This window comes from Mercenaria mercenaria, chromosome 1 (assembly GCF_021730395.1).
Source record: "Mercenaria mercenaria strain notata chromosome 1, MADL_Memer_1, whole genome shotgun sequence".
Lineage (NCBI taxonomy): Eukaryota > Metazoa > Mollusca > Bivalvia > Venerida > Veneridae > Mercenaria > Mercenaria mercenaria.
The window spans coordinates 32,795,643-32,939,821 of record NC_069361.1 but is presented as its reverse complement, the minus strand read 5'-3'; the positions used below and the strand labels follow the sequence as shown (position 1 = coordinate 32,939,821).

General features: G+C 33.4%; 3 protein-coding genes across 3 annotated transcripts; 2 read left to right on the top strand and 1 right to left on the bottom strand.

Annotated features, from left to right (window-relative positions):
* Nucleotides 1–26,986: 26,986 nt before the first annotated feature.
* LOC123523618 (uncharacterized) lies at nucleotides 26,987–27,604 on the top strand. Its single transcript, XM_045301280.2, has one exon. The coding sequence runs from the start codon at nucleotides 26,987–26,989 to the stop codon at nucleotides 27,602–27,604; it is 618 nt and encodes a 205-aa protein (XP_045157215.2).
* A 34,524-nt stretch (nucleotides 27,605–62,128) lies between these two features.
* Nucleotides 62,129–100,356, bottom strand: LOC123541998 (uncharacterized). Its single transcript, XM_045327628.2, has 26 exons — nucleotides 100,240–100,356; nucleotides 99,465–99,611; nucleotides 98,256–98,572; nucleotides 97,308–97,463; nucleotides 96,441–96,579; nucleotides 94,376–94,540; nucleotides 92,897–93,030; nucleotides 89,666–89,836; nucleotides 88,045–88,088; nucleotides 87,729–87,763; nucleotides 87,153–87,250; nucleotides 85,212–85,379; nucleotides 84,431–84,477; nucleotides 82,021–82,134; nucleotides 79,791–79,907; nucleotides 79,050–79,163; nucleotides 78,337–78,381; nucleotides 74,938–75,060; nucleotides 74,658–74,771; nucleotides 71,946–72,104; nucleotides 66,496–66,609; nucleotides 65,169–65,303; nucleotides 64,829–64,989; nucleotides 63,821–64,019; nucleotides 62,674–62,697; nucleotides 62,129–62,286 (listed from the first exon to the last, which is right to left on the bottom strand). Exons 1-26 carry the CDS (start codon nucleotides 100,258–100,260, stop codon nucleotides 62,282–62,284), a joined length of 3,066 nt encoding a protein of 1,021 aa, XP_045183563.2. The 5' UTR covers nucleotides 100,261–100,356; the 3' UTR covers nucleotides 62,129–62,281.
* Nucleotides 100,357–107,692: 7,336 nt separating this feature from the next.
* Nucleotides 107,693–124,745, top strand: LOC123541990 (organic cation transporter protein-like). The gene is made up of 10 exons (XM_045327619.2): nucleotides 107,693–107,934; nucleotides 110,643–110,862; nucleotides 115,005–115,108; nucleotides 117,558–117,712; nucleotides 119,526–119,694; nucleotides 119,976–120,194; nucleotides 122,067–122,293; nucleotides 122,556–122,737; nucleotides 123,246–123,397; nucleotides 124,158–124,745. Exons 1-10 carry the CDS (start codon nucleotides 107,792–107,794, stop codon nucleotides 124,243–124,245), a joined length of 1,659 nt encoding a protein of 552 aa, XP_045183554.2. The 5' UTR covers nucleotides 107,693–107,791; the 3' UTR covers nucleotides 124,246–124,745.
* The last annotated feature ends 19,434 nt before the right edge of the window (nucleotides 124,746–144,179 follow it).

Below are 144,179 nucleotides of genomic sequence, written 5' to 3'. Positions count from 1 at the left end.
ACCCATTATGTTGGTTTTCTCATGGCACGGCTCAAATACCACTAATTCAACTATTTGACAGAATAAGAACGAGGAAGAGAAGACGAAACCACCTTATTGCATGATTTGACGAACCACGCGAGTTTACTTTTGTGAAACCAGAATCTGCTAAACACACTCGAGCTAGAACTTTGCTTCCCACTGGCAATAAAGTAAACTCGGAATTGCCCAAATATTTGCCAGAAATTCGGTTAAACAGGACTAAATTACCCGCGATTATACTGAACTCTTCGACATCTAACTGAACCTGTTCACAAATGCTCAACTTAGTGATTGAAACTGGGTTTCTAGGTAGGAAATAGTTTTCATAAAGATATCCGTAATTTGCTTTGAAATTCGTCGAGTAATTTTTTAGTAATGTTGGCAACAAAGTGGGATTTATGTGCAAAAACTTCCAAAAATTTTGTCTCAGCTTAAATTTTGTGCCATTTAGATTTAATACCCATGTCTTCTTAAGCGTGCGTTTGATATTTTGAAGAAGTCGTTTAGCATCGATAACAGGTGACGTGTTAATGAGATAGACGATCAGTTCGTTAGTTTCTGAAGACTTAAGATCTTTATAATAGATAATATTAACTTTCCAAGGCTTAGACCAAGGTGATGTTAGCTTTGAAATTATGTTCAATTTGCGGTTTCCGTATTTGGCAGAAATGTACTCATTCAATAGCAATGGTTGGTCAGATACCAGCTGCATATGCATAATAATATTCATGTTAATCCATGAATTTATTGGAAAAACGCAATCATCTTCAGTGTTACGCAGTTGTCCAGAAGAACAAAGTAGACGTCTGCATCTGTCCGTCACCTGAAATAACAAGTTTTATATATACTGGACAGTTAAGCAAGTATGGATAATGTTAAGTATCTTATTAATAATCAATTTTCAATTTCATCAAATTGTTGAAATACTGTTTACAGACATTACTCATGTTCGATATTAATCAAATTAATGGAAAAGATAATAGGTAATGGTAGATTTCTCGGAAGCACAGATCACCACAAACACAGCCACAGAGCCACGCATTTGCAAAGCAGGTCCACAACAGGAAGAAGCTGTAACGAAAACATATTATAGACGGGTTGCTTCAAAACCCTAACAAGTACATTTTAATTTAATGCAAAATATAGAAAAAGGTGAGGAATGGGTAGGGGGTAGAAAGGGGGTGGTTGAAGGGGGTGGGGGGAGGGGGGGCGGGGGGGGGGGGTGGAAGTGGAACAAGAATGAATATTCAAAAGGGAATACTCATTACATTGACAGCTTTGGTAGTAAATAACCAACAACAGAATTAGATCTGCCTTTTCATTTTGAATTACCTAATGTTTATCTGAAGTCTATTTAAGTGGCGGCAATATAAGTTTTAAAACCATTTATTGCAAGTTATTTCATTTCAAGTCGTTATTAGTTACTATAATAAAAAGATCAAAATTTAAAATAATATGACATCCTTCCGGAATATAATGTACATATTTTGATTTTAATACTTGAATACAATAAACGTATATCTTTATATTACACATATTATTATCAAGTTATGTAGCGATTTCATATTGGCCTTGTTATTTGTCCAAGGGCTGTCGTACTGTCCCAATGCCCGATGGCCAATACGATTGACCGCGGACAAATAACTAGGTCAATATGAAATCGCTTGACTAATTTTATTATTCAACTTTTGAACATTGGCGGTAACACCATAAGAATTTTTGACGTACCTTACGGCAGTTATACATGTTCAAGATAAAAAAAATTGTGTTTTAAGCATTATTATTTTAGCAAGTAAAACAGAATGGATTGTAAGTAATTATGTGTGAATAATTTTGAGAGATACAGGCTATGCCTTAACATAATCAGTATTAACTGAAACTTACCGTATTTACTTTCTCTAGTGAATATCTTATGCAAATAATCAGTTAGGTTAGACAGTACACCAGCTACACACCTGTCAAATTGATATATGGTGCATGTTAGTAATTGTTTATCATATTCAAACCCTCACGTTTTATACGTCAAATTGTCAGATAGTACATATATATGATGTTAGAGAATGCTATATATTTGGCTGTTTTAGAAGGGTCTTGGAGAGAAGGGTCTAGAGAGACCAGGTGCATGAGACCTAGGAATGGGTCTCGCGGATATTAAGTTAGGCTTTAGATATGACATTTGTTAAGGCTTAAGAAGTTACGAAACGAGTCTGAACGTTTTTGACTACAAAGGCCGATATAAAATATAAAAAAAGAGTAAAATATAGTTAGAAAAAAAAACGTAAAAAGTAAGAAACAATGCATTGAGGAAAATACTCAAAAGACTGAATTATGAAATGAAAATGTTAAATATTTATTTTTCGAAAATGTTACTTGTCATGTTATGTTTATTTTACTTGTTCCATATGATATTTGTTTCCCTTATGGCCACATTTAAACAGTTTTGAGCATTCCCGCATTGACAAATTGTTTAAATGAAGGAAGATGGATTGTCCTATGAAACTTGTGTTATAGCCATAGATATGCGCAAAAATGAGTTGTAAATAGTTTCTGTTGAGGTTATGGGTAATATTTCATCACGAATATATGTGAAAATACAAGGAACGGCTGAAAACTAGTTAGATATGCGAAATTCGTGTTTAAGATGTTTTATGCATGAAAATGCGTTGTTAGGTTAAAGTGTCATTGCTAAATAAATGTGTACATGGTTATCGTACTAAAATATGGTTACTTCGGGTCTCAGTAAATTAAAAGGTTGGTTTGGTCTGTTGTGCTGGAAATATTTTGAAGCCTGTTTTGTCGCTGGAACATGTGGATTCCAGTAAGGTTGAATTTATATATATTGTGAGATACTTAGAGTTACTTAATATTGTGTTTGTGAGACTGGAAGTTGTGATCCCAGTTGTTTTGTAAGATGTATACTATTATACAGACACAGATACTGTCTTCCGAAATATTTAATCGGAGTCTTACTATCATAGCGTGAAATCGATGCATATATTGCATTATGAGGTACATGTGTGTACCGGATATTTTAAGCGCAATAGCTTTTTGTTTTATGAGGCCTGATGTAGTATTTTTGTCAAAGAGTTGCAAAAACAGTCGAACGTGCTGTTACTTTTAGGTTACCTTTCATGGGTTTTAAGCAGGGTATTCTGTCGGAAAATTTATATTTTCTCGCGGACGACATAATATATCTGTCGAATCATCAAGAAAGGTTACATTGTGTAAAAGATCATGGAAGAAATCATTATCAGTTATTCTGTTATATATTGGTGTTGGTTTTATATGTATTTCTGTTTGTTTTTAGGTGTTACTAAATGCTTTACTTTGTAGAATTTTTATAGCTTTCTTATACATTTTTAAAAAAAACGTATATTTTATGTTGCGAACATGTTTTGCTTTTGTTAGGAACATATTTTGGCTGATATCTTTATTTTTCGAATAATGTAAAACGTAGGACATAGCTTGCTAAAAAGTACAAAGAAGTAAGGTTTTCGGTAACAACGGTTTATGTGAAGTACAGATCACTTAACAAAGGAGTCTACGAACTGACTGGGAAAATACCATTAAACTGTCAAATCAAACCGAAGAAAAAGTGTATTCCAAGTGAACATTATAAGTCTTGTCATATTGTGGACTGTCATTATATAATAGCCAAAGGGAGACTAATTACGTGTAACGGTTACATATTGGGAAGTACCTGTCAAAGCAAAATGATGACATTTGCATTGTGTATTATGGCAATTTGTAAACATGCAGTTTTGATTTTATCTGTCATTTATGACAAATGGGAAACAACATATTTATCTGCTTTACGACATTATTACATGAAGTGTATTTTTGGTGGTCATCTGAAATATTGGACATTGCGTTAATGAAACAATAATATTATAACTTGGAGAACTCTAGAACATTTCAGAAGTTAACAAATGAAGTTAGATTGATGAACATCATAAACTTGGAGAGTGCGGTACAACGTTACGGCCTATGACGGGTGATTTTTAGCTACTGAGACTGATGGTGATGCGTTACGCTGTAAAAGAATGTCGGAACCAAAGGACAAATGTGTAGAAAGATGGCGAAACCAAGCAACAATGGCGAAAGTGGACTGCAAGCTGTGAGCCTGTGAAGTTTGGCGAAGAAAATGGTCCAGTTGGGAAATTACAGAACACTAAAATAACTAATTATCTTCTCTCTCTTTCTACTTATCAATACATAATTCATACACTTTGGTCATTACATATCGATTTTACTATTTATTTAAGATCTGTAGTCAAATATCAAAATATTTCGAAAGTAAGATTAATATGCTGAATAAAATCTTTGTATAAATAAGTGAAATTTAAATATCATGATAAATATTTTTACACGCGACAATAATTACAGGCAACTTAGCAATGTTATTAAACGAAATTGTTATCTTTTTCCTAACTCTTATATAGCATATATTCTAAATGATGCTCACATGTGTTTTGCTTTATTTTACAGATATTGGTTTTGTGAAATATGAATGTAACACGGGTTAAAGAAAAAGTCTTGGAGGAAGAAAGGAGAAGTGCCACTACAAAGGCCGATATAAAATATAAAAAAAAAAGACTTTCTATGAATTGTGAAAATTGTTTAGTTTAAAATTCTATTCTCCTTTGTTCTTGTTTACATTAATTGTATAAATGACTTAAGATTTTTTCTTTAACACTGTTTTTTAATATCATTCCTTCAGATAGTATTCTAATGTTCTTGATCATATTAAATATCATTCTACATGTCATATTGTAAGGCGAGAGATAGTAGTTCAAGTCTAAAAAAATTTAAATTTGTAATTCAAATTTTTTTCTTTCGGTGGGTAACGAGTGTAAAATAATCAGTTAGGTTAGACAGTACACCAGCTACACACCTGTCAAATTGATATATGGTGCATGTTAGTAATTGTTTATTATATTCAAACCCTCACGTTTTATACGTCAAATTGTCAGATAGTACATATATATGATGTTAGAGAATGCAATATATTTGGCTGTTTTAGAAGGGTCTTGGAGAGAAGGGTCTAGAGAGACCAGGTGCATGAGACCTAGGAATGGGTCTCGCGGATATTAAGTTAGGCTTTAGATATGACATTTGTTAAGGCTTAAGAAGTTACGAAATGAATTATGAAAGTTATGTACGAAATATTCCATTGTGCAAATAAACATCAAAAACGTTCAGACTCGTTTCGTGTTGTGCTATGTGACACTTATTCTTAAAATTTGAGCTGTGATAGAAACTGCTTTAAATGAAATTTCTTTGTAGGCTGAAGGCAACGAGACACAAAATTGTACATATATGTGTTGATCAAGATAATACAACCAACAGTATATATAGTTATTACATGAACATGTTAGATAATATTTTTGTCAAGAAATGTGACAACTATTGTAATGTATAATTTTTATGTAAAACAAAACGGCGTCATTCAAAAATCTAACGAAAGTGACTTTTCCGTATTGGCTTCCGTATTTGAACCAATCTGAATGCTTGAATTCCGTATTGGCCCTGTTTTCTCGTATTGACCCTGCTTTTCCCATATTGGCTCAGTTACGCTCTGTATTAGCTATCCTTGTTTCATACGATATGCTACAGCGTGTAATATTGTAAAGTTGAACAATAATATAATAGGGTTATTATAACAGTAGCTCGATCTGGGATGCGGTATACGGCTCTAGTGGATTTTTGGCAGATCGGATCTCACGAGGCGCGCAAGCGCCGAGTGTGATACGACCTTGCAAAATCCACAAGAGCCAAATACAAAATCCCAGATATAGATACTGTTATAATAACCCTTTTATTATATACCTCTACCTTTTTCTTTGATGTTTTGTTATTGAACGAAATCTTATAATGAGTATCGATATCAAAATGAAACTAAAGTGAAGCTTTTCTGTGCGCTATTTATAGAAGTGTGTCAGGTCATGCATATTAATGAAAGTAGTCCGGCAGCATACAATACTGAAGGTACAATACGGAATTTAAAAGGTACAATACGGATTTTTTCTGCCTGCTCATATTTAATTGTGAAATACAAGTCGATTTTTTACAGAATTTATATCTATATATAGGTATGTAATAAAATTCATTACGTTTACGTTTATTATTGTTTAGCATATTAGCAGCTGCGTTAATGTATCAATATACCAGTATAATATCTCGAAATCAATTTCACATCACAGGCGTTTTCTAGGGACGATAAATAGACAAAGAAAAATAGTAAAAATTTAAAATGAATTATTTCTACAAATCTAAAAAGATACAGGATAAAATAGGGTTATTATAACAGTAGCTTGATCTGGGATGCAGTATTCGGCTCGAGTGGATTTTTTTTGTTGCCAGATCGGATCTCACGAGGCGTGCAAAATCCACGACAGCCGAATAAAAAGTCCCAGATCTGGCTACTGCTATAATGACCCTTTTATTATATACCTTTACCATTTTGATTCTTGTATTGTTCTTGAACGAAATCTTCAATGTTTATCGATATTAAATGGAACTTAGTGAAGTTTTTATGTGCGCTTTTTATAGTAATGTGTCGAATCATGCATATTAATGAAAATAGTCCGGCAGCATGCAATACGGAAGGTACAATACGGAATTTAAAAGGTACAATACGGAATTTTTGTCTCTCTCTTCATATTTAATTGTGAAATACAAGCCGAATTTTTACAGAATTTATATAGGTATATAATAAAAGTATTTATTTCATGCTAACTGGTGAAAAACTGTAAAATATCAGTGAGATATTTCTCTGTACCATTCACAGTGCCGAACTTCTTTTTTTTCAGATAAAATCATCTCCCCCCACCCCCCGGTTGCTTTTAGAATGATTATCCTAATACTCAAGCCATACATGAGTCATATACAGCTAGACAATCCTATACAGAACAAGCTAGCTATAATAAAGTTTTCAAAATAAATGAAAGTAATAATGCTCAGAAATGTTACCTTGGGCTTGGTTTATTGGCTTGCCATTCAGGTGGCTATAGATATGTGTGTGCTTCATCCACTGGTTCACTATAGTATGGTAGATTTTACTGGCGACAGCACATTTAGTTGGTTGTTGTCTTAGTTAATTTTCACAAGACATCAACTCAACCTTACGTAATATGCCAGCATTTATCTCGAAGTACTTTCCAACTAATCCCAGCCACTTGTGTTCCAACTTCATAAGTTCATTGAATTTTAATCCCTATTTATTTTATGCAGCTCCTAGATCAATATTTCCTAGCTATTCATACTGACTCCATGATAATATTTAATTCTACAGCTTGATTTACCAAGGACTTTTGGATATTCCTCTGTTCTTTACGTTTTTCGTGTTTTTTTTAATGTGACCTTCAGCATGGTTTTGTGTTAAACAAAGCAAGCTTCCGGTTATTCAACGAACTGACGGCATTGACCCGAAAAGTTCTAAATATTGACATTTGTCTGTTAGCCGCAGATTGCGTATTTTTTAAACAAAATATTTAAATGCAGTTTTTGTTTTTAAAACAAAATGGCGTCGTGTTGATTTCATGGACCTTATTACCAATATTCGATATTAATGTGCCTAAATGTTCATGGTAATTGAGCGGATGCATCATATGTAACATGGTAGCCGAAATAAATCCGAATTTTGTCATGAAATATTGGACTTATTTGAACATTTAAGCACATAATAAGCAGCAAATTCGTTGATCTTCACAAATTAGCATAAAATAAAAAGAAAATTTGTTTGTGTGCAGTGAGATATCGAAATATATCATCACCGATTAGGGAGACAATTCTAATATTTTCACTCAGGCTCCGCCTTCGTGAAAATATTCAATTGTCTCCCTTATCGGTGATGATATATTTCGATATATCTCACTGCAAACAAACAAATATCCTCTATTTATCATACTATAAAAATGATATATCGAATTTGTTTAAAACAGCCAAAAAGTCTGGTTTTTGATTACCTAAAGTCAATAAAATCTTACGCCCTTGGTTGAATGAGAAAAGTTGTAAATGTACGGCAGAAAATGTATGTCTATATTCTATTCTGCCTCAACTTTTGACACACCAAGAACGTATTATTCTATAGGTAATTATCGAATACGAATTAAAGATGTAAAAATATGTATTCCTTTATATTCATTTCAATTTTTAGTGTTTCAAACATTTCGGCATGATCTATAGAGGATATTTGTTTGTTTTATAGTAAGATCAGCCACTCGTGAAAATATAAATTATGGTGTTCACGAGTGAAATATATTTCGATCTTACACTGAAAAAAAAAACAAATTTTCTATTCATTTTATGTATTTTTAATGGTTTTAACCAAATTATATCCAGTTTGTCCGCGTAACGTCACGTGCATCGCATCGTGACGTCGGAATATCTTTTTAGGAAAATTGTAAATAGTTTTATTACATTTCCTGATTTCTTTTACATTTTATTATGATAGAATGCATACATTTATGATCCTGTTAGTATGTTTATACATCTAAATCTTTACTGAAGTACATTTTGTAAGGAATTTTCTGTTATTTATAATTCATATTCTTTCCCATTTAAGTGTAGTTCCGTACCAGTGAAAAACAAAAATGATAATTTCACTGCTTAAAACAGTGAACATACCAGTTTTATTTCACTGATAAATATCAGTATTTCACTGAAGAGCATTAAATAAAAATTGATCTCGTTTGTTAAGTATTAATCCTCGGCAAATGCCACATATTGGGACATGCTAAATATTTTAAAGATATGAGCTGTCTCCATGAAACTCAAGCCTCTGAGATGATTCACATCAGTTATGTTTTAATCATTTTTGTAGGCATAGTATATTTCGAAACATTACTGCAATATGTTATAAAGTCAAAGCAGCCGTGGAGAAATTCATCTGAATGAGCTATGAAATCTCCTTAGAGTTTATCTTTTTTAACGTGTCAACCTATCAAAATTAGTTAGTCGTTCTTATAAATTTCAAAGCATTCTTATTCCCCACCGATACTACTATTAATAGTCAGTGAAGTAATTTATCTGTTGGATTTTCAACCATATTTTGTCATCTTTTTACAAAAAAAACCCAGAAAAATCTGACATGTCCATCTGCGAAGGATAGATGAGTTTAATGTACATGTATATAGTACCATTTGTCATCAATATTTAATGTTCATATTAGTATTGTGCTAACCATCGGGATTTCAGGATTCTAAGAACACCAATTTGGCCATTATAGCAAAAACGAATCATGACTCATGTCAAAGAAATCAGAAAACTGTAAATTCACATTAATTTTGTCTTCTCTTAGATATAGTGTTTTTGAAATAATATTAATAATAAAAGCATAGTTTTAACAGAAAAAAAGTTTGGTTTAAGGTAGTTCTGCACGTTTGATAAACCGGAAGTGCTGGCGTAACTTCATTTATCCGGAAAACGTAGAATAAAGCCTGGATTCGGCGAACGGAAATAAAAATCATTTTATGAATCAATGGCAATATGTGAGTAAATTTATTACAATGACACTGTAACTATCTTTCTAAAGTTAAGATATGATATTAAAAAAGAATCTGACACGATAAATTATTCAAAATAATGTCTTTAAATTAGCGTGAAATGTGCGGTTCGCCTTAATCGTTGCAAAATATCTAAAAATAAACAGATGGACCTATATATTTCACCACATTATAGGCAATATGTTTATTTACAGTTGTGAGAATCTACATTGTAGAACACTTTCTATTCGCGAAAATGTTATGAAAGTTATGATTTTCCCTTAGATTCCCATTATGAAAAAATACACGAGATTCAAATTTTTCAAATTAGTCCAGCAAAAATCGAGCACAAGACCCTATCTTTTTTATTTGCTGAATTTTCTAAGTATATAATAAAAGCATAGTTTTACAGAAAAAAAGTTGGTTTAAGTAGTTCTGCACGTTTGAAAACGAAGTGCTGGCGTACTTCATTATCCGAAAACGTAGATAAAGCCTGGATTCGGCGAACGGAAATAAAAATCATTTATATGAATCAATGGCAATATGTGAGTAAATTTATTACATATGTAACTGTAACTATTCTTTCTTAAGTTAAGATATGATTTAAAAAGAATCTGACACGAATAATTATTCAAATAATGTCTTTAATTAGCGTGAAATTGCGTTCTCGACTTAATCGTTGAAATATCTAAAAGATAAACATTGGACCTATATATTTCACCACATTATTAGGCAATAATTTTATTTACAGTTGTGAGAGTCTATCATTGTAGAACCTTTTCTATTCGCGAAAATGTTATGAAAGTATGATTTTCCCTTAGATTCCCATTATGAAAAAATACACGAGATTCAAATTTTTCAAATTAGTCCAGCAAAAATCGAGCACAAGACCCTATCTTTTTCTAAGTATATTCTGAAGTTTTGAAAAATCAGAGTTTATTCAAATTCTACATTTTAGAAAAAATTCGATCCGAACGTGCAGAACCATCTTAAATGAAATAAAAATGGTATCTGTTTTATCATTCATAAATATTTGTTTACAATACTAACGATGAATACTATGCAAAGATGTTAGTTTCGTTACATATTTTTTGTTTAAACTTAATTTTTCTTCTTTTTAAAGATAGGACCGGTTTATCAAAAAGAAACTAGAATGTAAATGTGCAATTTTCATATGGTGTGTTAATTTCTTTTTGTTAATCTTATTTAGGCTTTACCTTCGTAGTGTTCTTTAACTTACGTTATGTTTCCCATTTTCTTTACACGCCATATTCTTGTTAAGATTATTTTCCTCCTTCAGCTTCTTTCCAAATGTCAAATCTTTTACAAAATCGTCTTCAAGGAGTGCAGTTAGCGCTAGTTTGTCAGTTCCAAGCAAATGGTTTCCTTCAGATTTACATTTCATGTCAGCGACATACTTGTTTCCATTGCAAATATGGCAAAACACATTTGCATACATATTAACACTTCGGAACGGAGATAAGAGTCCGCTTGTACAAGCATCAACAATAGCATCCTGGGGCAGCATTAGTCCTGCTGGAATCTTAAAATCGTCGTTTATGCATGTGTCTATCAAATCTTTAAAACAAAAATCTTGTCTTTGAACTGGCATATCTTGCGGAGGAAAAAATTCAGCATGGCAAAACTCGGGAATATGTTCAATTTCAAGACCTTGGACGAACGCTGTGGTGTCTATTACAACATTGGTTTTCTCATCATAATGTTTGCAAAATTGAACGACCTTCCACAAAACACCAGTTGTTACATTATTTTCTTCAGCACAAACGGGGTTCTTGTAGATCCTACCTGTTCTCTTTGATGTGATAGGCAGCATATTTCCCCAAGGAGCAACTCTTACTTTTCCACAAGTTTTTGCTTCTGATGAATCCGGATACAGCTTGACTGAAGAAATCATCAAGAAGGACTGCAATCGAATGTTGTCTTTAACACTGCTAGGTTGTTCAGATGATGGATACATGCATTCAACCTGTGGCCTTGTTCCATTTATCCAAAGTCTTTCATCATGTTTACCAAGCTGTTTGTTTCTTTCGTTCTCCCTCATAGACGTTTGTTCGGACTGTACATTATTCCTGAATGTGACATCGTTTGTCCTGTTAGAGTAATCATCTGGAAAGCAGCAATTCCCATTGTCCTTACAGCTTGATTCACATGAGCAATCTGAAACGAATCAAGAACGTTATGCATGCCTGTAGTAAATTTGTTTTCAATAAAATAGAACAAAATAGGAACACAACAAATATGTAAAGGGCTGCAGGTTTGGTTTGCCTGAGCTTGTTCACGGAAGGAAGTCAATATGCATTCAACAGTCCATGCCCTCTATCTCAGTTGAGCAGAATACAACATTTGCACATGATACAAGTACCAAACCATTGCTAAGAGATATACACAGAAGCTTTCAACGTCATCAATGGCATTCAATATCATCATACAAAATTAATTTCAAGTGAAAAGAAACATGTTATTAGTCTTTTTTAAACGTGCTGTTAAATTCATTATGTAAATGTTTTAGTGAATTACGCAATAAGATAACAGATGAATTTTCCATCATAAATTGGTTACTATTAATTGATACTAATGTTATGAGACATATTATTAACCCTTACCCTGCTAAATTTCTACTAATGAACTTGTCCATCTTTGAATTTAATTTGGACTGTACCGTTAACTGTTAAAAGGGGTGCTTACCAAAAAGATACTGACTGAATAGCGAACAGTGCAGATCTTGATCAGACTGCACGGATGTGCAGGCTGATCATGATCAACACTGGTCGCAACGCCGACAAGTATCTGTAGAAACGCAGATATGCCAACGTGTAGCAAGAAAAAGTGCTTCATAACCTGTTCCCTATGATATTTGCATCGCTGAACATGTTCATTGCATGTTAAAGTTTATTTTAATTAAAAACAACAACCAAATAAACCGTAGCCAACGAACAACTTTGGAGTTTAAACTAATTTATGACATGTATGACATCGTTGGATGGAAATAAAGCCATAACATAATTTTAAAAATTCACATAATTAATAGAACTTCCCCATGATATTTTGCTACATTAGTTGTCCTGTTATGGGGTATCTGACCAATCTGTGAAACTATTAAAATCTTACCTATCAAACAGAAAGCAACAAATTAAAATAGGTCAGATAGTTAGTACTTGGGCAGATTTACAAAAGGGAGTTCCTCAAGGTTCTATTTTAGGGCCCCTTTTGTTTAATGTATTCATAAACGACATTTTCTATTTTATTCAGAAAGGAACTTTATACAACTGTGCAGACGATAACACTCTGTCTTTCCACTCCCCTAAGTTTGACGAACTAGTAAAAGTTTTACAAGACGAAAGCAAAATTCTTATTGAATTGTTTCATTTTAACTGTATGCAGGCCAACCCTGATAAGTTTCAGGCCATAGCTGTCGGCAAGAAAACTACCAGCAAATCCCCAGTCTTTAATTTAGGTAACACTCACATTTCTTGTGATGAAGTTGTCAAGTTTTTTGGGGTGGACATTGACTGCAAGCTGAAATTTGATACTCATATTAGCAATATTTGTAAAAAGGCTGCTCAACAGGTAAATGTGCTAAAAAGAATTGGTTGTAACCTAAACAAATTAAATAGACTTACTATATTAGTAGTAAAGTAATTGTTTGTGCGAAAACAGTATAACCCCACTTGACCTATGACCCTTGGTCAGGACTGGTCAATGCCGGACAATTTAAAATCCACAGGTTTTAAACCCAGTAAAAACCTCTGATTTAACTAAAGATGATTTAAAATGAAGAAAACATCTGTCTTTATTTAAAAATAGTTTCCACTTACAAACTTTAAACACTACACCGAGAGACAAAATGTAGAATAAGTTTGGCCTAATATAACATACAGGAAGTAAAATATAATGTGGTTGAATTTAGACCACATTTATTTTCTGTTTAAATCACTCTTTTACTTCCTTGTTTTGTAATCCTTCTACATAGATAAAACAACTGTTAAAGACATTAGAAATGACACAAAATGTACACAATACCAATAAATACATTAATAATTATCCATGAAACAAGAAAATTTCAAACTAAAAATAACACAGACTGGGAAAACCAAATGCTAAATATAACAAATATAACAAGGTCAGGTTATTTACAAATCTATCCCCCTTTAATAATTGAAATTAAAAAAAACAAGTAATATCTCCCTTTGATAACTGAAATTCATACAAATTATTTTAATTAATATTGGAAGAATAAAATTACCTTAGGGGTTGTTATTATTTAAAAACAAAAAGTAATTGAATAAATTATAACACATGAAAAATAAAATTATGATAATTTCAAAACAATAACATTATTATAATAAAGAATATACACTAAATAAAACCGGTTTCAACTTTTATATCATTGAGTCGAGTTGTGTTACGCTTAGTTCCGGAAGTTGATCTGACGTTTCCTTGTCCGTTTAAAGGTAGCTTGCAGTATGGTTTAAGTACTGAGTCGCCTTGTCTGTTAACGGTTACAGCCTGCTATTATGACATTGACTGGTTGTGCACATAAAGAATTCTTCCGTCAATGTTGTAATAGCACTGAATTGCCTTACTTCGTTCTTGTCTCTAGTTTCGAAGGTTTCGGGAGGCAACGAACAATGGGGTTGAAGGTGATTCTGGCTGCAAAACCGGGCAGGTTTGATGATTTAGGAAAAACCAGCTGTATGGTGAGCCTACAGATGAGGTCTCTTAGAAAAGACTAATGGTTCACCCCGGCGTCGGGTGTGCACGTAATAAATTCTACCTGGCGTCGGGGTTAAAATAAATGTACGCAACACGGCTTTTGCACTTTTTTAACAACTATTAAACAAGTATTACAAGATTTAAGTACAAACAACTGAAATCACTCAACCGTTTGAGTATGCCATAGGTATATGCATGATTGAATATCATAATACTTTTATGTTATGAAAATCACTCAACCATTTGAGTATGTCATAGGCATATGCATGATTGAACATACGCTTTTGAGAGTAGTATGGAATATTCCCATTATATTAATTATTCCAGTTAAATAAAAACACAGTAATTAATAAAAACTAAAGATTAACTCAAAAGTTTGTTTCCATCATAAAATGCATATTCATCCGATATGTAGAATCTGATGTAACTATCCGTTAAAAGCGTAAAATTTATTTCTGTAGATGATGAACTGTCATAAGGATGAATGTCAAACATTGTCCCTTGTTTTAGATAAATTTTAATTTTTTTCTTATACATAGATATTGTTTTGTCCGATCCAATGTCAAAGTCCTCGGCTACTATATTTGTATTATTGGTAAATATACTAAGAAATGAATCAAAACCAGCATTCCACCACCTAAATATAAAATGCGATATTGGGCTTTTCCTCAGTTCATCTTTAAATCCGGCCCCCGATAATAAATGTAATGTTATTTCAAAAAAGGGTGCTAGACTATTGTTTTAAAAGACTAGATTATTCAATGTCTTGGAGAAAATATATTCATACTCTTTACCTTTTAAAAATGTTGAAATATAAAACTGACAAGTTATCGTAGCTCTAGGCAGGTTAAGACATAACACCAGGAAAACTACATCTTAATTTAGTAATCAACAGTCTGGCCGGTGCATATAAAAGATCTATGTACTAGACATTCAAGGAGGCGAGGCAAGGCGGCAGAGCCACCAACCGTGGTTCTGCCAACGTAAGTCAAAAATACTATTATGCCTCGTTAGGTTACCTTCCAAATATGTAGATTTCATGAAAGACAACTCAAACATAATTAGTTCTTAACATTTTTCAGTAGCTAAATATTATTTGAAAGATGGACACTGAGACAATAAAACTACTTGTATTAAAAGACTTTCTTTAACTACCTGAAATTAAATTAACATCAGAAATGAACTATTGTGTCTTCAATCTTATATATGTGTGTGAAAGTTCTACCACAGGTTTTATAAGTCTGGTAGCACTAGTGCCATGTGGCTTTTAGAGGCCATTACGCTACAAGATGGTTTTTGGTATCCGATGACCAGGATGTTCTCTGCGAGATTGTTGCGGCCACGTATTACACGAAGTACTCTGCCACTATACATCACGCCGAACTGAGAAGACGACACGAGCCACTAGATCTTCAAAAACGCAAGTAGAAATGTCTATTTTTCCTTTTAAAAGTTTTGGGCTTATTTTGGGAGAAAAAATAGTTGAATTCAATCTAGCACGAAATGCAATTTAAATTAAAACTGTTACTGAAAAGTTTGCCTTAATAAAATAATGTATCAAATCAGAGTTATGTATAAAAATATTTACAAATCTTGTAGGGTAGGCGAAAATTAAGTAAAGCAAAATAAAGCAAAACACTGAAATATATAGAATTTGAAAACTCTGTAAATTAGCTAAATCGGGCAGACGAAAGCTGTCAATATATCATGGTTATAAAACAATTGATATATTACTTCATAAATATATCGCCATAGGGTTTTCGGTTGTTTGATTTTTGACAAACCTAATATATGATTTTTTCTAATGGTATGCATTAACAAGCGGTGCCTATCAAGAAAGATATAAGATATACAGTAGAGTAAACTAAACTGTTTACAAATTAAGTAGAAAAATACAGAAAAAAAGAGAATAAAATGAAATTACAAATGTAAAGTACATGAAAAAAATTTTGCTGCTGGCAGTTTATCTGTTTGAGAATTTTTATTAAAATTACAAATTGCACTAGGTTGTGGTAAAATTAAAAGCAAGTTCAGTTGTCAAAGTAACGTGTGAGTAATGACATTTATGGTATAAAAATCTAGATCACACCTGTCAAATATTAGTTAACATGTAGGTAACTGGTCAAATTTGCTTCTGGCAGTTCGCATGTCTAACTATATTTAACATACCTGTATTCAATTTGAAATTCATAATTAGACTATACTTGTTTTAAAAGTATTTTTGGCATCATATTTTTTGGAGCATTATTTAGATAAAATGTTTGTATGGGGTTTACTGTTTCAAAAGAATGAAGGTTCGGATATTGTGATTATAGTAAATGTAACGTGGCAGAAACTAAGACCACGGCTGACACAGGAAAAGTGTTTGATGATGACCTGTGAGCAGTGACTCACAAAAAACACTAGATTAGTGTTATTTTAGGTATAAAGGCCTTGCTAACAGAAGCATGGGAAACCTATAGAATATACCTACGGAATAGTAGATAAGTATGTCTACGTAAAGAATATATATTTTTTATGAGCAGTAAACAATATACATGCATTTTGTCAACGTTTTGTTTTGAATTAATATGTTGATATATTTATCAAGTTGAGTCAATTGATAAGTTTTCATGTTAACCGAGCTTGTTGCACGTGACGAGTAGTGTGGAACATTATTAAAACTTAATAGATATGTAGAGAATATATCTTTGATGTGCATAAGTTATACATATGAAAAGTTAAAAATTATTTGTAAGAAAACGATAAGACCAAAATTTGCTTAAATGATACAGTTCATCAAAATAGAATTTAAAACGCATGGTAAAATAAATGTAAATGAAAATAGAAGATGATTAATATCAACATTTTTATTAAGGCCTTTCGCCAGCTGTCAGAAAGTTGGTAGGTCATGTCCGCTTGTATTGAAACCGTATAGATCTAAATATAAATTACAAAATATTAATATTAAGGAAGTAATAAATCGGGTGCAACTATTTTGTTCAAAATTTCAAAAAACACGTAAGGGGAAAGGAAAATGGGCGAAGACACTTGCTATGTGCATAAAAATGGTGTGCAAATTTGTGAAAAATCAGAAGTCATCATGGAAATATTAATGCAAAGTCATACTAGAAATTCTGTGAAAAAAGAAAATAATTCATATTCAGATTGGGGATTTCTTCGAGCTTATGACAAGGAGAATTCAAAAAGTCGTTTTCACCTGGACTAGCCTTCGAATTAAAAACTCCATGGAAATATATATCCATAGAAACAATGAATATTTACAACAACTATGGTGACAAGATAATATAATCTTTATAAGTTTATAACATGCGTCTTGATGGACATTTCAGCATGACCTAACAATTTTAATTTTAGACGGACGAAGAAACTATTTCAGGATGACAGCCGAACATATAAATGCCATTGGGAATGAACTGTCGAAATTCAATAACATTATGACATTTGCTGATCATTCTTTTAGTCAATTTCAGTATATAATAATTCACCGATGAGGTTACACAATACATGCCGATCGATGACACAAGCCTACAACATGACAATGTCTGCACGTGATACCACTGGGCAACGACGAAACACAGAATAAATAGTCGCGTGGAATTTTATGTACTTGTATTACCATTTCAAATATTTACCCATCGCGTTTTGAATTTTTTTTTGTTGTTAGCTCTGTGATCCATCATTTTTGTTTAAATTGTATATTTGTCAGCAAAAACGTCTGATATTACCAATAAGAAACAAGCATATGTGTTCAAACAACTATTTTTGCATTACAATTCATAACATTCAAAAGTTTCAGAGGATAGTAAAATACCTTTTTTTCCATTGTTTTTTTCCGTGAAGAAATGAAGGAATTTGTAATGTAATTTCAAAAAAGGGTGCTAGACTATTGTTTTAAAAGACTAGATTATTCAATGTCTTGGAGAAAATATATTCATACTCTTTACCTTTTAAAAATGTTGAAATATAAAACTGACAAGTTATCGTAGCTCTAGGCAGGTTAAGACATAACACCAGGAAAACTACATCTTAATTTAGTAATCAACAGTCTGGCCGGTGCATATAAAAGATCTATGTACTCGACATTCAAGGAGGCGAGGCAAGGCGGCAGAGCCACCAACCGTGGTTCTGCCAACGTAAGTCAAAAATACTATTATGCCTCGTTAGGTTACCTTCCAAATATGTAGATTTCATGAAAGACAACTCAAACATAATTAGTTCTTAACATTTTTCAGTAGCTAAATATTATTTGAAAGATAGACACTGAGACAATAAAACTACTTGTATTAAAAGACTTTCTTTAACTACCTGAAATTAAATAAACATCAGAAATGAACTATTGTGTCTTCAATCTTATATATGTGTGTGAAAGTTCTACCACAGGTTTTATAAGTCTGGTAGCAGTGGTGCCATGTGGCTTTAAGAGGCCATTACGCTACATAAAATCTTAATATCTATTATATAAATTCTGGCTTTTTCGACTATAAACACACCTTTTAAAAGTATATCTGGTACAGCTATTTTATGTTTTTGGTTTATGCGTATAAAATCTTTATAATCTACGATATTTCCAGATCCTAACTGAATGCATTTAAATAGTTCAGACCGGTCATATTTTCATATGTTGAATGTATCCAGGCACCAGACGGTCAAAATACTTTTTCATTTTTATGTATTCATGAGGACTGTATTTTAAACCTTGGATCTGTTCATAAAAACTGTTATATTCAAAAAGAAACACTTCATGTTTTACTTTTTCTATTTCTTTTCAATTCTTCTTACTTTTCATCTTTCTTTTTAAGTTTAAGAATTATTCAGCTAAATCATCAAGTCGTTTTGCTGTAGCAACTTCAAAAGCAGATAAACTATCAACAACACCCTTTGTTCTAGCGAATTGTGTTTCATGTTTTAGAAAAAGCATTTTTTACTTTTGTAATTTCTTGGGTATTAGCAGTAATTACTTGGGTATTAGCAGTAATTGATTCTCCTTGTTTAGTTGATATTTCAACTACAGAGTCCAGATCATTTATTATTTTTTTTTAATTTTATTATTAATTCGCTGATATCTTTTTCTAACATTTCTGTAAGTGTACTTAATTCCGCGTACTTTAAATTGTGGGGGTGTGTCAACAGTACTAATCAAGTTCCGAAGTTGTTTCTTAAATTTTCTAGCTGATCATTAATTGTGTTAATTGCTTAGCATTAGCAGTGATTGATTCTCCTTGTTTAACTGATTTTTCAACTACAAAGTCCAGTTCATTTTTATGTTTTTCAACTTTAACATTAAATTCATTAATATCTTCTTGTAATTTCTTTGTAATATTACTTAAGTCTGCATACTTTAAATTATGACGGTTGTCAACAGTACTAATCCAAAACTCGAATTTGTTTTTTAAAGTCATCTATTTTAGAATTGAGCTCTTTTTTAAGGTTATCTAATGCTGTGTCATGGTCATCACCTCTTTGTCAAGCTGCCTTTTCCAGTTCAGATTTATATTCTGCAAATTTATTTGAAAATGTATCGAGTAAATCTTGATTCCCTTTTGTCATTTCAGTATTTAGTTTATTTACTTCTGTTTTGATTTCTAACTGATACATATTTTGTAACTTTTTCTCAGCTTCAATAATCTTGTCTTTTAGTTCTTCATGTTTAATCATACTGTCCTTTAGTTCTTTTATTTGACCATGAACTATAGCAATGTTTTGCTTAAATACTTCTATTATTTGCTCATCTGTTGTGTGAGATTTCTCTCTAAGTTCTTTTAATGTTTTATCTAAAGTTTCCATTTCTTTTTCAATTTTTTCTTGGAGTGAAATTATTACTTCGTTATTCTTTTTAGAATCTTTTATTAATTCTTCAATATTCTTTACTTGTGCTTCTAGTGTCTGTTTTATACTTTTAATATCTTCAAGATTAAAGTCATCTATTACACTTTGAACTTTTTTATACATAAACCGTCTTGAAACTGCATCGTTGGGTTTATCTGGATCTCCTAGGTTGATTATTTCATTACCTCCCATATCTAATGCTCTGTTCATTGTGTTATCAAGTTCTTATTTTGTGAAGATACGATTTCCGTTTCCTTTTAAGTTTTTTGAATTGTTTTTAGTAGCATAATCACTTAAATCAATATCAAATTTAAGTTTACTTATACTGTCAGGTTCACTTATTTGTTCTATATTATTAAAAACTCCCATTATATATTACCATTAAAGTTTTTTCTAAAAAAACTTCCTTGGTTTGTCAATATTATAAGAAATCATATTTTTGATTTGTTGCATTAGCAAAAGAGTTAGGGTTAATATTTTGTTCATTACAAATCATATCATTTTCTCGTTTCCTGGACTTTCAAATATAATATAATGTGAACAGTTAATTCGTATTCTTTTGGTGTTTTATAGTAAGACTGACTTAAATAAATAACACAACAGTTTTTGTGACGTCCTTGAATAAAGTATTTTGTTATTTCATTTTGAACCTTTTTATCTTCACATACAAAATCATCAAATATTACTACTTTTTGTTTTTCTGATTCAAGATTCTCACAAGGTTCAATTTGGTTGGATCGCCGAATATTCAAGTATTTCATTTGGATACTATTAATTTTTTTTGCAATTTGGCTTAAGTGGTTAATTAAATCTTGATATTTAGATTGTTCTAAGTTTTTAGCATATAGGTATAATTTTTCATTAATATAAAGAGGTTTCGCAGTATATGCATTAGTGTATTTGTTTTTCCAGATCCAGAAGTCCACATATTAACATTCTAAAACATGAATCTGGCATATAAGGATAATGTTGTTTAAAGTTATTTGATTTATCACTTTTTGTATCATAATTTGGAATTTCCATTTATATATAATAATACATTATCTTACATTATATTACATTATTTTACATTATTTTACATTATCTTACGTTATTATATAAATGCAATCAAAACTTAATGAAATAAGAATAAGAAAAAACTTAGTCGGGCAAAAGATGAGAGCTCTTAGAGAAGAAATAATGAGAGAAAAAATTAAGAAAGCTACAAATCGGATATGTTCACTGAAATTTATAAGCCAATTACTGAAGAATAGAAAGTCAAAAAAGAAAAATTATCAAGTCAGTTAAAGCATTACCTGGAATAAAACAACAATTAGCGTTACTAGGTGATGAAATAAAAGATATACAAAAATCAAGGTTTACACAGCTATTCCAAGAACCGCTACCACCATTACCGGACTCCTCTGAACGTGTTACAAATCTTGAAAAAATATTGGCAGATTATGAAAATAAAATAAGAAAAGAACAAGCTTTAAAATCGACTTCATCGATAGATTGGGGAGATGAACCTGTTGGATGGGTTCCTCAAGATGAACTTAAGAGATTAGAAGATTATGGAAGAAAAAAGATGGGAATAACTGAAACAACTGATGATACAACTGAAGAATCAGAAGAAGAATTGGGAGCAAGACCAAAAGAATTTACAGTTAGTTTTAATAAAGATACTGATTTAGATCTTTTAGATGAAAAACAATATTATACGCCACAAGAAGTGTTTGATTTTTTCACACTGAATCTGAAAATCCTGATGAAAAAATGACTAGGGAAGAAGTATCATAGAAAAGGTATCAAAGAAAATAAAAAAATTGGGTAATGAATCTGGTGCAATAACTAGAAAGAAAAACAAAACAAATTTCGATCTGAAGCAAAAGGAAGCAATCATAGCTAAGTCGGAAAATTATAAAAAATATAGAGACGTAATCATTGATATTTTAAAACAAGGAAAAAAGTATATGGGAAAAGGAATAAGATATCATAACCCATATAAAGTTTAACCAAATGGACAATATGGTAATTTAATTATTAACTTAAATAAACTTTATGGTCAAAACAAATTAATTGCTAAGGATCAAAGAACCGGAAAAGAAGTAATTAATACTGAAGTAGATAATGATTTGATTGATTTGATAATAAAAGATATAACAATAATAAAAAACATTCAATTCATTCTAGAAAATATTCAAAGAATTAACAGAAAAGTCAGGATTACCTATCAATAAAAGATCTATGAAATTTAAAAAAGTAATTAGAGGACAAGATTATGACGTTTGTCCATGTAATCCAAAGAATTGGTTAATGAGTTGGAGTTAATTTTGTGGTTTCAATTAATGCTGGAAATAATAATGAAGAACTAAAAAATGAAGGTATTATGCATAATTGATAAACTATTAAAAATGAATTCACTATTACCAAAAAGAACATGAAATGTTATATAAAAAATATTTTTCTTGAATTTAAATTTTAATTATATATGAATGGAACAAAAAATAGTATTAAGTTCTGAACAGTTAAAGATAATAACAAAAATACTCCGAGTGATTTACAATCAGATTTAGTCGTTCTTTAATTTTAGATAAAATAAAACTTATGCTGTTGGTTTGGATAGTATTAACTCTATGACCTACTCTTGGCATAATATTAGTGATGAATATGATAAAAAGAATTCGTTATAATAATGGTAAGGATGGAAAGAAATCATCTTTACAAATGGTTCTTACAGTTACACAGATATTAATAATTATATTAGGGAAACATTAATAAGTAATGGTGATTATGATTTGATAAATCAGAAATTGCTCCAATAAGTTTGGAATTTGATTTAAGTAGTTTTAAGATTTTGATTTCAATTACAGATAATTTTATGTTGGGATTGGAAAATTCAAATTTTCATACATTGCTTGGATTTGAGAAAAAATTGTAAACAAAACTGAATGGGAACTACAACACCAAATATAACTAACTCTGTGGATACAATTTACATTCATTGTGATCTTATTGATAATTCACTTGTTAATGGTAATTTCAGTGATATATTTATGCTTTAAGTACTGCAGATTTAACAAGAGCATTATCCATTTACAAAAGAACCACAAAGAGTTGGATATCTGAAATTATAATATATATATAAATTCAATAAGAATATACACTACAGATGTATTTGGTACAATAATAATTTTAATGAGGTTGAAACAAGTTTTACACTAATTTTAAAAGAAATTAATTAATTATGAAATTTTAAATTTTAGTTTTATATAATGTACAAAAAAGTTTATGATAAAAATAAAGGAATATTTATTTATGTTGATGCTTACACAGGAAAAGAAATTATACGCGGAACAGGTATCTTTGACACTATAACGAAATTGCTTTCAAGTTCAGCCGCATCTTCAATTAGCACAGCTGGAAAAAAAGCTTTGGAAACAGCAGGAAAAGCCGCACTAGAAAGTGGAACAAAAAAGGTTGGAACAGAAGTTGGAAATTTAGCTGCTAATAAAATTGTTGAAAAATTTAAAAAGAAACCTGCTCCGGCAGTTGGTAATTTAATTGCTAAGGAATTACAAGAAAAGAATAACAGTAAAAGTAATAATAAAAATAATAATAAAAATAATAATGATAAAGAGGAGGATATTCATATGAGAATAAATAGAATATTGTCAGGATCTGGAACTTCAACTCAGCGTAAAACGTATTAACAGATTAATTTATAAAAAAATAAATAATATAAATATAGTATGTTTAGAGCAAAACATATTGTGAAAGATATGAATTAACTCTATTCAACTAGATACAGCCTTAATATCTGTCTTGGAAATAATGTTAAGCAACAAAAAAAACGGTATCATTTTACAATTAATGATAGAAGCTCATATTTTGATCGGTTTAATGCTTATTTTGAAGTAAGGTTTTAAAGTAAATAAGCTTGCTAATGGTAATAATTATGGTGGTGGAGACCAAATTGCTCTAATTAATAATGCAGCTTCATTAATTGATCAGTTAGTGGTTAAACAAAATGGAAAAATTGTGATTGTAATAATTTATACAAAGTAACAAATGTAAAGAGTTTGGTTGAATTGTCTGAAGATTATGCAAAAAACAACTGGAACAAACGAATATATTTATTTAGATATAAATGATAATGCTGAAAGCAGAAAAACCGAAGATGAATATAATTCGGGGTTTGCTAATAGAAAGGTATTAATCCAGGGTGGTAAAGAGGTAAATGCTAAAATTCCATTAAATAATTATTCATTTTTTCAGGGTTTAGAAACTAATATTATACCTCCAAGTCAAATTCAAATAACACTGCAGCTGACAGATGATGATGAATTAATTTTTAGAGCTAATGCTGCTGATGCTGGTAGAGTAATTGTAACAAAATTAATTCTATGGGTTCCACGTTTGGTTTTTAATGAATTTGGACTTAATCTAATTCATGAAAGATTTAAAAGCAAGATGGTCATACTACGGGAAATGGTGACGCAATCAACTGATACACAACAAACTAATAATAACCTTTAGAATAACGGCTGGTGTAACAAAACCACAACATGTATTTGTTTATTAACAGCGACCTGATAAAAGTAATTCACAAAAACATAATCCACATGTATTAGATACATTTAGAATTAATGAAAATTGCACTTTGAGCTCTTGTCGTCTTGAAGTTGGTAATGGTGTTTTTTTATCCAGAAACAGAATACACAAGTATATCAAGAATATACGATGATGTAATTAATTATTATTATAAACAAAATAATAAGACTACTGGAAGTCTTTTAAATAGATCAAACTTTTATAGTTTATTTGGATTTGTTCATTTTAACTTAGAATATAAAAAGGAAGTAACTACAGAAGATCCTAAGCATATTACATTAACAGCTAAATTAAATATTCCACCGGCAGCCAATATTCGTGTTTACGCAATTGTATTGTATGAAGAAACAGTTGAAATAAATACTATTGGAAATGAACTTGTTATTGTTTAGATAAAATAAATGTAAATTATATATAATGACATCAAATTATATTGATATAAAGTTACCTAACAGATGGACAAAAGAAAAAATTTAGCACAAGCTTATAATAATAAAATTCACATACTTTTAGATTAAAACATGAACAATAAAATGGAAACTTCCCTTTACTATTAACAAAAAACAAAATTAATCAAATAAAAAAAGCTGTTGCAAATAAGAAGGGATTAGAAATTAAAATTTCAAAAAAAACAAATGTCCAATCAAGTCAAAATGGTGGATTTTTAGGAGCTTTGGCTGGTTTGTTAGGAAAAACAATTCTTCCAATGGCAGCGAAATAGTTCAAAAATATTAGCCCTCTAGGCATCGGCGCTTTGTCTGGGCTGGCCAGTACTGGTGTTAGTAAAATACTTGGAAATGGTATGATTTCAGTAGCTAATGATAAGAGAAATATGATATCACCATATCTTACACCTAATCAAGAAAGCAAACTAGTAGGATCTGGAGTGATTAAATTAACACAAAAACAAAAACAAGACGGCGGTTTTTTAGGCATTTTGGCTGCTAGTCTAGGAATACCTTTGATTACATCTTTGTTAAGTGGTAAGGGACATGGCCAGGGTATACAGATTGATTCTCAACGAAGACCGTACAGACGAATTCCTATAGTTAAAAAAAAAAAATTATAAACAAACCTATTTCTAACTTTGAATTGAACAATGGGTAAAACATTAAAAATTAAAAACTTTAGGGGTGTATTTAGTAGAAATAATTTACTAAATTAAAAGTAAAGGACGAGTGTGGAATAATCAATTTAGATGACTCTGTTGGACCTGGAACACTTGGGTTTGTTACTTAAATAATGTATTTCGATCCATTTGGACTTCCTCCACCAAAGGAAGTAATTAATTATATACCAAATGTAAAATACAACAATGTTCAATATCAAGACAAAACAAGTACACTCTGTGGTTATTATTGTTTATTTTTCATAAAAATGTTACAAGATAAAATACCGTTGTATGATTTATTGTATAAAATACTAAAAATTAATAATCAAAGAGTAAATGAACAAACTATTATAAATTATTTTAATAAAAAAGGTTAAAAACTATTGTTTTAATTAAAACTTATTAAAATTTATTAAAACTTATTAAAACTTATTAAAACTGTGTTTTTATTTAACTGGAATAATTAATATAATGGGAATATTCAATAATATAAACGAAAAAGTAAATAAAATAGAAAAACAAATAGAAAAACAAATAGAAAGCCAATTAATAAGAAAACCTCCATTGTTTTTAACATGTTATACTCAAGATACTGATAGTGGATTATTTCAATTGAAAACTGTAAATGCTAGTCCTGGTTTAGTTCAAAATGGTAATAATGTAAGAATTAATTTTAATTGCATTTTAATTATTCTTGTTGATGCAATTAAATTAGATAAAGGAGAAGCTAAATTACAACTTAAAAAATAAATATATTTTATGGTTACATAAAAGCATTTATGTCATTGTGACATGCTGCTCTATTTACTTGTTGTGTTTATCATCAACCAATCAATAGCTAGCTAGCCATCACGTGACCCGCATAATCCAATCAATTCTAAGCATCGCCATTATTCTCGCAGATTTTTCAATAATTACACACGATAGTTCTGAAGATTTAATTTTAAGAAATTCATGGTTATTTGGAGGATTTAGTCTTAACAGTTTATATCATCGTACGTATAAAGTGACATAGTTTAACTTAGTATTATTATTTTCATCGGGGCGACCACAGAGTGCTTGAAATCGATCGTTTTTGTTTCGATTCTTTGTTCTCGGAAAGTTACTGGGACTCGGAGATTCTATTTTTAGTAAGCGGTTTCGCCGCTATTCATAACTGACCTTGACCACTACAGTACTGATCACGCACGCTATCAGAGGATAATAAACAAACATGGCGGATATACAGAAGATACACATTTTCGGACATTCTTTTGTGAAAAGGCTGAAGCAATTTATACAGGATTCTGATGACTTAAAATTTAATTTAGATTTGAACTCTAGGCACATGGTGCAATATACAGGATTCTCTGGAGCTACGATCATGACACTACGGCAGCACTTAGACCAGATCGAAGACTTTGCGCCAGACTTAGTCGTACTGGTTATCGGTACTAACGATTTGTGCGATGCCTCAATGAGCAGTGACGGAGTAGCAAATCAGTTAATGGACTTGGTGGACACATTACTTTTTGTGATTGGTGTACCTAAGGTGATTGTTACCCAAATCCTGCATCGCACAGAAGGGAACATCAGGTCAAAACACTGGGTCGATATCGACTGGTTCAATAACCGAGTAGACAAAACCAACATCATTCTATCGACACTAGACAACAAACCACACCATCGATCAAAACTTTGGCGGTTGAAAGGGTTTTGGACAGTCGATACGAAAGCTATGGTGTATGCCCAAGATGGCTGTCACCTCAGTCCTACTGGCAACATGAAATTGTACAGGAACCTAAGGGCAGCAGTGGTCGCCTCGATGAATTGTTCCGTACTACGTGTGTAAGATAAGATAAGTACTTTGGTTTGTTTATTTCACAGTACAAATTAGCCTGAAGGCTCAGCAAGGTTTAAAATTCCTAATTATCAATCAAGGATGCAAATTATTTACACTTATAAATAATTTGATTTTAATTGCAGAACCAGGTACATTATTTAGCTCATCAACAAAAGAGTTTTCATGTAACTGGTTACAAAAGTATAAGTAGAATTTGTATAAATGACATTACCTACAGGATTATACTATAATAGGTGAGGCAATGTCATTTAGTCATATTAACATAATTGCCATGGTGTTAAATACAAGTTCCTATTTACTCATAAATCTATTTATGTCGATCAGTTTGACACCCTTTATTGTCTAAAGTACTTCCCAATGCAAGCAACAAGGTAGAAAACGTTAATTTACATGTATTGTATTATTAATTGTGGCTGTTGTCGCGGTTTTACAGTCGAAAAGATTATAATGGTCGAAATAATACATTTATAAGATTGAAACGCTTTACTTCGTATTTTGACAGCTGAAGCGATATACAATGTACTGACGTTTTTCCAGTACAGACTTATGTTTCTGATTTAGAAACACATATTATGATGATGCTTGGATCATTATTTTCCAGCTGTTACAGTTACAATGTAACTATTGCAGGTTTAACCACTCGCACGTGTGTGAGGACAGCTGATGCGATAAACACTGTACTGACGTTTTTCCAGTACAGACTAGATAAATGTTTTACAGCCATAATGTTACTTATTTGAGACATTTGTCTTAAATCATTAATTTCCAGCCGTCATGGTCTTAATTTTAGAACTAAATTGGTCACACCTTTATGTAAGACAACTGATTGTATAAACAATGGACTGATGAATATTCCAGTTCTTATGAAATATTAGCACATTTGTTTTAACTTAATTACTTATTATATAAACATCTTTATTCACGTTAAGATTCAGTGAATGCCTTACTCTGTTTCGACAAAACTTTATCAACAACTTTATTGAATTCCAGATGAAAAGAATACGGTCTGCAAAAAAGACGCACTGCTGCAGTACGCAGCCTCCAGATGAGACTCAGGCAGACAACTCTGCACAGGACACAGTAGAATGTCAAGAATCATCTACAACAGTTACAAAAAGGGCTAAAACAAAAACTAAGAAACAAAGACCTTCACGCGCTCATCCTGTGCTAAACGCGCCAGCGCCAATACTAGACATGGAACAACCAGTCATACCAAGTACCTCAGTAAATGAAGCACAGAGTGGTGAAGAGATCTCATCACCAGATGACTCAGTCTTTTCTAACACAGACAGTGACACAACTCAGACTCCAAACAAGACTACCAAAAAGCGCAGACATTCAAAGCCTAAAAACGGAAAAACGACAAAAAGCTCCAAGCGAGCGAAGCGCACAAGGCCGTGTCAGGTGGAACAGTCCAGTTCCGAATCAGACTGCAGTGATAGTGATTCAGATGATTCAGAATACAATGACTTAAATGACATTAATCACATTGTTGAAGCTCATACAAAGGCTATACTCCCAGGTAACTGTAATGGCAAGGACTCACTAACACCCATAAATACACCCATCCTCTCGCAAATAAAATCATCGCTACAGAAAAAAATCTGGAAAAATAAATACATTGATTTCGGCCTTCTCTTACCAAATAGTTCCCTTGTCCAGGATTCCAAGTTCACTCTTCAGGTGGACAGACGTTCTAACTTACATGTTATTCCCCAATCCAGGTCACGTAAAATAACAAGTATTGAATCCTGGACAACCGCATTTCTACGTTTTGTAGCTGTCTATTCTCAAAAATATCCAGCAGAGACCCCGGCTCTTATGAAATATGGTGAAATTGTACGCGACATTGCCACTCGCAGCCCAGGTCTGAGCTTTCTCCAGTATGACATGCAATTTAGGCTACTGAGAGAACATGCAATTGTCCAATGGGACACACTGAACACCGAGTTTTGGTTATCTGCATGCACACTACCCGTAATGAACCGAAATCAGAACCAGCCCTTTCGTGCCCGTACTGGATATCGTACACAATTCCCCCAAAGACGAACCGGGAAATACTTGGTCAACACCTGCTGGAAGTATAACGACAACACAGTCTGTCGTACACCTCAGTGTCCCCACCCCCATGTCTGTGGCTACTGCCGAGGACCTCATAACGCTCAAGCCTGCAACTTCCCAAACAAAGAAGCTGCCAGAGGCATGGCCGCACCAAACCCCACTATTACCCGCCCAACAGCACAAGTCAACCGTGCAAGACAAAAACAAGGTCATCACCCCAATCAAAGTTGACACATTTCAACACTACCTACAAGGATATAAAAAGCACCTTACTTGCTTCAGGTTTTCTCGCAAGGCTTTACTTTAGGTTACACAGGTTCGCTGGCTAGCTGTTCAGCTTCCAACCTCAAATCCATTCATGAAAATCCAGAAATAGCTCGGCAAAAAATTACCGAGGAGGTCAAACTAGGTCGCATAAAGGGCCCCTTTAAGTATCCCCCGTTTCAATCATTACATTGCAGCCCCATTGGCCTAGTCCCTAAGAAAACACCAGGTCAATTCCGTCTCATACATCACCTAAGTCACCCTAAGGGCAATTCAATTAATGATTTTATTGACCCAACCTTTGCATCAGTCAAATACGCCTCATTTGATGACGCAGTTGCAAAACTCCTACACCTAGGTCGGAACAGTTTTTTCGCAAAGACAGACATCGAGAATGGGTTTCGCATTATACCAGTTCACAAACAAGACCATCCTCTCCTAGGTCTCACTTTGGACAAACAATTCTACTACGATACTTGTTTGCCAATGGGAGTCTCTTCAGCTTGCGCAATCTTTGAACATTTCAGTACTAGCCTTCAATGGACAGCTGAGAATAAATTAAGTATTGCCCACATGGTACACATTTTAGACGACTTTCTCATACTCGATACTACCCAGCAAACATGCCAGTCCCAACTAAGTAGGTTCATACATATGTGTGCAGACATTGGAGTTCCTATTAAGGACGAAAAAACAGAATCTGCCCGCCAGGTCATCACTTTCATGGGTCTCGAATTAGATTCTATTCTAATGGAAGCCCGGCTACCACAAGATAAACTCCACAAATTACGGAGCAAACTCAACAAAGCTTCCCATTCACGAAAAATCACATTAAAAAACCTTCAATCACTTCTCGGGTTGTTAAACTTTTGCTGCCAGGTAGTCGTCCCAGGCCGCCCCTTTTTACGTAGGTTAACGGATTTAACGAAGAAGGTCACTAAACCCCAGCACAGAATAACCCTGACTAGGGAAAGCCGACGGGATATCGCCGCTTGGCTACTTTTCACCAGTCATTTCAATGGGAGACAACTCCTTCTGGACAAACGATGGGTTAATAGCGATAAACTTCATTTACATACAGATGCCTCTGGCGCGTTAGGTTATGGCGCAGTATTCCAGTCACATTGGTTTTATGGCTCATGGCCGAATTGTTTTACAGGTCTACATATAACCATAAAAGAACTATTTCCAATAGTTGTTGCCCTAGAAATTTGGGGATGTTCCTTAAAAAACACATGCATTGTTATTCATTCAGATAATGAGGCTGTCGTACATATTATAAACAGACAAACTTCTAAAGAAAAACTGATCATGTGCCTAGTTCGACGCCTTGTTCTTTCTTGTATGACACACAATATATTGGTTAAGGCCGAACACATACCAGGAATATACAATGTCTTACCAGATTTGCTTTCGCGTTTACAGGTGGCAAAGTTTCAGGCACAGTCAGTAGGCATGGACCCAGAACCCACAGACATTCCAGAGACCAGCCTCACCATATGTTAAACAAGGCGGTTAAGGACATTTTATTCAAGTCACTTTCGCCTTCGACCCTTAGCGGTTACACCAATGCACTTAGACACTATTGCAATTTTCATGCCACATATTACCCAAGTTCACCTCTCTTGCCAGTAACAGTGGAAAAGCTGGCACAGTTCATTGCGGTCTGCCATTTAAAAGATTTACAGCCTTCGACAATCACCTCTTATGTATCCGCTATAGCGTACATTCATCGTATCAGACAGTGGCAGAGTCCATCTGATGCTTTTCTTATTAAGAAATTATTGCACAGTCTCAGGCGGTCTAGCTGTGCAGATCTTCGTAAACCCTTTACCATCGACCAATTAAAACAGCTAGTCACGGTTTGCGAAGAAGTAGTTAAAGATTATTACCAATGTTCGCTAATTAAAACCATGTTTCTTCTGGCATTTTTCGGTTTATTCAGAGCGGGCGAGTTGGCATGGTCTCAAACAGGTTACGCTAACGTGATAAAACGCGAAAATGTTGTGGTTCGGTCCCGCAACTCCGCAACAATACGGATGACTAGTTTTAAACACTCACAAGGTCGCTCCGCAAATATTACTCTGGGCCGTCAAATAAACAGATGCATTTGCCCCCTGCGTACTTTACGAGAATACCTCCAGATACGTGGCAAATGCCAGGGACCTCTATTCCGCTTTCCGTCGGGTCTGCCCGTAACAACATCATTTTTTAGGAAGATACTTAAAAAATGCCTTTAGAAATGCAATCTCAGTTCGAAACTGTACACAGCACACTCATTCAGAATTGGAGGTGCTACTTTTGCTTATTCATCTCAGTTCACTTCTGAACAGATACAGTCACTTGGGCGTTGGAAGTCGTCTGCATTCAAAAAATACATACGGCCCAAATCTTTAACATGTTCTAAGTGTCACGGCTAACAAGCTAAAAGTCGGAGGCTAAGTGCTGAGTTTTGAGTACGTGTGTTAAACCAATCAAGGCGAATCCCCTCTCTGTGGGCTAAAGTTATACCACTGTATTCCTTGACTATTAGAGGCAGCAAGGATATCCCTTTGTTTTTGGTACGCGCCTGACTGATCTGAGGCAGCAGGACATCATCCTTAGGGTATTTATAGTCATGTTATTTTGCCCTACACCACCATGTTGTTATTAGATAAAATTCTCTTACATTATGTATTTGTCATTAACCCATTGCCATCAGGCTTGACTGTCAGAGGCAGCAAGCCCATCATTTCTTCATAAGCTTCTAGACGGTCCGAGGAAGCTAGCAAACTTTACAAAGTAAATAGGATTCAAACATGTAACCTTGCCATTACATTAGGCTGATTAAACCTGACTGTTTGTATATATAGATCTGTCTTAAATTTTTATAGACAATGTACATAAGCTTTTGATATTTTTGAACAAACTTTACTGCTAGACTGTCTGAGGCGGCTAGCCAGTTTAAACATGTAACCTTGCCATTACATTAGGCTGATTAAACCTGACTGTTTGTATATATCTGTCTTAAATTTTTATAGACAATGTACATAAGCTTTTGATACTTTTGAACAAACTTTACTGCTAGACTGTCTGAGGCGGCTAGCCAAATCTGTAAGATAAAGGTCATAAGAACAAGTTCAGAAAGGCATGTAATCTTGCCATTGCATTATTCTGTTTAAACATGCCTTTGTTTTGTATATATCTGTCTCAAATCCTTTAAACAGTTTACATAAGCTGGGGAAATTTTAGAACTATCTTTTCGGCTAGACTGTCTGAGGCGGCTAGCTAAATCTACATGTAAAATTCTGATCACGCGTGTAATCTTGCCATTACATTATGCTGATTTTAACATGACGTGTTTATATATGTCAGTCGCAAAATGCTTATGAGCAGTGTATATAAGCTATAAAAATTCGGCTAGACTGTATGAGGCAGCTAGCCAAATCTATGAGGTAAATGTCGGTCAAATATGTTAACTTGCCATCCTTAATGCTTGAAACACATATTGTTATATTTTGGTTGCAAATTTGTTTAAACAGTTTACTTAAACTGTAACTTTAACCTTGTGTTATGAACTATGTATTGGTCTGTTGTTATTACTATTTTAATACCTAGATTTTGTTTTGTATATGTGTCATTCTGCTTTTAGTTCGCTATTCCCATAATGTACATACACTTCATGTTACAGCTAGTATTTCCTTAACCTAACCTCTTAATTCTCTTAAGATGTATTCCTAAACTAGATACCGTCCAGATACTATCAGGAATCAAATTCTACCCAATTCCGTCCATGGATACGGTTATCAAATTTTCACTTTTCTGGCAAACGGTCATCAGGGTGGCGGCGGTGTCCCTTGTGGCGGTTTCAGACCACCCTGATATGTTTTCTGTTCAAAGTTTCAATAATGTTAGTTCATATGTAAATATTGTACATATTTGGCATTTCAATAAAATGCCCATTTTCACTCTATCCGTACTTGTGTTTTCACTGATAACATACTAGTGTCCGTTTGCCCTCGTTTTGCCTCAATCCATGCACCAATACATAAATATATTTTATGGTTACATAAAAGCATTTATGTCATTGTGACATGCTGCTCTATTTACTTGTTGTGTTTATCATCAACCAATCAATAGCTAGCTAGCCATCACGTGACCCGCATAATCCAATCAATTCTAAGCATCGCCATTATTCTCGCAGATTTTTCAATAATTACACACGATAGTTCTGAAGATTTACCACCTCCTCCCATTCCTCCACCTCTTCCAGTAAAGATAATTGTATTAGTTAATTTCCCTTATGTTTATTCATTTTTTACACATGTGTAAAAGCTGTACATATTGAAATATTAAGATTTAAACGTGCTCATAATTCACATAATATTTTATGCGAATGGTTTCTTCCATGCTAATTTTTAACTACCATGCTTTGTATCATGTATTTTAATAGCTGGGCGGTTTCAGACCACACTGATATGTTTTCTGTTCAAAGTTTCAATAATGTTAGTTCATATGTAAATATTGTACATATTTGGCATTTCAATAAAATGCCCATTTTCACTCTATCCGTACTTGTGTTTTCACTGATAACATACTAGTGTCCGTTTGCCCTCGTTTTGCCTCAATCCATGCACCAATACATAAAGAAAATGTAATTCTTCAAAGTTACGGTGTAAAAAATAACAGAAAAAATGAATCTATTTCTATTAATTATGCTAATAAATTTAAAATAAATGATGTTATTTATATTAATTCTTTAAACGTTATGAATATTCAGTTAACAATTTATGGTTCTATAATTTAAGAATTAATTTAAGAATAAGCTAATGTATCAATACCATTATCAAGAATATATCTTTTATCGTCATAACATGATAAAGATGTTTTATTTATAACATAACTGGAAAGATTGTGATTATCAGAACGAATAACTTTAAAGGTGTGATTACTTTGGGTTGAATTAAACAAAGTATCTTTATAATTTTTATGAACTATTGTTTTCTTAACAACAAGTTTTTTAATTCCTTTACATTTTTTAACGTTAACTTCGTTTTCTAATAAATATGAATACATTTTACTTCTTAATCCGACAAATTCAACAATGGGAATGCCGGCAGCTTCATCTTTAAATTTTCCAATTACTTTTTTATTATTGTCGAAATAAAATTTTGAGTTGTTATCGTAATCACTATTATCAAATAAATCTTTGTCCTTATAAAAATCCTCATATGCATCTTTGGTTTTAATTTCATAACATAATGAATCAGTGTCAGTGAATAGTAATTTACAATTACCCTCGTACTTTTCCATAATATAATTATAATGAAAATCATACATTAAATATTTTGATAAATCTAGAATGCACATTCCAACATAACAAGGTCTGTTTAATAACAAACTTTCTTTTATTCTATGAATACCAAACAAATTCTTGTTAAACATCGTTGAACTAACAAATGAAGGTTTGGCTATGTATTTTAATAAATATTTTCATCATGAGTTAATTTAATATTAACCCTCTTGCGTAAATTCTCCATCGTCTTACCGAATACAGAGTTGTTCATTAACTTAAAAAAGTCCTTTTCAAATGAACTTTTTGCTTTAGATCTTTTTGAGTATTAAATCAATATATTTTTTTTAACCAAGGAGATGAATCAAAAGTTAATATTTTGTGTATTTTGTTATTTTTTGACCCTAATTGTGTATATTGTTCAAGATTTTTATAATGAACTACATAATTTTGTTTTTTCATTAAAGTTGGAACTAATTTTTTTACATTACTTTTCCTATTTCAATTTTGTTTTAATATTTTTACTATAATTGGAAAGCCATTCGTCTGGTATTTTAATTTTTTCAGGAGCTAAAGGATATCGTTGTGGTTTTATGTAATTCTTTTGGATATTCAAGATCACATTCAACTATAAAGTTAGTTTTACCTTTTGCAATTAATTTCTTGAATTGTTTTTCAGATATAAATTTAAAGTTTCCAGAGGGTAAAGGTTGACACATAGCCCAACCGTAAAGGTTATTTGCATCGAGGTACATAATGTATTTGCTGTCAAGTTTAGGATCATAATCTTTCATATATTTATTGTTTGCTTTACTGTATCTGTTTGAAATATAACTTATTCCTCCTCTCAGTCCTTTTTCATAAAAAGATAGATATCAATATCAGTTATTAAATCTAATTTAATCCAGTCATTTTAACATTGCATCCAAGCTAACCCAGGACTACTAAAATAATGACAAGGATTTTATTTGTAGTACACTAAACATAATTTTCTAAAATTTTCGAATACATCAGCTAAAAGTAATACGTCAGTTTTTAAATATAGATCGTGATATTCTCCCATTGTTTTAATTTTAAATTTATTCCAAAGAAGCTTTGCTTCTTCATATTCGTTGTCAGATATGTGTGTTTCATTTAAAATTGAATAAAAATCTTCTTTAGAAGGTAATTTTGTTTCTTTGAATTTTTCAAATGAATCCATGTAATCATATGGATAAATACCTTTTGTCTTTAATAATTCTAGTGTAACCGAAGGTTCCAGCTTCGCAATATTTTTATCAAATTCAGTTGATGTGTATTTAAATTCTGGAATATTTTTTACTAAGTTATCCAATGACTGAGACATAAATTGGAATGAATCAATAAAGACCAAGTCAGAAATCATATTTGCCATATATCTTTCCATATTGTTAGGAATAACATTAATTTCTTTTTTGAATTTTCCTATTTGTTGCATAATAAAATGACCGTCATAACCTCTTAAATTGTGAAAAATAACACGAATTTTGCGTGTTAGTCTAAAATTAATATTACATTCTGAGTGAGCACTTTCTCTGAATTTTCCTGTTATATGACAATGATCACGTACTGGCACTTCACCTTCTATATATTCTTTTTCACAGATATGACAAAACTTTTGTTTTTTAAATTCACTTTCATCTTTTTTAGACATTCTTAGTTCTTTGTTAAAATGTTCTTTAAATATTTCTTTACAATATTCCTCTTCCTCAAGCATTTTTTCAATAAACTTATAAACTGCATTAGGACCTCTATAAATCTGGGTTGGTTTAGTATAACTGTTATCATAACAACAAACAACTTTATAGCCGTAACCACAATCTATATGATTTTGATATGGTTCAGTAAATGAAGATTCAGTTGATGGTAAAGCAGTTAAAACTTTTTTAGTTATTGATTCAAAATCAGCATAAATTACAAAAGGTACTGCTAAACCTTTATGATAATTTTTAAATTGTACTTTACTTCCCTCTTTTGGCATTTTTACACCTTGGATACCATTAATAGCTAAACAGTTTGGTATGTGTTCATTTAATATTCTTTCTTGGGTAAAGTGTTGCAGGCAAGATCTACAAAAATGTTTCTTGTTTGTATTTTTTGTTTTGTTATTCATTAATCTATTAAAGTCTTTTATCCAAACATAATGTTGGACGGTGGCTGAAAGCTCCCGGAGACTGCTGTCTACCGGGGTCTCTGGTGATTTACAGTCGCCATTTATCTTATCTTTATTAATTAATAACATATCACAGTGTTCTTCGTATTGATATTTTGATATGTACAATGGATAAATTCCCGTAGGTTCTTCATAACCAAATATATTAAATGATATATCATTTAAAACTTCAATTTTAGGTATTTGATTTAATGTAACAGGAAACTTTATTCCAGTATAATCAAGATCGTTTATATGATTTTTATTTTTGAAACTCTATGAGGGTTTTCTTTAACAGGAAATTTATAAGCTAAATGACACCATCTAAAACATTCATTATCATCGTTCTTTATATTTATTAATCCTTTCATTGAATTTTGTAATGGTTTTGGTAATTCTAAATAACTTGAAGCAGCCAATGGACTATACGTATATCTTTTTATATAATGAGCATCAACTGACTCTATTCTCCAGCCACTTCCTTCTGAAATCCAATTACCAATTCTATTTATTATTTCATCAAAGGCTTGATGTAAAGTGTTTTTATTTCGTTTGTATTAATTATTTCTAAAGCCTTTGATTGAAAATAAGCTGATTTATATATTGTATCAGTTTTATCCATTTTTGCAAAAGTTATTTTTAAAACAACGTTTATTCTTATACCTTTTAAAGTTTTTAAGTTCAGATTTAAGTATTTCATAAGAGTCGTTTATAGTTAAATATAATTGATTCTTTGGATCTTGTCTATATGTAATTTTAATTTCAAATTTCTTATAATATCGTTTTGTAGATCTCTCAATTTCCATCTATATATTATATTTAGAAAAAAATCACTAAGGAAAAAGGATTAAAAAAATATAGAATAAAAAAAGTTTAAGATGAATTAAAATATTTAATTTATATCTTTTTCCGCTGTTTTTGTATTCCACTTTTAACTTGGTTTTTTCCTTTGCAGCACATTGTTATTAACCCTGAATTAATATTAAGATCTTTGGATGCTGCATAAGTGCTTTTATATGTTTTTTCTTCATTAGTGTCACAATCGGTTGCAATAACTTTTTTAGGATTGTTTCGAATATTATTGGTCTGGGACAATCACATAATCTTTCAGCATTTTCTTCTTCAGTTTAATAGACAACCACAGTCCTTCAAATAAATTATTTTTAAAAGATAAGGATCTTTTAACATTTTGTAATTTATCAATGACATGATTTTTATATTCATCGCTAACTATTTGATTAAGTTTTGATTTAATAACATTTCTTCTTTTAAGAACTTTTTTATATGAATTTTTGTCTGGATTCCTTATTTCTCCTAAAGTGCTAGATAATTTTGGCATAATCATTCTATCTATCTTTCTATTAACCATCTATATATAATATACTTATAGAAAAAAATCTTTAAAAAACGCACCTAATGAAATTATATTGATTTGAGAAATTTGTTTATATTATCTATATCTTTTGAATAAGATTTTAAAGTCATTTTTTCTAAATTGTTATCAACTGTTAAAATTTTAATACCTTCTTGAGACATTCTGTTTAACCATTCTTCGTGTAATTTGTGTAGTTTTTCTAAATAATCTAAACCAACTTTGTTTTCTTCCGTTCTGTTTCTTTTTTGAAGTCTTTTAAAACATATTTCTTGGTCGGTTTTAACATAAACAAATCCATCAATTGGGTTTTTTCCGTATGGTTTTATAATATGATCAGTTAAGAAAAGATTGTATACTGCCCACTCGGGGTCATTTATAACACCATTGTCGTGATGCTAATTGTAAAAACGTTACTGTTAGTTAAATTACAACGTTCAAGGACAGAAACACCATCAAACTGTTTAGCAGAAGATAACGTTTTTATATGACTGTTTAAAGTTGTTAGCTGAAAAGGAAATAAATATTTGGAAGGTTCTTGAGCAGCAAGTTCAAAAAGGTTATATGAATTATAACTTGCGAAGCTGGAACCTTGCACGTGGATCCATAACATTTTGCCATTCGTGAATTGGTTCTGGAATTATATTAAAATTAGGATTATATTCTTTAATAATATCTAAAAACGTACTTTTTCCTGATGCAATATTACCTTCAACTGATATAATTTTTCTCATTTATATAAAATACTTATAGAAAAAATCTTTAATAATCTTTAATAATCTTTAATAATCTTTATTAACCTTTAATACAACTCTTCTTCTTTTTTACTTTTATATCCGTTAAGTTTAAATTCCTTCATGTGCATTTCAAGAGGTGTTGAATAATTTTTTTCTTTCTGCATTTCTAATAGTATTGTAAAAATATCCTGAATAACTTTTTTCTCTTCTTCTTTATTTACTTTTCCAGGATCATTAGGGTCATGAACAGCTAAAGCTGCGATCCGTGCTTTTGTTATAAGTTGTTTTATTTTGTGATGATGTGTTTTTAAATTTCTTGTCGTCAAGTTTTAGTCTATTAGTAAATATGGTAATTATTGTTGGGACAGCGCCAGCAACTGCTACAAATATAGGAATAGCTGGAACAAGTGCGAATGCAGCTGTGCAACCAAAGATCCCTGCTGTAATATATAACCCAGTACTTACTCTCCCACAAAATTTATAACTTTTTCTGTAAGCAGCAGCTAGTTTAGTTAAGTGAATGATTAATTGATCTATTGTTTCTATTCCATTATTATTAGAAATTAGATTTTTATTACTCATTTATATAATTAATATCAATATTTTTCAATTTAAATTTTTTCCAATTCACTAAACGGAACCCAACTATTAAATTTTTCATTGTAACCTTTCCATTTTACTAAAGCTTGTTTTTTCTTATAGTCTCGTCTGATAACTCTTTCTATTCTAAAAAACTTCTTGTGTAGTAGGTAAAAGTTCTTGTTCATAAAATGAACCTTGAATTATTTCATCATTTAAATCTTTAATAGTGTATGTTCTGGGATTTGTATTATTAATTTTATAAATTATAAATATTTCCTCTGTCCAGTTTGGTGTATATCCTTTTTCTAAATGTCTTTTAAGTTTGCTTAAGCGAACTCGATCACCAATTTTAAATTTTGCTTTACTCTTTGGTATCTTTTAACGACCATATAAATTAAAGTAAACAGTACCTTTATTTAAGTTTTTACTAGCTTCGGTTGGTGTCATTTTTATACTAGAATGTTTTGTTTTGTTATATTTATCAACCATATCCTGCAAATTATCTAAATAAGTATAAGTATTATTTACTGTAAAATATTTTCCACATTATTCTTTTTAAACTTCTTTTTAAATCTTTCATAACTACAGCCTTTCCTTCATTAAATGTATGGTACATGTTGATTTAATTTTTATTCAAAAATGATTCAAACTTTTTATTATAAAATTCTTTTCCTTCATCTACCCATAAATTTTGTGGAATCCTTGCAGTCTTCGGGGACTTTCGTCCCTGAATTCTATCTTCTGAAACTATTTTATTAAATGCTTCAGTAACAGATTCTCCAGTTTTATTCTTTAATGGAATAACCCAAGCATATTTACTGAATATATCAATAACGGTTAACAAGAACTTTACTCCTTTATTGTATTTTGAAAAGCTTGCATGTCAACTAAATCAGCTGACCAAGAAATCATCAATATCATTTACTATCACTCTTCGTTTCCTAAATTTTCTTTTAATTGGTTTGTGTAATTCTTTTGCTAATTCATCGCTCCAGCGGTAGCTTGGTACAGTTATTCCGGGGGTATACTCTACTCCCTTTTCCCGTTTTTTGACTTTCGTTTTTGTCTGGACGTTAAGCCCATAGGGAACTGTTGTTCCTGTCCCAACCCAAGTTTGTATTTCGTTTTAATTGCGGGTTTTTACAACTAAATGTTTTGCATTCTTTCTCCAAATGTTTTTGATTTAGTTTTATTTAAGTTGGAAAGCATTTTTTTGTCGCATGCCCCTTTTTTTTACACCGCTGTCATAGCAAAAGTCATGGTCCATACATACTGCATCCAGTTCGTTGACAGGAGGTCCGTTATCTAAAGGATTTCCTGGTCCACAATAATTATATCCTGGGAGTGTTAAACCTTTCTTAGGTAATAAAGGTAACATTGCTTTATGAATATCTAAATTACCTGCTGTGATAGTACTTTTAACAAACTTTGATTTCATTTTTCCACAAGACGAACAGGTAGCCATTATCATTCTTTTCCCGTTTTTTGCCGTAACATAGTGAGGATTTATATTATCAGTAAATTTTCTTTCTTTCAAACAATATATTCTATTTTGTAAACTCATTATATTATATGTGTTTAAAACTTTTTAGTTGGTTTTTAATGGGTTTAAAACCTGTGGATTTTAAATTGTCCGGCATTGACCAGTCCTGACCAAGGGTCATAGGTCAAGTGGGGTTATACTGTTTTCGCACAAACAATTACTTTAAAACTTATATTTTATACGTTTGTATTGTCAAATTTTAATTTCTGTTCACTAGCTTGGTACTTTTGCTCAGAAACCAACACGAAGAAAATGGAAAAGATTCAAGAGAGAGCTCTTAGATTTGTGTATAATGATTATTCTTCCTCGTCTGAAATATTACTTGAAAAGGCAAATTTACCATCATTACATGTACACAGAATGAGAACCATGGCCTTAGAAACTTTTAAAATTGTTAACAACATTGCTCCACCTGTCTTGTCTGATCTTGTTATTAAAAATCTACAGGTATTAATTTTAGGTATTCGAATTTATTACAGGTGCCAGCTGAAAGGACAATCTCTTATGGTAAGAACTCCTTCTAGTATGCTGCACCGGTGCTGTGGAACTCACTACCAGAACACTTCAGGACCCTCTCCAGCTTCAATCAATTCATAAGCCTCATATCCACATGGAGTGGCAGGGACTGCAAGTGTATTGCTTGTAAACCAGGTTGGTGAGCTCCTACAGCATTGGTGGGGCCTACTTGGAGTTCAGCAGTGTATGTATTCTTAGCTTTTTTGTTTGCTGTTCTTTAACTTTGCTGTCTTGCATGTTGCTTTTCCCCGCCTATGTTAGTTAACAAGCATGTTGCTATAAAGCTTAGTAGAGTCAGAATTATATTCATACAGTTATGTTTTTTTTTTACTTTTCTTTGTATGTTACAATTTAACTATAGAGTACTGTAATTCTGCTTTGCCAACTACTCATTTTTTTTTTCCTAGTTATAATTGTGTTGTACATGTGCTTGTGTTTGTTTAGATGTTTTTCACTTGCAGTCAATGGCCTGTCTATCTGTATTTTTGCTTTTATCCCGCTTGCTTATGTATTTTGTTTGCTCTTGTACTTTTGTGTTGCAAGCTTTGTACTTTTTATTTTGTAAGTTATGATATCCGCCAATCGTTTACTGACTTTAATCATGGATCTTCATGCTAAACACAAAACCAGTTTTACTTACTGTAATATTTTCATACAAAAATCTTTTATTAAATCTATCTGTGATTTATTTTCTTCTTTTTAAGTGACATCCTAGATAGGCATATGTCATAGTTTTTAAATTGTTTAGATATTTTATTGATATATTGTGCTAAATGCTATTTAACTCTTTAACACTAAAATCCATATTATCATTGCAGCTTTTATACAGTTGTTTTAATATATACCATATGTTAATCTGTAGTCGGTTCAAAAGCTCACATGAGCTTATGTTGTACTTGTTCGATGTCTTGCCGACTTTAAATAAATCTTATCTTATCTTATCTTACGGTGAGCCGTAAACATACATGTATGTATTCGGTGACCATAAGATTAAATTACCAAACAATGAAATAAAACTAATCAAATATTCATAGGAGTTCTATAATTGTAAACCGCGTTATTTACGGCCTATATTTTAAAGTTTATCCGGTTAACATTATAATAATTTGCATAGTGTATTAAATGAAGGAAAGTATTTCCAAACCACGCTTTTCAAATCCTCAAAAAAGAAAGAAAAAACAAAAAATATGAACATGCACAAACTAGTAAACATAACATATATATAAATCAAAATTTCTAACGCCCCTTGATATTGTTTGCAGTATTTTTCATAATTTTTAAAGTACATTTATCAGTTTTCATCCATATTTAGAAAAATATATGTTGTAATATGATTAATTAAAATACTAAAATGTCAACCAATTATGATAACACATATTTTCTTTCCTGTTACAATCTCTACAAATTTTAAAAATGTCACAAATATATACATAGTAGATATTTAACAAAAACAATCAAATATCATTTATTGCTTTAACCATATTTTATTGCTTATATATACATGCAAGTAGATATATAGAATTACAACAATACAAAAGCAATGGGTTGGGCAACAAGTTCTAATAACATTACATTAAGCCCTTGTCATCACCATTTATTAGGATACAGAGGTGTAGATATAGACGTAAAATTATATATTTTTCAGTGAATTATAGTAATATTAGAGTGAAACTTATCTGGCATTGTCACAGTGAAAATTATCAAATAAATTTTCACTGACGAGTTATAATAAAATGGGTAAATTTAATCAAAAACTTGAAATAAAAAAATGTTTTTGTTTTACAATGTAACATCAAAATATCTTTTCCTCATGAACACAATATCATACATTTGGCGTTCATTTTGAAAGATATTTTAGTCTTACACTGAGACAAACAAATATCCTCTATTTAACTGCAAATAAACAGACTGTATTAGTATATTCTTTAAATACTTACGAAAGCAGCATGAGTCTTTGTTACGAATGACGTCAGAACCATTAGTATGACAGACATCAATTCCTGGACACAATATCCTTAACATTTCGGGAATGCGTTCTCTAATTGAAGTACTATTTTTAATCGCATGAACACAAGCAATCAGAGTCAGAATAGTTGATAAATTCATCACCGCCATACTTTCCTATAATATAAAAGAATATTTCGTTCACCTAAGTCATTTCTATTTCTAGAGTGACTGCAATATTTATAAAGTATAAAAGAGAACATATATATTATCTTTTGGCATATTTAGAATAAATACCCGGATTACGAGAGGGCGGGAATCATCCTGCGTATAAATGTCAGAACATAAGCGTATTATAAAATTGTCAATTTTACTCTATTTTTTATAATGAAACAATGGTAACACAAATGTTGAAACGTGAAGTAGTTGCTTTCAGACCAGCAAGGAGTTTGCTGATCTATTAAATCACAGGCAAATATCTGAAAACATGTATTTGCCAATACATTGTATGCACAAAGTTAATGTACACATGTGAAAAGTTTTCCATTCACGAAAATGTCATCAAAATGTCATCAAAGTTGTGATCATCCCATAGCCGTTTAACATGAAACTTGCGATAGGTTCAAATCTTTCAAATAAGAGTAGCAAATAATCCAGAGCTGGCTCTATTTTTATTTGCAGAATTCTCAAAGTATACTCAAGTTTAAATCAAATTCTGCATTGCATAAAGTTTTATCCGAACATGCAGAACTATATAAGGGAGGGAGATATCTCTTTCATAATTGTTCGTACTATATTTGATGAAAACCTTATATTATCGTAAAGCTTGTGTATTCTTAATCCTTTTAATTTACACTTTTACAATGTTTGCACTATTTTACTAAGCAAAATAAACAAAAAAGAAACCAATTGCTATAAAACGTCGAAGTTGCCGTAAACACTCCGTTTTTACAAGTTGGAAATAAATTGATAAAAGCTGCTAAAACTTAATAGCTGCATGACGTATAGTTATACAATATAATGTTACTTTACAGCATAATTAAATACTAGAAAATGTCTTTAATTAATAAAAATCATTTAGAATTGTGCTTATTACGCACGAAAATATATACGTAGAAAAGCGTTTTAATCGCCGAAACTCGATCATGATTCCATTAGTGACAGTCCTCGCACATTAGCTAAATACATTTCTAAATATAGACTCTGATTTCCGAACCATTCTCTGTACATAAACAATTCTTTCCAATTTCATTTCATTATTTTTATTTTAAACTGATTCATTTGTGAAAAAATTATACTCTTTTAAGGATAATTCGCAATCCTTGTAGCGCAGAAGTTCTGTGCGTTTTCCCCTATCAAGCATACCAAAAAATATTCATAGTCATTCAAATTTTCGTGACAGTTTGCATCTTTTGCACAATTAAAAACATCCTTTCAGAATAAAAAGTTTTTAAAGTTTCTATTCATATGATAATTAACTTAATCAGTTCCTTCAGTTAATGTAAAACATGGAGTAATTCTTTAACGAAATGATTTTACTTCGTTAATAAAAACATTGACTAGCAATTAAATACAAATTGTCATACATACGTTGTATGTGTGTGATGCTCTTTGATCCTCTGAATCATAGTAACGGAGCTGTCTATATTTATAAGATATGTTGCTATAAGGTGTGGCTTGAAACTGCGTATTGGAAAGGACACCACAGAGTGATTTTCTTGCAGCTGGCTTTAATATTGTTTACAACAGGCATGTCATGATTACAAGTGGAATACGAAATCTGCTAGGTTTTTGAGATGCCCACCCACTTAGCTTTATAGGGAGAGCGCAGATGTACGGATCGCGGGGTCGTGAGTTTAATCCCCGGGCAAAGCGTATGTTCTCCGTGATAATTTGATAAAGAAATTGTGTCTGAAACCATTCGTCCTCCACCTCTGATTCATGTAGGGAAGTTGGCTGTTACTTGCGGAGAACAGGGTTGTACTGGTACAGTCTCCAGGAACACAGGTAAGGTTAATTAACTGAAATACTGTTGAAAAACGGTATTAAACCTAAAACAAACTAACAACCATTTTTGTAATATTCGGTATACGAGTTTAAGGCATTCTAAAATTGCATTGGAATTCTAGAAAGGTATGCCATGTGTTCTTCAGATTCATTTCTTTATATCTTACGTTTACCAAGAAATATTTACGTCTATACAAATCTCTCTCTCTCTCTCTCTCTCTCTCTCTCTCTCTCTCTCTCTCTGCCTCCCTCCCTATATATATATTTGAAAGATAACCACATTAACCTTTGAAAAAGATTTTGAGTTATGACTCTTATCAAGGAACGGCCCGATTGGAAGTTTTGTGTTAGGTTTTATTCACACCAACAGGGTTATAGGTGAAATGGTGAATTTCCAGCTTTAAGAGGCAGAGGAAGACCCAAAATGCCCCTCCCGGCATTATTTCAGGCATGTGCTTGAAGCTTAGTAGAAAAATCAATCTTTCGTAAGCCAGCTGAATTGTTTCTTACATTAACAAAAATAGGGATTTCGAACCCACTGCGGTAAGGGACAAGTAATTCGAAATCGGTGATTTTATCCAGTCGGCCATGGAGGCTCTTTTCTTCAGCTTTGAACATAGCATGTTTTAATAATGTGTCAAATGGGGATAGGGATAATGTTATACATACCCAAAAATCCAAGTTTGACTTATAAGTTAAAACTATATATATACCAATATACAAAATTGAAAAAAAAAGAAACCAAAAACTCCCCAAAAAGCAACTGCTAATGCACATTTAAGAGAAACTGGGAAAAAACCGATCAAAAATTATTATTACACCTATTGCCACATGCACGCCGTTGGTCAACTGATTAGCTACTACCACTTGGGAGGCAGCAGTAAAGTAACAAATTTACAAATATAAAATTAAATGACATTATTTACACAAATAAAATGCTCTCCTACTTAAAATATTATGGCAGGTTTTGGCACAAATTCTTATCAATGAATGATTGGTAAAAATAAATTTCATCTTCCCTAAAACAGACATATTTAAAACGTTTTGTTCAACAGAGATAGCTTCATGAACAAGACTAGAAAGTAAATCATCATAAACATTACAATTTATTAAAACATGACGCTTTTGTGGTCATTGACAGGATGATTTTCATATCTACTTTTTTGACGAAGTTAATCATTGTCATCATTAGAGTTAGTAGCGGTCAAACATCGGTCAAAACAGATATTCTTCTCATTGTTATAGAAATGTCCATATTGCCAGGCTTTTCTAAGATATATATATATATCATCTTTTCCTAAATCTTTGTAACATGACCTCCGAGGTGCGTCACTAAACGTGAAGTATAAGGTATGAACTGTGAAGTATTTATTAAGCCTTAGCCTGCTGGCGGCAAGGGATTCTGTCTTTAAACCAAGATCAGCCTGCATATCATTGTCTGCACTGTTTTCGCCATTCAGTCAGTATCGTTTCGGAAAGCACCCCTTTTAAGAGTTAATTGTACTGACAGTGTCCAGATTGAAAGATGGACACGTTCATTTTAGAAATTTAGCAGGGTTAGGGTTAAGCACTATGTTTAAGTTTAGTCTGCAATAATTGGCCAGGGATGTTGGTCGAGTAACGTAAGATAATCTATTGAAGTTGGTGACTCAAATGCAAAGTTTGACATATTTCTGCATTTTATTTCAGTTGGTCTACACATTGAGGATGCCTAATCTTCTGTCTTTTTTAAACATATAGAAAGTGTATCCACCGTTTGTGAATGCAATGATTTCTTTTAAGCAAAAGTGAAAACTTCATGTGTATAGATTGATCTAAAATGTGCCGACTATCTTTTTGATAGATTTTTTTAAGCAGTCAGACAGACGCTACCACCTAAATGCATGTAGAGACAGGAAGAAATGCATACCTCGGGGGATGAGGTTATTGATATATGTAACCAGTTCCTAAATGTCGTGGGAAAATACTGTCTTAAGGCTTTTGCAAATGTTAATACCTTGAAAAATTTGTATTTTCTCTTTTTATAATACTATATCAAAACCTTTATATAACAGCAGCCGTTTTAATCATTTAACTCTTTTTTTCTGAAGGATTTTATAGTATGTACTCGTGACTTAAATTGAAATGTCTTACAATGCTTTTTTATGCCTTTAACATTTTCCAGGCTGCTACTATTTCCATTTACCTGCAGCCATCATAATCAGGGGATAATATTTGCCTTTTCTGCCCAATAATGCGAATGGAATCTATTTAGTTATAACATTTACTGTTCACGGTTTAAAGCTATGTTTGCTGTAAGGTTTCAGATAAAATCAAGGTGTTTATACTGAAATTGTGAACATTTGAACGTGTGAGATTGTAAGAAATATGGAAAACATATTTATCTCAGACGAAATACTTAATTTCGGTGTGTAATTATGACAGAGCATGTCGTTAACCAACTATTTAGACCTGTGATGTATTTTGTAAGCCCCGCACCTTTTCTATGTTTTTATTTGTAAACAAAATATTTGTCAGGTTTGGTGCAAGTAATTGTGATCCAAAGAGAAACAGTTTCTTTTTCGCGCCGGTTGTCGCAGACTTGTTTTTAAATGGCTTTGATAAGAACTATCCAGATATGAAATCTGATGAAATTACTGTCTCTAACTTTACGTTTTTTATGCGCATCTTTCTGCGCAGCCGACACTTTCTATGGAAAACTGAACTGAAGTCAACATTTGTTAAAACATGTTACAGACAGTCTTAAATATGAGAAATCTTGAATGAAATAACATTTTTGATAAGTTTTATCAGTAATCAAATGTTGGTACTGGTTTATGTTGTATTGACAAGTATCATGCCTGACAGGTATCTTGCTATTTTTGTGGTTGTGTTTTCAAATCGCATTTTGGTACAAAGACAGTGTTGTTCATATAATGTAAGATAATTGACTTAGTACTGATAAGATAATATCACTTTCAGATTATTTAGTATTCAATTATAGAAAGAATTAAGAATTTTAAAAACTTTTTTTTAACTTCTAGCAGACATATATGTAATCAATTTGGCCAGGTTCGCGCCATTTTCCGTCCGAACAGGTGTTGTATTCTAGCGGTCTTAACATAAAATTTAGCCTGGTGACCCATACATTTTTAGCCATTCTTATGCTCACAATACAATTATCTATACACAAGAAAAACAGGAAAAAATTCTATGAAAGAATTTTTTCAAAATTTAAAAAAATATTCTTCACTGTGGGTATTTTTCACTGAAAAAAGTTCACAAAAGTAAATATGAAACAATATTTTTTTTTTTCATTTGTACCCATTATTGTAAGGATAGAGTATTACAAATATGACTATGATATCAAATAAGTATATGGTAAAATCTGTAAAAAGTAAAAAACTTTATTGTGCTGTCTTGATGTATATTTTGGTTGGTATTTATAAAAAAGCAGAAAATTATGAAAATGTTGAACAATCGCTAGCAGTTTCAGCAACAGTGGGTGTGTTCAAAACAATTAAAAAAAAAAAAAAAAAACAAGCCTGGTGACCTATTGTTTTTATTTGTTCATTGTTTTCAGCACAAATGTTCCTATCATATATGTGAATTTAAAAAAAAATCTATGAAAGGAAAAAAACTATAGGAATTCTCTTTAAATGAGTCTTAAACACAGGAACAATTGCTTCTATATTAGAAATGTATCTCTCCATTAACCTAGGAAATTGACATACTTATTTTTTTTATCTCCTACAAGATTCTAGCATTTTTACTGGATAGAAATGTGGTCACGTGGTGACCCCGTTTATTTCTATGAATTGTCAGTAGAGTTTCATGTCGTTCTAGGCTAAATTTAAGTGGTCGATGAAACAAATCAACTATAGAAAAATTGCAATTTTATATAAAAAAATGTAGCAAGAATGGCGAACATCTGACGTTTTTAACTTTTGACCTTATGATGTGACCATTCTATGACCTTGTGAAAGCACAGCCCCCTGAAATTTTCCTTATGTTAATTATGAGAACACTGAACACTGATAGCCGCTCATTAACAAAGAATGCCATCAAAGGTATTTTTAGGCATCTTTCTCGGATACTAGTTAATTGACATGATATTATATCCAATAAACAAATTATTGCAAGTTAACAGATACAATGCATTGTCATTTACCTGCCTATTTTGGTCTTAGAAATTGACTCTGTTACAGCACAGTACCTTAATATACGGACAAGTTCTCATTATATAGAATAAGGGTCTTAATGTAGATGATAATAAGCGGTTAAAAGTTTAAATACCTAAAGTTCATTCGTATATTAGTTTTGTTTATTGAAAAGATATGGTAATAAAGTGTTTTATGTGGATGGATTTACAGTCAGTGTATGGTAATTGTCATCTCATCGAGTTCAAATAATGTCACCTCTTTGAGTTCAAATATATTGGTAGCATCTAAATCTGAAACGAGAACGAATTTTATATTTCAAGCAGAACAATGTATAGCAATTACATAAGGGTGAAAAATGAAATGAAAGAAACAGCATGAAAGTCTCAACAGAACATCCCATAAAGCAAATGAATAAACATTTTTGTTTTAATAACCTTAAGTCAATGTGAAAGATAGCAATCTGTAGATAATAGACTTATTTAGTTACTTGTTTGAAAATGTTGTGAAGGCAACAGAAAAAGAAAAAAAAATGTATTTTTACAATCAGACATGTGTATTAAAAGGAAAAACGGAATAAGTATCTACACGCTAAGATACACATCAAACTCCAACCCATTTCCCTAGCCCCATTCACACATATACACAAACACATGAATTTTAAACTTTATTCCACAAATAACATAAAATACGTTTTCCGTGCACAATAAGCGTGAAAACAATGGTCTATGTTTTGGAAAAGCGTGCGTATTATCATGATTTCTGGGCCAAAATGTAATTTTTAATTTCTGAAATGTTGGACAATGTGCAAAATGCACACATTATGTTCTCATTCGCCTTGGAATACATATTTTAGAATTTAAACAACCTTTTGCGAAAAATATGCTATAAAACCCATAGGGTAAGTTCACATCGAAGCTCTAGGGTAGAGTAGAAACCGGCTCTATACTCGGTAACCCACTTGAACGATATAAGTTAGTACACCAATCGTACCTTTCCTGTTGAAGAGCTGAACTCTGCAAACTCCACGGCGAGGTAGGGTTTACTGGTTCCTTGCTTTTCATCACAGCGCTCAATGTGCAGGGGAAAGAAGTTTTACATATTTCCAGGGCCAAATTTTTGATAGGCCGGTTACTTTATTGGTGGGAGTAAGTATCATTTACACAATAGCCTTCCCTTCCCTAGAGCTCCGATGTGAACTTACCCATTGAGGCTAAACGCTCGAGTATCTTCCGGTGGCCCATATTACCTTTTCAGCAAGGTTTGTTTACTAACGTTGGACTAAACTACATGTAGCTGAAACTGTCAAACTCAGGGATGAAATGCGTACAACATTCTACACGACTATTTTACAGAAACAGTTACTTTAAGCGCTGTGTTATTTACAATGGCAGATGAATTTCATTTTTGTCTGTGACCAAATAGCTCAGTTAATACCAGATGCAGGCATTACACATTCCATTTTGTTGGAGGGCTGCAAGGGAAGTATATAGAATGCTCAATTCTGATTTGGTCATAGGCACGATATGCTATGTCATGGTGACGGGTTAATTAATCCGGTAGAGCGAGATACTTTCCCTTCGTCACGACTAATTTAGTTGACGAAAAGATATAATAGACTCTTGGGAATAAGATACTTTCCCTGGGGCATGACTTAACTAAGTATTATAGAAACGCTTTACTAACTCATGGGAACACATGTGCCTTGAATGGTTTAAATCATGGAAAAACGATTTCCTTACTCGTGGGAACTATTATACTTCTGAAACATGTAGATAAAAGCACAGACTTAATCTTTGAGCTTTCGTAAGTTTTGTTCTACCTTAAAATTATTTTTTTAAGCAACATAAATATCTAAATATTTGAGTAAATGATCTAGCCCATTAAATTACTCTGCGAATATTTTAATATCAGTTGTAATGCATAAATGATACTCTTCCTAGCTTGCTACAGAAACTGCTATGTCATTGGTCAAACCTCGGCCAATGACAATTATGACTTATTCTGATATATGATATCTCAAATGATATGCTAACGGTATGTAAACAATTTTGACGAAGTTAATTATTGTCATCATTAGAAGTAGGAAGAGGTCAAATATAGGCCAAAACTGATATTTTTCTCATCATTATAGAAATGTTCGTATTTTATAATCAGGCTTATATGATCTTCATAACATGATATTAGAAACACCAGTGTAGATAGATACCTTTCTGAGGCTAAAACTTAACTTCTTGTCAAGACTTTCGACTCCATCTCGGAGTCTTCGTCAGGACTGTGATTTCACGTCACGATGATGGTCACGTGACTCTACCTCCCGATAGACTGGCGGGAGGTCGTAACCTTTTTCTCATTCAAATCGGATTTCAATTGCTTCCTTGATCTTTCGTCTCACGGTGTTATCTTCACGGCCGACCACTCGGATGTTATCCCATAATATTGAGTGCCCTGTATGTTTACAATGTTCACCCATTGATGTTAAACGGCTTCTTTTTGTACTCATGTGTTCCTTTACCCGTACGTCAAAGTTCCTGGCAGTCTCTCCAATTTACTCAGATTTTAGGTATTAGAGGTATGTCACTAAACGAAAGCTATGAAGTGTGAAGTATTTATTTAGTCTTGTTAAGTGCCCACCGGGTTTACGTATTGTAGGTGTTTTACTTACATTGGTCGTACTTTCGGAAATGACAACTGAATAATATTAACAGTATATGACGTCTTAAAATGGGACGCCGAAACTGTCGTTATTAATCATAGAAATCAGTTATTATATGTGTTTTAGTAAATGATGTTTTAAGTTCTTTGTTGTGCAAACATATTTGTGTTAAGTGTGTATGTCGCTATATGCTATTTTGTTATTGACATTTTTGCTGTTTAATGTAGACAAATCTTTATTTCATGCAGACATCTTATATTATTAGGTGCATGCATTGTTATATTATATGCATACTTTATTATATTATGTCTGCTATGTTTCATATAACGCCATATATTTATTGATTTTTTGCATCATTTATTTCATTTATGACGTTGATTAATTCTGCCAGTTCTGTATAAAAGTATGTTTTTCATGATTTAAATATCTTGTGCAAAGGTTTTGTTGCGGTAATTTTATTATGAAAAAGTGGACTTGGGATGTGGTGATGTAAGTTTGGAACCTGCAGTTTAAAGTTTGAGGATTGTGCCATGCAAAGCAATCCGGCATATGTAACTGCTTTATAACTGTCGCTAGAGTATCGACCTTACTCTTTGCCATAGGTTTGTATCTGAAAAGGTGTATTTTCTGTATTACTGCATAATAAAATAACAAATCATGATCGAACTCTTTTCCTTTAGACCGATCTTTCGGAAAGGTTTTGTAGTACGCACTTGTGACTTTAATTGAACTGTCTGACAGTGCTTTAAAAACAAAAAGATGCCCCTGACCTTTCCCGAACCACCTCTATTTCAATTCATCTGCAGCCATCGTTGAGCGTTTTCGTTAATCAGTGGATTATATTTGCCTTTTCTGAACAATAATGCGAACGGGATCGTTTTATTTTTAACATTTACTGTTCACGATTTAAAGCTGTGTTTGCTGTAAGGTTTCGGACAAAATCAAGGTGTTTATACTGAAATTGTGAACAGTTGAACGTGTCAGATTGTAAGAAATATAAAACACAATTTTATCTCAGAAGAAATGCTTAATTTCGGCGTGTAATTATGACAGCGCATGTCGTAAATAAACATGTAGTTTGTAAGACCCTCTTTTTTCTTTTTTTTTGGTAAACAACATATTTGTCAGGTTGATTGGTATTTCCTTGGAATCTGTTTGTGCGCCAGTTGTCGCAGACCCGTTTTTAAAGTGCTGTGATAAGAAACTATCTAGATGTGCAGGCTAATGTACTGTACTTTACTTTAGTGATCGAGAAAACAAATCAGATTAAGGGTTTGTAAGTCACCCTCCACGGAAGTATGTGTGGTCAGTATGATAAATATTGGGTCTTGGCTAACGTCTTGCCCCCCCCCACCCCCAATTTATCATACTGACCCCACGTTTTTGCGTCACTGACAAAGCTAATAATAAATAATATTACAACTTGACATTGTTAATTTCATTCAACTCGATTGAACAGATTAACATGCAGTATCCATTGTTATGAACTAAAGGGCAAGTTGACCAAATAATCTGAACACACAATGTTAATTACTCGCAGAACAGGACTGATACATCTGCCGATCAGGCTAATTTAGTTTGATAGGGATATTTGATAAAATCTGGAAGGTAGATCCCACGGAAGCACCGAGAACAAAGCAAACAGCGAAAATTGCAGACTCGGTTTTATTGAGTCTGTTCATGAGCAGTAATGGAATATGCAACACTGTTCACGCCCCCTAGCACCGGCTTAAGCAGTATTCAATCTTCAAATCTAAATGAGTTGAAATCAATGATCCCGAAGGACCAGAAAATATAACAGCATTGAGATGAAGTCGGGGCGACATTTTACGGCCGCCACACAGCACTTGACACCCGCTGTTGTGAAGTAAATAAAATGTGGAAAGTAGATCCCTCGGAAGCACCGAGAACAAAGCAAACAGCGAAAATTGCAGACTCGGTTTCTGCGGATGTCTCTAAATTGTTTTTTGTACTTTTAGCATGTGTAAATGTTGAGTTCTGCTCAACCCGGGGCTAGAGGGCGTGGACGGTAGCATGCATTTCCACTACCGTCCATGAACAGGCTCAATCAAACCGAGCCTGCAACATTTTCGTTTTTGTTGTGTTGAGCGACCTGTGGAGTTTCCACTTTTTCTATTTTATTGAGTCTGTTCATGAGCAGTAATGGAATATGCAACACTGCTCACGCCCCCTAGCACCGGCTTAAGCAGTATTCAATCTTCAAATCTAAATGAGTTGAAATCAATGATCCCGAATGACCAGAAAATATAACAACACTGAGATGAAGTCGGGGCGACATTTTACGGCCGCCACACAGCACTTGACACCCGCTGTTGTGAAGTAAATAAAATCTGGAAAGTAGATTCCCTCAAAAGCACCCGAGAACAAAGCAAACAGCGAAAATTGCAGACTCGGTTTTATTGAGTCTGTTCATCAGCAGTAATGGAATATGCAACACTGCTCACGCCCCCTAGCACCGGCTTAAGCAGTATTCAATCTTCAAATCTAAATGAGTTGAAATCAATGATCCCGAAGGACCAGAAAATATAACAACACTGAGCCATATTTGGTATTGCAATGTTTTCATTTACATTAACATTGTAATGGCTATCATATAAGGTTGATATAATGAATTCGAGTAAAAAAAGTTTAAACAAACTGTAAAGGGATTTCAATTTTTAAACTTGATAATTCCATAGAATCAAAACATTTTTTAAACCAGTCATAATTTTTGATAACTTAAACAATAGAATTTTGTTGGGTTTTACGTCTCAATGACTCAGTTAAATGTGATATAATTGGAAGACTGCGACCACTAGAGCATGGAAGGCACTGCAATGTTTAAGAGCACAACAATTATACTGACACACGCAATGTAGCATAGCCTGCCAAACTGTATAAAGCAGCAAACAGCATCAGAAAACCATTCGCAGACAATGTATTTACTTTGTTGTTGTGATAAACGTTATAAATTTCCGCTAACTGCCACAATGTTTTCCGCGAACTCCTGACTACGAAACATATGTTACACAGGTGAAAGACACCCGAAAGACTTAGTCTGAAGCAGAACAAACTATTCTAACATGCCAGACAGGATATCTTCCCGTGTTTTTAATGGTATTTGAAAAGCTCATCTTGCATCCAGAGGTGAAATATGACTCGTGCTGGGATATTTGAATGAATATGGAAATTCTTACAATACTGTATTAAAAAGTGCTTAAAAGAAAAGCATTTGATTTATTTTATTTCTTCAATCAGCCGAAAAAATACGTTATGCAGGAAAAACAACCCAGCACTTGTTGAAAGTGCGGATAAAATAGCTTGCTCTAGGAAAACTATTTTCCGATCTTGGCAGATCCTCGTTACTGCCTAAAGAGTAACCTATTTGCAACCGGGAATTCTACCCTTGCTATAATATTACAAAATAAATCATAGAGGTTTTCATAATGTTGGTTGAATACTTTTTTTTCGAGTTACCTATTCTTCATTCCTCTTTTCCGGTAGATTGAAAATAGATGAGCTGTTCTGTATTGTTTGTTTTTAAATTTTATTTCTATTTTTTTTGTTCTTTTTTAACGAAGCTAAAAGTTAGCAAGTCTCTTTAATCACTGACGTAAACTGGATGATTATATTAGCGAATAGAACTATATTCATACAGTATTAATATCTGTGACAATGGCTACACTTGTAAAACGAATTTGCTAGATTTGAAATGTCAATTTACGATAACAATTCAACTCTGATTTAACTATAAACTGAAACCAAAATGAAATATTGGTCATAAGTGAAAGAAAAACTTAATAGTTCCTTATCCAAACTACTGATCAGGCAGACAAAAAATATTCTACTTTTGTTTAAAACTCTTTGTATCTTTGTATTCGATATACAACATGCACACTTTTCTCATGGCTTACACTGACAATCATTTTATAAGTTGTGACGAGGCCCTGCTAGAAAGTTTAGTAGTGTATCAAAATAAAGTAGAATAATGCATAAATTCCCTTAAAGAGATTTTACGACATTAAGAAACGTTACCTCAGATATTACGTTTTGACTTTTTAGCTAAAGTTAGTTTTTGTTCTCAATGATGATACGTTGGATTACACAAAATGTGACACATTAAAATGTATATCCAACAATAAGTAATTACAAAGAAGTTAAATTATTGGCATCACATGTGTAACTACAAAGACATGTAGACTGTTGTTATATTCTTAATTTCAATTAATTATTTTAAAAGTGTTTCTCATGCTTTACTCATACTGAAGCATTTCTCTGACTGTTCAAGAGTACTTTGCTGCAAATAGTGTAACACATCATACGTAATTACAGCATTTTAATGTAGTTGATAGGTAATGACTCTCTGCAATATTCATTTAATCATGTATTTGTAATCGAGTCGACATTCTCTGGACGTAACTATTGCTTAACACGAGGATTGCTTTTCATGAAACACGAATAATTGCTGAAAAAGCATATGAGCCGCGCCATGAGAAAACCAACATAGTGGCTTTGCGACCAGCATGGATCCAGACCAACTACTTGAAAGGAAAAGACTTTTGCTACGGTCTCTGGCTTCTGGAAACATATCATTAACTAGAAAGAAAACACTGTTAAGACGCCATCACTCACTTATACCTGTATTGTTGAGAGCTCCCCATCTTTTTGACACTATTCTGGATGAAGTTAGGACGAACAGAGAAGCGTAAGAAGCCAAATATCAAACGAATACAAATGAAAACATGACCGACTTTTACCTTTATCTTAGCAGTAACGACTGCAGGGGCGTCTGAAGTGGGGCCGCAGGGGCCGCAACCGCGGCCCCAATAGTTTGCCCAAAAGCGATTATTTGTAAATTCCTATGTTGGAGTCGCAGGTCCGCGGACCCAATATTTTGTATAATTTATTAAATTTTGCTTCGCGTTAAACAAAACACGCTGTCCAGATTAGTGTGTTACCGTGTTGACGGTGACACGATCGGGAGTCATACACACGTGTCCGTGATTGGACTTAATTTCGCATGAACAAATCAGCATGTTTTTAATTGGCATGTCTTTAGTCACTGGAATGTTTAAGCTATACCCAGCCGCAAAGATCTAAGGTATTAACTTATAAAATTCAGAAAAATAATTATCATGTTTTTATTTAATGAAAGAGGTAAGTGTTAAGATTTATCACACCGCTAAGATGTAAGGAATTAATTACATAAATTGTTTTTACTCAAAAAATTATATTTCAAACAAAAATAAGAAATGAATGTAACATGAATGATTATTGTTCAATACATTAAATACAAAAAAAAACAACATACATGCATTCTTTGTATTGCGTTATACATTATTAATTCTGATAAGAGTTTATTAAACTTTATTTTGTTTATAGTCATGTAAATAGTAAGAAAATACTGGAGACTTGAGTTGCGATTCAGTACCCTTAAAATGCACCAGAACTCGCCATTTATGATCCTGTTTTAAAAAAATTTCAGGGGGAGGTCCCACTTACCCCCCTTACGGGATGCCCCCTCCCGTACCTAACCCCCCCCCCCCCCTCTCGCGGCCCCAATATCAAACACCTTCCGACGCCCCTGCCGGACTCGCAAATCATACGTAAGAACAACAATCCCTCAGATTTTTACATTCAATTTCCCAAGTCATACACGTTAGAAGATCGTTGGACCTGCGCTGTGACTGAAGTTTCTCTTACCTGAGATTTTACGCGGAGAAGTAAAAGACTGTATTTATGCTGCGATATTGTGCAAGAGTCTTACGTTAGAGACAATTTGTTGCCCGTTTCTAAGGAACATAGAAATAGAAACCAGATACAAGAAACTTAAATTTATAGAATATAGTCGTCCTGTGTATCTGCCTGTGACTATGAATTACTTTAACTCAGTGAGACTGTCTATTTAAAGCAAACGATCTTCACTGCGTACTGCATTTTTAAAAGGTATGAGTTCCATAGAGGTGTACGATCATAAACAAGAAAAATGGGTACCGGATAAACCGGACCATGAAAAGTGGTATCAACACTTCAAATACTTGAGGGACGGATACGTACACCCTGATCATATGGACCGTTACGTAGTGGGTAGCGGTGCTCATCTTAGGAAAATGGCCGAAATGAAACAGCAGCCAGCAGTACAACTGGTATCTCCAGTAGCACAAGCGACCGAAATCGCAAAGTCAGAAGTAAAACGTAAGAAGGAAGAAGAGGGTGAAACTCGTAAGAAGGGCAGTGGAAACACGAAAAAACGTAAGAATACGTCACCAATAACGTATACTAAACCAAAGAGACCAAACTTTGTCAATCCTGACTTTCAGCTCTAAAGAAACATGGAAGATTTTCATAAAGAAGAGTTGTCTTTGTTCATTTCACCCCAGCAACCACGTCAGTACAATCGAGAGAGTGGTTCACTTATCTTCCAGTAAATCAAGTCACCACCTTATCGGCACTCGAATTTAACATACCCGGTCAGTTTTCAGCGTATTTGGATCTGAAAAGAAGCGTGTTGAACCTTAAACTGCAAATTGTGAAAGGCGATGGCGCCCCTGTTAGTGCTGACGAAATAGTTGGTCCAATCAATCTACCATTTCACACCGTTTACAGTCAGGTTGATGTATCTTTTACAGCAGACCCCTTTGTCGCATACAGGAATCAATTATCCCTATAAAGCTTACATAGACACGATTTTACAGTCAAACCGAGAAATACAGGAAAATCTGTTAACAAGTCAACTTTATTATAAAGATACCGGAAACGTTGGTACCAATGATGGTAAATCAGGAAATAATAACGGGTTGTTTTACAGGTGTGCGCTATTTAAAGGTAGTAAAATTGTGGAAATGGAAGGACCATTACATATTGATTTGTTTCAACAACCCAGTTTACTCATCAATGGAGTCGCTGTAGGCATTAAACTACATCTTAACCGTGATGCCTTCACATTAATCACTGACGCCCCGTCTCCTGACTATCGCGTGAAAATAGTGGACGCTCATTTCAAACTCTGTATTCAGCAGCTGAAAAGTAATGTATTAGTAGCGCACGACAAACTCATTCAAGACATGTCAGCCATTTACCCTTACTTACGCACAGAGATCAAGACAACGTGCATTGCTTCGGGTCAGTTTAGTTACAGCGCAGACGATATATTTCAGGGACTAGTACCATGTAAACTGTTCCTAGTGCGGCATTTAATGGCGATTACGCACAAAACCCATTCAACTTCAAGCATTATAACAGTAGTTCCATCGGTCTTTACACTGATAGACAATCCGTGCCTTCGCAACCGATGCAACCAAATTATTCGGCGGATCAATACATGGAGTGTTACAGAACATTGACTCTGTTTAGGAACGACATTAACATTACAGACCGAGATTATAAGAAGGGATATTGTCTGTACGCTCTTGATGTAGATCCTTACTACTCGTTTAGCACTAAAAGGAAGGGACATTGTCGACTAGAAATCAAGTTTACTGAGGCATTACCAGAGAGTGTGACACTGATTATGTACGCCAACATCCCAGAAGTACTCCATATCAACAGTGCCAGGGGAATCTATTTCAAATGAATAATTTAGAACTTGAACGTTTACTCAAAGGATATCCAGTAACAGTAAGCGCTCTGATCAAATTAAAGTTCAAAAGGGACAGTTCGTTATTTCTAACCCGGATACGAGTGATGGAACTGGAAAGCATTGGGTGACCTTTTACTTTACGATACAAGGACCTTATGAAGTCTTTGATTCTCTAGGAAAATGCCTAACGACTACGATGCCGGCTTTGAAACCATATTAACAAGAGCATGTCCTTTTCGTGTTATAACATCTTCGGAATCCCTCGGGAATCGTTGGTACCCTCGCCCGTTACCAAACAGTCCCTCAGGATTCTGCAGATGTTATAACACGAAAAAACATGCGTTATCCCTACATTTTCATCAGCTTTTTAGTATGTTCAATTATGAAAGAACTGAGCTGATTTAGATAATAGATTAAGAAATTTATGTAAACATAGTTTTTGTAAAATAAATGTTGGATAGCTACCCCTATTACTTATACCTTAGTCAAGTATCCTAGGTTGCCCACGGCTGAACCTGGTCTTTAGATCATGGTTTGGTCCTGGTGTTACCATGCTTAAACATTTTTGTTGAATAGGACTCTTTGTAATAAGTCTGACCATGGTTGAACATCCATGGTCAGGGATCTTGCCAAATTTGAACCAGGTTCAGTTAAGTTTTAAACATTGTGTAATTATGGTTGATTTATGGTCTGACCAAGTTTGAACCAAGGTATGACTGAATTTGAACTATGCCCAATTACATTTACTGCCATAAATTATCATGATCAGAGTATGTAAATCACCATTGGTAATGTCATGTGTCCAATGTAAAGGAAATCACATATCAAAAGAGCACTGGACAACATATTGACAAATGAAATGCCCACCATGAGTTTTGATCGAAAAGTTGTTGATAGGATTTTTTCTTATGTTTTATTTACCTTTATAGAAAGTTCGGGGACACGCATCTCTTTTAATTGAACTATTATTGTATGATTTATATACACGTTGAAGTACTACGTCATTCTCAGATTGTCTCCTTGCGCGATTCTGGAACCGTTAGGGGCGTTTATTGATTGGAATAGGGAAATTCTAGAAGGAATCTTAGTATTTAATTGCGACCCATTCCTGTAATCTGTCAATCATTTGCTTAATTAAATCGTACGTTTATACCCTTTAGAAACATTCTTGTTGGTATCAACGGCCTTTAAGAATAATACCAGAGTTGGGTTTACTTTTGCAACTAAACTTGTAAAAGATAACGTTATCATGTGCACAGAACCATACCAGTTCAAATGCCATGTTTCACTTTTACTTTACTATTCAATGTCCATTGCAATCACGGAGTCATTTCATTTTTGTTTGACAGAATTCCAATTTAGGCTAAACTAGCGACATTAGAGGTGCTGTTTATTTTATAATCTCTATTGAAAAGATCGATTCTGCTATTGTTTTGGTTGCTTACGTACATTTTGCTTGAATTAACTGTATGTGTAAGTAACTGCTAAATCAACAGAACAAAAAAATCTACTTAACACTTTACACATGAAGTGTGTCAGAAGTGTTAAATATAAGTATAAACACAAGCGGTAAATTGTAAATGAACCCACTTCCCCCCACCAAAAAAAAGAAGAAGAAAAAACAAACAAAACAAACAACAATTACAAAAAACAACAACATAAAAACACCATAAATGCATTTTCCTGTATTTACTGATCATGATATAATCACAACCCTTCGAGTTCTGACTTGATTAAATCAGAAGTTATATGTCCACAAAAGGTTTTCACACAATCATCAGTCATGTTGAAGATAAAGTCACGAACCATATTCCTCTTTGTCCTCATCCTGAAGAATATTAACAATCTGAAGCAAAATGCTTATCCTAATCAAATCATTATCAAACTGCGTCTGCCGTTTATTTAGTTTATGCAAAGGTTTCATTGAGTAAAAAACTTTGACGCATTCAAACGTTTCAGTATGTGCATGCATGCCAATAATAATTATAGGGAAAGTGAATACCATCCTTTGATCACTTATTTTTGTTCATATAGCGTACTGCAACCAACAACTCTCGCGCAGTATTTACATTAGATTATCTTTTATGAGAATGTAGAAATATAAAAAACAAAGATGACACACTGAGTAGAGATCATTTGATTTAAATATACTGCAAGAAACAATGCTATAGCTTTAAATTTAAAATACATTTTCCTACAGTAAAATATAACTTACCGATAATTGGAACACCAGGATTATCTGCAAAGAACGAATGAACATGTTTTTATCTAAATGTCAATGACGAGGTATGAAAACGGAACAAACATATGCATGAATATATTTTGAATATATTTTTACTACAAAAAGCATCACCTCGAAATGTTCAACAAAGACACATCTCGATATTAATTTTACGGTCTGTTGTGCTTATTAAATTTGAACACAATGTGTATGAGTATCGAGATGTGTATGTGTTGAACATTTCAAGGTGATGCTTTTTGTAGTAAAATTATTCAGGCATATGTTTGTTGCGTTTTCATATCTCGCCAGTGTATATGTCCATTTATCATTAAACCTCATTAATATCTATTAGAAAGTAAGACTGTTACAAGCACTATGTGATGATTATTCATATCATAAGCAAAAATTCATATTTCAATAATGTGACTGCTTCAACCCAATGTTACTCAACAATGGCAAATGTTTTAATGATCAATATGATGAAAATCATACAAATGTGTTAATATCACTATTAACATATTATATATTATATAAGAAGAGAATGTGAGAAGAATGACCGTTCATGTCCAAACTTGCCATATTTTTGTTAGATATCTATATTACTACAATATACAGTAAGACTCTTTTTAGAAGGATAAAATGAATACCACATGTTGTAAAGTTGGGAAAGATATCACTGAGGATATATGTGATATCAATTTTATCATCAAAACATGCGTGCGATTTCAAATCCCTGAAAATGACCATCTGCAAAATAGTTTTTCCAAAAGAATGATGCATGCAATTTCATGGTAATAAGCTTAGAATTGATTTAAGGACTTTGCTGTCTCATTCCGTGGGCTTAGTGCAAAACTATTGTGACTGTATATAAATAAAGAAGAAGATACAATAGTTTTGCGCTGAGCCTTCGATTTATTTTTTGTTTGTCACTTTTGTTTAGTATAATATGTTGATATCGCATGCGCTTGAGAATGTTATTGTAAACACTTGAATCGACCTAGTATCGTTTCGGTTGAAATTATTCAGAAATAGCCGTCATCACGCTTGAATAAGTTCACATTGTATTAGGGTTATTTGATTTGGAAACATACACTCACTTGTCATTCTATCACCAAATAATAAAGTAGCATAAAAGTTTTACTTTCACAAGGTCCCTTGTTTAACATCAAATCATCTATGGCAATATCTCCATGAGGTGTAGTTCCAACATCAGCTTTGACTACAACTTTATAGTCATGGGGAATGGAATTGATGGGGATAGTCACGACCGCTTTGTTCCATTGATCACTCTGCGACCCTACTTTAATAAAGATCTGCGTCTCTTTCCGTATGCATGTATCCTGAAGTTAAATGTTTATATCTCAAATGAGAGTTTTAGATATCAGAAAAAGTATATCTTCCTTCATATATAATTTTCTCTCACTCGTCAGTTCAACAAATTAAGATTTAATTATGATTGATTCGTGTGATATAAGTAGCTATGAGTTTGTGTAAAAGTACCCCCGGCAAATAGTATATACTTTTTGAATGACTTACCGGTCAAAAGTCAGAAGTTGAAGTAATAGTTTTCACTATTGACCTGTAAGCCATTTTATATGTGTTTTATTACCTGTCCTTAGAAAAAAAACTATTTTATTGTTTGTTCTCTTTTTTTTAAATACAAATGTATGACCTTAAACATGCGAATCTGTTTTGAACTATAGATCAGTCAATAGTATGGACAAGTAAGTTATATAAGGAGTCATGTCATAACTTTAACTATTGATCGGCGAGCCATTTTGAATGTGTTTTATTTTATGCCATCAGAAATAAAATCAAATATAGACCGGTCCGTTGGCACAAACTGTTCATATAAGGAATTATGTAATGATAAGCTTTACCAATCTACCTTAATTAATTATGCTGTATAGCACTGGTGCTATTGACTCTGTTCACACATTATTATTATTCAGTGAGAACTTCTCACGTAAATATCAAAATAATAATGGCAAATGTTGAAGAAAAAATACTTGTTCAAAACACAAACACGAATATCTTCATAAGAGTTTAAAACCAGTTACTAGTTTCATTTCTAGCGATTCACGATACCATGTAATGGAACGTATAGTACGGCATAAATATTTTGAAATCAAAAAGATTTTGTTAATACCTGCAAAAGAACAGACAATCCTACTGTAGCATCACCAAAAATATAATACCAAAACTCGAAACATTTTGTTCGATTTGCTGGTTGGACTGGAGAAATGAGAGCTGCATACTCGCCTTGAGCTCTTGGTCGTGACGAGTCAATATGCAAATACTTTCCTCTGCCTGGCAAAAGAAATGCGAAACGATAATATGTGTTATTAAAACGATATATCCTACAAATAGTTAAAATATTTCAATTGCAAAACCGTTATCAAGTGTATCAGTTAATGTCATTTTAGGATCAACATATACTATTTTGCTGATGCCACGGACATTTATGAAGAAATTCAAAAAGACGTTACCTGTTCCAAGAGTGTGGTCGTTGTCAGGTCCCGTTCCCGTACGTCCATTTTGTAAAGACCAATCGCTGTAGTGTTCTTGTCTCCATCTACACAAAGTCCCATTATCGAAATTGCAATTTTCTTGTTGTTTATCAGCTTCAGATATATAAGAAAAATATGTTAAATCATTGCAGAACAGTTCGATGAGTAAGTATTGATACAAAGGTTGAGTGAATAATATAGAAACGTGTTAAAAATTTAGGCGGATGTACCTTGTATTTTTAATGTTTATTGATAAGTAAGTATGTCTAAAATAGTCATTGCCAAAAATATTTAGAAAATATCAGAATTTTCCGAGTATAGTCCATATTACCATAAACATCAGTGCAAGGTGGCCAACCAACATGAACTTTGGATAATCTTGCACACGTAGACTAAGTCCCGAATCAGGCAATATATTGCCCATATTTTTCTTATTACTTTAAGGATTTTGCAAGATAAAGAGCGTCGAAGACCACAAAATATGTACTTTTTCTACGTAAACGTCAACAGTCATTTCTCAGTACTTTTCTCAAATACTTTGCGAACTGTGAAAGTGTGAACGTTATCTAAAAGTATGTCCACGAAAAACAGTTTGACAGTGTTTGCACAATATTTTATGAAAATCCGTCAAGTAATAAGAAAAGGTACAGGCAAAATGTTACCTGAATGATACGGTCTCTCCGTGTGGGTTGCAAAATGTTTAAATCAAGATATGGTTAACGAATAAATATCTATATCATCTTTAAAATTTATTACGTGTTATACTTTGTAAAATATAAAAATATGTATCTATTATATAACTACATAAAGTCTGTCAAAAATGCAGCTTGTATTTCAAAAGTAGAAAAGATCTGTATTGTACGTTTCGTATTGCATGTTGTCGGCTTACTTCCATGTGACATACATGACCTAATACAGTGAAAAGCGTACAAAAAAAACAAAAAAACTTTACTCATTTCTATGTTTATTAACATTGAAATTTTTTTTAAAGATTTTATTCGATAACAAAACAACAAATAGGTGGAGATATATAATTAAAAGGTCATTACAAAAATAGCCAGATCTGGGGTTTTGCATTCGGCTTTCGTTGAATTTGCTAGGACGGGACGCTCTCGGCGCTAGCACACGCCTCGGGAGATCCGATCTAGCAAATTCCACATGAGCTGATAACAGCATACCAGATCGAGCTACTATTATAATAACCCTATTAAATCATGATTTCAGAACGCAACAAAATATATGTTTCTTAAAAAAATCCGAATTTGTGCGAAACTTTTTGCGGGACTAAATACAATGCAGTACTTACATACAACGTTAACGTGGAAATGTCTCCTGATCGGAGTACCATTTCTATCAGTAGAGGTGCAGATATACTGTCCGGAATCTTCCAACGTGGCATGGATGGCATGAGGAGAAGGAGCTGTAAATACCAGGCAAAATGTAAAATCGAATATAATTTGAATTTTATGTACTTGTGATTTTGTTCTACACTATACTTTGAAATAAAATTTTCGTTTAATTCAAATATCTTTCTATACTTGCAGTTTTATCCAACGTGTAAGCTAGTAAAAAAGCATGGACATGTGTAACGAAAACAGAAGAAATTTAATGAATATCTTCAATATCTATTTGACACCACTTACATATATATGGCATTCATTCAAATGTATATTTTTATTTCATATTTAAGTTAGGTGATATTTTATTTGAAGTGGAAACCTTTACTGCATATTCAACATTTATTCCCTTTATATTTACTTAAATGTTTCCAACAGAAATTTATGTTCATATATATTTTATTTAATACGGAAGAAAGCAAAATCTATTTCTCATTTTGATAGTTAAACATAATTATTTTCCGATATTGTCTCTACTACTCATTTGTCTCGAATCTTTTATTTTCTCTTAACAACGTGTAAACGGCTAAAATAAGACCAGTTTCCATGTTCTAACGCATGCAGAGGTTTCTTGCTAACAATATGACGAAACAAACGGTTTACACCTTAAAACGTTAAATCAAGTACAAAGATCCCTGTAGCTAAAACGTGTACGAGTAACAATATTAATGCAGGCATTAGTTTTAGAAATATTTCATTTATTGACACTACAATTAGAAGAGCGTTACCTTTTATACTTTTTAATGCATAGTAAGAATTATCAATTTCCCATGGCTTTGGGAATTAAATCTTTGAAAAAAAAAGCACGACTGAGTAATATACAAAATAAAATGCGCAATAATAAGCATGATAAGAAGAAAAGCATATTTTTATTACTTGCTAGATTACGAAATAGCCATCGAACGTCTGCTAAGGAATTATTTACTTCGTTTGAAGTATGAGAGATATGAAAATTACAGATAACAAAAGAAAATGAATTTATCTATAATATTTTGTTAAAAATGTTTTGTTCGGGTTCCTATGCTTCTTATTAGTCAATCTTGGATAGTAAGGTAGTTCTGCACGTTCGGATAATTTTTTTTGGGGGGTCTACAATGTTAGAAATTGATAAAACCTGTTTTTTAATACTTTAGAAAATACTTAGAAAATTAAGAAAAGAAAAACAGATTTTTTGCTAGGCTGATATGAAAAACTTTGACCAAATACATGCAAGTTTTCATAATGGACGTCTATGGGAGAATGATAATTTTGCTAACATTTTCGAGAACACATTTTTTTTTCTACAGTGTAGATTTTTGTAGACTTCTCACGATCGTAAATAAACATTTTGCCTATAAAATGGTGAAATAAAGTGTATAGGTTCAAGATATTTGCCAATGATTAAAGAAAAGACCTCCGTGGCCGCGTGGTTATGATCGCTGTCTTCAAATCACTTGCCCCTCATCGATGTGGTTTCGAGCCTCACTCGGGGCTTTGAACTCTTCATTTGAGGAAGCCATCCAGCTGGCATACTGAAGGTCAGTGGTTCTACCCAGGTGCCCGCACGTGATGAAATAATGCAAGGCGGGGCACCTGGGGTCTTCCTCCACCATCAAAGCTGGAAATTTGCCATTAGATCTATTATTGCGTCAGTGGTTAAGGTTACTGACTTCAAATCACTTGCCTCTCGCAAATGTGGGTTCGAGCCTCACTCGGGACTTTGAATTCTGCATTTGAGGAAACCATCCAGCTGGCTTACGGAAGTCGATGGTTCTACTCAAGTACCCGCACGTGATGAAATAATAAACGAAGAGATACCTGGGATCTTCTTCCACCATTAAGGCTTGAAAATTGCAATATGACCTATGATTTTGTAGGTGCGACGTTAGACCCAACAAAACTAAAAACATATGATTAATGATATACACCATTTTGGGCTGATTTTAAAACATTTTTGGAATTATTTAATGAGTCAGATGTTATATTATAACATTTTATCTAGAAAGAAAGTAACGTTCTCGTAGTAAGTAAATCTACTCTCGTGTTGCTTTCATTTCGTAAAAGGATTTTCACCGCCGTACGCCGAAGCCAAGTTTTATTCTACGTGTTCAGGATATATGACGTTATATTTACGCCATTATTTCCGTTTTTTCAAACGTGCAGATCTATCTTACATAGCATACTACATAGTCCACTATGATAATACATGCCGTTCGTCAACTCAGAAATAAGTGATTCATTCTGATTTGTGTTATTAGAATATACTGTTCGTTTTGGTTTTACATTTAAATTCGAGGATAAGAATTGGAACAAGAGTTTGAGTTAGAATGGTAGAGTAAGCGTGACTGCTATTTCTTGTTGTCTTAGGGGCTAGGAAAACACTCTAATTACTCGAATATATAAGACGTTCTTAACTGACCGCAAACAATCGTTGAAAAAGTACAAAATACCTTTACAGGTTTTCCAGACACGTAGTTTTTTTTTGTTACTAGGTATTAACAATAATTATCAACCAAACCAGATATATTTTATAGGTAGGATATTACGGTGTTCCGTTAGGGCCAGCGCCTGCGAAGGTACGACGGTACGATGGCGAAGCGCGAAAGTACGATGGCGTAGCTCGACAGTATGATGGTGACAACACGACAGTGCGATGGCGAAGAGCGAAGCGCGATAGTCTGATGGTGACAGTCTGTCGTACTGTCACGCTTCACCATCGTACTGTCGCGCTTCACCATCGTAGTGTCACAATCGTACTGTCGCGCTATACCATCGTAGTGTCACCATCGTACTGTCGCGCTTCGCCATCGCACTGTCGTGCTTCACCATCGTAGTGTCACCATCGTACTGTCGCGCTTCACGCTTCACCAACCTTCTCTGTTTACTTAAGGGCCGACTTTAATGTATAGAATTCTACGGTCAGACGGAGGGCCGTGCTTTGGATTTACTCACTAATAATTTTGTTTAACATAAATCTACATTTTTATCTAATACGTTTCTTAATTAAAGCCCAGGGTCAGTGGTAAAAAGACATGGTCGGTCGGGTAAGCGGAAACAAACAACTGAATTCTAGACCTAATCAACACTTTTGCATAAAATTTACCAAAATCTTTTATAAGCAAAATTTATACAACAGTGTATTTTTATTATTTTAAACTGACAATATATACTTTTCACGTTTCATGGCTTGAAATACTGATTGAACAACATTTTCCCACAATGTAAATGCATTATCATTTAATTTTCCACAGAGAGGTTAATTTTGAATACAATGTTATTTAGTTTATTATAAATAACACTCGGTTGGGTGATATTCGTTTTTATTATATCTCTCATAAATGTCCAATGCAAATTTCCCATTAGTTTAGCTTGAATAATATATCATATTCCCCAGTGACTTTATATATCATGCGCTTCATCGTTATTTTCAATTTCTGCGCATGTGATATGATCCATAATTTGATATCACATGCGCGACAGCGCTATTTCGTTTTTCTGCGCCTGTGATATTTTTTTTTTCGTATGTCCCGTTGAGAGACTGATACTTTCGCATTGATTAAAAGACTGAGACGATAAATTTTTAAATGAGGCGCTTAGGATTAAATTACCTTTTCCGGTGTTCATGCATTTGTGAACCCAGTCAAGTTTCATTTTTTAATGAATTGTTCTACGTGCCAAAAAATCCGAAAAGAACTTTTTATCAAATATTGAATCGAAACTATCACCCTCATATTGATCTTACTAAGAAAATGAGTGCTCACACTTATAATGTTTCGTTTAGAAATCAGAAAGTTATTGCCGTTTTTCGAATGTTGAAAGATGCGCATAAATCATAGAGGTCAGCGATATGTAAATCTATCAAAAACGTTTTATTACACAGCAAAGTCGCCACAATTTCCGAGGCTAACAAGTAAAGACTCCTTAATTCTGTCTTCATTATATGGTTAGTAATTGGTTTTTAATAAATCATTATGTTGATTTTCCAGTAAATGTTTTGACCTTTCTGTATTTTCGGTATAATAAAATAAATATTGCATTCCTGAGAGGGTATTATGAAAAATGATCGCCCATCGAAATATCAATATAGACCTCTGCTGGCGCCTTGGTCGATATTCATATATCTCTTGGTGAACATTTTCCATATCACCCTCTCAGGAATGCAATATTTATATGATATCATCATGCCAGATGATATTCATTTGAGTGACACTCTGCCGGGGAACTTTCATTTGAATAGCATCAGGTCTGGTGATTTTCATTTTAATAATACATTTACCCTTTTCCGCAAAGCGTTCCAATTATTTGATGATTGAACAGACTTGACAATACTATATAATATAGAATTTAATTTAAGTCGGCCCTTGAGTAAACAGAGAAAAAATAGAGAAACGCGACAGTACGATGACGATAAGTCCAGTACGATGGCGACACTACGATGGTGAAGCGCGACAGTGCGATGGCAAAGCGCGACAGTACGATGGTGACAATACGATAGTGAAACGCGACAGTGCGATGGCGAAGCACGACAATACGATGGCGAAGCGCGACAGTACGATGGTGACACTACGATGGTAAAGCGCGACAGTGCGATGACGAAGTGCGACACTACGATGATGAAGCGCGACAGTACGATGGCGAAGCGAGACAGTACGACGGACTGTCACCATCGTACTGTCGCACTCCGCCATCGTACTGTCGCGCTTCACCATCACACTGTCGTGTTGTCACCATCGTATTGTCGCGCTTCGACATCGTACCGTCGTACCGTCGCGCTTCGCGTTCACAGGGAGCAAGCGCAGGCCCTAATGGAACACCGTAGGATATAAATGATCACACAGGCCCTAATGGAACACCGTAGGATATAAATGATCACACAAATTCTATCATCAGAAAATGATTTTGCAATTTAAACAAAGTTAAATGGATGTATAATGAATGCGTACCTAATATGTACCTTTATCAAATATTATCAAAGACACTGCAACAGGAAAATTGTTTGCCCAATTTTGTGTAACAAACATCTTGTATTTCGTAAAGCACCAGTTGGCAATTTCACTTTCATTAAAAAGGGATAATCATGCAGTAAGGATTACTTTTTCAAAGTTGGTAATTGAATTGTTTGACTAATACATAAATAAAGGCTATTAAGTTTGTCCGAATATATGTTTCGTTGTTTCCTACTTGAACTTGAAATGTCGAGAGTAAAACATTCAGTAAAGTAAAATATAAAGTTGTAACATCTGTAACGTACTACAAAAATTGTAATAACATGATATGATCTTAGATAAGGTTTCAAGTTTTCATTGTTAATATCCATGTATGTTTATCTTCAAAACTCCCAATCATTTAAAACTATACATTTTTCGAAAATTGTACAAACTTGCAGTAAATACATCATATCCACCACATGCATTCAATTTTGTCCAGTGCTCCGTACTTGTGTGTGAAGTGCTCGTCGAACTGCTGCATTTCAAGGAAAAAAATCTACCGACATGAACCTGCACGTATGTCACTGCATGTCCGCCTTCACTCGATTGTCCTAATATGTTAACAGATTAAAGTATACATGTTAGTTGTAAAACATATTTCGTTTTTCGTTTCAGTTGTACTTGATTTTAATATACGCCTTGTGTCCTTTCGTACGGGCTTCTTTGTAGTGCAAACGAGTTTTCGCAACTCAGTTGTATACAATGCTACATCTCACAAGACTCTCAACTCTACGGAGTAAAGGGACACGTGATTCATTAGAGAGTTTGAGATTTCAAACTTCGCCTTCCCCTTCAACGTCTCTCATATATATTTTGGGCTCAACGTCACCGATATGCGTGTAGTTTATTTATATCACACGTTGCTACTAAAGTTTTCCATGTAATATCACGTAAGCCTAAGACTTCTCTTTATTACTATGCGAAATAAAAAGCTTAGTTTCAGGATTTCTGCTTTTCAAGTTATTTGATTATCCATATATATAATTAGACTAAATTTGATGCGAAACACTATCAATAGGTATAAGAATAATGAAGTTTTGTATGGCTAATGATTTTAACTAAATACATTGAATTGAAACTGGAAGTATGAAGTTATCAACTGATTTTGAGAAACTTTGAGATTTTGTTCAAACTTTAACTTCTACGGCATATTTGTGTCCCCAGGCGGTATCGATTATACCAGATGGGCCTTTTTGTCGTATGAAGTGAAGTTTTGAACGTCCGAATATGTGATATCACGAAAGTCGAAACTTCATTCTTTTTACAAGTACTCTGTCCACATACTCGGCATCAAAGACTGAAATCTTGATGGAGGCACATGGCATGACAGTCATTTTACTTGAAAAATAAATAATTACGCGCGATTATCATTTGGTGCAATATTTTATTTTCACATTCAAATAAAATCAATCTGTTTCTGTCGGACACTTAATACGACAATAGCGTTTTAATTATAAACATAAAATGGTATTTGTAAGACGGAAAATTCTTCTGAAGTATCAGACAATTTCAGATCTATCATGATGAGAGACGTTTCCTGTTAGCCGTATGGGATAACTCCATCCTTGAAATGCACGGAACCAGAGCCTGGCAGAAGAAAATTGTGGGTTAATTCCCCCTTTGATTCTTCCATTTTACAAAGAAAGTCGGTCTTGAAACTCGGCGTGACCCTACCCTACCCCTACCCCCACCCCCTCCGCCTGAAATGGGTGACCCCTCTTAATGTTGGTGTCCTTGTAACCAAAATTCCTGGATCCGCAGATGCTTTACTTATAAAATAGTATATTAAAATCATATTGTGCTGTCTGAGAGTTTGGCATTATACAGAGTCATACATAGTGTCATTATCACGTCGATATGATCATTATAGGTTATTAACTTTGTATGTGGATATATGCACGAGTTCTGCAGCGGTAATATTGCGCGACTTTAGGAGCGCAATATTGTCCGCGAAAGAACGATGATAACCTTTTTATTACATATCCACTATCAAATGATTAATTTATATCTAAATTATCGTTCTGTCACGAAAGACAGGAAAAAATACGGAAAAAATTCTCCGAAAACGCAATAAACAAAGCAAACTGACGCGCATTAATATTTTCCGCGAAAATGACGTCAACTTGTCGCAACGTGCGCTCGGACGCCACGGACGTCACGCGATTCTTTCCATTACAACGTTAAGAAAACACTCCACGTCCTATATTAGTCCAACTCATTTCAGTCTGATAAATTACTACGTGCCAGTATCTAATAGGTCAGATTAATCAAAGTGTAAAAGTAAGCAAAATATTGCATAAATTACAAATTAAACAAACACACAATAGCAACAAAAATCTAAAGAAACGAGATCCGCAATGGACGGACCGTCAGGGGAGGTAAATAGAGTCACGGATTGGGACTAGTCCGATATGAAAGCGTTCAACGTCATGATATGGAAAAATATTGCACGAAACCCAATGGAAAATAATTTTAAGTAACTATGTAATAATCATTTTTATTTCCTCTGATGTATGATTTACAATCGTGCATTGTATACTGACTATACCGACATAATTTTATATAAAACCTAAATGTTTGGAGCAACACTAACGAGTTTTTTTTTACATTGTTGACATTGTTTTATCGTTTTATTTATTTATTTATTTTTGTTTGTTTGTTTGTTTGTCTGGTTTTTTTTTTTTTTTTTTTTTTTTTTTTTTTTTTTTTTTTTGTAATCGCTCTAATATAATATCCATGCGATGATTATATTAATTGAAATGTTTTTAATTTTTTCATTTTTAAAACCACTTGTAAAATTCTTGCCATTTCGGACAACTGGTATCAAAATGCACGAAAAACACGATCATAATTACAGATAAATTGAATGGGCGGATTAAAAGAAGTAAGGTTCATTCTAATCTTTGAAATCTCAAGGAATTTTAATCGAACTTCATACGTTAACTTCGCAAGAGACGTTGAAGGGGAAGGCGAAGGTTGAAATCTCAAACTCTCTTTATCAAAATTTTGACGTTCTCGGCCTTGGACACTGTAGACTAATTTCGTTTGCATCTTGAATGAAAATGATATTAACTTATTTTATGTTTGTTGTCAAACCAGCATACCTGATTTCTCACAAAGATGCCCAGTGAACCCAGGAGGACATACGCAGATAAACTCTGTCGAACGGGAGAAACATGTACCTCTAATACATGGGGTCTGCATACATGGATCAGTAGCTGGAATATTGTATGACATTATGTTATCTGTTTGTTATTACCTGCCAAATGATAATTATAATGTCACTTGAACATATAATTATTATTTAAAACAAAACGTAATATATATTTTAAAATCATTAGAAAATCATTCCAGAAAACAAACATTTCGAAACTTAACACTTACTCATTTCTAATTCACAGCTTTTTCCAGTATATCCGATGGGACATACACAAGTATACTGCATTTTATGGTGAAAACAGTTTCCTTTTCCGCATGGATTAGGGTTACAAAGCTCCTGTTCTACAACTGAATTATAATATGCTATTAGAAAAACAGTAAAACCTTTTATTTGTGAAACATATGCGTTGAATACCTTATGTTATTTTGTTGATTTTTACATATTTAACAGGTATTTTAGTTTCTACTTTATGATTTGCATACACCTTCAACAAGTTTTAAATGGAATCTAGAAGGCAAAGTATATCTGACATTTCCAAAAGGCAAAACTGCTTAGTAAAACAAGTGAATGAAGTATTGCAATGCAATACAAAGTCCCCTACTGGAAGGCACCTAATTTTCTCTACTGCAGTATAACATAATAAACTGATATCTGTCGATGATGTATAAACAATATTGTTCTATATATACACTATAATATAACAAAGCACTTGGATTAAAATTTGCATATATAAAAACGTACAGCTATTTTCATTTGGATTATTTTGGCCTATTATACAAAAAGATATCATAAAAATTATTTATAGTAACAACAAGTGAAATTAACCCTAAAAGAATCTATAAAATATAATTCCACAAGAAACTCTTTACAAGGTAGAGATAGATCAAAATACACCTAAAATTTGGATGTACCATGCATGTTGTACCACGGAAAAGTGGTCTCGATATTTTCCTACGGCCAGTAATAAAAAAAGTTACAATATAATCTATTTATAGTAACAACAAAGAGACATAATTCTAAAAAAAATGTGCCTCATAGTGGTGAACATTTGTGCCAAGTATGACCTTGACCCTAGACCTAGGGACCTGGTTCTGGCGCGCGACAAATCGTCTCATGATGGTGAACATTTGTGCCAAGTTACATTAAAATCCCTCCATGCATAAAGAAGAAATGCTCCAGACAAAGTCATTCTTGAATTTGACCTTTGACCTCTAAGTATGACATTGACCTTAGACCTAGAGCCGGGCCTTTGCGCACAACATGTTGTCTCATCCAGGGAAATGTTTGTGCCAACTGATATTTAAATCCTGTTTTGCATGACAAAGTTATAAACCGGACAGGAAAAAAATCCTATTAACCTTTGATCTCAGTGTGACCTTGACCTTTAGGCCAGGGTTCTGGGTGTTGCGCATGACACGTCTTCTCATCATGGGGAACATTTATGCCAAATAATATTGTAATCCCTTGGTGGATGACAGAGTTCTGGACCGGACAGGAAAAACACCTATTGACCTTTGGCCTCCAGTTGTGCCCTTGACCTTTGAGCTAGGGGTTTTTGCGCATGCTTGTTGTCTCATCATAGGGAACATTTTTGTCAAGTAATATCAAAATCCCTTCACGGATGGCAGAGTTATGGACCGGACAATAAAAAAGCCCTATTGATATTTGACCCCCAATGGTGACCTTGATCTTTCGGCAAGGGCTCCGGGATTTGCACATGACATGTTGTCTCATCATGGGGAACATCTGTGCCAAGTAATATAGAAATCCCTTAATGAATGACAGAGTTATGGAACGGACAGGAAACAGACCCTTTTCATGCCATGTTACCATTTGACTGCTTAGTGCGACCTTGACCTTTGAGCTAGGGTTCTGAAAGTTGTGCATGACACATCGTCGTATTATGAGGTACAATTGTGCCAATTGATATTAAAATCCCTTCATGGAATGAAAGTTATTGACCGGACAGGAAAAAATCCCTGTTGACATTTGACCTCCAATTGTGACCTTGACCTTTGAGCTAGGGGTGCAGGTATTGCGCAAGACATGTCGTCTTATCATGGGGAACATTTGTGCCAAGTAATATTAAAATCCCTTGATAGATGAAAGAGTTATGGACCGGACACGAAACAGACCCTGTTCATGCCATGTTAACATTTGACTGCTAAGTGTGATCTTGACCTTTGAGCTAGGGGTCTGAAAGTTGTGCATGACACATCATCTTATTATAAGGTACAACTGTGCCAAGTGATATTAAAATCCCTTCATGGATGGGAGAGTTATGGACCGGACAGGAAAAAAGCCCAGTTGACCTTTGACCTCCAATTGTGACCTTGACCTTTAAGCTAGGGGTCTGGGTTTTGCGCACGAGACGTCGTCTCATCATGGGGAACATTTTTGCCAAGTATTATTAAAATCCTTCGTGGATAAAAGAGTTATGGGCCGGACGCAAAATTGCGGACAGACGGAATGACGGAATGACTGACGGAATGACGGAAAAGCGCATTCCTATAATCCCCGAAACTGGTTTTCAACCAGTAGGGGACTAATAAAAAGAATGCAGTAAATATATATACTACTTCACTAAAAACTTGTTTCAATGTTTACTCATTGTAAAATTTGGCCTGATTAAAACTGCAACTAGATTGAACCATATAAAACAACCTTTCAGGTTAGTTAATTTGGGTCATAATTATTTCAGCTTTAAAACGTCAAAGTTATTTAAATGTTTATGTGTGTGATAGTAAAGGAAACTGTCTAGTCCATAATGACTGAAAGGTTATTGGAAACTATTTTTCAATTTGTATTAGCCACTCCTCGTAAGTATGTGTCAGTTATAAGATTATTACTTAACAGAAGATAGTGATTTAAAATGGGTCTAGCTATGTGGCAGCATTTTATCAGCTTACATTTTATACGAAATATACATATGGTTGTATTTCAGTATTATACCAAACCGATTAACTGGAATGTAGGAGCTGAATTCCTGTCTTACATTTTACAAGACATCGAGCGATTATGATAACACTAGAATTGTTCAGTTTTTATTAAGTTAATGTTCCTCCACAATATGTGATACTTGAACATACTTTTCTAAATATCTGAATACACAGCGTTTCGAAAAATCTTCTAACTAAAATTTTGGGAAAATAATGTCTTTTTTCTAATAATTTAATTGGTGACTGGAGTTGTTTACCATGTTGAACGCAGTTGGTACATAAATAATGTTTAGCCCACTATAGATGCAACATAATGTATAATTCACTTTTCCTTCTAATTTAGGTCAGAACTGCGTCTCGTTTTGATCTTGGCTTTATTTCTATACTCTTCTATTACCTTTTAAAAATTTCAGCTGTAACATAAAATTCTATTAAAAGGAAATATCTAATTACGTGTCAAAAATATTTCAATTTTGCACTGGATGGAATTCAAAATTACAACCAAAAATATACTACAAACTTAATTGACCTAAGTTTTTTCTATGACCTTTAGAATGTGACAGTTTTATTTTTAACAAGGTAACGTTGGTTCTGGCTGTTGAACATTGACAATGACGTCTTTGATAGAACTCTTCTTTTTTTAAAAAAAGTCAAACTAATTTAATTAACAATTACAAACAATACCTTCGGAGCAGCTTTGGATTCCACTTGCTTGTGTCGGACATTTATCTACAAATATGAATAATTATATCTCTATATTTCAGAGAAATATGCTGACTGATTGGCATAATCTACATATATACTTACTCGTATATATGTGTATCTATATTTGAATATGATAATAAACAATCAAGTAACATTTGAAAGAAACGGTACTAATATTGCAGCTTTTTTGTTCTAGAAAATAAGATCGTAACTTATTTTCTTTGTTTTATGTTAAAAATTCTAAAAGTTTGAATATAATCTTCGACCGGCAGGTAACAACATGATTAAAGAGTCACGCCCCTAGACGAACATAATAACTTTTTAAAACAGAAAATAATCTATGTAGCTAAAATCCTAAATCATTAGTATTTTATTTGCTTAGTTAATGAGTAAAGTATAAGTAATACATTCTATCTACAATTACTTTAAAGGAAACTCTTTCTAAATGTCGAAGAGTCTGACACACATCAGAAAGCGTGTTCATCTAAATAAATGCGGAAACAAATTGTGATAATAACATTACATTCAAGTCATCATGGTGGCATTTGATATATATATCGAATGTAAACATTTTTAGCAAACATTATCAAGGCTAAGCATAACTTTGTTGCAAGTAAGGGGAACAAATGTTATCCCAAGAATCTTCCACATTCTCTCTTCTTTTATATTTAATATGGTGCTAGTAGGCTCACCGTGTTCACATCTTGTTCCGTTATAACGCTCATAACATCCGCACTCATAACCATTTATTTTGTCGGTACAAACTCCATGTCCATTGCAGCTATCGTTAAAACAGTCGTTGATATCTGAATATAAAATATCAAATGTAATTAATTAAATTAATTCTATTTAGTTTTATGCCGAATTTGTAGTAACTGTTGTGACTTACATTTTGAACATATAAAAATGGTTTCAGGCATCAGTCACCATGTTGTTAACAATATTCTCCGAATAACTTTATACTTTAACAAAAATGAGAAAACAGTTATTTATCTAAAGATCGCACCTACCAAAGACCATTAAATGCGAGCACCTCTGAATTGTCCAATTAACCGAAGCCAACATAACAAGCAGTGGTCAACATTGGAAGAAAATTAAAAAGATCCTTTTCCCAACAATTTATAATACAGACAAATATGACATACGTTTGCTTAAAACTCAGTCAAGCCAAGTCAAACTTTTTTTCCGTGAATGCATTCTTTGCTTAAAGACTTGGTCATGAATATCTGTTTTCAAACAAGAAATAAGCACCATACGTATTCATATCGTGCCTCACCGTGATGTAATGCATGATATGTTGTATATGGCCTCCTGTTTTATTCGCTTTCTTTTTTGTTCATGAACCACTAAACAACTTTTATTTGCTATTGCTTATACACGAAATATTTTAATAGTAGGAAAGCCGCGGTATAAATGTGAAATAGTAAACATACTTTCAGAACATGTTCGTCCGCTATATCCCGGCTTACAGTAACAGAGCAAAGAAGAATATCCGGTACATAGAAGTGTACCCGTCGAGTCGCATGGATCTGGGTCACATGGATCAAACTCTGAAAGTTTAATGAAATGAACCAGTCAGTTTACGTACCGTGATATCAGCAGACAGACAATTATTTAAAATATATAATTATGCTTTTTCTATCTGTTGTAATGTTATTTACATCTACATATATCAGATTAATGTGAATGCAAAAAAGAAGAAAAACAACAACAAAGTTTTTACTTGAGATTAATGTATTTTTAATATGAACATCGTAACTTTCTATAGTGTTTGAACTTAACATTCCAACAGAAATGATAAAGATACAATCTTGAGCATTATTACACAAAAATTGAATAATTGTTGCTAAGCGTATCCATGCTACACCACGAATAGAGCCACCAAGCTGTAAGGTTACCTTTTGTCAAACATTTATCAAAAAGTGAGCATTGCATTAAAGATTAATGAGCTTGTACGAGAAATTCAACATTCCTATTTCACAATTATTGAATATTGCCATAGCGACAACAGCACTGTATGATAACTACAACGGTAGCTGTACGTTTGGATCCGTCCAAAATGGCCTCTCCCGAGCAGAAAAGACACAAATACCGCGTAAGTTTTTCTGACATAATATTTTAACATAAAACATTATACCATTTTGTCTCATCATTCAAAGATCCTAACTATGGATTATAAATTGATCAAAGCATTCCTGTTTAAATCATAAAGTGATAATAACATGCAGAATATGACAAGGAAGTAACATAACTTTAAATCGATATTATAAAATTCTTGCAATTATTATCATTAGTAAACAATTTTAAGACGAAAGAAGAAGTATTTTTGTATATGTAGTCATTGGTCTTAAAACTAAAAGTTTACTATTTGTGTAACTAAAATACAACCTGAAGTCAACCACAGGTATCAAGTATGTAGCGGTTTAGATACAAGTAAGCGATAAACAGTAACAGTTTGGATTAAACATATGTTACGGTTTGGACAGCATCTAAATTCACATGATCGGTATCAAGGTTACCAAAAACCAGACACAACTACAGTCATCTCAATCACTAATTTCTTGTATATCAGAGCGGCCTGGTATGTGGATAGCATAAGAAGTAGTGAGTTGGATTTTTCGACGAATTGACACAAAAAGGTCATATATAATAATAAGCAACATCTTGGGAAAGAAGCAAAATATCAAAGCAAAAAGGAAACTCTGTCTGTAAACAATTCAAGAATTATCATTGTAACTAATTATTTTTGTTACTGACAAGTAAAAATGTGTTACGTACAATAAAGGATTTCGTTCCGAGAATATAAATAAGATAAAGCATTATATGTCCTAAAATATATCTATTAACGCATGGGGTGTAAGTTCGTTTGAGTGCCTAACTGTTTGAGATTTTCAAAATCATTCGTTTTCGAAACCACGGGTCCGGTGACAAGCCAGACTTCCGTTTCTAGGATGATTTGATCTAAAACAAATTCTTGTAAAGTTCATTTGCCTACTTAATACATCATATCTTTTAAGAACAGCGATCAGCAAATGAATAGAACCTAGACCCCTATTAAAAAGCCTAGTTTGACGTTTTCACCACCAATCTAAATAAAAACGGCCTATACAAACTCGTTTTCTACATTGAAGAATTCACACATTTTAATGAGCTAATATGCAATGCAGAGGTTTCGTACCTCTGAATTTGGCTTTGTCAAAAGGTTATACCATCTTTTCAACTTACCAAAGTTTTAGTAAGATTTCGTATGCATGTATGTATGTTTGTTTCACGGACCCCTTTAAAGAATGAAATCAAACTTCACAACGATCAACGCTTGTTCACTGTGATGATCACACATGCAGTGCATTAGTTCCATGAATCTTTTTGCGTTTTAAAAAAGGTTATGTCCCTATTGTGAATTTGCAATTCTCGGTTAAGGTTTTGTATGTTAGCAGGTATCTCATTTAGCATTATACGAGGGAAAAGTTAATGGCTTTATGTATATGTATTTATAGTTATTCTGTAATGAACAATTCTTAGTAGCTATACTTCCGTTTTTGCTACCATTACGTGTATTAGAGATTAAACTACCGGTGATAACTTTCATGTACACTATCTTATAACTTTTGAAACAAAGTTGATTTATCTCATATCTTTTGAAATAAGGTAATTCATACTTACTAATTTCACAAAATTTTCCAGAAAAGCCAGGTATGCATTTACAACTGTATCCGCCTGTAGTAATATTCATTTTACACTCGCCCGAATTATGACATGGTGCCGATAAACATGGATCTGTATAAAATATTGTTGATCGTTTTAATAAAAAAAATACACCAGGCTACACATGGCGTAGATTGGATAAGCGCAGATACCATAGTTGAAGTATTATAACTTATTTAATGATGACGATAAACAACATTTTGTGTCAACATCGGTCGGTTTGTCACCCGTGTGTTTTGTATAATACCGAACGAATAACAGGTGACCTTTCACTCATTATCAAAGACAGCACGAGCAAATACATTTGAGAAACAGCAAGTATGCAGTTTTTTTCATTATCATGTTTTAAGCAAAGAAGTATAAAATACACAGAATGGCAACTGGCTGTAATCTCGCGTGAGCTCGTGTCAGAGCGTGATTCGGCGTTATCTTACTAAAAACAAACATCGGCGAGCATGGAGTTACAATTTGTACCTTTAAAACTACATTTAAAATACATGTTAACTTCTAAAACAAAATTAGTTTAATTTGAAATGGTCTTAAGACACGAAGTACACGTTTTTTTGCCATCGAAAGAAGCGTGGTCATACGGTGATAATTATTTTACCGATGAATAATTGCTTTCGAATACAAAATGGCGCGTGGAGAAAGCGCCACTTCCGGTAAACGAGATCTCGTTTTTTTTGTCACGGGAGGTTGGCGAGATTTGCTCTATATGCCTATCAAGTTGCCAATCTATTTATTTTTATAGCTCTTTGTTTTAAGGAATGAGATTCAAAACGCTTAGTATCTTAAATGAAATGTTTACACCAGTCTCATACATTTCATGTGCTTATGTGGTTGTATTTTCACCGGCAGTAAACCAGTTAGAAATCTCATATTGAATATGTATATAAATGTCGTGCATAATAAGCTTATCAATGTTTGGCCGTGGTCTTTCTTGCTGCATATTGCTATGACCTGTATATGCAATGAAGGGATTCGCTCCGAAAAGAATTTATAGAGCACTTATAAGATCACTAACTTGCAAAATCCATTCAGGCTGGACATTGAAATTTAATAAACACCATTTATTTATAAGCGTAAAATCAAATACCTAGACAGATTTAGGCTTTATGCTTACTGCATAAGTTCATTCTACCGTATACTAATAATAACATTTGTCTGTGCTAGTAAAAAGACACTCGCTTTGTATGGAGGAGACCCGTTTTGCAAGACTTCGTTCTCGTTTTGTCTTTCAATATTTCTTCGTGAAAAAGCTTTTACAGACGGAAGATCAAAATACTCGAAATGAAATATATAAATATAGTGAATGAAATACGTAAATGTTTTTCAATTAATTATTCAAATTACATAACAAGGTTGTTATATGTTTTCACTCAGTTAAAATATTTCACTATCATGTTTGGCTCATAAGTGTTGGCTTTGCCACTGCTCGGTCGAAGGCGGTTTCTAACTGCCCGTATTATTCTCATTTGTTTGCTTTGTTTTTGTCTGTGGATGTGTTGATCTATGAGTGCCAGTCTTGTGCACATCAATATGAATTTACACGGGAATCTCATTTTCGTGTTTCTTTTTCATCGATACAATCACAGTAAAGGTGTTACAGCATGCGAAGGAAAAAGGCCGAATATTGTGTCCCATAGCTCTATCGGGTTTTTTAAGTCTGATACAATCACAGTAAAGGTGTTACAGCATGCGAAGGAAAAAGGCCGAATATTGTGTCCCATAGCTCTATCGGGTTTTTTAAGTCTGCACTCCGTGAGCCAAGATGCATACCCTTTACCTTCACAAATGACCAAAGCACAAATACATTACGTGATATCAAGTTCAGATCTGTTACATGTATAGCAGATGCATCACTTTTCGAAATGCTAGAAATGTGGACATGTTTGTTGGCTAGTTTTAAAGTTGGCACCCGTCTACGTATTTTGTTAACGTTCTTTGTATTCAGCACAATTCATGTTAAAGTTCCTTAAGGCTTTAATTTTTATGTTTAAATCAAATAAAAGAGCTGTCCAAACAGATGCTATACATAATTACATCATTAGAATAATACTACTTCCATTACTGAACATAAACCATACCATTAGAACCAAAACGGAGGTAATTAAATAACAATGAGTTCAATAAAACTTCTGATTGTATTAATCAATAATAAAACCTTTAATAGATATTAGAGAAACAAATGATCAAAAAGTTGATGTAACAAGAAATCAATATATTTTATGTTCATAACAAAAAATGGGGCAGCTACATTATAGACAAAGGCATCATGCGCCTTTAAAGTGTATCCAGACAGAGATCTAACATTTTAACTAAAAAAGGTGTACATTTGTTGTAAAGTAAAATCATAGTACATAATTACCAAGTGGCTCTATCTGAATCCTTATGCACATTTCCTGGCTGTTTACTCTGTGAAAATATATAATTGTACGTGCATTCATGTTGTCAGCATTGGCGAATATATTTCTAAAAATTCTATATTCATTATACATGTTGTATGGAAAGAAATTGCGTTTATTGTCGCATAAACAACACTGATGTTAAAATATCATAAACGGCCCTTTCCACGAGATTGCACGTGCAACCTGGCGTCATCCATAAAACACATAAAGAAAATGGCATCATTTGAACAATTATATCGAAATTTGACATAAAAATTAAAATTAGATGTGCGCAAGTCGTTTAGGCTGTTCTCTTTAGATGTTGAAATTTTCGATATCCTGACATTTATTTTGATATTTCTGATACTCATGGAAAGCAAACCACGTATTTTATGTAGCAAGCTACCAAAAAATGTAAATATAAGATAATGCTAACACGACTCATGGATTTGCAAGGAGTCCCAATGTGGTTTATATCCTTAAAAACGCACCAAAATAAAGGATTTAGTTCTTAAATAACGATAATTGTCGTAAATGATTTCTTATTAGTTTAATTATTCATTTCCAAATTTATCATTAAAGTGAAATAACATTTCCATTTACTTAATAACGTGTTTGATGAATTATAATCATAGCAAAGTGAGTTTTAAATTCCATTTCCATAAATAATAGTATTTCACAATTAGCTAAAGAATGATCTAGATTAATTCAATTACGTACACAACTGAATTAAGACAATTAATGTTGTTAAAACGGTCATACCCATTTTCATCTGACGCCATGAAACAGATTCTGTTTTTCCCATGGACGTGATGTTCAAAAGAAAGATCCATTTTGTACATCTGTTCGCCTTTATGTGTGACCAGCTCTATTGGACTAAATTCGTAGCTTTCAACATAGCTTTCTGTCACTTGTATCCTTGTAATATTGCTTGTAAAAAGAATAAAATTGATAGATCTGAAAAACCAGACTTAACTGTTTCTATTATAGAAAATGATTCTGAAATATCCTCCCAACAAGTGTCATCTTCGTATATATCCATATGATCCACACAATGTTCAAATTTCAAAAGTTTCTCTGATGTCTATTGTTTCTGCAATTTAATTATTGTATATATCTTTTATATTTATTTTTCGTTTTTTCTATAAAAAAGAATTTGGCCGATTGCTTGGATTGAAGGCAAGCCTCTTTGAAAAGGAAATGAACTATCGGCATAGAAATTTCAGAATACAATCATATTCTACAAATAACCATCGTTAAGGCCATTCCGTGGTTTAATATGATATACAATAGTTAAGTAATTTGTTGACTTCTGAGTATATAACATAATATCGTGTAAACTTGTTTTGTCTTTATTTGTTATTTGATAATACCCATAAAGGCCAAAGTTATATTTCCCCGTTTAATATTTGTAAGTATGAAACATTTCAAAAGTTTTGTTTTCACAGCAAGCTTTTATGCGAGAGCCATTCTATAAAAATAATAGCAATCGTGCTATTGTACATAGTCTGTGCACAGTATCACCCTTGAATTCCACACACTTCCGCAGTCGAGAAATACAGTAGGTGAACGCTACAGCGTTGTCTCCACTTGGTATGGTCTTAAGTAACTGAAAAATAGCTCTCCAAAGTGCTTTATTCGATAGATATCTGCGCCAAGTCGTAAAAGGAAAATGCCACAAGTATTTAGATCTGGTGAATAAGCAGAATGATTGATTTGTAAAATCTTTTCATCTCTCAGAAACTTTTGAACGATGGTATTTGTCGCATTAACTTGAGACCGCAAAGACCATTGGGCTATTTTTTCTTTGTATTTTCGTTTAACAGCTTTCAGTACTTTGCTCTATAAAATGTTCTAGTGACTGATTTTCTAGTGACTGACTTTCCTGACGGTGTAGGAATTGTTCGACAGTACCCATTGAGTTAAAGAATATGGAATACAAAACCTTTATGACACATTTAGTTCTTTTTGCAATTACAGGTCTATTTCAACCTTTTCACAGCCACTGCCTGTTGTCAACGCAACGCTGTGGCTCATAAAAGTATATCCAGGTCTGTTTGCTGCTGTGTCATTGTGCGGTCACCTAAATTTGAGAAACATTTCAGCGTTTCTGTAGCACATTTGACCCTACTGGCCTTTGTTCCTCGGTTAAGATGTGGGACATACATAGGGCTACAACTTTTCTTAAACCAAAGTGCTTGGTGAGAATCTCATAAGTTCTCCCCACTAACATGCCAAGAAAAGGTCTTGATCAGTTTGACGTCTTGAAGCAGCAATGTTCTTTGTAAACAGTTTTCTCTGATACTTCTGACTCTTCATATGAAGCATGCTCTTCATAGAGTATCTGCTTTGCATGTGTTTCTAATATACTTTAATGTACGCTCTAATTTCAGATTTCTGTTCGAATTTCATAGCTATATGCATTTTGCTTAGTGTATTATGTCTACACCTGATACAAAACTAAATATCTCCAAAACGGTACGATTGTTGTTTATATAAAACTTTGCATGATTATAAAGGAGTCATTCATATGTCATCCATGTTAAACTTCTACGAAAGCGCGAATTGTCATTACTGTTAGAATGGCTCTCGTATTATTAACTACTTCAGTAAAAATGAAATCAATGTGAGTATTTTAATCACCATAACTACGATTCCATTATTATTCGTATTCTTTAGATTTCAGTTTATTTGTTTACTTACCTAGACGAATTTACATACAGTGCTAAAACACATGTCGTTTGTACTTTGCATCTGACAAAATGATCTGGCGCAGGTATGTCCGCAAAATAAGGTTTACCCTGAAAATAAAATTTGACAAAATATAAAGTAAAACTGAACAACAGGCAATAGTCGACACAATTTTTGAAAGTTCATTGTCTGTTAAGCATAAATTTGTTTTCTGACAACACGATACCTATGTAATACATATGATCAGCAACAGGTTTGCATTGACAAGTACATATTTTACCATACCGGTAATTTATTTGAAATGCAAGTTTACAAAGTTATTGTTACCTCCCTTTGTCTAACAACCAAGATAGATTGAAAAGAGAGAAATTTCCAAACTGCACGCTGTTATAAAACTTGCCTTTTGTTTCAGGTACTTTAATATCCAAATATATCAAATGCAAATGTAAATCTAGAAATTATCAATAAAACCTTGCGATCAACTTTCAAAATTTCGGAAACCATGGGAACTATTGTGTATAATACATTTAAGTTATGGAGAAACCTGTGAACGCTTTAGATCATTAAAATTTTCATTTTTGTACATACCTTCAAAGCCTTTGCTGTGTAGTTGAACACTTCATCTGTAAATTTATACTTGAATCGTTATTTCGACATTTGTTTGACACATTCTACAAATATTACATAATAACTAAGTCTTCTAAAGTCTGGTTTTGATGTCAGTATTACTAGTGAAAATATAATATATTTGGATCATAATGTATTTATTAGGAGACAATGAAACTTATTGGTCAAACTAAAATTTAAACTAATGACTGTTATTTACCTAACATAACACACACATGAAATAAAACAATGATAACTTAAATGTAGATGCAATGTAAGAGAGAAAATTTAAAAGTACCGTGAACATGTAGTATAAAACATCTTTGCTCCGTAGATTCCACCCTGTTCCAACAAATAAGCATTCCATTTTTACGAAAACTTGGAAAGTTTGCATTAAGAAAATGATATTAAGAAATACATTTAGCGTAGTTAGATTTTGTTTTACTCGCTATAACTCTAACGCTAAGTGCATAAACATGTCTAAAATTGTTGCATGTAATCTAAAATTGGAGAAAATCATGATGGGAAATACATATTTTTAAAATATCCACTCCTTGGTCTTTAAACTTAAAGTTAAGAACACTCGGAAATATTCTCATGACAGGGTCTGAGTGGGAAGCTACATGTCCAATCTTTAGTGCTTGGTATGAAATGATAACCTATAAGAGTATTCAAGCAATAGTGTGTTGTAGAAGTATGCAATTTATGCAAACTTTGAAAAAGACTATACAAGTCTTTTAAACTCTTCATATATCACTATATAATAAGTTTAAAAATGAACTGCTTTCTAGTTTATCATCTTATAAAACTACCTGACACGTCTCTCATCTTAATAATTATAATAATAACTACTTTCTAGTTTGGATTACTTTTACGCTTAAAGAGAATTCCTATAGTTTTTTTCCTTTCATAGAAATTTTTTAAATTCACATATATGATAGGAAAATTTGTGCTGAAAACAATGAACAAATAAAAACAATAGGTCGCCAGGCTTGTTTTTGTGAAAAATTGTTCTCAACACACCCACTGTTGCTGAAACTGCTAGCGATTTTTCAACATTTTCATAATTTTCTGCTTTTTTGTAAATACCAACCAAAATATACATCAAGACAGCACAATGAGTTTTTTTCTTTTTACAGATTTTATTATATACTTATTTGATATCATAGTCATATTTGTAATACTCTATCCTTACAATAATGGGTACAAATGAAAAAAAAATATTGTTTCATATTTACTTTTGTGAACTTTTTTCAGTGAAAAATGCCCATAGTGAAGAATATTTTTTTAAATTTTGAAAAAACTCTTTCATAGAATTTTTTCCTGTTTTTCTTATGTATAGATAATTGTATTGTGAGCATAAAAATGGCTAAAAATGTATGGGTCACCAGGCTAATTTTTATGTTAAGACCGCTAGAATACAACACCTGTTCGGACGGAAAATGGCGCTAAACTGGCCAAACTGATTACATGTATGTCTGCTAGAAGTTAAAAAAAGTTTTGAAAATTCTTAATTCTTTCTATAATTGAATACTAAATAATCTGAAAGGTGATAATGTCTTATCAGTACTAAGTCAATTATATGAACAACACTGTCTTTGTACTAAAATGCGATGTGAAAACACAACCAAAAAAATAGCAAGATACCTGTCAGGCATGATACTTGTCAATACAACATAAACCAGTATCAACATTTGATTACTGATAAAACTTATCAAAAATGTTATTTCATTCAAGATTCCTCATATTTAAGACTGTCTGTAACATGTTTCAACAAATTTTGACTTCAGTTCGGTTTTCCATAGAAAGTGTCGGCTGCGCAGAAAGATGCGCATAAAAACTATCGGAATTCCCTTTAAAAGTACTCTTGAATGGATCTTGCATTTAGGAAGATTGAGTACTTTAGTGAGAATGCTTACCCTGTATTATCCGCAGCTCTCACGCATGCTATATGACTTGTGCTATCACCATTAGGTGGCTTCCAGGAAACTGTTGTATATTTTACTTGTGGACGCAGCGTGTCTTGTCGTAACGCTGACATTTTTAGGTTTTCACCATGTCTCCCGATGACCGTTAAACTATCAATTGTGCTAAAATAGGGAACAGTGAACACGACTATGAATGATGATTCACCGCGGACAACTTTAAACACAGACATAATAATGTATCTGAGATAATATAATATAAAGGCAAAGAACAACCTACTTTCTTGATATAGGTATGACAGAAGAAAACTAGAAAACTGTCAGCATTGAGTTAGCTTTCCCCCAACATATAGTTTAATCCTTTGCATTAATTGAGGCTCTGTCATAGTTTTAAATATCACTAAGGAAAGAAGACATTTATAAACAGAATAAAACCTTGAATAAAATATTAATTGAACTAAATGGAAAGACACTGACCTATTGTTAGGAAATACGCAATTACTTTTCTAAATCATGAACATATGCACTTTTAAGTACTGAGAAATGAAAAGAAGGTCATAATGCAATTGTATTGAAAATTCAAATATAGCTACAAAGATTGATAACAAAATATAAAAAATAAAACTGAATAGTTTTTTTAGTTCGTCGCAGATAGGGTACGTTCTACGGGTCTAGCGCTGAAATAATTGTGAAGATATTCCTTCTCTACAATTCATTCACGCCTTAATACAGTTACTTAAGACAGAGACGAATATCCAACAGGTAAACTCAACTTCCCAAAACCGCTACATTCCCAAAGCACACCCTGCAACACTCGGACATGCGCATGACCAGCGCACATAGACAAATACACGCACAGACAAAGAGAAAGCAAACACCCGAGGTAAATACAGCGGGACTCAGCATTGGACTGGTTAGTTTAACGGCAAAACTACCACTGGGACGCTTAAATCGGTTTATGGTTTATTAAGCCATTACTCCGGCAACTGTTACTTGAGTGATCATTTTATTTGGTTGGGGGAGGGGGGTCGATTTGCGCGGGAGGGAGTTGCGGGGTTCCAATTGCACTGTTAGTCAGAATTGATTCAGTGCTAGCCGAAATGTGATAAATTAAGATCAATATTGTCCTCTGCTTAGCAAATACGGTTTCATACAAATATTTTTAGAAATTTTCTAATTATTGCAGGGGAAATAGTTTGGTGCTTTTTAGCCGTGTCTGTTGCCCTAGCAAAAACCATATGAGCCGTGCCATGAGAAAACCAACATAGTGGGTATGCGACCAGCATGGATCCAGACCAGCCTGCGCATACGCGCAGTCTGGTCAGGCTCCATGCTGTTCGCTTTTAAAGCCTACTGGAATTGGAGAAACTATTAGCGAACAGCATGGATCCTGACCAGACTGCGCGGATGCACAGGCTGGTCTGGATCCTTGCTGGTCGCATACCCACTATGTTGCTTTTCTCATGGCACGGCTCATATTTGTTTCATCAACGGAATGAATGTACTTTGGCTTTTCGTTCTATGTCTTTCGGCAAACTATAACGTCTTTTCCTATTTTCATAATAAAATGTGAATAAATAGTCTCTACACAAAACATAGAAGAATAGTATGATATTATAGGAAACAACAGCACATGAAGATTTTTATTGAATCCTTCAAATATGATTACATTTGCAAAGCATGTTTTCAACGTGATTGTTATGTACCACTACTTAGACATTCATTTGAGTTATACGATTTATAAAACTATTTGAAATCTAAAAGGGACAAAAGTCCAACAGGAAAAACTACATTGAATTTCGAAGAACGCAGCCGCCCATATAATATTCCACAAAAAACTACTGGTATGTGTAACTACATACACGTACACAGTCACTGAGAACATTTACACATTAGTACCAAGGAATGCAATAGTATCATAGAAGAAACAAACATACATGAAGAAGGAATACAGTAAGGTATCGCTTTTGAACACTTGTGACTTTACAAGATAGTGTAAATAAAAAAAACCCCTCTCCGATGGTTCTACACATGTGACAGTAACCATACAATCTGACTAAAGTACTTGATGTTCTAAATGAAGATCTGAGAATGACCCATTCACATTCGTCTTCTGTATATTTTTGATTTCCAATTATTGCTATTTTTATTTTCGCAAATCTATTTTTATTTGAACCAATCAGACGATTTGTTCGAATGTCAAAGAGTAAGAAATGTGCAGTCAGTCCAAGGATCGAACCCGGGACCCCTCGCTTACAGAGCAAGTGCCCTACCGACTGTCTAACCGGCTATCTGAACTCTTACGACATACGATTTGTAGATATCAACAACCAAGGCTTTTTTAAGCTTGCAAAATGTTGTAAGTTAGCTTTTGATTGGCTAGCGGAAGGCTCGTCAGAACGAGGCTATCAATAGCTCGTGTTCAGATCCTAAGCGTAGCGTAATAGGATACGTACTTTAGTCATAACAATAGGAACGCATTGTAAAACACAAAATATGCTCATATAAAGATATATAAATCAAACTCACAGAACTGTAAACATATGTCCTCGATGACTTTGCTGGAGCCGAAGCACTAAAGAAAACATCACGAAGGGCAAGAAAAAAGCATGACAGGGGACAAACATCAATTCAGTGCATACAAAGAAGGACACCTAAGCTACCAGGGAGTCCCCCACCGCACATCGCACCATTAAGGAGAAAAGTGTAGTGAACCACAGTAAAAGGGTAATACACTTAACATACAGTGCGTCGCAGTATAAAATAGTCACAATCTTTCGCCATAAAATTTCTTCTTAAGAATATACTAGATTTACGTAATACGATGAACATGTTGTACCATAAAATTAATATTGATATCATGCTGAAACTTTTTAATAGTGTTAATTCAAGAAATGTGAATATTTTTGGACACTTCTGTAGCTACAGAAAGCGTCAATGTAAATAGATTATTATGAAACCGGTGCGTGTTTCTAAATACATTGAAGCCGAGGTACATATACATTTCCCGTAAACTATCATGTAAGCTGGAAACGTTTGTTCTAAATGCATTGAAAAAGCTCGAAACGGAATCAAATGTAAAACGTTAATTTGTGAACTTGATGTAACGTTTTTACGCATCATCCCAATATTATATTGAAATTTTAACAGTTTAACCAGTTCAGCACAGAGCTTTTTGCTAAAGGAAAATTGAAAATCATTAATATTCGAGTGGTATAGACTTACGTATTTTCCACAGCTTTGGCATATATTCCTATTCGCCATGTTGCCTCACGGTATAAGATGAAGTTATGATTCCCTTCTAATGTAGGTTTGACAAATTCTGGGGCAGCCAAATTTGCTAACACTTGTACGATAAACTAGAAATAAACCTTGTTCATTTCACAAAGTTTGCGGTTTGAAAATGTGTACATTTGTTTAAAATGAAGTCAAACACAAGTCTATATAAATATCTAAAATCTAGATCTAGACCTGAATGTAATAAAGTTGCCAAGATGAGTGACTCAACAGATTAAAATGAAAAATATATTCGTTATTCATTCATGGCGTAAAATTTGAGTGCAATAAAAACAGGAGATATCAAATGGTAAAATAAGCAAGTTTTGCACTAACTTAAGCCGGAATAAGGGCAACAAAAATTCCTTTTTGGGTAACTGTACCTTACAGGTACAATAGTACTAAGAGCTCATCATGCAGCACTTCAGGGCTAGTCGAAAAATGGCGGAAAGAAAAAATCCTCAAGTTTTTTCCAGTTAAAGTGCTATTTTCATATTTTATGTAAGCCAGTTCCTATTTATATTCATTGTGGACCTAAACTTGACATTTGGTAGCATTTTCAAAGAGATATTTTTTATTTATAGAACTATAAACAAACCTTATTGATATTTTTTATACCCAAATTTAGTTGTCAGTTTAAAAGATACTCCATAGCGTTGACTCTTTCTTGGATGATATATGACCACATTTTTTGGTTTATAGGTTATCTTGTATTTCTTTTTTTAAGAAGGGTCTGGCTGTATTACAGCTCTCAGAAGATTGTTAATTCAACATTACTGTACAGCCTTACAACAACATATATGAAAGTGTACAAAAATAAATGTTGTTACCATCTTAATTCCTAAATGGAATATTGTTCATAAACATGACAGCAATGAGCAGTGCGGATTACCCATTGCACAAAAGTGATATTGCCGATAAAACGTTTTCGATAAGCCACAACTAAATGACAAGATCTGCTCCAATTAACTAATGGCAAAACTGCATCTTCACCTTCTTTAAATACAGGTTACGGAATTTATACTGTTGTATATGGACAACTTTGAAATATCCAGTGTATATTCAAAGACATTATTACTCTTTCATTTTGCCTTTGGTAGTAAAATATATTTACATTGATAAACTATCAGAAGCTTAATAATATCATGATAGGGAAACGGTTTTGAAAGCCATGAAACCAGACCGTAACCCATTTCTTTAACCTCGCTATTGTTTTAAATGAAATAAGTATTGAATTGTTGGTAGACAAACAAAACGTCTGCAAAATGATTTATTTAATTTTAGCGAAAATGTGTTTTCCCAGCTAAGGAAGTGAGTTTTCTAAAGACATTTACGACTGGGGTCATTTTAAAATTGTCGTATATCGCATATACCAAACACTTTCAACAATTGAACACTACTGGATAATTAACACTTCTGGATAATTACCTGGGAAGGACTGCTGCTAAGAGAAAATATGTCGCCTGGCAAATAAGTGTCATCTCCGTATTTAATTTTCTCTCTGGTATAATCTCTGAGCGCGAGCGGAACTGCAATCCACGAGTCATCAGTATAATTACTAGATACTGATGCGTTGATGTATATCGTGCAATTCTGTAGTAAATTAATAATATTCTGTAGCCTTGACTTACCATTGTTGGTTTCTTGTGCATTTATCTATACTTGAAATATGTGAATATGAACTTATTTTGATACTTTACTTACTTATGCATCCAAAAAATACAAATGATTGAAAATCAACAATCTGTTTAATAACATGATCTCCATTAACAGTATGGCTAAATGTTGTCACCAGAATCAGTTAACTCCCAGTTCATAAGGTTAGGTGATATTGAAATGCTTAAGTATGCCCAAAAATTAAGCTGTCATTAAAGCTAATCATTGCACAGGCAGTAGAAATCACTGAGGCAGAACAACCCTCTCCGAACTTTGCATGAAGCAGCAACGATGGTTACATCCTTTGTAGTTATTTAGTTTTCAAAAGAAAATATTCCGAAATCCAAAGACATTACTGGGATGAAAAATTATGTCAAGCATGTTAAAACTCTTTTATTTGTCATAGCTACAATTAAGTCAAGAATTAAATTTAGATTGAAAAAATATACAAAACTAAAAGTTTTATGTTCATGTTTTCAGTAGTTTTTAATATGACGGTGGTTTATATTTACGTTCAGTGTTAAAATGTGGGATTTACATTTTATCATTTTCACTGTTGCAGAGTTACACCTATACGCAAAAGAATATGAATCATAAATAACTGTAAATCCCTTTCAAAATATACACTATCAAAGATATAGAGTATAAATGCCTACAAAAACACAAACATGCGTTCTACCGCATTCCAATGTAAACGAAATCTATAAATCTGAAAGAATTGTTTAACAATTTTATGACGTAATGATTTGGCGTAATACTGTGACAATGGCCAATGCGTGTGACATTGCGCAGGTATAACTGATATACCTTGATAACCGTTTAAACAACACAACATAAAGAGAATCTTTTGTTGTTGTTTTGCAAGATCGAAAATTGAAATTTACTCTTGTGGCTGTGCCACTCGTACAAATATTGCATTTACTGTTAACTTGGTGAAAGACATACCGATCTTACTCATAAACAAATAATCTCTATGTCATTAAGTGTGGAATGCCAGATGATTAACCTTTAAGGGACAACTTTTTTATCTTAAACTTTTATAATAAATTTTTAAATTGAAATGTGCGAAACTCCGATCCAGTATATTAAAGAAATCTAAAGTAAATTGCGCAATTCCCTTTGTGACAATTAACCCCTGTCACTTTTGAAAAGTAAGATCATTTTAGATCAGATTGGCGGATATGGAAAGCTGCAGTTGTCGTATGTCGGGAAATGTCATGTTATTATGTCAGAGTGTCAAGACAGTGTCATTAATGTATTATGTAAACACTATGTTATCATGTCAAAGTGTGGTGTTAACTTACAAAAAAGTGTCTTAATATGTTAACTGGTCATGTTATCTTCTCTATGTGTGATGTTAACTTTTCAAACAGTGTCTTATTATGTTAAGGCTTAGCATTACGTTTTGAGAAAGAGTTATTTAACATGAAAATTGAACAGCATGTAAAACATGTATATTACTTTACGAAACAAGTGTCAGTATATTGATATAAACATTGAATTCCGGAAAAGGGCTGCCTAAAGGAACCCCACTTCCGGACAGTCAAACGCCTTTAAAAACTCACAAATTTAAAAGAAATGTTACACATGTTCGTTTTGATGCATTTGCAATAGCGTGCGAGTGGTGAAATTTCACATAACAAGGTGGAACACAGTTTTCAGCAATTGTTTATCTTTATTTCTTTACAAATGGCATTCATTTTCGAAGGGAGCCAACGTTTTCTCGACGGATACTTAAAAAATTGTCTCCCATTAACATGCCATGGACTAGGGAAATAAATGTAGTCACCTCTACGTTGGAGCCTGAATGAAAAAAAAAACATTAAAAATGACTTACTTTGTGTATATGAACGTTCGGTGGAGGGTGTGTAGAAATAATACCTCCCTCGACATAATATTCGTTTTCGCATTGTACTAAATCTTCGTCAGGATCTATAACAGGTATTCGTATTTCCGTTACTTTTTCTAGCTTTACCCTGAAAAAGAGAATCAGTTACATTACATTTTAGAAAAATATATTTCAGACAATGATTTTTCGTTGGATAAAATGCAAGAGAATTATACCACGAGGGCACAAACACCGGTGATGTAATAATACGCATTTGAACGACAATGGTTTTACCTAAGAGAAAATCATTGCTTGTAGTATATTATTTCGATTCTAACTCGAAATCAAAGATAATGATTTGCATACTTGATGCTGTCCACGAAATATTGCCTGCTTTGTGTCGTATTCATTTTAGCGCATTGCTATGCCGTTTGGCGTTAAAAAGTAATAAGTTTCGACTCTTCTTGCTCACAGAAAAACAAAACGGCCGTGAAGAATGTATTCTACATGCTGACAAATCTTCCCAAATTGATATTATAAAGACAAAAATGTTTTTCATATTTTCTAAATCAGTGTAACTTAAATCATTCCATGTATGTTGCAGATTTATGCAAAGCATTATTTCATAGCCGATAACTTATATCGCTTCAAAGATGTATCATCCTGTCAATGTTTTGGCTTAACTATCATTTGTGTTAGACTTCTACCCTTTGAATATCCGAAAAATTAAAGTTATGATACATAAAAGGATTTTTGCAAAACAAACTCACATGTAATATCAAAGCTTTGTGAAAAAGGCCAATGCGTTTTTGATTTCTAAGACGCTAACTGAAACAAAGAATATACGCACCCTCTCTGTTTCTTGCTTGTACAAACCTGTAGTATGGTTTAATTATTGTCTGTGGGCTTCTGTTTGGCTTTCCAGTATCACTTCGTAGCTTTGTTGAAACTCTCACCTGCATATGCCATTTAACACTTCCACCATATAGTTGCGCTGGCAAAGTTAAGTGCCTCCACGAAAGTCCGTCAAAACTAAACGAAATGGAATTTACTAATGTAATAATACATTAAAAAACTAGGATTTGATTGCAATAATTTCTTTTACAAAAATATCACTTTTTGGAATAGAAATAGTAGTAGCACGTAAACTTGAGCATAATGCACTTACATGAAGTCTTTTCGTGGATACAAATACTTACCTTCTTGTTTGGTTTAACGTCACACCGACACAACTATAGAAGTATTGTAACTTTTATTCGGGAATAATTTCAGGCACGGGCAGGTACCTAGGTAGAACCAAAAACCTTCCGTAAGCAAACTGGATGGCCTCCTAACATGAGTGAATTTTACACTCCATGCGAGGTTTCGAACCAGTAACAGTGAAGGGCAAGTGATTGGAAGTCAGCGCCCCGCATGCAAAGGCTGCTATCGCTTGAAGTGTAGATGTTTTTCTATGAAATTAAATCAATTACATGCCACTGTGTAGTAATTATACCAACCTTAGAAACAATTCAGAATATTGCTAGGGACATGTGTTCTTGGGACATGTACCTTTCGCCTTAAGTTTATTTTTAAGTCGTAACACACATGCAGACATGAGTCAGTGGTCTAGTACTTTTAGTCATGAATCCTTATAAATAAAATCAGACTTTGTTTTTATAAATATATGTGCCGGACTTTCATTCTGGAAAGTTAATGTAACCATTGTTTTCAACGACCCCGTGCATCTCAGCAAGTATGTATGAAATTGTCATTTTTTTAGCACATATAACTTGAACTGAATGATAAACACGATTTCATAAGCTTTAAGTTAATAATTATTACTTGATATCAAATTTCTCCGTCTTATTAGATAAAATGAATTCAAAATGCAGAAGCTCTTGTTCCCATTTTCCCTGCTCGCTAACATCTATCACTGTTTCATTGTAAGTTCTATGTACAACCGCACTCATGTCCTGAGTTATAGTCCTGTCGGTTTTTCTATCAAAATAATCGGAAGTAAAGTTTCCGAAACGATATGGGTCGGATTCTGTTATCAGTGATCTAGTTGAGAGGGTAGATCTACCAATGTCACTACTACTGCAGCCTGGACCGCATGGACCTGTACCAAGCACCCATCCACTTATCAGGTCGACTGTCACCTGTATCAATGAAAACTTGAATGCTTTACTTAACCGAATTTCATAGAATTTTTAATGAGTCTAGTTTCAATGTTCTCCTGAGATGTGTGTTTGCCTCTTAATTTAAATGCCACTTTCTCAATTAAACATAGAATTCACAGTGCGTGACAGTTATTGCACTTTATTTCAAACTTATTTTACTTGGAGGGTTATACTTAAGAACATGTTACAACAGGGGGAAAAAACGTGACCTATAGTTTAAACAAATCTCCTAGCCCGTAACTTTAAAATGCGTTTTTACTTAATATATTGAATATGGAATAAAATATCTAATGAGAATTTATAGTAAAGAATAAAAAGCAAATCTCTTTCAGATGTGTTTTTTTCGTAATCCAGGTTCGATCCCAGGCATGTCTATTTCTCTTGATTTAAGAAAGAATTTATAGCAAAAGAGTGCTTTAATAATACTTATTTATGCACGATGGACGGTTATACGTCGGGCGTAATAAATATAAATAGTGTAAAAATACGGATTTGGTATAAATTATTTCGATTCTAATATGCCCTTAATCTAAAACAGTAGATAAAATATAGTAACGCTCTTTCTTGGTCGCAACAAAAACTTTGACGTCACCGCACGTAAACGTGACGTCATTCTAGCGTAAGAGTGTTTTAACACAGAAAAGTATATTAGAATTGGCATTTTACACAGTTTAGAAATAAATACCCATGTTCTTAATGTTCCTAATATGACCAACTTTCAATTTTAAAGAAAGATAATTTCTAGCTAAAATCTGGGGGTCAGTGCCTTTAAAAAGAATGATATGTACAGTTTATTTATTATCTAAATATTTCAGAAATATCCTGGCTTTATACGCAGAGAATGTTGCCGTTTTAAGTACAAACATGTTACCGTATAATTGCCATCAGAATTTTGTTCCATAGAGTAACCTATTGACCCTCCGTAAAACTGTCGATCATCAGCTAACGTATGTCCATATAGCAAAACTATCACAGCCAGGGCCACAACTAACATTTTAGATGTTGACGCAAGCATCGCCTAAAAGGAAAACGAGATTTAATAGCAAATAAATGATACATTCAAAACCTATATCAACTTTATAGCAACCTCTTAAGCTCATATATCAAGTTCTGAATACTAGGAGGTCTACGTAATGTTATTTTAAATTCTGAAATCAGGACATTATGAAAAAGACCTTGGGCTCTCTAACAGTCATTTGATAGTGAATTTCAGTATCAAAATTCAAGTTAAGTAAATATCAGTTACTCACGAAAATTTTATACACGTCACTCTTATGGCTGAAATATTCCAAAGCGATTGATTTATTTGCGTTTTATGCATGTTTCTCTTGATATTTACCTCTCGTATTTCCTCCTCTGAAACCACTCTTAAACTTTGAAAAAGTGGCAGAAGTAACTGCGTATTACAGATGTTTGCTTGAAGAACTTACAGAGTCGAAATACTAATTTTCGCCATTTTCGGGTGTCAATAATTGCGATAAATGTACATTACATTACATTTATGCGTTCTCAGTAATTCTTTCTTTTTTAAAATGTAATTAATTGTAGGTACGTAAATATATCATGTCTTTTAGAAATAAATAAATGCTTTAACAAAATGGCCCTGTTTTAAACAAAATTGAATATAACAAATAATAAGAACTTACCCTTGAAATGTGTTTCAACATCTTATATAACAAAATTTAGGAAACATATTCTAATGTTTTCAAATTGCAGGCTTTCAACTTAACAGTATCCAAATTTAAACTGTCGGAAATATTAATGCCTCTACCGAGGTAAAAAAATATATGTCGAGAATTAAGGATATTGGCTATTGGCTTTAAATGTTTCCGTTGTTGCAATAAATTTCAAAAATATTTTGAGCCGATAGCTCAATAGATTATCATCAATCATTGATTTCTGAAAAGTTAAAGCCACATTGACACAAAGGTAGTATGTCTAGTTTTAAGTTTTTCCTTAAAAAGGTGGTGAAATAAGTGTTCATGTCCCACTCTTGGCTTTATTTCAGATATGGGTATGTACCTGGGTAGAACCACTCACCTTCCATAGGCCAGTTAGATTGCTTTATAAAGACAGATTTCACTAAATATGTTATTGTCTACATAAAATACAGAAACTTGTATTTGTCTATGAAATATGTTTCTGACATGTGTTCTGAAAGTAGCTAATATCAAATGTAAAGCTACTAGTTACCAAAAACATTAATTATCAAACGAATTGAAATCAAGTTTATTTTTTAAAAATTAATTTAGAATGCTGGTAAAATTTTCTGCTCTCCTGTCAAAATATTTTTACAGAGATACTTTGCAGATCCTTTTTGTCAATAAATATACATAACTTGAATGCCGTTTGACAAGATTCAATTCACTAATTTTCAGAGGAAATTTAATAAACCACAACCAAAATTAAACAGTAAACGTGCCGTTAAAACATACACTTGAAGAAAAAAAACCCAATGATTCAAGAAGTTTTGATGAAGACTTTAAACAACAATTTAGCCTTATTTTGAATTTAGGTTAAATAATTTGTGATAGTGTAAACCTCATTTTTATTTTGAAAATCAATAAAGATAAGCATGTGAACAGATAAAAACTGTCAATTCAAAAGATAGTAGTAATGATAAGCCAATGCTCAATAAATTAGCAGGAGACAGTTTCAAAATAAGCTTATCTAGAGCTTCCTGTTCAATATCGTTAATGCTGATACTTATTACTATTGTATAATGATAAATGAAATATGGCAATTGAAATTGTTTAGGCCAATAAATTTGCAAATTTAAGGTATGACTTTTACGACTTAACTTTATGATGGTTTCAATAAAGGCAATTGTAAGCCTCTATTGCAGGCAGCTGAAGTAAGTTCATATTGTTAGAAAAGATTAGTCTTTTGGAAATACCGAAATTTACTTACCAAGTGCAAAGGAGGTATTCTAATGTAGGTTAGACCTTTTTTTAACTATTCGTGAGCGAAAAATGAAGCTTATACTGCGTAAGACAAACGTAACGGGACTTACATGAGTGTGTTGTTAATTTACTAATTCTTTTTTATTAAATTCAAGGTAAAACTGATATGATTATGCAAAATAACACAATTACATGAGCAATTTCAGGGAATTTCAAAGCGTTTCAACCAGTTTTTGTAAGACCGTCGTAGTTACCACTTTAGTGAGTTAGTTTTGTTAGTTCAGTTTTCACAATTGTGGTCAATCGCATATTTCAAATAACGTAATAACGTAACATGATTCAACAAAATTAATATATTTACTGTCCAGTTAGCATTTTGTTTTGTTTTCTGATGTCACGTCAAACAAAATTTTGCACTGATGAACTCTGAAGGGGATATCCAAAAAAATTCTATGTGAAGTCTAGTCTAAATTGCCTAGTGGTTTCGAAGAATATTTCAATCGGAGGTAAAAGACGAATGGAGGCATATATTGATGAAGGAAAAGCACATTTTTTGCAAACATGAGGCTTGTTTATGAGTATTGTTGGAATAACCTTTACATGAATGATTGAAGTACCTATGGTGAATGCTCAATGAACGATTTAGTTGGACCCATTTTAGTCTGTTCAAAATTGCATCCCCATCCAATAACACTGCATCAATTATGGACGCATGTATTGATGCGACACTTGTAGACAGATTCGCAAGTGTTGGCAGTAGTTCTAGAATTGTTTCTGACCGCAAATTGCCCAACGTGGAGAGAACCGCAAATTAATTTTAATTGGTCAGTAACTGGGCAAAATATAGAAAATTAACGAAACATGTCAGGATTCTTTTCTAAAAGGATGACAGCGTCTCAGATGTCAACGAGTAACTTTCTTGAACAGTTTAGTGAAGTCAAATGTAAAACAAATCATGGTGTCTACTGATTCAGAGAGTCTGAACGTATAGTGTACAGTCCATCTTCTATTGTTTAGCAGGTCACAAATAGGCTTCCATGCGGCTGGTTTTATTTATATAATCCACTAAGTGTGATCAAAACCTTATTCTCATCATATATCATTGGCCTATTCCGCTTTATTTGTTTTGCAATTTCATATAGAGACTGTTCGGATGCCGTAACTGGTGTCTTGTGAAGACTGTGGCGGTGGGCAATAGCCTTGTTAATGTAAAATGAGTGATATAACTCCTCTTTAAAGTCTGCATTTTGCAGGATATTGCAATTGATGTTTGGCAGTTTCTGGGCATATAAGACAAAGCCCTATTTTAATATCCTACTTATCTTGCTGACATGGTTATTCATTACTAGAAGTCAGGCATTATACAGATGTTAATTTTTCCCATTGTAAATGTCATATTGCAACACTATATGGCTTACCAATAAATCTATAATATCTTTTGGACGCATAAAGTACAACCAAGCAAAATAATAGCAGACTCGGTTTGACTGACTCTGTTCATGAAAGGTAATGAATAGTGCAACTCCCATCACGCCACCTAGTATTCGCTTTAGCGAAATCCTGTAGATATTTAATGGATTCCATTATCCTAATATTGAATGGATTCTATGATCCTAAAGAACCATAAAATATAACAACACTGAATCCACAACAAAAAAACTAGCCATATTATTACTATTGTTTTATGCTGAAAGAAAATGTAAACAGCTCTAGGCTTTTGTACGGTGGTATGTTTAGGACATGCATTTATTTTTTTTAAGATTGAATTATCTCGTGCGCACTACATCTAATCACGAATGCTCAACATCTTATCTCCTGCGCTTGACATCTTATTTCGTGTACACAACATCTTATCTCGTGCGCACGACATCTTTTCTCGATCGATCGCCATCTTACCTCGTGCGCACAACATCTTATCTCGTGCACATACAGATCAGCTCACGCGGAAAACCCATTCTACTCGATCCTCGGAGGATGGCCAAAACGAGTACCAAGGCTCCGACTCGAAGTTTCTTCGAGTCAGCCATTTTCCATCAAGGAATTTCGCTATCTGACTCCGAGGATTTATGCGTAGTCACTCGAAGGAAATCCTCGAAGTGACTCGAGATGAAATCCAATTAGCGGAATACACACCTATATTGGTTTCGTTTGTTTCCGAGTCACTTGACGGAATTCCTTCATGTGACTCCGAGACGGATAATTAATTACCTATACAAATTTAAATGGGCCTTCGAGTAACTTCGAGGACAGATTTCAAATTACTCGGAGCAGGGTGATTATATTTTACATAGTGATAAGCGAAATAACACAGAATTTGTAAATAAAAATAATACTGAAGTATTTTGAATATCATTCTAAACAATTTACTTTAAGAGGGTGTTATTTTAACGTTTATCTATCTATAAATTATTCTTAATTTAGTGCATAAATTATTACACGACTTTTTTCCTAAATTTAATTTGCAATGTCAGAAATTTTTTAAATATCAAAATTTAACAAATCACTTGCCTTTAACGGCGGTGATTTGAAAGTTTGTTTAATTTCGTATGATTAATAATTTAGTTTTTTATACACAAATATACTCCTTAATCTAATTCGCATGGTCAGAAACTATTTCAATATAAAAATTCACAACAGTTTCATACATTCAATTAAAAGAACAAGCTAATTATACAAAAACAATCCGTCCAAGTAAGGAAATACTGCCTCGAAGTTTCGTCAAATCATCTCGCGGCACTCGAAATTACCGATTTATTGTTTATTACAGACTCGGAGTCGCGCGGAGTGGCCATAAAATACCGGAAATCATTATAGTGTTACCTGTATAATTTCGACTCGGAGTTCCGTCAAGTAATTTCTCGGAGTGACTCGACGAAATTCCACTAAAGTAATAAAACTATAACAGTCGGTACTCCGAGTCAGAATTAGGCAGTACTCGGAGGAATTCCTCGCTATGCAAGATTTTTCCTTCGAGGAAAAGCGGAAAGTGGGTTTTCCGCGTGAGCTGATCTGTATCCTAAACATACCACCGTACTATTGTATAGTAATTTCAGTAATACAACAATACATATCAGCAGGTGGGTAAGTTGTTTACAAATGAATGGGTAGTAAGTACAAAAATTGGGTGCTTATACACAGAAAAATAAATTGACATTAGCACAAATTTAGTACTTGATAGTTCTCATATGTATTGTGTTGTGCAAAATAATTGCTTTTGAAATTAAAATTTGTAGTTCACAATTTTTATATACACTGTACCTTTTATTCACATCTAGACTAAAAATTGTATTTTTGTACTTTTATTGCTAGTAAATTATCTCAACTATACATATGTGTCTGTGCTGCAAAGTTCTTTTTTTACTTTTGGTCTCAGTTACGAAAAAAACAAACAATTAAAATCAATATTAAAACAGTTTTTCATTTTACTTTATGCACTATACACTGCATTGCATTATTGACCTTACAAGTACCTGTTATTTACCTATCCGAGCCGATTTGTCTCACAATTCATGATTGTCACAAGCATTTATTTTGTTCATATTATTGAACTTCCGGTATTAATGGTGACAATGGTTGCGTAAATTTTCAAGAGAGGGAAAATTCTGGATAATATACTATTGTGAGTGGAAAATGATTCCATAATTAACATAAAACACTTTATTATGTGCGGAGTTTTATTTATCGTTTTGATGTGAAAATTTCGAGAAACAATTTTCTTTGTAAGATTTTCTTTGTTATGCGAGCGCGCCAACGAGAAAAACAGTTACGCTTTTACTTAAAATAAGTTGGTAAAATAATATTTGGCTAATTTGAATGGTTTTGAAATCAATTTCTGAACTTTGTCCTTTGACATTTCATGTACCGTTTTAACTTATAGGCTGCATTTAAAGAAAGGGTGGGTGGGGGCAATTTCATGTATAATTTTTGCTCTGTAAACAAAAGAGACCAGCTTTTATACATCACTATTTAGTATCAAAGAATACAAGTAACATAGGATAAGATAATGTGTATTTTCAGTCCGGGCAAGATGTATAACATGGATTGTATACTTTAGAAAAGACAATCAAGTGTCAGTAGTGAATCTATAGATTCATAGTGCAGGCCATCTTGGAATATAATGGCCTTAATACTTTTTGTCTTGATTATATAAGGGTTTATATATTTTATATGATTGTTCAAAGTAACACCCTTTTACATGATGTAATCAATTGTTTCGCCATTTTTAAATAAAAGATGAGTTTTGGCGGCCATCTTGGATTTTGCTGGCCACATTGATTTTTCAATATAAGCCGCAAATGTATTCAAAGCGTAGTCTGTATTCCACTATTATTCCAAAGCTTTTTTTACAGGATACATACACTTGTTTTGCTATTCTCTTAGTATACTGAATTATGGCGGCCGTTTTGGATTTTGGGCAGCCATGTTGGATTTCCACAAGCCGCTTCCCAGTCTTAAATGAAGCGTATAATATTTATCCTCTACTATGCCAAGTTTCATGCTTTTCACAGAAGGCGCTTAATATGTTCCTTTTATGCACGGATTTCTTGGACTATTACCATTTATGCAGTTTCTCGGCAGAGCGTCCGGAGCAGGATTTTTTATTCCACAACTACAATCAGTCAAAGGTTCTCATGGTATAACAATCAAGCAGCACTACCTGGCTAGTCAGATAATTGCGAAAAGAAAGAATAATAAACATTTTCCCAGCTAAAGTGGCACTTTTATGTTATCCAGTTTCTAGTTTTATTTCATTGTCAGTTTGTTTTGAATTGCAAAGATATATTTTAATTCATGGAAATGTATACTAAACCTTATTTCACATGTGTTCATACCCACATTTCAGTCGTCAGTTTAGTCAGTCTAGGAAATTTTTTCATGTGTTGATCTGACAGACAAAAATATGTCTTAAAATATATACGATCGCTACTTTTCTTGGTGTTGTTATCGTTTCGAAATCATTTATGAATATAAGCTCTCAGAGTATTGTTAATTTCATGTAGAACATATAGTAAATATATTTACTACTGGCCTAGCTTATAATTTAGTGATAGCAATTCATAATGTGACGTAACTAATTTGTCCAGTGATTTTACAATGCATATTCGCTCCTAGTTTTAAACTGCATTTCTTTTCGAACAATTCAGAGGGCATGTAGGCATTTGTGAGCAGAAACATTTTCTATAATTGTATCTATGGTCCATTAGCAAATATTCTCCTGGTCCAAGTTAAATTCGAATTGTGAAACTATTGAATAAGCATAAGGTTTAGTAATGTTGTTTCACTTATTAAATCAACTACACGTGTACGTGTTTGTAACCTTTCAGGGACTGAGATACAACGATATTTATTTTGTTGAAATACCTGTATATTTCCTGAAAAAAATGTTACCATTGAATCAATTAAAGCCATTTTTATCATTTCTGTTGCAGCTGTCATCAATGTGACAGCGGATCTGTTTAGCCTACAAACTGTGGTGTAATCTATTAGAATAGAACCAATGCTTGAAAACAATAATAACAGTTATCATAAAGGAATATATTGATAATAGAAATAATATTAATGACGGTTATGGTGATGATGGTTATGATGATGATAATGATGATAGTGGGAAAGTGGTGATGATGAAAATAATATTATACAAAGATAGTTATATTATATACTAACATACTTGTAGTAAATATAATAATGAAATGTAGATACTTATTTCTGTTTAATGAAAATACAAGATTCAGTGAAATGCAAAACAATTTAGCATAAAATTATTCGATAGTAAAAATAGGGCCATAGGAAATAATACGCAATTAAATCTCTCCAAACTACAAATCAAGGAACAAATAGGTTAACGCAATATCTTTTATTTTATAACAAACCTATCCGATATAGTCATTAACATGATTAAGGGTTAAGGAAACCACCAATAATAGAGAAAAATAAATCAAAACAAACCAGTAAAGTAAATTAAAAGTTCAAAGCAGGGCCATCATCATGTAAATGTCATTAATTGTGAATAAGGGACTGGAGCTTTCTATACTAACGCCAATCTTTAACAGCCCCAATAAAACCTCATGGCTAGAATAACTGATAAAATGCACCTTTTAGAAATCACAATAAAGTTAAATATTGCACATTTTCACAAGCAACGGTTTAGTAACGGAGATGAAACAGTTCGTTACTTTCTTTGGCCTTTCACTGTCTTAATTAAATTCAGCGCAAAACAGTTTAAATATGCATTTAAAACAAAAACGGTGTTAAATGAAGTAATATTTCTTTAAGCTGTCAAAATAATCGTTGTAAAATGCATTTTGATCTATTATACAAAGAACTTGGTGAATTTGGTTTATTTTCGAAATACATCGTTTTTGTTGGATCTTTAACCAGTACCTATGCCGGGTTCCTGTTCATTAATTCGTTCTTTATTCTGGGAGTTCCTGATCACAGGTATGTTCATAAGTAAAGGATACTTTTCCAGTGATCGAAATACTACATTTAGTATTTTCCTGACTGGCGAATGAAAAAATTCTTGTGTTATATTTCTCTTACATGTAAAACAAACAAACTATATGTCTTTTTTTTCAAAGCTTTTTTTGTATATTCTTATATATTTCCACTTCAAAATTATTATGTATATTTTACCGTAATTTTAACTATTTGACTGAATAACATTTAATAAAAGGTAATATTTTCCTTTTGAATAATTAGAAAAGGGAGCATATGCGCACGCACATGCTAAGTAAGAAACATACGTAATAAGCATTAACAGACACTAAAAAAACTAAGAAAACACTAAGAAAAATTACAAAACGTTAAAAAACCCATAAGAAGACTACTTTAAGAAAATTGCACTGATTAAAAAACAACAACATTCTTTAAACTTGTCCAATCTTCTTCTTGAAATAGAGCTACTAGTTGCTTGCAATTATTTTCAAACAGAGTAAATATGTAAGCCAAAAATGAGTTTTTTTGCAGTTAACATTTTAAGAAACTGAGTCTAGTAATGGTCTTAGACTCAGTTTTGACGTATTTTCATCTTTTGAAGACTTGGTATCAAATATGCTACTTATCTTCTAACATGAAAAATGAAACCCTTAATTTGATTAAAATATACTTTCAGGGGAAAAGTACGGAATCCTGTTTCCGCCATCGACTTTTCGACTAGACAGATACGCGAAAACTTGAAATTAAGCATCTAATTTCAACTTTTCGCGCTAAACATTTACCGCGAAAAGTCGAAAACTTGAAGTTTTTAACAAGACAATGTCGTTCAAACGTCAACTTCTCGATCTAGAATCAAGCGCGAAAAGTAGAAATTTAAAAGCCTAAACTTCAACTTCTCGTGCAAAGATGTCCCGCGAAATGTATAAATCTTGAAGTTTTTGTCCCGAGAATTGTCGGGCAAATATCAACTTGTCGACCCATAGTCTAGCGCGAAATGTTGAAATTAAGTGGCCTATCTTCTACTTTTCGTGCCAGTTTTCTGGCCGATATTTTCTCGATGTTATCGCTTAAATTTCGACTTTTCGTTCTAGGACTAACTAACTAACCCTAACCCTAACCCTAAACTAAGTAACCCTTACCCTAACCCTAGAACGAAAAGTCGAAATTTAAGCGATAATATCGCGAAATTATCGGCCAAAGAACTGGCACGAAAAGTAGAAGTTAAGACTTAAATTTATACCTTTCGTCCTATAAGTTCAGTCGATAAGTTGACATTTGCACGACAATTGTCGCGTTACAAACTTCGACTTTTCAATTTTACGAGGAAATATCTTAGCACGAGAAGTTGACATTAGCTCTCTTAATTTCTACTTTTCGCGCTTGATTATAGGTCGAAAAGTTGACGTTTGCACGACAATTGTCGGGTCAAAAACTTCAAGATTTCGACTTTTCGCGTTAAATTTATAGCACGAAAAGTTGAAATTAAATGCTTAATTTCAAGTTTTCGCGTATCTGTCTAGTCGAAAAGTCGATGGCGGAAACAGGATTCCGTAGAAAAGAGCAAATTAACTGCGGTTTTACAAAATTATGAGATTTAGGTTATAATGGATAATATAATATCTATAAACAGATGCTACAGTGTATAGCCGTGTAATACATTTTATATCAATACCACTGACTAAGTGCCCTAAACCTTTTTTGCGACAACATATTTAATGAAAATTTTATTTAGGTCACCTTTTAATTAAGCCATTTTTCAATTACTTCGACTTAGAGTATTTCCTCCTCACGCTTGTCTAACTGTAACATGTCAAATTCCTAAATGGCCTGTATGAAACTTTATGGCGTAGTAAAAGTACATACAGTGACATATAAAGGACTATATCAAGCCGGGAAATGTCTTGAAAAAAAAATCCTTTACAGACTATTTTCCCGGGCAATACAAATTTGTCAAAAATGAATTACCTTCTTCAATAAATAGTAAATAAATTGTTCTAGTTTCAAATTGTAAATCTGACAACATCAGCTGCCATGTAGGAACTAAACTGTAAGTATTGGCAGTATAAAATTAAGCAGTGTAATAAATTTTGTAATCTATATCCGAAAGTGCCCGATTTTGTCGAATATGAATAGTGAACTGCTAACAGACGAAACAAATTCTTTGATACATACTTAAATAATACAATCATTGTTTAAACTGATATACTAGACATTTTTATGCCTCTCGGTGAATGAAATACTTAGCATTGATATAATCTATATCAGTCTCATTTGCAAATATTGAATTGGAACTTTATTGTTTTAGTTTATACATCATTTATTTTAGGTCGATTGTAAAGCAAGTTCTACAACTTATGTTAATCAATCTCGACATCTCATTCCTGATGGAATCCATCGCTACGAGGGTATGAGAGAAGAGAAGCCAGTTTCCCTTTTAGTGCTGAGCGTCAAGCAAGGAGCTACTGGTACCATTTTCACGTCTTCGGTATGACGTGGCCGGGGATCGAACCCACGACCTCCAGCACTCGAAGCGGACGCTCTACCACTAGGCTATCTAGGCGGTTAAACTTTATTTCTTGTTCGTCTTTTAAATGTCACAATACGTTTGACGTCATTTTCGTTTTCGTTCGTCTGTTTTTCAGCATTGAGATAAAAAATTGTTGCAAAATGCATACTTCAACTTTCTACTTTTGTTTCTTCTAATTTGGCAGATGTGCTATACCCGGATGGGAAAATGACACGTACGCTGTTCAAAATGACCTTCACCTTGCCGTTATAAACAGAACAATCCCGCTGGCACCAAAGTCAGAGAAATTCAAATATGACCAATGCAACTATAGAACAGTATCAGAAAATGGACACGTTTCTCTGAAAAAGTGTGTCAAATGGGTTTATGACAAGTCTAATTTCCAGTCGTCTTTGGCTGCAGATGTAAGTGTTTCTAATTCTTCATAATTTCATAATTGTAATAAAATTAAGAACAGAGGAAATACAAATGATATGAGGTCAAACTGTTAAAATTGAAAAGTACTAGTTCGAACCTTGATATGGTTTCCCAGTAATGTAGCTAAAATATTTCAGCACTTATTTCTGCTCTTAATTCTCATGGGGTCTCCGTGGCTGAGTGGCTAAGGTCGCTGACTTTAAATCACTTGCCTCTCACCAATGTGAGTTCGAGTCTCACTCGGGACCCTGAATTTTTCATGTGAGGAGGCCATCCAGCTGGCACACGGAACTTTGGTAGTTTTACCCCATGTGCCGTGATGAAATAATGCACGGAGGGGCACCTGGGGCCTCCATCATCAAAGCTGGAAAGTCACCACTTGACATAAATGTGTCGGTGCAACGTTAAATCCAGTATAGAGCTTATTTCCACTATCACAAACTTTCATAACTGTTTAGTAAATATGTTTTCGTTACAATGCTTGTATTATACAGATTCTGTTTAACATCGATACACTGTAAAATAGAATGGGCCCGCGACCGTGGTGAAAACATAGACATTCAACAATACCCTGGGGCTAACATGTTTGAAACAGTTTAGTTGCCATTAAGTTCCATTACGAAATAGTAATTATTTCAATTAAATACTTGAACTCGTACGCATTCAATGTCATAGCAAAACGGTAATAAAACGGCAGCAAAAGTAAAGCACCAATTTTAATTAGCTCGAATTTATTCTGTTTTGCTGTATGCTTGCATAACATCTGAATATATATATTTTCACTTGTGCATTTTTTAATCCCCCGCCGTGGCGGAGGGATTATAGGAATGGTCTGCGTCCGTCCTTCCGTCCGTAACAAATTCGTGTCCGGTCCATATCTCCTAAACCCCTTGAAGGATTTTCATGAAACTTGGATCAAAGGATCACCTCATCAAGACGATGTGCAGAACCCATGAGTCAGCCTTGTCAGTTCAAGGTCAAGGTCACAACTCAAGGTCAAAGGTTTGAGCCTGCCATTTTATGTCCGCTCTATATCTTCTAAACCCCTTTAAGGAATTTTATAAAACTTGGCTCAAATGATCACCTCATCAAGACGATGTGCAGAACCCATGAGTCAGCCATGCCAGCTCAAGGTCAAGGTCACAACTCAAGGTCAAAGGTTTGAGCCTTCCATTTTGTGTCCGCTCTATATCTCTTAAACCCCTTGAAGGAATTTTATAAAACTTGGGTCAAATGATCACCTCATCAAGATGATGTGCAGAACTCATGAGTCAGTCATGCCGGCTCAAGGTAAAGGTCACAACTTAGGGTCAAAGGTTTGAACCTTCCATTTTGTGTCAGATCTATATCTCCTAAACCCCTTGAAGGATTTTCATCAAACTTGGGTCAAACGATCACCTCATCAAGGCGATGTGCGGAACTTATGAGTCAGCCATGTCAGCTCAAGGTCAAGGTCACAACTGAAGGTCAAAGGTTTGAGCCTTCCATTTCGTGTCCACTCTATATCTCCTAAACCCCTTGAAGGAATTTTATAAAACCTGGGTCAAATGATTACCTCATCAAGACGATGTGCAGAAATTATGAGTCAACCATGCCAGCTCAAGGTCAAGGTCACAACTAAGGGTCGAAGGTTTGAGCCTTCCATTTGGTGTCCACTCTGTATCTCCTTAACCCGTTGAAGGATTTTCATCAAACTTTGGTCAAATGATTACCTCATCAAGAACTCATGAGTCAGCCATGTCAACTCAAGGTCAAGGTCACAACTGAAGGTCAAAGGTTTCAGCTCTGTATCTCCTAAACCCCTTGAAGGATTTTCATGAAACTTTGGTCAAATGATCACCTCATCAAGACGTTGTGCAGAATTCATGAGTCAGCCGTGTCAGTTCAAGGTCAAGGTCACAGCTAAAATCAAAGGTTTTACCCTTTCACTATCCATAGCAGTGGAGGGAGATTTAGCTGTCTTTCAGACTGCCTTGTTGCATTTTAATTTCTCTTTTACGAAAGCTTTGTAGTTAATAAAGGTAATTAATTGCCAATTGTTTCAATGATCAATTGCAACTGAAATTTAGTTCCTTCTTCTTCTTCTCGTTCGCGGTTGAAATTTAGCATTTTGACATTATTTAAACAGCCACAGGTCCAACATATATTCGTGTTTCAACGCAAAAAAAAGCCCTGAATTGTTAAAAGCACGAATACTCATGTAAATTGTAATTGCTGCTTGAGCGATTTGATATATTTATTTTACTCTGTATGAAGATCCATTTCGTATTCAAAATGATATAAATGACAAGACAACTACTCCGCATTTGCATTAATTTTTTTTTATAAAATCAGCATTAAATTATATAACATTTTGACATAAACATGTTGTTGACCGCAGGTGTATTGAAACAACAATTCTTAAGGTAGTTCTGCACGTTCGGATCAAAGTCTTTTTCTACAAAGCAGAATTTAATTTTGATCAGCCCTCACTTTAAAATCTTTTAACTATGCATAAGAAACAAGTAAAACGTTGTGGTCGTGAGCTTGAGGTTTTGATAAGGTTATTAAAAATATTGACCTCTTGCAAATTTTCTTAGTAGGTTTTATCCCAGTTTAAAAGTTTATCACGGATTTTGTTGCAACTCGCTTACTTATCAAGCGTTTTAAATCTTCCTTTTGGCCAACAGGACCACTTTCTTGTGTCGATGTCTGATCTTACATTTAAGGTATTACTTAGCTATATTTAAAATTTTATTCATTTTTACTTGTCATACAATCACTTACAATTGTTTTGCAAATATAGTTTCCATTTTAGAAGAGTTAGGATTAGAGCAAAAATTTAAAGTTGTCTAGTCTTAAACTTAGCACGGCTCTAATTCGGTGGAATTCTATCCAGCCACATGCCTCGTACGACTTCCAATAGTCATATATTGGCGAATGGACGGAACAGAGTCAACCCTTTCAATATATAGAAAATCTGAATGAAATCCCATAAGGGCATCCGCAGTGATTCTTGCTTCATGAGTGACCTTCTGCGTGGACGCAGTGGTCGAGGGGGCTAAGACGCTTTCCTACGGAGGTGAAGGCCCCTGGTTCGAATCCTGGCAACTCCCATTGCGGTGTGTCCTTGGGCAAGGCACTTTATCACGATTGCCTCAGTCGACCCAGCTGTAAATGGGTACCAGCAAATTGCTGGGGGTAAGGTATAATTGGTTTTAACTGTTCTTAAAATAGGGTCGCTCAAAAGCTCTACAGAGCTTATGTTAATTGTTTCACAAAGCGACGGTAAATAAAATTTACCTTTACCTTTTACCTTTCTGTTGCTCTTTGTGATATTCGCACCTGAAAAAAAGGATTTTTATTTTTTAAAAAGTAAAAATAATAAAAGTCTTTGTGCTAGCTATTGTAACTTAAAAGATCAGTATTAAAATTTCAAGTATTATTTCATTTGTAAATATAACTGCTTTGGAAAGAAAGTAATGCTGCCGGTTTTATAAATAAACATAAGAATAAACTTCATGGTTTCCGGTTTATCAAACTTGCTGAACTACCTTAATAAATGGACAAACTATCGTATTTGGGAACCTTATTATTACTAGTAATTTGCCTTTTTGTATTGTTCGTTTGTTCTTAAATTTGCTAGCATTTCTCAACTGTTTCTAGATTTGTCATTTTGGTATTTTGTGCTTATTTTTTCTTTATTTCGAGTGTCTTTTATTCGTTTTGCTTATTAGGCATATCTAATCCATTTTGTTTTTCCATGCATTTTCTCATCTTCTCTCTCTGCAATTTCGAGCAGTGTTTTGTGTGTCTTCCTTATTTAGCGTGGTGATTCTTCGTCCCGTTTATTCTTGCTTATCGTTTCTTTCTTTTTCAGTAGTTTGTTATTTATTTTGTTTGAAGTAGCGTTAATTTCTCAACAGAATACGAAAGGACTTGACGGGTTAGAAAATGACAAAAATGTTATCAAGACAGGTGTACAACAAATTTGACATGTATTACTCTAATTAAACTGAAATACTGTCGAATCGAAAACCTTAAATTAAACAAACAAACAAACGAATGTATTACCCTAAGCGATTATAACAGTAATGTTTTCATTTAAAAGTTGTACAACGATAATATTACGATTCATTTACTGTTACAGCTGAACATGGTGTGTGATCAAGCAATTCTCAAGTCCAATGCTCAGATGGTGTTCTTTGGGGGACTCTTGGCTGGTTCATTCTTGACTGGAATCTTTTCAGATAGGTAACTCAAAATATAGAAATTGATATTTTAATTAAAGTTTATGTAAATCCATTGTTATCTTAAGTATAACTGCGTTTAATTATATGTGACTACCTCTTTATAACATATGTGTCTGTTTCTGCCCTTTTTACATGGAATATGTTTTGTATCTGTAATGTTGCCCTATTTCATATACAAGTGATTAATAAACTAAAATAATTGCATGCAGTTATACAGAGAAACCAACATTTGAGTTTTAGATTGAACGGTTTCACAAAACTTTGACTACTTTGATTAAATTTTAAGATTTGTAGATATTCACAAAGTGATCTTTCACATGCCCCTTGCTAGTAAATATATATCTTCTGGAAACAATTTATGCAAATAGTAAGACAAAAATCAAAACAGCTGCGGGCTTGAATAACAAACCTTATGAATAGATTTACCAGTGTTTATTACAAACAAAGACATACGTTCGTTCGAAATATCGTGTTTCATAATTTTAGTACATGACCTTGCCATTTAGTTTGTAATGGTATTCTCTATACATGACCTTTTTAACCTCATCTGAATCTGTTCAAACAAAAATACGCAATTTGCAACATGTACGGTAACACATGTCATTTTTCTATGTATTGTTCATATAATACAAGAAACTACTGGTTATATAATCTTACAATAACTTTGGTACATTTCAAATTGAGACAGAAATAACTTGAAACTATCGACATTGCAAGTTTTCATCAAACATTGACCTTGCCATACTTAATGTGACAAATTACAGAAAGTTGTCGCATTTGTCAACTAATTTCATGACTGAGCTGCAGTCACTTGAAAATAGACATAACTGCATCGAGAACATCGCTGCACTAAGGACGTAAACTTTTAAAAGATAAGTCAGCGACATTAATTACCTTCTCAACGGAGGCTCCGACATATGTTCAAGTACATGTATATTATAGCATTCAAATTCGAGTATGAAACAGTTCATTTTACAGCTAAATGTAATTAACAAAATGTGAAATAATTTTAATGAATTACATTTTATATTTTTAAACAAAACATTTTATTATATTATGTTTTTGTATTGATATGGGGAATATTAATTTGCCACTTAGGCTAGATAAAATGTGTTTTTTTATTACCATAGATAAAATGCATGTTTAAGATGAATTTGGTGGGAAGAAACAACATGCATATATATATAAACAAGAAGTACATATCTTAAGTATTGAACTTAAGTATTGGATCTATTAACTTACGTTGCTATATATCTTCTGGTTTTGTAATGTGCTTACATTGTTGAACTTCATTTGTTTTGTGTAAGCATTCGGTTACTTACATACATGAGACAGCCATTGAGATGATGCAAATTGTTTATTAACTTAAAGTATATATTCATTAAATCTGCTTCGCAATAAAAACAGATGTATTCCTAATGTTTGTCAGTTAAGAGTTAGGACGTCCGGACTAATCGAAATACGAATCTGTATCAAAGGGACATATCTGACAAACACAACAAATAATGACAGTTTCTGTTAAAACCACCTGTATGTAATAATTGACAACAGATTTAATCAAACGTTGCATTTTTTCATAATGCATTTTGGAATGTAGTGATCATTTGTTTTGTCAGCTGTTCACCACACTAAGAGCGTTTACCTGTTTAATGACTGTTTAATATAGGTAATAAAACGCATACCATATTTTAGACCACACTGAATAACAAATTGATGTTCATAACATGTGGATTTAATCTAATTAGATACTTTATAACAGGTACAGGACATAAAAGAGTACATTATTTGATATATAATATGTATCAAAATTAGGTATATCGTAGAATAACCCGAGGTTGGAGTTCCTATGCGCATGAATATATCACTAAGGCCGAAGACCTGAGTGATATATTTCTACGCATAAGAACGACAAACGAGGATAATTCTATGATAAACCTTATTTAGATACTTATTATTTCGATTCTAACACGACTTACTTCAAATAACATTAGACGAGAATCAGATGAGTGTTTTCATCAAGCGTAAATTACAAGGTGTGCGCGCAGCATAGTTCAAGGTCGGCTTACTGCAGAATAACCCGAGATAGATTTTACTCTAGGCCTACAAGTATGTAGGTTATTAGCTGGTCGTGTTAGAATATAATATATACATCATGGTCGAGGCATAACTAGAGAGGTTTGCGCATGCTATATTAATCGAGGTTCTTCAATGAGATTAATGTTAGTTGTAGAAAACCCGACACAGATATATTTATATATGTATAATAATGTATGAAGGTTTATTTTTTAACTGTTTTATCGAACGGAAAACAAGTTTAAGAATTAAAAATGAATGACAATTTTATGTCGTGATTAATGTCTTACTTTATAAATATCTTTTCTAATTTTATTTCTATACCTTTTGTCTTCCTTTAATCCCTTTATTCTGGTATACATGTTTTAAATGATCAGATTCGGTCGAAAACCAACACTATGTTTGTCTTCAATATTCTACTTCATGGCGGCAATGGGTATTGCCTGGACACCCAGCTACGTTGTGTATGTTTTCCTGACGTTTTGTGTTGGATTTTTCTCCGTGGGAAATTTCATGCCTTCCTTTGTCATGGGTATGTAATACGTTTGTTTTTAACTAGAAGCCAGTTATCGATGAAAACATCTACCAAATTGGTAGCATTATTTACCCTCAGTTCTTCTTACTACGCATATAATAAGTTTACAAAACATTAAAAATAATGAACATTGTATTCCTTTTGCATTGTTTATTATCATAAATATCGGATGAGATTATTCAGTAATAAAAACGCACAGTACGACACCATAATATTATGTGTCTTACATTTCGTTTATTTTACTTTTAATGGTAAAACGCCAATTTTATTCGTTTGTCTGTCTGCGTATTAGATTTGTTTATTTGTAATACATTTTCGGGATCTATTTTTATCGTTCATTTGTTATGAAATGTACAGAACAGTTGGTATGCATTCGATATCTAAACCTTTCCACCAGCAATTATTGACCAGATGAGATCGCGTGCAGGTTTCGGCGGATTTGGACCGAAGTAACAGAAATGTACCACAATTAGATGAACATTAGATGGACTTATATTTTTTTAGACATAAATGTATTTTGATAATAATAAAAGCCTTTAGAAAAGTGAAACGATGTTATCTATTGGATGCATTACGAGTAACACCTGTCAGGACAAATATACTTTGCCTTAGTTAGAAAACATTTACAAAATGCAGTATATGGTATAGTTTGAAAGACAAGAGTTTATAAGGTTTTTATAACATCTTCTTACAGGAAGTAATCTCTCATTTTTTAGTATGTCGTACGTACATCAAATGAAATTAAGAGTTATGTTTCGTTGTAAGCTTATGACATGCTGTATATTTCTTTCATCTAAATGTTGTAAACACTTTCATGGATCTTGACATAAGTAACAGAAATACATTGTTATCAAACGAACTGCATATATTTTTCATGACATACATGCACTATGCAAAATTATCAATTTCTTGCCTTTTGACATATTAAAGACCTTATTATATCCAATAGTTTTAAGCTTCTCTTACAGTATCTACAGTATCTAAAGGATAAAACCTTTTTTCACAAAAAAGATCTTGACAGGATATCCAAAGTTGCATGTCATATCATAATATAATCATTGGAGACGTTAATATCGCATTTCGGGCCTCCGTGGCCGAGTGGTTAGAGTCGCTGACTTCAAACCATTTGCCTCTCATCGGTGTGGGTTCGAAACCTCATTTGGGGTGTAGAATTCTTCAGGTGAGGAAGCCATCCAGCTGGCTTACGGAAGGTCGGTGGTTCTACCCGGGTGCCCGCTCGTGATGAAATAGTGCACGGAGGGGCACCTGGGGTCTTCCTCCACCAATAAAGCTGGAAAGTCGCCATATGACCTTAAATTGTGTCGGTGCGACGTTAAACCCAACAAAATAAATAAAATAAAATAAATATCGCATTTCCGTTATCTTTAATTACGGCTCAGAATGATAAAATGTTAGGTTTGGAATATAGTTCCAGATCAGCAGAGTGTCTCGCTCAAATTCACACACCTTATGTGACAGCTTCTTAACAGATATTTTCAGCAAATTCCAAAAATAATTAGGTCCAATTGAAGAGTCTTTGAATACATAAAAGAATATGTAAAAGGGAAAAGGTATATAGTTATTGATTCAGTAACACACATGGCAACTGCCATGTGCAATTCTGTATTTACCCCCAATTTTGTACAGAGGTTTTTCCTCACACTTTATTCAACAGAATAGTGATGTATGTCATTAAAGTCCTGTACACCAGTATTGGCAAACTCCTGTACACAGTACAATTTCGAGAGCGATATTAATTTTAGTTACCAAACCTAAGTTCGTAATAATGGTTACTTATTTTCTTTGCTAGGAATGGAATTTGTTGGACCGTCTAAGAGACGTTATCCTGGTCTTGTTGGTGGCTATTATTGGATGGTGGGAAATTTGATTTTGGCCGGACTTGGATATGGAATTCGAGACTGGAGCACATTACAGATCGTTTGTGCGGCGCCAGGCATTCTCTTCCAGGTTTTCTGGTTGTAAGTGAAGTCATTAGTCATTTATGTAGTGTTCGGAACATTAAAGCTGATCTTTGAACTTCAACTTCAGAATTAGAATTCCACCAATATATTCTCATTGATGATATAATTACAAGCTGGGGAGTCTGGTGGCAGTTCCAAGACACCGTACAATTTAAAAGTTTTTTCTAAAAAATGTCAAAGCAAAATATTGCAATTGAAATGTACAGTTAAGTAGCCAAAAGTGTTCCTTATTTAGCAGCAAGTCAAAAAATTATCTTATGATGTTTTACTGTTTTCAGTATCTTTCCGGAGTCACCAAGATGGTTGTTTAGCCAAGGCAGACTCGAGGAGTCAAAGGCAATCATTCGCAAAGCTGCAAAATGGGACAAGGTCATTTTACCTGAGAAATTTTTTGATAAAGTGTTTCAAACCGCACCGGAACCTTACCAGGGGAAGATATGGCACCTCTTTACATCTAGGGTATTGTGTATCCGTACATTGATCATCTTCTTTAACTGGTAAATATCAAACCTGATTTCAAGACTACTATGTTTTATAGCAAAGCAATACAAATTGAAATTCCAGTGTTAGTATGCACTACGAACATTCAGATCAGGCCATTATCTCTTATCGTAATAGTTTGTTAATAATATACGATCTGACAAGTAAACTAACTGCTTAAGTCTCCTTGTTCCTCATTTGTAAAGTAAAGGATTTCTTTCATTTTTAAATGCAGTACGTCTATATACAAAATGTAACATTAATCCTAGCATGCATTACAAAATGCTTTCGAACAGTAATTGTTAAATACTGGTAGTAAAAAAGAGATAATGCCCTAACAATAATTATGAAAACGTCCTAACACAAATAGTAAAAAGCTGACCTAATGTAACTAAACATACTGGTCATAAAAATTTCCTAAAAGTAATTATAAAAGGATGTCCGTACAGTGAATATAAAGTGCTTTCCATGCATACAGTTGTTAAGAAATGTTTATTTTAGTACTTGTAATAGTTATTATAATAATAGTAATTATAAAATGTTTCCAAAACAGTTCTTATAAATGCTTTTATTACAGCATAACAACATGCTTAACTAACAGTAAGTATGAAATAACTTCCTTAAATTAATTATAAACTGTTGTCCCCATGAATTGCAGTCCTCAAAGTAATCATAAAATAACATTCTAAAAGTAATGATAAATGCTCTCCAAATAGGAGATCTCCATGGCTGGTCGGTTATGGTCGCTGATTTGATTCACCTGCCTTTCTCCAGTGTAAGTTCGAATTCTTTCTTTCATGAGAAGAAGTCATTTGACTGGCTTACGGAAGGTCGATGGTTCTATCTAGGTGCTCGTCGGTGATGTACTAATGCCCAGAAGGCCACCTGGGAACTTCCTTCACCATCAAAATCTGGAAAGTCGCAATATGACCTTGATACCGTCGGTGTTACGTTTAACATAAACGACAACTGGCCAAACAGTAATTATAAAATGCTTTCCTAACAGTAGTCATAAATAATGCCAATGTAGTAATCATAAAATGCTGTCCTATGTAAAATGATGTCCTAAAAGAAGATTGTAAAATGCTGTCTTAATAGTAAACATTACATTCTTTCCTAAGTACGTATATATGTACTTATTAACTATTTTCCTAACATATATCTAAACAGCCATTATAGAAAGATGTCCTTATACTTATTCTAAAATGTTGTTAAAACAATAACTTAAAATGATATACAATCAGTAATAATGAATTGCTATGGACACAGTTATAATAAAATGATGTCCAAAGAGTAATTATAAAAATGAGCTTACAATAGTTTCGAAATGGTATCCAAATAGTAATTACAAAATGTTGTTTTAGGTGTAATCAAGAACTGATGTCTTAACAGTAATCTTTTTGTAAACACAGATTGTTGTCCAATCAGTAAATATAAAATGTTGTCCTATAAGTAATCTCGAAATGCTGTCTAAACAGTAATTATAATTTGAAGTCTAAAAAGAAATCATTAAAATAATGTTTAAATAGTAATCTTATCAGTAATTCTAGAATGTCCAAACAGGTATTATAAAATGATGTCCTGACAGTAATTATAAATCGAAACAGTTATTATAAAACGCTTTCATTACTGAGAAATGTTTAGGAAGAATTATGATAACATTCTTTCCTAACAAAAGTTGTAAAATTCTTTCCTATCATTAGTTCTGAAATGCTTTCCTAACAGTTATAGTGAAATTTTGTCTTAAAAGTATCCATAATGTTGTCCGAACCACAACACTGAAAATAAAATATTATCATTCAGGGCTATAGTATATAATGCATTACTCAGAGTTTCATTCATTTGTTTTGTGGAAAACCTAACAAACATTCAATGAAATTTTTTTTCAGGTTTGTGGTGTGCTTAGCGTATTATGGCCTAGCTTTGAACAGTGGGGATCTGGGAGGAAGCATGTACCTGAATTTCTTCCTGCAAGCCCTAATGGACTTTCCGGCTACAACAATAGCCCTTGTCCTTCTTGACAGGACCGGAAGAAAACCTTTGCTAGTTGGGAGTATGATAATTGGAGGGCTCGGTTGCCTAGGAACAGTGTTTACCATTATCTATGGCGGAGAAGGTACCAGACAAACGTTTATATTTTGACAAATAGCTATCTTCTTTGTATGAAATTTTATTAGGTCACGTGTTAAGTAAATTTCAGAATCACGTTCTACTCCAGGTCTAGTACTGGTGCATTGAAATAGGTAATCGTGATTTTGATTTGGTTTGAAAGCAGGATTCTGAGTTGACCAGATAATAGCTAATAATTAAAATGGACAAATGCTGAAGCGTTATTAAATAATAATGTTTTACAACGGTCTATTCCACTTTTTTACAAGAATACAGTGTTGCAACAACAGTGCTAGCTATGCTTGGAAAGATTGGTGCGTCTGCCGCTTTCTCAATGGTGTATGTGTACTCGGCCGAACTGTATCCAACAGTAGTGCGGAACGCAGGAATGGGTTCGAGCTCCTGTATGGCACGTGTTGGGGGCATGACAGCTCCATACATTGCCGACCTGGTTTGTATGTTTTGCTTATTGATTGTTTACGTTTTGCTCCTCTCATAACTCTTGAAATCTAGTAAAAGTGGTGAAAATCTCATGCGGTGACTTCCAAATCCTTAGCATCACATAATATTTTATTTATCTATGTGTAAGGTAAGTATAGCATATTCTTAGTTAGTATATTACCAAGGACTCTGTGCTTTCATGGGCTACTAAAGGGGCTCAAAGACCATGATCCCTGCAATGTACTCAAAACCATTTCGATAACTATACTCTAGTATCAAATGATGAAAAAATATTTATCAAAATCCTGATAAAAATGTTCGTTGTTACTATGAGCGGATACCACTACACAAGAAAAACATACATGTCTTAACATAATACTTTGAGTTAATGCGCAGTGAACATTTAATGACTATTCTTTCTTGCACACACATAAGGGTAATTTTTCTTAAAATAGCTAACTGACTAAAAGTAAAATAACTTTCTTATTTACTTTTAATTTGTTAAACCTGTATTTCAGGATCGTCTTGTTAGTGGAAGTTTAGGGAAAGCACTGCCGCAGATTGTTTTTGGCACTCTGTCAATCATTGCGGGTCTTTTAGCACTTCACCTTCCTGAGACGTTGAATCGTAATTTGCCGGAAACAATCGAACAAGGCATACAATTTGGACGGTGAGTTCTCAGTTCGAGCATAGAATACATATTTTACAGTTAGGAATTGTACAGTGATCTCTCGAAAGCTACAGAGAACGGAATCAAATAAGATTATAATTATTCAGAATTATATGTATTAAGATCCCAACGTTTTATGGACTTTTGACGTGTCAATATACCAGATAAAATGGAATATAAAATACAAACATGTAAGATATAAAGCCTCTATGCCGGAGATAATTAGTAAATGTGTTTGCTCTGACCATTCGTTCTTAAATATCACTTGCTGAGATTTGTCACAAATTCTCCAAAGACGGCACGAAAGTGTGTCAGTCTGAATGGAGAGCGAATGTGACAAAAGGTGAATCTGTATCAAAATTAGCAGGAAAATGCTAATGTCATGGATTACTTAACAACAGAAGCATTCAGCATATAGCGGAGAGAGATATTTTAGTCATAACATCCTATCAAAAAGTTATTTCCCTAAGCTTTATAGAATGATATCAGCTTTAGCATCTTTTGTTGAACTCATTATATTCTAGATAAAGGTTTGCAAGTTTAGTTGTTCCATCCTCCAAGAATCGCAGCAGGCTCATAATTCTGGCTGTTATACCTAAAATAAAAGTGTCGGATATCACTTTAGGGGCTCAACAAAATAGGTTATTTAGTAATACATCGACAATGTAAGGGAAGAAATAATGCGTTTAATTCTTTGTAGACAAGATGTCATGTCTTTACTCCTTTGTATGTAAGATTTTATTTTTTTGTCTTTATATAGGGAAGACGAAAAGAAAGAAAGAGCAGTTGAAAATGAAATTCATATCAACAAAGCATTTGATGATCCAAGACCATGGACTCACCTCTAAGCTAGAAATATTAGTACAACCTAAATGCTATAAGAGTGTAGTTTCAAATTAATTCCAACATTCAGCTTACCGTCTAATATGTCTTCAAATGAAATTTATATACACTATTTCAGTTTCCAAAGGCACTTGTTGTATTCGCTTAAGAATGTAAATGTATGCATTTGTGCAAGCTTAATCATTTATAAGTGACACTGGTTACCGATATGGGAGACTCCTCCAGAACTTGGTTACCCATATGGGAGACTCCTCCAGAACTGTTGATGATTTCTAATGAGAAGTGCAATTTACATAAGATTCTCGAAATGTTCTTTAGCGTGCCAGGTCTAACAAAGCCAGACACATAACTTATCTCGATGACATGTTAGTTCTGAAGCGGGGATCGAACTTACGATACAATCTGGGTTACCCAAAAATACCCCCATCAATTACGTGCCATAAAAGTGAATAACATATAATATTACGTATGCAAATGAAAGCTTAAAAATATATTTGAACCTGTTTTCTGTGTTTCTTTTATATTTCAACACATTTTCCTTTACGTTTTACCGATAAAGGCCGAAAAACTGATAAATAGTACTCGAGAAAGTCTTACATGTGGTAATTCAAATACGTTAAAGGTGGATAATCAGACTTTAGCCATGTAACGGATTTGTTCGAAACTTTAGCATCTGATCATTTACACTCATTTATGTTCACTTAACACTTAATACAAATTAGATTTTCACTGGAGGTATTTTTAAAATTTCATTTTCCTATCCTGGTTGCCCAACCAAGATAGAGTTATTTTATCATAAGTATAAATTTGATAAACATACTTTGCCTAAGGAAATGTATAAATATTAGTCATATTGTAATATATTTGTAAAATATTTGCATTAAAAATTATGTATTTAGATGGAATTCATTAGAAACGCAAGTTTGAAAAATTATTATTACCTCCCTTTGCCTATCTTGGTTGCGCATCCAAGATAGATTGGAAATAAATGAATTCAGAAGCTACACACAGCTTTAAAACTTTGGCATTTTGGTTCAGATTGTTCAATAGTTGATATATCTATCAAATGCAAATGTAAAACTAGACATTGTATCGAAATAAAAAGAAATACCCAGCTTTTTATATACTTTCATATTAAAGGGGAGTAATTACACAATTTTATAAAAATAATAAAATATACATTTCAAATAGCAATCTAACTCTATGTAATCGGTCTTTTTGTTCCTTAAATAATTCTCTACCAGAATATACAAAAAGTAAAAAATGTCATTAAATGTTGATTAAATGTGATTGACCACCTTTAATAGGTAAAGAGCCATTTAGTTACTTAACTAAACTAAAGGTTGCAACACGACACCTTATTTTTTTTTCAGATTTTTCGAAATTTGATTATGCCTTCATTAGGTGGTAATTACAATAAAAAATATGAATACGATACCGTGCTTCTTTGAAAGCTGTAATCTAAAAACACGTTCAACTAAGTTAATCAATGAAATATGTACAGGACTCTCAAAAGTATTATTCACGCTATTGAACTGTTAGATATATTAGAAGGAATTTAATTTAGTTACTTTTATACACATAACAATTTACTTAAACAATACTGGTTTATCGTTTTTGAACTCTAATATCAATTGCTCTATACTTTAAAACATGAATTTTAGATATTCAGCTGGAAGCATGTTTCTTAAAGCCCTATTATCTCACTCAACATAAACTAGCACCTTTGTTATTCGGAGAATCGCAAGCGAATAACCAAACGGACCCAGACTTTTCCCAACATAGAACTGATGAAGAGTTAGACTTAAACTTTACCGACACAGAACTCCGCGGAGCAGTCTTCTCTCAAAAGAATAATAAAACGCCTGGTATCGATAACTTGAACTCTGAAATCATCAAATCAACGTATGATATTATCTCGCCATTTTTACTTACTTTGTATAATAGAATATTTAATTCAGGAGAATATCCGCGTTCGTGGGGTGAAGGGATAATAACTCCAATTTTTAAGAAAGGCGATGTAAATGATGCAAAGAATTATCGAGGAATTACTTTGATCAATGTCCTAGCGAAAATTTATTCTCAACTATTACTGAACCGATTAACGAAATGGACTGAAAAGTACGAAAAGATAACGAAAAATCAATTCGGATTTCAAAAGGGAAAATCAATCATTGACTGTATATTTATTTTGCACTAATTTAATAGCTAAGGTCTTAAATTCTGGAGCAAGACTGTACTGCGTGTTCATAGATTATGAAAAATGCTTTGATAAAATTGATAGAACATTTCTGTGGCAAAAACTTCTTTTAGAAAATGTAAGCTGTAAAATGGTTAAAGCTATTAAGTCTATGTACACGACAGTGAAGTCTTGCGTAAGATACAAATCAAATACGTCCGAATTCTTCAGGTCAGATATCGGCTTGAAGCAGGGGGATCCCAGTTCCCCTTTACTCTTCATGCTCTTCGTTAATGATATTATAGACAATATAAACACAGATTTAGACAACATTTTTTCCATAAACGAGTTAAAACTGTTCATTCTCTTATATGCCGACGATCAGGTAATTTTTGCCAAATCGCCAGAAACATTACAGTCTATGCTAACTGATGTTGAAAATTACTGTAATTTGTGGGGTTTGAAAATTAACACATCAAAGACAAAAGCAATGATTTTTGAAAAAGGAAGGCACACTTCTCACAATTTCATGATCTACGGTAATGTGATAGAAACAGTGACCTCTTTTAAATATCTAGGTATGACATTCTTCAAAAATGGTAACTGGTATCGCACTCAGAAATGTATCGCTCAACACGCATCTTTTGCGCTATATAACCTATTCTGCATTTTCAATAATGTAGAATTACCAATAAATCAAAAATGTAAATTATTTGACATACTCGTTTCTTCAATTCTCAATTTTGGATCAGAAATAGGGGTATACATGAAGCCACTGATGTTGAGGCTATTCACACCAGATTTTTACGACGCATATTAGGTGTAAAAAAATCAACCAATTTAGCAGCACTTTATGGAGAAGTTGGAAGAATCCCCTTATCAGTCTTTCGAAAAATAAACATGATAAAGTACTGGATAAGAATTTTAAAACAAAATGACTCAGCACTTGTAAAAACAATTTATATGATGCTAAAAAATGATGCAGATCTTGATTATACGTATAATAGACAGAACTGGGCCTCCCAAATTAAAAATATTTTACAAGAGCATGGTTTATTATATGTATGGAATCAACAGTCTGAATCTGAAATTCCTTTTGAGGTAATTAAGAAAAGAATTATTGACAACTTTTTACAAAATGGTATTCTGATATTAACAACTCTAATCGGTTACAGTCATACCGTATCTTTTAAATTTGAATTTGAGCTAGAAGAATATTTGAAAGTACTTACTGATAACAAATAGAGATTTGCTTTATCAAGATTTAGAACTTCATCACATAATCTTTTGATAGAAACTGGAAGATACAATGATACTCCGCGAGAACAGAGACTCTGTAAATCGTGTAATTATGAATACTATAGAAAACGAGTACCACTTATTATTAGTATGCCCGATGCATCGTGACTTAAGAAACAAATATTTTAAGAAATATTATTGCCATTGGCCAAGTATCATTAAATTTGAAAAACTGATGTCATCAAAATCAAAAAATGTTATCTTAAACTTAGCGAAGTATATATATTTTGCAACAAAGAACCGTATTTCTTAGTCCCCTATCTACATTCAGTCTGAAGAATATATGTAATATGATGTACAATATACGCTTTTGTTAATTCGTCAATTCAACAATTGTTAGTTATAAAAATTATAACGCTCTTCCGATATTACTTTTGTAAAACTTATCTCACTTATTTGATTTTTGCATTTTCGAGAATCGTTAGCGTAACCTGCTACAATTCTCTCCCAATTATATTTCTTATATTTCTATTAAATATGTTTATCATTGAACATTAATTTTGTATAGGCTATAAGCATATGTGTTATGTTTTATGCTGAATAAACTTTTGTATTGTATTGTATTGTATTGTTAAGGTAGTTCTGCACGTTAGGATCGAATCTTTTTTTTACAATGTAGAATTTGATTAAACTCTGATTTTTCAAAACTTCGGAATATACAAAGAAAATTCAGCAAAACAAAAGACAGAGTCGTGTGCTTGATTTTTTGCTAGAGTGATTTGAAACATTTCTACCTCATACAATTTTTCATAATGGGAGTCTATGGGAAAATCGCAACTTTCATAACATTGTCGCAAATAGATTTTTTTCTACTATGTAGATTTTAATGAAACTTCTCACAATCGTAAATAAATATTCGGACTATAATATAGTGAAATAAAATGTATAGGTCCGTGTGCTTATTTTTGAGATATTTGGCTATGATTAAAATGAACCGCCTATTTCAAGCTAATTTTAAGAGATTATTTTGAATTATTTAAAGTGTCAGATGTTTTACTATCATAGTTTAACTTTAGAAAGATAGTAACAGTGTCATTTTAATGAATTTATTCATTGGTTTCCATTAATTCATATACTGACTTTTGTTTCCGTACATCGAATCCAGGCATTATTCTACGTTTACCGGATAAATGACGTTACGCCATCACTTCCGGTTTATCAAACGTGCAGAACTACCTTAAGATTGAACTTATTTTATGAAGTTTGAATAACGATGGGCTAAAGGTGACTCTCTGACTGTGTTTGAGGTGATGTGTGCTTCCGGGAAATCTCACCTTACCTTTATCATTTATCTAGAGCGTATTTTCCAGCTAATACACTCTTTTTCCAGAAGACCAGAAAGTAATTTGGACTGAAACCTATAAAGTAAACGTTTGACTAACTTTGAACACAGTTTCTTTTACAGCGTCCACTTTATACGTGTCAGAATATTTTTTGTTGTTTTTACAAAACGCCGCTAAACCCGGACGAGCTACGACCCTGCATTAGTCTAACATTTGGTCAAATGCAACAAAGACCATTGAGCAACATCAAAACAGTACAAAATATCAATGTAATCAAAATCAATTCATTTTTAGCTCACCTGTCACTTTGTGATAAGGTGAGCTTTTGTGATCGCGCAGAGTCCGTCGTCCGTCGTCCGTGCGTGCGTGCGTGCGTCCGTCCGTGCGTAAACGTTTGCTTGTGACCATTCTAGAGGTCACATTTTTCACGGGATCTTTATAAAAGTTGGTCAGAATGTTCATCTTGATGATATCTAGGTCAAGTTTGAAACTGGGTTACGTGCGGTCAAAAACTAGGTCAGTAGGTCTAAAAATAGAAAAAACCTTGTGACCTCTCTAGAGGCCATATTTCTCATGAGATCTTCATGAAAATTGGTCAGAATGTTCACCTTGATGATATCTAAGTCAAGTTCGAAACTGGGTCACGCAGGGTCAAAAACTAGGTCAGTAGGTCTAAAAATAGATAAACCTTGTGACCTCTCTAGAGGCCATATTTCTCAATGGATCTTCATGAAAATTGGTCAGAATGTTCATCTTGACGATATCTAGGTCAAGTTTGAAATGGGTCACGTGCGGTCAAAAACTAGGTCAGTAGGTCTGAAAATAGAAAAACGTTTTGACCTCTCTAGAGGCCATATTTTTCATGGGATATATGAAAATTAGTCAGAATGTTCATCTTGATAATATCTAGGTTAAATTTGAAACTGAATTACATGCGGTCAATAACTAGGTCAGTAGATCTAAAAATAGAAAAAACCTTGTGACCTCTCTAGAGGCCATATTTTTCAAGAGATCTTCATGAAAATTGATCAGAATGTTCATCTTGATGATATCTAGACCAAGTTTGAAACTGGGTCATGTGCGGTCAAAAACTAGGTCAGTAGGTTGAAAAATAGAAAAACCTTGTGACCTCTCTAGAAGTCACATTTTTCATGAGATCTTCATGAAAATTAGTGACAATGTTTATCTTGATGATATCTAGGTCAAGTTTAAAAGTGGATCACGTGCCTTTATAAACTAGGTCAGTAGGTCTAAAAATAGATAAAACCTTGTGACCTTTCTAGAGGCCATATTTCTCAATGGATCTTCATGAAAATTGGTGAGAATGTTCAGCTTGATAATATCTAGGTCAAGTTTGAAACTGGCTCATGTGCGGTCAAAAACTAGGTCAGTAGGTCGAAAAATAGAAAAACCTTGTGACCTCTCTAGAGGCAATATTTTTCATGAGATCTTCATGAAATTTGGTGAGAATGTTCATCTTGATGATATCTAGGTTAAGTTAAAAAGTGGGTCACGTGCCTTCAAAAACTAGGTAATTAGGTCAAATAATAGAAAAACCTTGTGACCTCTGTAGAGGTCATACTTTTCAATGGATCTTCATGAAAGTTGGTCAGAATTTTTTTATTTTGATGATATCTAGGTCACATGTGCTCAAAAACTAGGTCACTATGTCAAATAATAGAAATAACGACGTTATACTCAGTTCAACACTGGGTCATGTGGGGATAGGTGAGCGATTCAGGACCATCATGGTCCTCTTGTTTTAAGTCGTAAAAGTACCCACTGATCTCTAATCTTCTAGAAGATAATAACTACAGTAGAGAGAGAGAGAGAGAGAGAGAGAGAGAGAGAGAGAGAGAGAGAGAGAGAGAGAGAGAGAGAGAGAGAGAGAGAGAGGGGGTGGGTGAGAGAGAGATAACTGGGTCATAATCGGAGCTGGTAAAAGATACACTCGAACTTTATAATTCAGTTTTGTTCGTGCTTTATTGAGAAAAAGTCGCATGTTATACATGTATCTTTAAAGGTAGATAGACTCAATTGGTGGCTCGAATTAAAGATTTGTTTCTTGATTTGGTTGTTGGAGATTTTACATTTAATTGTACATAACTGTCGATTTGTTCGGCGAATATTTTGGTTGTTAAATAGTGGTTTGGTTTTCAAGTTGATACTTTGCTTGTTGGCGGTTGGAATTGTTGGTTCTTTTTTGAATTCAATTGTATAATTTTGTTGCTTGATAGAATTTGTCTGTTGGAAGGTATTTTTAAGTTTTAGAGGTGTATGAATTGATTTTCTGCAGTTTTTTGTAAATTGTCTCGGATATATATTTTGTTCTAAGTTTTTGAGACTTATTCTTTCTGATGGTTCTTTGTTAAAGGTTGATATATATCATTTCTTAACTGAAATGATTTTTTTCTCGTATGTAACTAAGTGATGAAAACATATTCAATAATAAGAAGGCAAGGATGGACTCGTTGGAAACACAACATAGCAAGTCATAAATTGTTAAGCTCAACCTATAGACTTTAAGTCTATAGCCAACTCGCTGGGGATCGGACTAGCCACCTTTAGATCGCCCCATATCGCTATTCTACTGACCCAGTCAGTCAAATAGTCTAAAAACAAAGCATTTGGAATGATATATTATTTGTCGTCTTTGCAGGTAAATACACACAAGGCAAGAGTTAACGTTTACAGATTTTATATATTCCACTTTTTCTCCATTTATTTGAATTTTCCCATCCTGTGCTCTATTAAGTGTTTCTACGCTTTGCTTAAGAATGGGTATTCCTGTTTTTGTTGAGAGTGGTTACAGCTCATACATCAATATACTTCATTCGTTGTTAAAAGGAGTCAAATAGTGGCCTGGCACTTCATTTGTGAAGTTCCATTTGTGTGGACCACTTACTACAGGTTCATTTGTGAATATGTCATTTTATTAAAATGACATAAAAACAGTTATGTTCATAATAGTTTCAAAACAGTAACTTTTTCGTGTTTATGAAGGTCCGCTCGAAACACAACTGTGCGTAAACTCATTACGTAACCTAGCTTCGTCAATAAAAAGGGGGCGTCACAAAAGTTCCGAATCGTGGAAATGTTTTCTGGATCGACTCAAAATCATTTAACTTCGTTAAATAGCATTTGTCTAGCCATTGTCTAGAAGTTATTAATCAATCTAAATAGATTTTGATTCTCTTAAACAGTCAAAAGATATTTCTAACATTTTTTCTTTCATTTTCATACACGAATTATAGAAGGCATCAAATGATCGTAATTTTTAAACTGAATTATAAGCTCGCTGGATTAAATCACAATAAACCTGTCATTTTTCATAAAAGTTATATAATACAGTAAAACTCACTTATAGCGAACTCGGCTATAAGGAAAGTTTGGTTACAAGAAACTCATTTTTATGGTGCGCCTTTTTCTCCTACATATCTAATATGAAAGAAACTGATAAAACAAACTCTAATATAGCAAAGAACTGATTGCTATGTCACAGCGTGACATTTCACTTAGCCCATGATTTCAAGAATTATTGCCATTGTTAACACACTAATGTATGCAATTTACAAATTTGTAGACATAACTAGCTCACCTTTAGCTCATAAAATGCTTAAGGTGAGCAGTTTTGATTACTCACTGCCCGGCGTCCGTACGTCCGTCAGTCCGTCACTCCATCGTCCTTCCGTCAACACTTTTCTTGTAAAGACATCCCTATTGAAACCGTGTGGTGGATGTTGATGAAAACTGGTCTGGATAGTTTGGAGTGGTTCTTCCAAAATTGTTCAAACCGTTCCGCTTTGTTGCACACAGAGGCCACCGGAGCTAAACGACATCTCCTCTTAAACCACTAATCCAATTATGAAATAATTTCACATATATGGTTCTTATATAACCTTCTACCAAGATTGTTCAAATTATTCTGATTCGTCAAAAAATATGTCTGCCTGGTGGCTAGGCCGATCTTCCCTATACGTATATTTCGGAAACTTAAAAATATTCTTGTATGAAACTACTGAACCGATTAAAAAAAAATAACACACTAATGGTCATTGTTTGACTCTCAACAAAGATTGTTAAATAATTTTGATTTCCAAAAATAGGGCCGACAGGGGCGTAGTCATTTTTAGCTCAATTAAGCAAGAATTGATCGTCGTTAGCTAACCATCCGCCGCCCGTTTGTCCGTCGACTGTCCGTCTACATTTTCTTCTAAGAGCATATTCTCTGAAATCATTCGGTGAAAATTGCTGAAACTTAGCCTTGATGTTTCTAATATGGTCCTTTCCAAGGTTGTTTTAAATGTTACTCTTGTTTGCATATATAGACTGCCAAAGCTACAATACAAAACTCTTCAGACTACAGCTGGCTCGATTTTGAAATACATTGTAATTTCACACAAATGCCAACTAAGATTGTACAAATTATTTTGATTATTCAAAAAACATGGCCGCCATATGGTTAGTCATTTTACTCTATACGATGTATTGGAAACTTTTCTTGTATGAAACTGCTAGCTCGATTCTAAAATATGTTTTACAGATAGTCCTTCTATGATTATTCGCCAAGAATGTTCAAATTATTCTAATTCGTCAAAAAATATGCATGGTTGCCAGGGGGCGTAGTCACTTTTCCCCATATGTATATAGTGGAAACTGACAAAAAATCTTCTTGTATAAAACTACTGGTCTAGTTTAGAAATAGCTTCACGCAAATAATCATTCTGTGACAATCTACCAAGATTGTTCAATTATTTCCATTCGTCAGGAAACTTTGCCGCGCCAGGGAGCGTTGTCATTTTCTCTATATATTTTAATTGGAAACTTCAAAAGTCTTCTTGCCTGAAACACTTTATCTATTTAACTAATAAATACACAACATTCGACCATCAAGACTTCACCAAGTGTAATACAGCAAAAGACGTCAACATTATCTCCGACGTCAAGGTCAACGACGTCAAAATGCAACATATAAATACAATATGAAAACATTCTTCCTTGACTTTGATACTATGATACAATACTAAACAATAGCATGTATTGCATATAGCGTTTATAGCGAAAACAAATACAAGGAAAAATGAATTCAAAAGGTGTGTGTTTTAAATTATGCATAATTTGACAAATAGATAAATAATGAAGACACTAAATGTAATTTGGACACTTAATCTTGAGCTGAAAAAAAAGTTTCATTATCAAAGTAATGAATAGTATTTTTTGTAACTTGAAAAACAAAAGTTATTTATTTTGTCGACGATGTACGAATACTAATTTGGTGACTCGGCTTATTAACATACTTATTATATATTCACTTTTGTGAAATATCACGGCGTGTGTATAACAAAAAATGCAAACTGATAAATAAAGTAGGTAGTGCAATTTGAAAGAATGAATGAATCAACATTTTAAGCAGTATGTATGCAGGGTCAAATTAAAAAACGATAAACCTGTATTTATTTTAAAATGTTAACAGAAGAGGATATTTTATAAAGTATGGCAAAAGCGAGCGTTTTGATTGTTTTATTCGACTTTGTCTAGCAAATAAGGACAAACGAATTATTTTTACACATTTTACAAGATATTTACCAACTCTTATAAACCCTTGGCAATGATTTACGCTATACCATATGTAAGCGCTCTCTCATTTTTAACAAGCATGCTCTCAAGGGGTATGCGGCCTAAACTGGCTGATATAAACAGATATAATTTACCTACAAATATATAATTCTTCGTTGAAACTGAAGAACGCAATTTTTATTACAAAGCCCTTTGAGATTTTTCATCAATTATATCTCAAGTATTTACAAAAGAAATTGGCAAAAAGTTGGAATCAAACATTAGAAAACCACAATTACTATTATTGACCTTAAGGAGGAACGATAATGCGCACGCGCATGTTTCATGAAATTCCAGGAAAACCTTCCCAAGGAACGCAGCAATCCTATTGTATGATATTTTGATTACAATAGGTCTTACATACAAAATTTGTTCATCAGGTATGACATTAATAGTTCTTGGAAATAAAGTGCAAAATATCCATCATCAATCCCCGATATTACCGTTTATTACCCTCTAGAGCGGTTCTTAGATTATTTGCAATAAAAGGTAAGTTGATAAAAGTTACATCAAAAAGGATTATTAATTAAGTAACAGGTAAAGTACACGCAAAATGTATGTGTGATTTATTGTATCTGTTCGAAATATCTAAATATTTCAACAATTACGACATAGTAATGACTTTGAAATTGAATAAAATATACATTTGTCAAATTCCAAAATTATTCTTTCTTTACACATTCAGAAATTCATTCTTTTCTGAAAAAAATGCTAACAGATTGTTGTTTTAAAATGTGGACAATTTACACAGCAACTTATATTTCATCAGATATATATATGTCTGAGCCTGTCTGAGTCTCCATTCCAAAAGTAATAGTGACTGTATAAAAGGCAAAAAGAGTAAGCAAAATGATATATATATATATATTTATTTATTTTTACGCATTTGAGTCGATTAATAATTTGTCTTTGAAACATTACCGAAGCAAAAAAAAAAAAAAAAAAAACCAACAAAAAAAAAAAACCGATCATATTTTCCGTTTTTCATATTTTGCGCTATACATCAACGAAAATGACCCTAAATTTTGTCCAAAATAGACTTCTAGCATCAACTGCAATGCAAAAACAGGGATAGTAATTTTAATGGTTAAAATGGTAAGTGAAAGAATAAAGTTACAATTTCTTAAGTTATATCATCATTCAGAATACAATTATTCACGTGTCCTACTGTTGCTTTATTCCAGTCCCTGTTTTATTTCATGCCTCAATGGTCTGTACCATACTTTTGTTTTTGCAGTTTTAATTGGGGCGGTGCTTTGCTCCGCCTCCAATGGAATTAAAGACGGGAAAATGAAACTCACTGAACTTGTCTGTGCGAAACGGCAAATTGTATCCACATTCTACATAAAACATTAGTGCAGCTACAAAAAAGCGCATAAACATGGCCTATTTGCGGCTATTTATAGAAACCAAATAACTTATTGCAATAGCAGCGATCGCTACTGACGTCATCAATACATGTTATGTGTACCACGTGATACACACAATCTCAGTTGTAGGACAAACACGATGGAAACTTCTGAATAAAATCAACGGAAACCGATGTTCAAACGGCGAGGTTTCGCTCAAGTAATATAAATAAGCATTCAGTATTTGAGCTGAAACGTTGGCTTGAATAACGGGGATTATCTACCAGTGGAAATAAACCGGAAATTGTTTGTGAAAACAGAAAAGGTTAGTTTAAACATAATTTATTTTAGGTCGATTGTAAATTATATTAATCACTCTCGACACCTTATTCCTGATGGAATCCATCACAACGAGGGTATGAGAGAAGAGAAGCCAGTTTCCCTTTTAATGCTGAGCGTCAAGCAAGGGAGCTGCTGGTACAATTTTTTCACGTCTTTGGTATGACGCGGTCGGGGATCGAACCCACGACCACCCGCACTCGAAGCGAACGCTCTACCACTAGGTTATCGAGGCGTTTAAAGAAAAGATTCGTAAAATATAACGTCGCTTTATGTACCGATACATCTTCAATAATTTGTTTTTATACTGCAAACACGTACTAAGTTTGCACAATATGTTTTCCTCTGATGGAAATATAATTAATGAGTAGCCTGCATGTGAACGTACTTTTTAACAAAGTTGTATTGATTAGTTTTATTACATGCAGGCTAGGGATCCGGTAACCGGACCTGGAGTCTAGGCCTAGGGGTCCGGTAATCAATATATTTGTACTGTTATGTACTATGTTACCAATGTATATGATAATTGCTGAGGAAAATCTGTAATTTATTGTCATAAAATTGCTATTATGACGCAGTTTTCTATTACATTTTATTGTAAACAGCTCTTACTCAGGTTAAAGACATTAGTCACTGTTATAAATTAATCAGTGAAACGAATTCAGCAATCCAAGTCTAAAATACTAAAGAAAAGTATAAGTTTATTACTTTAATCCTTCGGTCCCGAGGGCAATAATAAATGCGAAATAATTGTTGTTACCGTTTTTGTTACCTGTACATATGTTTTTATTTGATGTCAAGCAAAATTGAACCATTTGACCGAACATGTTATTGATGAAAAAAGAGCAGTACTTCCATTAAGATACATTCTTATATAGAATTCCATAATAATAAGTTTCAAAATAATGTTACTGATTTCCTATGAAAAGTGTAACTAAATTTACTACTTGTCAGCTTTATCATTTTATGTGTTTGTGGTGCATAGATGTTGACAAGACGGACATTGTCATTTCTGTTGACAAGGGAAGGTGGTACGAGCAGAAAGTACGAGACATTTAACAGACTGTAAGAAAGAAGCCGATGACCATTCCAGTTCATCCAATAAAAAGTGGAACAAGAATGAATATTCAAAAGGAAATGCTACGTTCCGTAAACCACAGCAGCGCAGACACTTACATACAAAAGACAAACACTCACACATAAGTAACATATATAGATAAACAACCAGACAAGTAAGATGTAACAATACTGGTGGGCACACAAAACGAAACTGTGTAGTCTCAAGTTAAAGGATTTAATCGGACAGAAATGTAGCTCCTACACTGAAAAATTATGGCCGAGTCCTGTGAGACTGTTTTAAATTTTACTATCTACATTAAAAATAACCATGGGACAGAAGTAAAACCTTCTTATATTGCTCTCACAATCTGTACACTTAGAGTAAAGGCAAAATTAAGAACTTTTACCGGATGTAACTCAGTATTTTCAACCCTGCACCATTCTGTATCAGAGGTAAAATTCATTTTAAAGCAAGAAATGGCTTATCAAATGAAAAATTGCCTCTTTTGTACAATAAATCAACAATAAGTATTGCAAAACAGTTTAACATACTAGAAAAACGAAATATAAAGAAGTCTGGTCTTAGTGCGGTTGGAACCTACGCCCTCCTGAAAAAAAAAAGAGTCAAAGTAGGTTTATAGCATAAATTTAATACTCTTCAAAAGGCGGTACACTATTACGGGTCCATTACCTTAAAATTTGCATTTTAAATATTTAAGTTACTCGAGGAAAAAATTTGACACCAGAAAGTTATTTCATACTTACAACAATTTATTAAATATATCACGTCGCGGGAAAATTCTCCACGTAAGCGCATTCAGAGAGAGCATCGATAAGAAGTTGTGGAAGACCTAAAAGAGCATTTTGACAACAAATTCCAGTCTTCAGAGTGGTTTAAAGAGGGACAGCTTTTTCTGCAGCAGTAAAAAGGTTTAGGTAATATCCGCCATCTAACGATTTTCAACGGACTGTTATGAAGTTTTACCAAATTAAAGTTGACGATATTTCCGACTGACTGGTATTTTTTGTCAGAATAATTTGTATATTTGATATATTGATAAGATAACACATTAATAATATCTGTCATGTAATTACGAATCGGACAGAAATATCCGTCCCGAGGGCAACACATGACTGATATCTTTTCTTGCATATCGCATAAATGTAAGCATTTTATTCTGGCAGATTATTTTTCTTGCATATCATATTTTACAAAAGGTATAAATAGTTTCTTTTTAGCACTCTTTCTTATAGTAGAGAATGAACACAAAGCGCGGGAAATTAACGTCCGTAAGCAGAAGTGACGTCATGATGCTTTGCGTTACGCACAATAACTTTAGTTTTGTCGTTTGTAGTGTAACGTGATGTTTTTATGGTAAACTAACGTATTTTAAATCGAGAAATATACTATAAATAATGGAGAGAACCTATCAAGGTACCTGTTTTTTTCGTATTTTACATAAACAGTATATTATTAGTGCATGAACCACTAGTTGTCATTAACAGCACGAGAGTCATCTGGCACGGGGTGGGGGGGGGGGGGGGCCAGATGGGTTTTGCCGGCATGGGTAAAATCACCGGAAACGCCAGTCCGGTGTGCAAGAAAAGCACAGATAGTGATTGACTCCCTTTTCATGTTGTCATTGCTATAATTATTGTTGATTTGCTGTAAATAATAGAATTTTGTTCATTTGTGGCTGATTTGGGTTCATTATGCAGATAGCTGGATCCCAGTGTCACACATTATGTCATTTACAAAAGTTAAAGGGAACCAGATATTTAATAAAGCAAGTACTCGTTGTAAAATACTATGTATAAATTTGGACCAATCAGAACACGTTCTATAAATAGCACCAATGAAAGCTCACGTCTGCTAAGGTATAAATAGGTAGATGCATGACAGAGAGCTCATTCGGTATCCAGCGACTGAAGAAGACACATGGAGGATTTAAGTAATAATTTATCCCAGTACCTTGATGAGGAAGTTATTGCATCTACACTGTCAGGGCAGATAAATTATTAAAAAGAAAAGGTTTGAAGTTCATAGACTAAAGAAGAGTTGCAGAATTTCAACAAGGTTTCGAGCTATAGAGCCAGCGCATAGGAGTTTTACCTTAAGGGTAGTTGAATGCTATAGACGATAGCAAAGACGAAAGCAAATATAGGCTTAGCATCGGAAAGCTGAGGCAGACATAGGTTTTGGTGGTCTACTGAGAAAGTAGGAGAGTTCCAGCTTATAGACGAGGTTCAGCGTTGTTAGCGAATTACAGCCAAGGCATCAAGGTTATACCTATATGGTAGTTGAATGCTATAAGTGATAGAATATAGGCGCTGAGCATCCAGGAGTCAGGACAATCTTAGTGAGTTGCAGCTTTAATTAAAAGAACATAAGCTGAGCATCTATGCGATAGGACTCGTACGTTGTTGTTCAAAGACATTGTCTGAAGGGAATTTCGACACAAAGACCAGTTAAGTATAGTATCTCCAGCCTATAGGAGTTTAAGCTGCTGATTTAGAGTTGAAGGTTGATAGTTGAAACATTGAGTGACTTTTACCTTATCTCTCAAATAATCTAGCTCATAATTGAAATCATTTACGAACCATTGGTAAAGGAATCATTTAGGCAAGTTAGCCAGAGGAAAATATATGAGCTATATGGTCTCACCAGCTATACGTTTTAACAAAGGACATTCTATTTCGTTTGTCAGCTAGTCTAAGACATAGTCACCTTAGCGACTGGACCCATTTCATTGTTCGAGATACTAAAGGCGTAGGCACTTCCCTGTGTCATATAACTCGTATCCTGTCATTTTTCCAGTTATCTGTTATTCTCAATTTTGCAGCTGTAAATCTTCAAACATGACCACTAACGTCATTTTTTTAGCAGAGCGCAAAATGACGTACTTGACAGGTTTTTTTTAAGTAGCGTTTTTATATACAACAAAAACACGGTAAAAGTTCTTTATTTTCAAGTTTGATTAAAATTATCTCTCCAATGATATATAATTTGTCAAGTCACATATGAGGCAAACGATTTATGAACGCAAAACACGTAAAACTGACGTCGAGCTTCACCCAAAATTTTGCGTAAAGACGCTCCTATTTTAAAAAAAAATGCCAAATAGTTTTATGAATAAATTTGAACAAGCGTGCAAAATTCCAATCGCTATCGATTCCGTAAAAGAAACTGGTTTCCGTTTGAGATTTCGTTCTATTTACCGTGGCGCTTCCCCTACCCCCTGTACAAATAAAGATGTGTTTTTACTTATTTCGTAAATCCATTATTATTAATTAACGTAAATTCAGTTTCTGTTTATTTTTGAGGATATAATGATATTAAATTCAAATAATGACAAAACGAAGATATTGTTTCATGAAATTCCTAAAATAAATGAATGATTTCGAGAAAATGCGCTCCTATACATGACACAGAAATACAAATGGTCCTTTTATTGAAACTGGAAATGCGTATCGGTAAAGTGCATTCTAGCCTGAAGTCGAATTCACCGGGCTTACGCTGATTTTTTATTTGTAGTTACAGCTTTAATTCTTAAATAACCCTTAAGTTATTTAAATTTGAGAACATTAACAATATTTGTCGAAATGCTAAAGCATTAGCAGAAAAGTGAATATAATCTTACAAACAAGCACCCTTTGATACACAAATCAAATGTTATAGGTCAAGACAAAGCTTTTAGTGATTCTGTTACTTGATATTTGGGTGTTCATCTAAGACTTCGTTTTAAATTTATGTTCACAGAACTGATAATTTCCAAGTACGATTCATGCCGGTTCTGGATATTCCCATGTCAGTGTATTTAATCTTCCTTTGGTAATCTGTCGAACGCATGATAGGGACAAAAGGAGCAGTTATAGAAAATAATACTGCACGTGACTTGTGTGCACAAGCCGGTAACTGGAGAAATTCGAACTTCCTCGCCGGAAGTGCAGTTGGCCGGTTCGTGTGACGAAGACCAGATGCAACTATATAAAAGAAAAACGAAGAAGATGGTGTGTTCTTAATAAAAATGCAGTTATTTCGATAAATGAGAGCGGGTTTTATACAGGTCCTGTTAAAACAATAGATCATTGCGGCTAAATGTGCAGTTTGGAAATATACATGTAAAGACTGATTCTTTTTTCTTACAATCATTAATTTTCTATTATTTTTATATTTTATTTTCTTCTACAGTGACTGTCACTAAAACCTTTCAGACAATAAAAGTTAAGATCCTCTTCTAAATTGTTACAGACTACACCGATGAAAGTTTGCGTTTGATATCAGAGAAGGTAGGTTCAAACCATACAAATACCACAATTTTTATAGGTATTGAATGCATGTGCACAGTAGATAGTTTATTAAGCAAATGGCACCTAAATGTGGTCGGAAAAAAGAAATGAAGACTTTGTAAAATACGACTGTGGTATTAAATTAAATAAATAAATATATTAATATAAAAAGCCATGCTCGCGTTTTGCGAGTACTGCATAATTTCCAGCAGATGTTTATCATTTTTTGTCGGGATATATACCACATGTACGAACCTACGTCTTCTGAAATCAGGCGCAAACTGTCCTCGGTGTAGTTTGTACCATTTTTTGTCGGGATATATAAACAAAACAAGTATTTTGTTAACGTATAAATCAAAAGTTTAAAAACGAATGCAATCTGACTAAAGTACTTGGTCTTCTAAACGAAGATCTGAGAATGACCAATTCACATTCGTCGTCTGTATTTTTTGGATTACCGATATTGCTATTTCTATTTTCGCAAATCTATTTTTATTTGAACCAATCAGACGACTTGTTTCAACAAGCATTTGGCTGAACCATAAAAAAACGTGTCGAATGTCAAAGGGTGAGAAAAATGTGCAATCGGTCCGGGGCTCGAACCCGGGAACCCTCGCTTACAGAGCCCTACCGACTGAGCTAACAATAACTAATAAGTGAAAGTCTATCAGGTATGTATAAACTAAGACACTGGTTTACCATATGGGCGAATACTCCAGAACTGTTGACAATTTCTTGTGGTAAGAAAGTGCAATATACATAAGATGCTCGAAGTGTTCTTTAGCGTGCCAGGTGTAAACACCGAAACACATAACCATGTTCACTAGTTCTTAAGCGGTGGACAAATGATAAAAGAGGTTATTTAACAATTAAATTAATTATTAAATTGAATCACACGTAAGATAACTTACCAAACGAAAACTTAATGCAAATTTATTTTAACCTGCTTTCTGTGTTTCTTTTATATCTAAACACATTTTTCTTTTACGTTTTACTGATAAACACGATTAGCTGATACACGAAAAAGTCTTAAATGTGGTAATTCAAATACGATAATAGTCAATGTGAAGAGCCGGTTAGTTACGGTTGCAATACAACATCGGATTTATTAGTTTCAGATTTTTCAAAATTTAAATATGCCTTCATGAGTTAGTAATAACAATAAAAATGTGAATACGATATTGCGTATTTTAGCTCACCTGAGCCAAAGGGTCATGGTGAGCTTTTCTGACCGCTCGATGCCCGTCGTCCGTTGTGCGTAGTGCGTCGTGTGTCAAAAATTTCTAAAAAAATATTCTTCTTGAAAACCATTGGGCAGATTTACACCAAACGAAAGTTGCTCAAATTATTCCCCTGGGGTGAAAAGAAGCCCCGCCATGGGGTCCAAAGTTTTACATAGACTTTTTAGGCCCAAGCTGGGTAACCCTTTTATTTTCTTTTGCATAACATACATGTATATGACATACAATTTCATACACAATGTCAATGGTATACATAGTCAAACTTAAACTAAACATGTTTCAAACCAAAATCATATCAGTTTTGATACGAATATTATACAAAGATTTTGGGAAGGCAAGAAAACGAGGAAGAAGGGAAAAAACAAAACAAAAATGATCGCGCACATATTTTACAAATATCCAGGAAAACCTGTCAAGGAACGCAACAATCGTACTTATGATATTTTGATAATAATTATACTTGTTATATGTCTTATATCATCAGATAGGTCGACATCACTTTTATAATGACTTTATAATAAACAACAAACAATGATTTTCGATATAAGAGTTCTAAGAACTATGCAGCAAAATTAAACATCGAGAAAAAAAATGCAAACAAACATCTATACCGTAAACTTCAGTGCATCTTGTCTGAATCAAAATAGACAGAGCTTAATTTTAAAAGTGAAGTAGTATTATTTTAATGAAGGCCAACGACAGAGAAAACGAGCACAACGCAATAGAAACAGTACATAATTAGTGTAAACAACAGGTCGATTAAAAAGACAGAACAGCTAGGCTTAAAAATTTCATTACAAGTACTTGGCCTTCCAAACACATTTATCCACCGTTCAATCTGACAGACAAGGCTGTGTAGATTAAAACATTCCTCGCCAAGCTTAGCTTCAATTTTAGTATTAAAGTCAAGCTTATTTTAAGATTTAATTTAGTTAGGTAAATTGTTTCTTACATCCGCTATTTTATATTTTTAGCTCACCTGTCACAAAGTGACAAGGTGAGCTTTTGTGATCGCGCAGTGTCCGTCGTCCGTCCGTGCGTGCGTGCGTGCGTGCGTCCGTCCGTCCGTAAACTTTTTGCTTGTGACCACTCTAGAGGTCACATTTTTCATGGGATCTTTATGAAAATTGGTTAGAATGTTCATCTTGATGATATCTAGGTCAAGTTCGAAACTGGGTCACGTGCGGTCAAAAACTAGGTCAGTAGGTCTAAAAAAAGAAAAACCTTGTGACCACTCTAGAGGTCACATTTTTCATGGGATCTTCATGAAAGTTGGTCAGAATG

What these genes read in the sequence shown, in the direction of transcription:
- LOC123541998 (XM_045327628.2), bottom strand. Translation starts at nt 100,260, where the DNA reads ATGTTGAAACACATTTCAAGG. An exon ending in ATGGCGTCAGATGAAAATGG is followed by an intron (nt 84,478 to 85,211) that starts GTATGACCGTTT and finishes ATATTTTCACAG; the next exon opens with AGTAAACAGCCAGGAAATGT. An exon ending in AAACAAGGGACCTTGTGAAA is followed by an intron (nt 62,698 to 63,820) that starts GTAAAACTTTTA and finishes CGTTCTTTGCAG; the next exon opens with ATAATCCTGGTGTTCCAATT.
- LOC123523618 (XM_045301280.2), top strand. Translation starts at nt 26,987, where the DNA reads ATGGCGGATATACAGAAGATACACATTTTCGGACATTCTTTTGTGAAA.
- LOC123541990 (XM_045327619.2), top strand. Translation starts at nt 107,792, where the DNA reads ATGCATTTTGATCTATTATACAAAGAACTTGGTGAATTTGGTTTATTT. An exon ending in CTCCATACATTGCCGACCTG is followed by an intron (nt 122,738 to 123,245) that starts GTTTGTATGTTT and finishes CCTGTATTTCAG; the next exon opens with GATCGTCTTGTTAGTGGAAG. An exon ending in CAAGGCATACAATTTGGACG is followed by an intron (nt 123,398 to 124,157) that starts GTGAGTTCTCAG and finishes GTCTTTATATAG; the next exon opens with GGAAGACGAAAAGAAAGAAA.